Source organism: Eretmochelys imbricata, chromosome 19 (assembly GCF_965152235.1).
Source record: "Eretmochelys imbricata isolate rEreImb1 chromosome 19, rEreImb1.hap1, whole genome shotgun sequence".
Taxonomy (NCBI): Eukaryota; Metazoa; Chordata; order Testudines; family Cheloniidae; genus Eretmochelys; species Eretmochelys imbricata.
Window position 1 is genome coordinate 6,021,335 of NC_135590.1, and position 141,483 is coordinate 6,162,817.

Sequence of the window (141,483 nt, forward strand, 5' to 3'; positions counted from 1 at the left end):
AGAGGCTTGCACCACGGGTCATACAGTGCCCAAGGAACAGGTTCCCTGAGTCCTGACCCCCCAGTCCCCTGCTCTAACCCAACAGATCCCACTTCCCTCCTAGAGCCAGACATGGAACCCAGGAGTCCTGACCCCCAGTTCTGTGCTCTAACCCCTTGACCTCACACCCCTCCCTTTATCCCAGCCCAGGAAGTTCTCACATGCCCAAGCCCCCCAGCTGTTGCTGCCCCTCTCCAGGCAGATGGAGGCTGCTGGAGGGGAGGGGCAGGCCACGTTGCCCAGCCCCCTGGACACTCCCCTGCAGCTCTGTTTCCTCACCAGAGGACAATGTCCTTGCATTAGAGACCTGCCTGCTCCTCATTCCATCTCCACTGCCCCTGCCTGCCCGCTGCCCCCAGAGTGCCCCGCGGGCTCCAGTCACTCTCCCCGGCTCCAGGATGGGACATGGACGCAAACAGCCCGGTGGGTGGAGCATGGAGCCACAGGGACATGCTGGGGGACGTGAATCCCCCAGCTACGGCTAGGATGCTGGCAGCATGGGGAGAGGATGCCAGAACCACCTGGGGAATAGGGAAGGGAGGCTGGGGCCAGGATCAAGGCAGGATTGGAGGGGGCAGAGCTCCTTCAGTGCCAGGCGGTGGTAAGGCCTGGCTTCCCCTGGCTCATTTCTGCCCTCTCCAAGCCATCACAGGCTGCTCCATCCCCAGCCCCACGGAGGGTTAGAGGGCGCCCTGCAAGTGGGAGGTTCTGTTTCTGCAGCAGCCACTGGGCCCAGACCTTGAGTGCCCGCCAGGCTGGCTCAGAGGCAGGAGGACTTCACGCCTCCGGCTGGCAGTGGCATGGCCTGCTCTCTTCAGGCGTCTCCTCGCTAGTGCAAACTCTGGGCGCAGAAGGGGTTGGTCTCAGCCGGCAACACCCCTTCAAAACGCTCCATGGTTTTAACAGCCCTCCATGGACTCGCTCCGGCCTGCCACAGAGACCCAGTCTGTCCCTGGACCCCAGCTCGTCTCTCTGACCCCTGGTGGCGAGAGCTCCTTCTCCCCTGCAGCTCCCGCCATCTGGAACAGCCACATTCCAAAGGCCCTCTTCCTTACCTCACTTGTGTCTCAATTTCTGATCCCTACGGCTGAATATTTCCACGGGCGGGTCTCGGGTCTCCAAGAGCAGCGGGCATTGGCTGCCCACAAACCACCTGAAATTCCCTGGGCAGAGAGGAAAAAATAACCGGCCTGTGTCCCAGCCAGCAGCTAGAGACACCCCAGGGGCTGCCAAGCCATGCACTGTACTCCTGCATGTGTCTGCAGATTACACGGAAACTGCATCTGATGTCACTAATTTGCTCATCGATTAATTACCACGTGATTTGCGGTGTTTAGCTCCTGTGACAAGGCGGAAATAACCAGTGAGCGTCTCCTTGCCATTTGCACAGCCTTGGCCTTGGGACCCTTTGCCCCAGCCTGGGAAGTGAAGGGGAGACGTGCAGAGATGGCTGAGTCAAGGGCCAGTGTTAATTTAAATGCCGCTGTGACAGTGACGGGGCCAGACTCCCTGCTGGGGTCACTTTGCATTGCTCCGTGGAAGTCAGCGAAGCTGTGCCCTTTCCACCGGCAGAGAGTCGACCCGCTCCCAGGTTATCACCCTGGGCCGCGGAAGGATAATGGAGCATTGATGTGGATCCTGTGACCTGTCTAAACTCCAGTCGGACCCAGAGCCAAACCCCAACCCAGCTCAGAAATCCAATGGGAGTCTCTCAAGACTTCCAAGGCCAGGAGAATCAGGACCCATTGGGAATCCACCCATCACACCCTGGAGGGACAGGCCAGGTTCTCTAATGGGCTGACCCCACCGTGTCATCTCGAGATCCATGCACCCTCCCCTTCCTCTCACTACCTCAGGACCCCAAGCTCCCCCTCATCACCAGGAACCCCCCTCCAGCCAAGCCTCCGCTCCCTCCAACATCGTCTGGGGGAGGGTCTGGTTCCAACCACCCCCACAGCTCCTGTCTCCTGAGTCTCCCTGTTCCACCTGCCTTCCCCTCTCATCAGCTCTCATCTCAGCATCCTCTCCCCCTGCGTTTCCCATTATTCTCCTTCAGTGCCAGCTTATTCATTGCAGCCCCATTATGGAGCTGAAAGCCAACGCGGCAGCACCACCTGCCTGCAAATTGGCTCTTTTTTTGAGTTTAGATGCTAATCTAATTGCTCTTCGGCAAAGAAACTTTAATGCAAAGAGGATGAGTTTTGAATTCAGGAGAAGGGAGCTGGGGGGAGGGGGGTTCATGTCTTCTGAGAGCTCAAGCTCTGCTTTGTTCAAGGGGGAAGAGCCAGGCAGCCGCTCCTGTAAGCCAGAGGCAAGTCTGTGCATTTGGGGAGGAATCCCACAATGCCTGGGGCTCTGAGCCACTCCCAGCTGCAGAGAGCCCTGCAGAGGCCAGATAAGCAGCATGCAGTGTCTGGGGGGAACATGGGAGGGGAAGGGAAATAACTGGTTGTTGCAGGAGAGCTGCTGGAGGCTACCGTCAGAGATGAACTTCCATTGTCCAAGTCTGACCACATCTTGCAGGGACACTGAGGGGCAGCTATTCCCAGGGGGCACCAACCCGTAGTCACTCGTGTCTGCAGGGGCCACACATCCAGAAGAGGTGGGAAAGATGGGCTTGGGATCCAGGCACGGGAAAGAACTCAGGCAAACCTGGGCTCTGGGGCCAGCTTGGCCACAGATTTCCTGAGGCTCTGGGCCTCAGCTCCCCATCTGCGAGTTAGGGACAACCCTTCCTTCCACCCTTTAGACTGTAACCATGTTGCGGCAGGACCCTCTCTGGCTGTCTGGGCAGCACCAAGCAGGATAGAACCCCACTCCCAGCTGGGGACTCCAGCCACGACTGCAATACAAACACCTAGTGCCCCAAGATACAATGGAGTTTACAACTAGGACTATGGGGGTGGGGAGCTGGCGGGGAGAGGACCTCGGCCCTATTTAAACTAAATTAGGCTCTTCCCCTACACTTCAGTGTCAAGGGAAATCCTGTGATGGGGGCTCTCTAAAGCCACATCTACACTCTCGGCACCATGTTGCCACAGCTGTGCCGTAGCAGACACGCTTCCTACAGCGCGGGAAAGGGGGGGTTCCCATCCCTGTAGGAACTCCGCCTCTCCAAGGACGGTAGCCACGGTGACAGGCATTCTTCCATCAGCCCAGCTGCATCTACACTGGGGTTGGGAGCAGCGTAGTGACGGCGCTCAGATCGTGGAGTTTTCACGCCCACACCTGCCATAGCTAAGCTGACCTCACTGAGGGGTTCGGTCACAGAGACCCCCTTGGGACTGTCACCCGATGTGTGGAGACTACCTCTGAGCCCATTTTCTCTGCCAGTTCAGGACTCCAGAACCCTGCCTTGTTGAGCCAGACACACCAGCCTGCTGCAACCCAGATGCAGGGTCTGAACCATGTCCCCAAAGCTGCAGGCTTTAACTGAAAACCACTCAGCAGGTACTCCTGTCTCCAGTGCCCAGATACCCAGCTCCCAATGGGATCCAAACTGCAAATAAATCCATTTACTCTGTATAAAGCTTATACAGGGTAAACCCATAAATTGTCCACCCTCTATAACACTGATAGAGAGATATGCACAGCTGTTTGCTCCCCCAGGTAGTAATCACTTACTCTGGGATCATTAATAAACAAGTGATTTATATTAAGTATAAAAAGTAGGATTTAAGTGGTTTCAATTAATAACAAACAAAACAAAGTAAGTTACCAAGCAAAATAAAACAAAACACACAAGTCTAAGCTTAATACATTAAGAAACTGAATACAGGTAAATCTCACCCTTAGATGTTCCAATAAGCTTCTTTCACAGACTAGACTCCTTCCTAGTCTGGGCCCAGTTCTTTTCCCTAGTACAATCCTTGTTAGTTCCAGCTCAGGTGGTAACTAGGGGATTTCCCTATGACTCAAAAAGAAAAGGAGGACTTGTGGCACCTTAGAGACTAACCAATTTATTTGAGCATAAGCTTTCATGAGCTACAGCTCACTTCATCGGATGCATACAGCCTCTTTGTTCTGTTCCACCCCCTTTAATAGCTTTGACACAAGGTGGGAATCCTTTGTCTCTCTCTAGGTTCCCACCCCTTCTTCTAAATGGAAAAGCACCAGGTTAAGATGGATTCCAGTTCAGGTGACATGATCACATGTCCTGTGAGATTTCATTACCCATTGGCTGGCACACAGGTATACAGGAAGTCATACAAATAAACAGAGCCATTTACAACCAATCGTCCTGGTTGATGGGAGCCATCAAGATTCCAAATAACCATTAATGACCCACATTTTGCATAATTAAAATAGGCCCTCAGAGTTATATTTCATATTCCTAGTTTCAGATACAAGAATGGCACATTCGTACAAATAGGATGCACACACTCAATAGATAAGCTTTGTAATGATACCTTACAAGAGGCCTTTTGCACAAAGCATATTCCAGTTACATCGTATCCACACTTACAAACATATTTTTATAAAAATATATGGAGTGCAACGTCACACTCACTTCTAAGCGTAGAGCACCGGGGTGACTTGTGGGACAGTCATTAAAGCGGCAAACCAGATGGGCCTGTGGGGATATCACAGGGACTTTCCATCAGCGGATGGGACAAAGCCCTAGAAAACAGACTGGAGGGAAGGGCCTGGAGCTGACCAGGCGGAGCTCTGTCCTCTCTGGTTTCTGAGCTCAGATACCTGTGTGGAATAACTTGGTGCACAGCCTTGTACTGCCCACTAACCCGTGGGTGCTTTGGAAATGCTTGGTATTTCCCACAGCAATTAGAGTCTAAGCCATGACAGGGAATGTAACAGGGCAGCTTACTTTGTACCGATAAAGGGAGGTGCAGCTCTGTCCCCACAAGGTGCTCATGCAAATCTCAGCTCTTCCATTTCAGCCTGTCGTGTACATTTAGCTATAAGCTGTGGCAGAAGTGTGTTGTGGGGGTGCGCGTGCAGGCTATGGATTCTGCATGCCAGCTCCAGGTAGTGCAGGACATGCTCCAAGGGAAGGACACCAGTTTACGACTTGAGAGACGTGGGTTCGATTCCTTGCTCCGCCACTTCCTGTGTGGCCTTGGGCAAGTCACTTAGCCTCTGTTCCCATGCAGCGATGGGGGCCAGCTACTGACATCTCTGCAGTAGCGGCAGTTGCTGTAGCACGAGTTTGTGCAGGCAGCCCTCAGACAGGTGCTCAGCGGGGCATTGTCCTGCACCTGGCCCAAGCCCCACTGCAGTCACCGCGGGCAGGCAGCTCCAGGAGCTTTGGACCAGGTGGCGGAGGCTTGTACCTAGCACAGCTTGGCCTGCTGGGGCTCTGCATCCCGAGATTCAGCCATTATCCAGGCTGGAGCTGGCCTTGCAGCAGGCAGACCTCCCCTCCCCCCGAATGCCCACTCTCCTGCCCTGCAGCTCTGAAGTAAAATCCCTTCACTTTCTTTAAAAGAAACAGCCCAACAAAAGCCGCGTGGCTCTGGGCCTCTTGCCCCTTTCTCTCCAGGAACCCTCTGAAATATTCAACAAGGCAATTGTATCTCAAGGCGCCAAATGCACTTACGTTTCTTTAGACAACAAGCCGGGCCAAGCCCCCCCTCCCCCCCCGGAGCCCCCCCGTCCATTAGGGCCGAGACGGAGCCGCTCGCTCCTCTGCCATTTGAGAGGAGTCAGCTCCTTCCGTGGGCAACGACCCGCAACTGCATTTCCCAGGCAAAATGCTCGGCCTGGCTCTGCGATTGGACAGGGGCCTGCCAGCCCTGCAAGGGCCCCCAGAGCGAGGGGAGACGGGGGCCAGGGATGGGAAGTTAAAGTGCTGGGGAGGAAAAAGGAAGACCGGGGTCGGGGGTAATGGGGAGCTTGCTGAGGGGCTGACGCTGCAGAGAAGTTAGCCTGACTCTGTGCAACAGGGATTGCGACCGCTGGCCTGAGCTCCTTCCCCATCTCTGCTGCGGTCTCCGGGCTAAACCCTGGGCAGGTCACGGGCCCAATCTGCATAGGGGCTACTGCAATTGATCTGGGGACCCTCCTGAGAGCTTTGCACCTGGATAAGAACCTTGGGGTGGGCTTGTCTATATGGCAGAGGGGAGCCCAGAACTGAGCCCTGCAGAGGTAGGATCCAGGCGTGCTCTGGGGCTGAGAGCAGGTGAGGGAGAAATGTGGAGGGGGTCAGCACTTCAGATGCCTAGCCAGAAGCAGGCAAACTTCCCCAGACTGCTAGGGAGCTGCAAGCTGCTCTGGAGACCTCCCGAGGGCAGGCTCCATTCAGGAGCTTGCCACAGCGCCCTGCTTGAGGGCAGGCCGCAAATGCCGCACAGGGTGGGCCGGTCGGTGCTTCAGCCCCTGCGCAGAGCTGGGGAGGCCCAGGGGAGAGGGAGGAAATGGAAAATGCTGACGTGCCCCAGCCCCCAAAGTGATGAGCGGAGTTCAGGCCAAAGGCCCAGGTCAGTTCTTGGGACATCCAGGCCCATCGCCCTCCAGGCGAGATCCCAGGCAGCGCCCGTCGGCGTCAGAGATGAAGATCAGAGCTAGACCCTCTCGTCCAAACACCCCAAAATTTGGCTCTGCCTCTGGATATGGCCACCCCACTCCGGCCGGGCATGGCTGGAGGTGGCAGCACCTACCGAGCACAGCCGGCCGAGGGGGCCAACGTGAAATCCCATCAGTGGGTCTCAGCCCCCTTCCCAGTGGGGCAGGTGTCCCCATAAAATGCCATGGCCACAGCTGGCACTATTTGGCAGCCTGAGCAGGGGGGCGAGAGGCTGTACGGGCCACAGAGACAGGCTGGCTGACACCTTGGTGAGGGGCCAGGCACGCTGGCGGGGCTGCCCGGGGGGAGGCTCATGCTGGTGCTGAGCCCTGCTCTGAGGCTAGACAAGAGGCCTGCTGCCTCCAGAGGTGCCAGCCTGGCACGGAGACTCCCAGCTGGTGGCGTTGGCGACCAGAGGGTGCACATCACCTGCTGTATCAGCCAGCGCTTCGGAACCAGGAGACTGGAGAATCAGGGGCCCCTTGCGTCTGCCCTGGCACCTAACAGGGCCCCTGCACATTCCCCTCCTGAGCAGAGGTCTCCCCGGCTGCCATAAGGTCTGTCCAGTGGCCCTACGCCCAGCAGCAGGGCCGTGTCCAGAGCACACAGTGCTGGGGTTGTTCTTGGCCTCCCAGGGCTCGGGGAGCAGAGCATAAGTGCTGGCCGACACCAGGAAATTAGATCAACCCAGCTACATCACTGTGGAGACAGTGCTAGGGCGATGGAAGAATTCTTCCGGCAGCCTAGCTACTGCCTCTGGGAGAGGGGGGTTAACTCCAGCAATGGGAGAACCCCTCCTGGCTCTGCAGGGAGTGTCTGCACTGAAGCAGTAGTGTGGCACAGCTACCGTACTCCAGCTGGGCCACTGTACCGGTTTAAGCGTAGACCTAGCCTAAATTAGAGCAACCCTGAGGCTGCTCTAAGTGACACTGGGGGCTGTGCAGGGCAGTGCAATGTAGAGAGCACAAAGGTGGCTTAAGCAATTTATTCCCCACTCTATCCCTGCCCTAAGTGCAGGGACAGAGTTTGCTGGCAAAGGACAGAGGGGCCGCCCAGCAAACCCTGCTCACGTTGGGGGCTGCCTCCCACCCCCTTTCCCAAAGGCCCCTGATTGTGCAGCAGTATCACTGCCAGCTTCCTTCAAAGGAAATGTTCTCCTTCCATCTCCATGGTGCTGTGGGCTATTTCCCCCGGGCTCACTGCCAGGATCACAGAGTTGGGAGTGAATTGGCCAAGGCTTTTTCATACACCTGGCCTCTCGCTTCTGTCTCCATGTCCATCTCCATTCAGCCATCAGCAGCGGAGCCAGCCTTACCCCCACTAGGCCCAGTCCTATTTAACAAATTTGTAAGTGATCTGGAAAGGGGGGTAAACAGTGAGGTGACAAAATTTGCAGATGATACAAAACTACTCAAGATAATTAAGTCCCAGGCAGACTGCGAAGAGCTACAAAAGGATCTCACAAAACTGGGTGACTGGGCAACAAAATGGCAGTGAAATTCAGTGTTGGTAAATGCAAAGTAATGCACATCAGAAAACATAATCCCAACTATACATACTAAATGATGGGGTCTAAGTTAGCGGTTACCACGCAAGAAAGATCTTGGAGTCATGGTGGATAGTACTCTGAAAACATCCACTCAGTGCGCAGCGGCCGTCAAAAAAGCAACCAGAATGTTGGGAATCATTAAGAAAGGGACAGATAAGACGACAGAAAAGATCATGTTGCCTCTATATAAACCCATGGTACTCCCACATCTTAAATACTGTGTGCAGATGTGGTCACCCCATCGCAAAAAAGATACATTGGAATTGGAAAAGGTACAGAAAAGGGCAACAAAAATTATTAGGGGGATGGAACAGCTTCCGCACGAGGAGACATTAATAAGACTGGGACTTTTCAGCTTGGAAAAGAGACTACTGGGGGGGTATGATAGAGGTCTATAAAATCATGACTGGTGTGGAGAAAAATAAATCAGGAAGTGTTATTTACTCCTTCTCATAACACAGGAATGAGGGGCCACAAAATGAAATGAATAGGCAGCGGGTTTAAAACAAACAAAGGAAGCATTTTTTCACACAATACACAGTCAACCTGTGGAACTCCTTGCCAGAGGATGTTGTGAAGGCCAAGACTATACCAGGGTTCAAAAAAGAACTAGATACATTCATGGAGGAGAGGTCCATCAATGGCTATTAGCCAGGATGGGCAGGGATGGTGTCCCTAGCCTCTGTTTGCCAGAAGCTGGGAAAGGGTGACAGAGGATGGATCACTTGATGATCCCCTGTTCTGTTCATTCCCTCTGGGGCACCTGGCATTGGACACTGTCAGAAAACAGGATACTGGGCTAGATGGACCTTTGGTGTGACCCAGTCTGGCTGTTTTTATGTTTTCACAGCTCACCGATCTGTGGGTGCAATGAGGCAGCTGGAGACATGCAGCCTCCCTGAACACCTGCAAGCGAAGGCGGCTAGCAGGGCACCACGACATCCCAACAGAGGCTGTGGAATTGTAACGGCTGGATTGGAGCCTGCATTGGGCCCTTTTCGGTCGGGGAGTTTCAACACCTTAATGTCTCCCATGCCTTGATTTCCCCCACCACTAACACAGCAGCGCGGCAGTCAGGGGTGAGCGCACCATCGGATTAGGAGCGTGGGCTCTGCGGTTTGGAGGAGGAGCTGCTGGGCTTCGATGGGATGCAGCTTGAGCTCTGTTCCTGCAGCTGACAGATAGTAAGACAGAGACACTAACAGGCACTAAGAGCTGGGGTAGATCAGCATGGCTCCTGCTGAACCCCCCGATTTACACCAGCTGAGCAGCTGGCCCAAGGTGTTAGCATCTAAGTGCGGCTCAGTGCCTTGGACCCAAACATAGGAGGAGGGATTTGGACTGTGAACTCTGTTGCCGGGAGCTCTCTCTAGAATGAGCTGAGACCAAATCCCAGCTGGGAATGCACCAGCACTTGGGGCCCATCTGTATTCAGGTTGGTAACTGCTGTGGGATGCAGTGTTCTGTACCAGGCCTTGCTCCCCAGGGCCTCCCTCCCCATGGAGCTGAAGGGTTTGGACAAACAAGCTGCTGCAAAGATTTGCTGTGTGTGAAATCAAACACCCAGCAATGGCTAGTCACAGATCAGGGCAGATCCCAGTGCAAGCTGGCAGACGGGGATGGGCACTGTCTTGTGAAGTCGAGATGCCAATGCAGGCCAAAGCTGGGCATCCCCCTCCTCCCCAGTTTGTAGATGGTCTTGTACAGGAGGTGCCCAGATTTCTGCCTAAGGGAGGGCACTAGCTCTGCATTGCGGTGCTCAGATTGGCACCCAAGTACCCACTGAAAGTGCCAACCTGACAATCTGAAAAGGGACAAGGCAGGGCTCCATATCCCTTTGCCTACAGGGCCCACCGTGGGTACAGCGTTAAAAGACACAGTAACTGAGCACACACAGAGGGGCAGGGGACAGCCGCATACGAACAAAGGGGAAATCGTCCTTGGCGCTGCTTATGGCCCATTTCAGCCCCGCACGGTGGAGGGAGAGCGCGCCGTCTGCTCTGAAGCTCTCCGCTCCCAAGGGGATACGTGCGGGGCTCCCTCTCAAAAAGCATCACAGAGCAGAGGAAACCAGGCAACCCAGGCTACGGCCTTGCGGGCACCTGGCCTGGTCCGTCTTTCGCCTCTCGGCTCAGACTGCCACCCAGGGGCACGCGAAGCGGGGGAAATCTACAGGAAGGACCAGGTCATTACAAAAGCAACGGGGGCAGCTAACAGCCCTGTCACTAATTCAGACCCATCCTAACGAGCTGGGACCTCTCCATCTCAGCCCGCTGGCTCCAGTGCGGAGCCCCAAGCACTGTGTCACCCCCTGAACTGCACCCAGCTGCCCGCTGAGCTCCTGGCTCCTCTGCTGAGTAGCTGGAGTAAGATCTGGTTGGAGGCGCACCGGGGCTGATAGCAAACATGATGTCCTCTGACAAGCCCTAGTGTTTCCTTGGCAATTAGGACTTCCTTGGCTCTTCCTCTGGCTGGGTTACATCGCCCTGTGCTCCCGGCAGCCAGGCACGAGAAAAAAGCTTTTGTCAACACTTTAACGCACTGTTTAGCAAACAGAGGCTTATTAACTTGTCAGCACTGGGGTTGGAGTCATGCCCACCCCCGGCCCCCGCTCTTCATTTCATGCTATTTTTGCCTGCATGGGGGTAGGGATATTCGTTATGCTCCTGTTGAACTTGGAGGGGGGGCAAACGAACCGAGAACAAGAGCAATGGCAGGGCCGGCGGGAAGCTCCTGCATTTAGAGGAGGCGAGATTTGGCTGGCGGCGCCTGGAATTGGCGAGTGGGTTGTGCCGCACGCACAGAGCTTGAGCGCGATCAGAATCAACCGCCCGAGCGGATGCTGGGCAAGCGCCAGATTTACACCGGGGCCACCAGAGCGGAGCCCTGAGAGCTCACGAAAGCGCCCTCCCCCTGCACAGGCATCCTCGGAAAAATAATCCTCTCTTGCTCCATCATCAAGATCCTAGCCCCTCCCTACTGCCCCATCAGCCACCTTTAGAGAGTCCCTGGCTGGTGGCAAATGGCCTCCCTAGCACAGCCAGGCAGCCCCAGGGAGCCTTTGCACAGACGTGACTAAGAGCTGTTTTGCACCCAAGAATGCTGGGAAGAGAAGGGAAGCCGGGGTGAAGTCAGTGAGCAGCTGGAGTCCCCAAGAGGTGAGTTCAGGAGCAAGCGTTCACTGGGGCTGGGTGTAGGCCGGGTTGCTATTACCCCGTCTCCATCCACATCCAGGCCTGTGCCAATCTGCCCGCACCCCCTGCTCCTGTGGAGGTTGCTGGGGAGAGACACACGCGGCTCGTGCTCAGCTCTGTGGGGCTGGGCGGCTGGAACGTGACTGATCTGTGTGTGCAATTCGGGCCCCTGAGATGTGGGTCTATGGCATGCAATGCCGTCTGCTGCACTGAGGCTGCGTGGGTAGCACATGTCCCCTGGAGAGAGCTGGGGACCCTGCACAGAGACCAGAAGGGACCCCATGGCTTTAGCAGGCCACCAGCTCACATTGTGGCTGGCAACCAGGGTGCCCGCCCCCTTGCACCCAGAAAGTAACTTCATGCACCAGCCAGCGCGTTCAGGGGGGTCACCTCGTCACGTGTGCATGACGGCACCCTGCAGGGAGGATAAAAGGCCTATTACTGCTAGCAGCTGAGGGGGAATCTCCTCTAGCTCAAGGACTTCTGAGTTCTCTTGTCAGTTTTGCAGCTGACTCGCCTTGTAGTTTGGTTGGGCCACCAAACCCTCCCTCCATGCCTCAGTTTCCCCTTGTGCAAAAAGAGAACCTTACGGCTGGGCTTGCCCTGGAGGCACTGTGGGGCGGGGGAGAGTGTTTGTAAGGGGGCCCAGGACACAAACACCCTCTGTGACGATGTGATGCAGCAGGGAGGGGGGAGTGTTGACCTGGGAATGTGCCCTAGGGATGGGAGACCTGAAAGCCTGTCACCTGAGCCAGGAGGGGGAGGGGGAGGTAACACCTCTGCCCAGGAATGTGAAGACAGGCTGCAGGAGAGAGCCTGCTGGGGGAGTTTAGTTTCAGTTTGGGGCTGGGTGGAGGAACACAGGGAACCCCAGGGCTGGGGTCTAAGCTCCCTGCTCCCCCGGAAGGACTTGACTGAGGAGTCCTGGGTGTACCCACAAGCTCTGTTTTGGACTGTGTTCCTGTTGTCCAATAAACCTTCTATTTTACTGGCTGGCTGAGAGTCTCAGTGAATCCCAGGAAGAGGGGTGCATGGCCTGGACTCCCCCACACTCCGTGACACCATCTCATCTGGAGGCAGCCACCTGTGGACAGATGGAAGACCTGCAGTCCGTCAGCCAGGCCCATGAGCGATGGCTTAGCAGGGCTGCAGGCGTCGGCTGCCTCCTGATCCAGCCAGCCAGAGGGAAACAGACTGTTTGGCCTAGCCGGGGTCTGAAAGACAAGTGCCAAGGAGCCATTCATGCTGCCATCTGCAGCTAGCTTAACCTTGAGCTCCCGTGGCCATCTGCTTCATGGGAGAGCCGAGCAGAAACACTGGCCCTCTTGGGAGCCTTCATTTCGCTGGTAATGGCTATTGGGCCAGGGAGCTAGGGATCAAGGGTGAGGTTTGGGAAGAGGGGATTCAGAGAGGGGAAATGATGATGCTAATTAAGTCATGCCAGGTGCATTGAGATCCTTGGATATAAAGCGCTAGAGACAATGGAAGGTTATTTAAGCACTGCCCCTGCAACTAATGATGGGGAAACGGAGGCACAGACCAGTGAAGTGACTTCACCCAGGAAGTCCCTGGCAGAGCTGAGATCGAACCCAGGAGTCCTGACTCCCGGCCCCCTGCTCTACCCATCCACCGCTGGCACCCAGGTGTCTCTCTGGGGCGGAGGTTCCGCAATCCCAGTCGCTCCAGCTGCCCTCGGGGAACGGTGCGTAAGGAGCGCTCCGCAGGCGGTGGGGGGGAAGGGTGATGGAAAGGAGGGTCCAACCCCTCAGCCAGAGCCGTGCCTCTGTCACACCCTTCCAGCAGGTCACGCATACGTTGCAGCTCGCTCCCACCCACGTTAAGGCAAGATGGGAACAACAAATGGCTTATTATGAATGCTGCATTTCTCGTTTGCTCAGCGGGGGGCAGCAGCCGTCAACAGCAACACCGCGCTCTTCTAGAACCTTCCATCTGTGAAGAGCTTGACTGAGCCGTTCTCCACAGACACATGCGCCCCCCCTCCACGGGTTGGGGAAGCATTGCTCGCTTTTTGCAGATGGGGAAACTGAGGCAGGGGGCAGTGACTTGCCCAAGGGCACAGAAGACGTTGACACCGGACCAGGGAATAGCCCTCAGAGAGATTCTTGGCACCCAGATTGGTGCTCACAGCCTCAGGCCAACCCTCCCATTCTTTGGCAGACCTTGTACTCCACGGTTTGTCTAGCACGTGATCACTTTGGAGCACTGCATGGGACCAATTCCTAAATTCCAGGGGCCGCCCTTGGCACCGATGAGCCAAACAGTGTTGACCTGGGGGGCAATCAGAAAACCAAAGGGGGGCTACAGGGTCCCCTGCCATCCGTTTAGCACAGCCGGTGCTTCGTGCACCTCTGCAACGGTTTACAGAGCCAAAAACTGCTCGACAGCCCCATGAACACCGCCCAGCATAACCAGAGCCCTGCTCAGGCTCTCGAGAGTGGGCACCCGGAATGACTTATTTCCCAGGCAAAAACAACAACGGGGGAAACACAGGCACTGGGGTGCAGATGGCAGAACGGGACCCTACTACGGGGAGAATGGAGGGGACACAAAACCTCTGACAGTGGGAAGGAGGTGCACAGAGCCCCTGGTATCAGAGAGGAAGGGGGGCTATGGTGGTGGGGACACTCTGGTGTGGGGGAGATTTGGGGACATGGGTGTGAGGCTAACAAGGCATGGGGGTGCACCAAAACTCCAGCCATGGGGGACCCATGCACGGGGGCACAGCACACAGCACCCCTGAAGAGGGAGAAATGGGGGAACCGGACAATAGGGGGAACTAGGGGAGCTGCAGGGAATAGAGGGAACCAGGAGGGTGAACACAGGGAGATCATGGGAGGAACAGAGCGGGCAAGGAGCCCAGGCATGTTCAACCAGCTTAGCCAAGAGAAGTTACAAACCCTGCAGCCCTCGAGTATCACTCCACTCTCCTCCTTGTAATTCATCACACGGGACATTTCACCTGCTTTTCCAGCCCAGCCCCTTGCTTACCTGCAGCTTCCGCCCAGAGCTGTCTGCTCTGCTGGGCCGGCTGCATTTCTCCCACAGTTCAGAGGTCAAGGCTCTTTCAAGAGACAATTTGCTCAGCACAGACAGGCAGGACTCTTAGGGACAGGGGGCACCTTAAACGCTCTCCTTTTATACAGGCTGCCTAGCAAAAGCTCCGCCTATTGGGGTGGAGCTTGGACCAGTGAATCCAATAGAAAATGAAAACAGGTGGATTCTTTGATCCTATTGGCTAGAAGAGGCAGGGATGGCTACCCACTATATTTAAAAGACACAGGTCGGGAGAGACTGGGGTATTGACCAGCTGCAATGTCATAGGAAGCCCATGGGAGGCCAGCATGGCTGGGAAAATTAGGCCCAGGATTCCCAGCTGCATAGAATGCTTGCCCAGCAAGGCCTGCGTCTCCCCTCGCGTGCCCCAGCTGGCTTTGAGGCAGTTTGTTCTGATTTACACCAGTGCCCGTAAGATCAGAATCAGGACCACAGTCTTTAAAGGGACAACAGAGCATCAATACTGCTGAGACCAGGGTGCCTCCCTTGTAGATGTATCGTGGGGGGGAGGGGTTAGTTATTGAGGGGTGTCTGTTCTATTTTGGGGGGGGGTTCTATATAAAAAGAGATCTCATCTCCCTTTGGGGAGTGGGTTTCCCATTTCCCCCACTGAAACTATTGTTCTGCCCTGTGTCCCTGCTAAGCATCTGTCTGTCCAGCCTAGATAGTGGGAGCAGGCCCATCACTATGGTATTAGACCAAGGCCTGTATCATTTGTCAGGCCAACAGAATATCATTGACTTGAGCTGATTCCTTAGGCATTTGTCTGTCTGAGATGCTTATACAGCCTTCATGCGCTGAGCCTCTCACACTTACCCTCACTACACCCCTAGGAGGCAGGGCAGTGCTGTTATCCCCACTGTACAGATGAGGCAACTGAGGCACGGAGAAGGGAAGTGATTTGGCCAAGATCACACAGGACATGTGGGGTAGCACAGGGACTTGAACCCTAGCCTTAACCACTGGGCCAGTCTTCCTCCACTCAACCTCTGCGTTGGGAGCCGGGGTCTGGGATGGCAAACAAGGGATGTATTTTGTACGCTAGCCCCCAGCCCTTGGCCGAGTGCTCTTGCATTTGCATTCCTCTCCCATGTTGAGCAGCCTCCTCCTACCCCGTTTCCCGCCCCCCCACCCCCGCCCCACTGCGGCAAAGCAGTGGAACGCCGGTTACATCGGAAAGGGCACGTGCAGCTTCTCAGCTGATATGGGACGGGGTGGGAGAGGAGCCGGAGTCCTTCTTAACAAGTTAAACGGGAAGCGATAAGTCACAGGGCTGCCTGGCTGGGCCCAATGGGCCCCCATCCCTCAGCCCCACAGATGGGCCAGGGGCCCCCAGCCGCCTTGGCCCCGCAGGCTGCAATGCCGAGACAAGCTTGGGGGCAGCACAGGCCCTTGCTGAGCCGCTCCCAGCTCCATGGCGGTGCGCACCCCCACCCATGTTCAGCGGGGCAGAGCTCCCCTGCACTAGCTAAGGATGGGCTGGGTTTGGCGAGCACGCACGGGACAGTCCCCTTGAGGTCAGAGTGCCCGGCGAGCCGGCAGACCCCCCTGCCCCGGCTCTGCTGGGGCCGCTGGCAGGGTGTGGGCCTGGAGCAATCACATGGGGGAACCACAAGAAACATAAATCCCTGGGTCCCAGGGCAAATATCCCACCAGCTGCAGGGAACCACGGAAAGGACCAAGTCGTTTTAAGGGGTTGTCCGGGGCTTGGCTTGCAGATTTGCCCCCGTTCCGACAGCAGTGGTGCTGGAGGCATGCAGCAAAGTGATCAGCTCAGAGCTTGGGGCTTGCTGCTGGCCACAAACGAGCCCTCAGCCCTGCCAGGACCTAGGGACCACCACCCAGCCCAGCCCTGCCAGCCCACACGTACCCTGGGCCATGACCCAGCCACAACCCTGCCAGGACCAGCCCACACGTACCCCGGGCCGTGGCCCTCACCTCTCTCTCAAATTACGCGTTCCTCCACTTGCACCCCTCACACGTACCTACGCTGCAGTGTTGAGCCCCTTGGCCTCAGTCCCAAATCCCGCGCCCTGGCTGAGCCCAGCCTCTTCCATTTCACACCCTGCCCCGCCTGCGGGCCTGTCCCCACCCGCCTGCGCTCGGCGGGGTGAACGTGCCCCCAGCAGGAGCAGCGAGCCGCATGGCCCTGGGGACAGAGGGCTCACCCTGTGCTGGGACGGTGGCTTGAGGCAAGCAAATGAATTGGACGCAGCCGCAGCCTCCAGCCACGTTCCTCCGCCCGGTGACGGCAGAGGCCTTGCGGCAGAGCTGGGGCCCGGCGAGAAAAGCAACAGCAGGGTTCCAGGGTAGCTGCCCACTTTCTACCTGCTCTGCCCCTGCTGAGCAAGCACTTTCCTGGGCCTCCAGCCACCGAACAAAATGCAAACTGTCCTGGAGACTCCCAGCTGTGGGGAGGGATCAAAAAAAAAGGGTCCAGCCAGTCCCGCTGCAAAGGAGCCAGGCAATTCTGTGGGCATGAAATTGCCAGAGGTAGCAGAGTGGGGCTCAGCGAGGCACGTGTGTGTGTCACTGTGAAGCAGGTTGCATCCCCCTGCCGTGGACGGGCGCTGGGCTCCTTGCGCCAGCTGCAGGGAACCCCGTTCAGCTTGTCAGGAGGTTGGCCACGTGGTTAAGGCACAGGTCAGGGCGCAGTGCCCCGCTAGGCCACTGACTCCATGTGACCCCAGGCCAGTCACTGCTCGCTGCCTCAGTTTCCCCACCTATAAAACGGCAGCCTGGCTTCCTGCATGATCATGAGGGCTCGCCAAGGCTTTGAAGCTGAAATACGCTAGTGAGGTGCTCCAGCTTGATTCCCCAGCTCCCAGGAGCAGGGAGGATCTGCAGCCCTAGATCTAGGGCAGACCATGGGTCCCTGCTTTCAGCCACCGTATGATGGGAATGCACAGGGGCACTTCACAGCAGGAGAGAGAGAAACAGGCTGCTCAGTGGGGTTTTAGGAACAGTTTTTTGGCTGCCCAGGGGCCTGTGCTGAATCCTGCCTTCCCCAGCCCCATGTATGCCATTGGCACCGGCTTCAGCTCCCTCTACCAGCAGCCTCGCCCACTCCAGCTGCTGCGCCCCGCCTGGAAACCAGCAAAGGGGCGTATGGATGGTGCATAGCCTTCGGGTACCAGAGGGATGGAAGGAGCGGGACAGGGAAGGTGCAGCCCCCGATCCCGTCCCCGCACAGCACCAGCCCTGCAGGATGATGGCGATGCTCCTCGCATGATAATCCCGACACGTCAGCCCACCGGCCTTTGAGCATCTTCTCTGGGCTGCACCCCCCTGCAGGCCCAGTGAGAGCCGGTGGCAGGAGTGAGCAGATGCGGGGAGCATTCACCCCACAACATGCATGTCTGTACTGTAGGGAGAGCAGGTGGTGAGGACATGGGACTAGGTACCTTTGCCTGGGTTTGAACCCAAGGGCTCGGTGCTGCAGGGAGCAGGGCGGGGCTCAGTGCAGGGGGCTCTTCCCCCACACAGTCAGGACTGACCCCAATTCCCCAGTGCAGTGCTGGAGTGCTGGGGGGGGGAGGAGGCTCAGTGGGGGTGGGGCTGTCCCATCAGTCCATGCTGACCCCAATTCCCCAGTGCAGTGCTAGCTGGCACTGTGGCGATGGTGTGACTGATGATACAGCAGGGGGCGCCCTCCCCCAAGTCAGTACCAGATCCACTGCCCCAGCATGGCACCGGACATGCCACCCTGCCGGAAGAGCCGCCTGTCCCGGGAGGCCCTGCCCACTCATGGCTATCCTAGGGGCATGGGACATTTCTCCAAAGGAAGCAAAGCGCCCACGGGGCGTGTTGGTGGAATGCTTGGCAGCTCACCAATGGTGCAATGGGCATCCCCACGATCGGGCTCGGGGGGGGGCACTATCAGGGTGGCAGCACCACCAGGCGGGGGCCGATGACAGCATCTCTCTGACCCCCCGCACCCTGTGTCTCCGCTGCAACCTCCCACCCATCACAGCTCCGTGCCCCAAGAAGCTGGGGGTTCCCTCGCTCTCCCCTTGGGCAAGATGCCCTTTGGCTCTGCAGGCAGGCGGGGTGTGTCCAGCACGAGCCCTGCGCCCACCCTCTCCAGCCTGGGGTGGAGCTGGATGCGCCTGAGCCTGTCTGCTCCTGGGCAGCCTGGAATTGGCCCCAGGAGAGGCAGCTGGAAATGGGCAATGGCTGCAAGGGGACACGTGGCAGGAGCTGTTTCCTGCCAGGCTAGGGCTGTAGAAAGCAGCCCCGTCCTCTCACGCGAGCACCAGGGGGCGTCTCCTCTTCCCACCCCAGCCTTGTGCCTTTACAAGGGGAGAGCCGCGGGGGGGGGATGCAAAGCGGCCCGAGGAAGTAAAGGACGCAGATGGCAGGGGCAGCAGCAGGGCACGTGCCCCATGAAGTGCCCGCAGCTGGAGTGCAGGCCGGGAGCACATGCAGGTCACCCTCCTCCACCCATGCAGCGGGAGCCGGCTGGCAGGGGCTCCCTAAGCAGGCAACCAGGGCTCTGCTTCCCCCGCATCCCCGCCTGGCACTGCATGAGGCTGGCGTGTTGCAGGAGGGAAACCAGCCCCGCCAGCAGCACCCGCTCCACCCCGGCGCAGTGCCCAAGGCAGCCGTGGCTGGCGCCTGCCCCCTCCCCACCCCAGCGCAGCACACGACGCCCCACACCACGCAAAGGAGGCCAGCGCCCCCGGCCGCAGAGATCCACAGAGAGTGAACTTTTATTTTCAACAAAGACAGCGCCTGCCCCATGAGATAGAAAGGGGGGGTGCGGGGAGGGGCCCCTCCCAAGGTGGGCTCTGGGGTCTAGGGGATGGAGAGAGCCCCCTCCCGCCTGGGGGGAGCAGGCAGAGCGGAGGTGTGAAGAGGAAGAACAATGGCGGGCGCAGCGAGCGGCAGGGCGGGCGCCCCCCGCGGCGGGCAGGGGGGTGGGGCTGCTTCCATGGGGCGTCGGTCCCAGGTGCACACGGTGCACTGCGTGAAGAGATGCCCAGGTACAAAAGAGTTCGGAGCCGGCTCCCCCGCCAGGACGCGCCGCACAGAAGTCGGGTCCTGCCAGCGCCCGCAGAGAGCGGGGCTGGTGGCACTGGCGAGGCAGCAGCGGGCGGGAGGCCGGTTGGCGTGTGCGTGTCCGGGTGTGCGTGGCCCTGTGTGCGTGACCCTACAGCCGTGGGCGTGTGTCTCCAGGGGTGCGCGCGTCCCGTCGGTGACGACGTCAGAAGGGAAGAGAAGAAAAGAAAGCCCACAACAAAAGGCGAGAGGAGGATGGTGTGCCGGGGGGGAGGGAGGGAGCACGGCCCCCCCCAGGCGGGGGGGAGCAGAGTCCAATGGCCGAACGAGGAAAACAAAACCCCCCACAAAAGGGAAACAAAATCCGATTGTCCTTTTGTTTGCTTCTCCCTTCTGCAGCGCAGCGTGGGGCTCCCCCCCGGCTCACACCTCCGTCTGGAAATCCCCTTCTGACACGTCCAGGTTCATGCACGGGGGCTCCCAGCTGGCGCACTGCAGCTCCAGCTTCTCCCGCTGCTTGGGGGGCAGGGAGCTGAGCGTCATGGCCTTGAAGGTGCTCCAGCTCGTCTGCTGCTCCTCCGGGCTGGTCACTTCCTGCGCAGGGCGGAGGAAAGAGACGCATCGGGGATGTAACGGAGCAACAGCACTGGTCCCGCTGGGGCTCAGCTCCCCCTCTGGGCCTGGGCAGAAAGAGAGCTCCGTTCTCCCACCCTTGGCCTGCTCTCCACAGGCTGTGATCGCTGGGGCTGTCTGTCTCCCTGGGGCTGGGCAGCTGGGTCCCTGGGACTCGCTGTGATATGGTCATTATTAGGAACAGTTTGGCTACTCAGCCTGGCAGCACCTGCAGTGGAGAACTGGGGGGCAGGCCCCCTATGCCAGCCTGGCAGGGTAAAGGGGCCTTAGACTGGGCAGGAACCCAGAAAGCCACTCGGGGGAGGCCACGGCTGGCGTAAGGGCTCTGCAGTGGCCCAGGCCCCCGTGCAGGGTTGCCGTGAGAGTGCACCGCACCACGGCCAGAGGGGGCCCCGAGCAGCAGCACGGCCCTGGGCAGAGAGGGAGCAAAACGCAGCCAGCAGGATGTTTTGCACCCATTTTGCGCAGTTTCGAGGGGACACCTGAGGGGCAGGGCAGCGGGGACCCAGGGCCGGGCAAGGGGAGGATGGAAAGTCCCCCGCTCCCCTCTGTGTTCCTGTTCCCTTCGCAGGGACCAGCTAGCAGGCAAAGGGCCAGAGAGCAGATGATTTGGAAGCCACCTGGAGAGAAGGACAGGCCAGGGTGCACGGCCAGAGGACAGATGGGTGAAAGGCCTGGGCGTAGCCAGAGGGCAGGAGGGCGGGAAGCCAGGACACACAGAACAGCCAGAGACTGGGCAGGATGGATGGGGCGCGTGCCCGAGGGCGGGCGGGCAGGACAGAGTGCACAAGGGCGTGCGGATGGGCAGAATGGATGGGGCGGGTGCCCGAGGGCGGGTGGCCAGCATGGGAACGAAGCCTGGGACAACATGCATCTGAGCCCCAGGTGCCTTTGCCTGAGATGAAGATGGAGCCTGGGGAGGGGCCCCTGGACGAGAGCCAGGAGGGTGTGGAGACAGCATGCTGGGGGGGAGAGACATATGACACAAGGGGGTGGAGATGGGGTGGGGGGGCCAGGAGGATGGACAGACAAGCTGGGAGGCTTTGTATGAACTACAGGGTCACGCCGGGCAGCACCGCGGGAGGCCTTCATCCTGGGACAGAGCGAGGATGAGGATGGGGTGAAGACGCTGACGTGCCAGGATCCCTGTGAGCAGATGTGACGAGGACTCAACGGGGGGGGATCTGCGGGGGCACAGGGCTCCCGAGAGGCAGCAGCTCTGCCCTAGGCCCCCGCACAGGGAGCCCCCCTCCCCAGGGGCTGGTGCTGCCGGACCCGCGGCTGGGGGTGTCCAGGCTCTTACGCTGGATGTGCTCTTCTCCGCCCCGGCCGAAGAGACGCTCCACCGCTTCTCTCTCTGGGGGGAAGCACAGGAAAGGCAGCTGGCGTCAGACACTAAGGCACAGGCCCCCCCCTCCCCGCGGCTGAGTCCTATGGCACCGGCTACTGGACGTCACCCACCTCAGGTGCCTTATGGGTGGTGTGGGCCCCCAGGCAGCCCCCCGGCTTGGGGGGAGGGGTGGGCTGTGACGCGCAACGATATTGACCTCTCGATTCGACCATCTGCCTAAGCAGGTGCCCAGGGGTCCCTCCCAGCAGGGGGAGATGAAGGGAACGGGGTGAGGCCCCCCAGCCGCCGCGGTCCCAGCCTTCCCAGAAGGGAACAGCCTGGCAGTGCTGGCTGCGGCGAAGCGACTCAGGCCAGCAGGAGGCGCTGTGCAGCACAGCTAACCGTGCGCGAGCGAGGTACGGATGGTCACGGTGCCGTCCGTGCGAGACAGCCGACACCGGCCGGGGAGCGACAGTGAAGGGCTTCCACAAAGGCCAGCGACCGGCAGCTGCCTAGGTCAGTAACGCAGCCCTGTGCCCATCCCACCCGCTGCTGCGCGGGGATGTAGGAACAGACCAGCCCTGCCCCACGCCGACAGCCTTACCTTGGCAGCATTGGTAGCAGGTGCCCGGTACCGATCCATCGTGTGGAATTTCTGGTTCAGCTCACGGTAGAGTTCGGAGTGGCGCTTCCTCGTGTGCATGACTTTCTGCAAAGGGATTGGGGGACGGGGAACGTACATACGTCGAGTCAGTGCCGTTTCCACGGATACACAGCATCATCCCCCTCACCCCCCCACCCCTGCTCCTGGCCTATGGGAATAATGGTTGTTACTTTACTCGCTACAGCACGGGGAGCTCACACACTGCATTTCTGTAGGACCCACGAGAAACAGTCGCTATCATTGGTTTGTGTCTGACATTTCTTGGCAACAGAGTGGCAGGAGGGACTCCAGCCCCCTTTCAGGACTCCCCCCGTCACCCGCCCCAGCAGACTGAAACAGTCACACACGTGCAGCAGGTCAAAATTTAGGTGCTTAAATTCCTCGGCGGTTCCCCCTTCCCACCAGCTGAAATGACCCTGCCTGATTGGGAGCATCAGCTCCCTCCATGAACCTGGCGAAAATATGCCCAGCACCCCTCCGGCGTTTTCATCAACTGTGAGCGCTCTTTATTGCCTGGTATAAAACTCCCCGGAGCGCAGCTCCTATTTCACCGGATTCTGCTTCAATTGGGCCAGGGATGCGGTTGCAGGAGGGAAATAAATAAAGGAGATTTTATTTCCCAAACCCAGCCGAGCTCCTTGCAGGGCTCCTCCCCAGCCCCCACCTCTCCGCAGAGACCAAGCACCAACCACCCTCGATCCCTCTCGGCTTCGGGCAGGACGGCGCTCACCGTGCCACGGGTCCCCCGAAGCCCAGAAGGGAGCTCCGTCACCGTGTCGGTGCCAAGGCACCAGGAATCGCCGCATGAGCAGCAGAAGTGGGGCGGGTCTCAGCGGCGCTTACCTCGAAATCCAGATCTGAGTATCGTAACCGCTTCCTCTGGGGGTGAAATATACGCGCCAGCCAAACCAAACCGAAAAGGGGGAGGGGGAAAAAAGAAAGATCTTTATTGGTCTAGCCGGCAAAGGGGGGAAGAGCATGCACTGGGGCGAGGGGCTGGGAGAAGGATGCCCATTTACACCTGACTGAAGTGACTGCTATTCTCACTGACGTCAGCAGGAGACACCCCAGTCTGCAAAAACTCGGTCCCAGGACCGGAGGGCAGCAAAGCTCCCCCTTTTGGCTGGATTTCCCATCGCGGCTCCCTCTGCTAGGATGGCTCCTCCCCTGCCCTCATCTGCATATGTTAATTAGCCACAGACCCCTGATAGGCTAGTAGCTGATACCTGGGCTGCCCAAAGTGTTAGGGGGTGGGTACCACCACTATGGCAACCGTTACTATAGTGTCTGTCCATCTTTTAATGCAGTTAGCCTCCCAGCCCCACTCTGATGTGGAATGTGGGTAACAGCTATGACCTCATTTTAGAGCTGGGGACTGAGTGACTCGCCCCACGTCACACACCCGGTCTGCGGCAGAGCCAGGAATTAAACCCAGGTCTCCCACGACCCAGCCTGGCGCTCGAAGCACTGGGCCATAGCAGCAGACGCTTGCCCCGTGCTGGGGTGAGGATCACTCCAGCCCTGGGGACTTTGTGATTCCTTGTTACTACCTGGGAGGGACGCCAGGTACCTGGGCAGGCCCCAAATCGGACCTGCTTTAAAAGAGCACCCAGCAGGGAAATGTCCTCTAGCCATGCGGCTTCTGTCTCTCTTTGGCAGCAGTCACTCTGTCACCAAGAAGCTGAAAGCGATACGAACCCGTTACTCACACAGTGCGGGCGCTGTTCATCGGAGGAGGTGAAAGCACCAGCCAGGTATTAATTTAACCTCCCCAGCCAGGCCAGTAGCATTATCCCCACTTGGCAGTTGGGTAAACAGTGCGGTGAAGTGGCTCGCACAGGAAAATTAGTGGCAGAGCCAGGACGAGAAGCCAGGAGCCCTGACTCCCGCAGACCCCACTTCCAGCCGCAGACAATAGCCACCATTTTGACGTGTCACACAGAAAAGGGATGTGCAAGCGCCCCCTGGTGCTTTGCAGCCAGTGGTTAATTAACACACACTATTCCCAGAGCGGGCCTTTGTTCGAGGGGGGACACCGGCCATAGGGATGGGGCTCAGCCAGGCGAACGCACCGGCTCCTTCTCCTGTTCAGATGGACGTTGGGGAAAAGCAGTGAGCTAAAGGGAAGGTAAATGCAACAAGAGACAAATGCTGCCTCCGGGCTCCTCCCAAGGGATGAGACACACCCCAGAGCTGGCAAGGAACTGCTCAAAGCCGGGTCACCGCACGGATGTGCACTGGGTGGGACAGTCCTGGGTACAAACAAATCCCAGCAAGAGCAGGAATAAGAGCCCCCTGTGTGTCACAGCACTATCAGTCCCCGAGACGCAGCTTCGCACACCCTGCTGTGCACACGCTCGCTCTCGCACACACCTTTGCACGTGGCCTTGCACACGCTCGTGCATGCGGTCGGTCACGCATGCTCAATAACGTTCACTGTCTCTCTCATATACTTGTTGCTGTTTTGCACATGCAGTTACCACTTGTGCACTCTCACACACCCACACCTGTGCATTCTCTTGCACAAACACACGTATTCACATACACACACTTTCTCAAACACACACACTTGTGCAGCCCCTTGCATGCACACACCTCACTACAGATGTGCACACTTTCGCCTGGTCCCGGGCCCACCCGCTCCCCCTCAGCCACCCAGGGCAGTGGGCTCTGGGCCCGGGAGCGGGTGAGCTCACCTCGAGTGACCCCACTTTCATGGCGGAGCCCGGCACCGTGCGCGGCATGGTGCGGCTGCGCTCCGTGAGCTCCGAGGCCAGGATCTGCCGGACCGTGGGGTGCTGCTTGAACTGAAGGCCATATGGGTGCTTTACCGTCCCGTAGGGCTGGTTCAAGTTCACATTGATGTGGTCCACCGAGACAAAGCCGGGGTAGACCTCCGACTCGGCCGCACGGTGCCCCTTGCCCACGTGTGGCACCTCATCCACCTTGATGTTGAGCTTGCCCTCCTCCCGGCCGAAGGGCTTGAGGCTCACAGTCCGGCGGGGCAGCACCATGTAGTCGCTCTCTAGTGCTGGGTCCGGCGCCCGCATCCAGCCGTAGTCGGCCTGCCGCAGGTTGCTGTCCGCGCACAGGTAGACGGGCCCCCGGCTGTCCAGGTTGACGTCCTTCTTGGCGGGCAGGTCGCTGAGTTCGTTCAGGCCCTTGTGCGTCAGCTTGGGCACCTGCACCAGGATGCCGGTGGGCGGGATGTTCCCCGGGAGGCTCGAGAAGCCCAGGCTTCCCTCGGAGCTGGGGTGGAGCTTGGGATCCTCATCGCCGTCCAGGGAGATGCGCGACAAGGTGCCCGTGATGGTGGAGGGGTTACACGCGTTTACCTCCTTGAAGAGGACTGGCCGGGGCAGGGAGAAGAGGAGACGTGGGTCAGACGTGGACAGGCAACGTGAGGGTGTCTCCCAACCTCCAGGGACACTGGGATGGGGTCAGACTGGCCCTGACCTAAGTAGTGTTAATACCAGGCTGTTAGCCCCGTACGGTGGGGTACCCACCCCCATGGCGCCTGGCTGGCGCTGCTCCTCTTAGCTCCTCCTCCTTGATGCTAAGCCCCAAGGGATGGCATGGATCTGTGGCGATTCACGTCCCTGGCTTGGGGGTGGGGAGGGGACACAGCACTGCCCTCCCTCCCAAAACACCCCACAGGAGCAGGACCAGGCCTCACCTGTCTGACACGCCAGGTTAACGTCCTTTTCAAAGTCTGTCTATAAGAACAGAGAAAGAGGGGGAGAGAGACAGAGCGGGGAGAGAGAGGGAGACCGGAGGGATGAATGCATCACAGGCAGCAAGCAGGGCCAAAGGAGCCTGGCAGCAGGGTCCCCGGGGGTCTGGCTACACTGCAGCCGGGAGGGGCGATGCCCAGCGTGGGCAGACAGACGCATGCGAGCTCAGTGCGAGCAGTGTGAATGTTACGGCCCTGGCTAGCCACCGAGTCCAAGCCCTCCCGGCCCGCTGGGTACGAGCTGGGGTGGCTAGTCTGAGCTACCGCCTGGGCCACAGGGTCCATGCTGCTCGCGCATAGCCCAATCTGCACGGGCCCCGTGCTGCCCAGTCACCTCTGACCAGGGCCGCATGCCGTCTGCTCGCCCGGTCCTGCCCCGGCCCAGGCCCTGAGCTGTCTGCTTGTCCCCTTGCCGCCCCAGCCCGAGCCCCGGGCCGTCTGCTCCCCTGTGCCACACAGCCCGGGCCCCGTGCCGTCTGCTTGTCCCCTTGCCGCCCCAGCCCGGGCCCCGTGCCGTCTGCTTGTCCCCTTGCCGCCCCAGCCCGGGCCCCGTGCCGTCTGCTTGTCCCCTTGCCGCCCCAGCCCGGGCCCCGTGCCGTCTGCTTGTCCCCTTGCCGCCCCAGCCCGGGCCCCGTGCCGTCTGCTTGTCCCCTTGCCGCCCCAGCCCGGGCCCCGTGCCGTCTGCTTGTCCCCTTGCCGCCCCAGCCCGGGCCCCGTGCCGTCTGCTTGTCCCCTTGCCGCCCCAGCCCGGGCCCTGTGCCGTCTGCTCGTCCCCTTGCCGCCCCAGCCCGGGCCCCGTGCCGCCCCAGCCCGGGCCCCGTGCCGTCTGCTTGTCCCCTTGCCGCTCCAGCCCGGGCCCCGTGCCGTCTGCTTGTCCCCTTGCTGCCCCAGCCTGGGCCCCGTGCCGTCTGCTTGTCCCCTTGCTGCCCCAGCCCGGGCCCCGTGCCATCTGCTTGTCCCCTTGCCGCCCCAGCCCGGGCCCCGTGCCGTCTGCTTGTCCCCTTGCCGCCCCAGCCCGGGCCCCGTGCCGTCTGCTTATCCCCTTGCCGCCCCAGCCCGGGCTCCGTGCCGTCTGCTTGTCCCCTTGCCGCCCCAGCCCGGGCCCCGTGCCGTCTGCTTGTCCCCTTGCCGCCCCAGCCCGGGCCCCGTGCCGTCTGCTTATCCCCTTGCCGCCCCAGCCCGGGCTCCGTGCCGTCTGCTTGTCCCCTTGCCGCCCCAGCCCGGGCCCCGTGCCGTCTGCTTGTCCCCTTGCCGCCCCAGTCCGGGCCCCGTGCCGTCTGGTCGCCTGGTGCCGCTCCAGTCCAGGCCCTAAGCGGCCTGCTCGCCCGGTGCTGCCTGGCTGATGCTCACTCACCATGATCTGCACCTGTCCGTTCTTGCAGGAGTCGGGCGAGTTCTCGTTCTCGTCGCTCTTGCACACGCCGATCTGGCACTTCACTACGTCCTGCACCTGGGCGAAGCAGAGGCCGCGGTTACTGCCCTGGGGGTTGGCAGTGAAAGAGGACCCCTGCTGCCCTGCCCCACTCACAAATGATTACTAGGGTCTGTAAGCCAACTGGCTCTACCCCAGCCAATCCTCATGCCCCGCCCAGATCTGCCCCTCTGATCCCCAGCCCCCCCGCACAGCATCCCCCAGCCTGCTGCTGGGCAGTAACCGGGGACAAGGGGAGGTCAGTCTCCATATGCTCTTTGAGGCCTTGGACCCTGGGCTGGGGCTGACAGCTGGAGATCCAGGGGCATGGACACTTGCCCGCTTAGAGCTGGACTGAGCCCCAACCCCTGCAGAGGAGCCAGCGTGAGGGCAGGGCCCCCTTAGCCCCTCCATGCAGAGGGAATTTCACCACAGGTCACCGCGGTGCCCTCGCAGCCACCTCTCGCTCTCCTGCATCTTGTGGGACCTCTTCCCCGGCATTGCCATGAGCATCTTTCCTACGCCCTCCTGGCACCTGGGCAGTGACAGCCGCTGGGCCCCTGCCCTGATGGGAACCTTCCACCAGCAGCCGGCCACAATCTCTCCCTCCCTGAGCTCCATGCCCATCTGTAACGCTGACCAGCTCCTGCTGCCGTTTGAGCTGTTACCTTGGAGATATTTACAGTCTCTCCAGAGACTCCTCTTTACTAGACTCTATAAATCCTACGGCCCTTGGCTCGTCCTCCTGACCCTCCGCTCTGGCCGCCCTGCTTGGCATTCCAAGGCGAGGCTGCTGTTGCTAACTTCCCCAGGTGGTTACAAGGACGGGGCCATTAGGCCATCCCCGGTTTGCGACAGGACAGGCCAGACGCACGTAACGATAGATCTTGCACGCGCACTCTCTCGCTGGCCGCATTTTGTGTTTATAGAGCTGCCTTCACAGTGCATCATGCTAAGATAAATGGGCAACCCAAGGGAGCTCCAGAATGCAGAGGGACGGGCTCAGAAGGACGTGGTTCTCTCCAGGCGGATGATGGACAGAAATCCACCCCCTCCCACCCTCGGGAGCTGGGCGACTCCATTCAGATTTAGCGTTGCATTTGGAGCAGAAAGCCGTATTTTGGACTGGTCTGGGATAGCCGCCTCCAGCCAGGACCGTGGGCTTCGATTACGCTTTGCCTACTGTCTCCACAACAGCGCGTCGTGCTTACACGCAAAGGGCCCCCTTTCCACAGTGGGACCCCGCTCCGCCCCTGCATTCCCACCCGCTGTTTTGCACAGTCAGCGGGCGTGCAAACCCTCAATCGCTGGCAACGGGGTGTGCACAGAGCGCAGGGTTACTTGTTCCGCCAGGGGTGTGGGGACAGACTCACTGAGACCCCTTTTTCTGCAGAAGGAGTGGAAACGATTGTGCAGCCGCTGGTGTGTGCAAGGCCAGGGGTTTGCACGTGCAAATCTGCGTGTGCAAATCCAGGGGTAGGCCGAGCCACAGACAGCTGGAGGAAGGGAAGGACAGATGGAACCTCAGCCCCCGGATCAGACCAGCAACGGAGTTAGAACGGCCCCTGCCAGGGCTGTGGGCGTGAGCGCTGATGGCGGGGCAGGGCAGGCAGCGCGGGGCCCCACCTCTCGGCGTAGGAAGCAGTGCACCGTGATGATGACGAAGCCCTGCACCGAGTTGAAGACGGCGAAGAGGACCTGGAAGAGGATGGAGCGCCGGTCGGTCATGGCGAGCACGGCCGACATCCAGGTGAGTGCCAGCAGGGGCAGGACCACGCAGGAGCTCCACAGCGACGCCCTGGGCGGGGAGAGGGAGGGACGAGGGTGAGACAGACGAGCCCCGGCGTCAGTCGGGGGGGAGGCTGCTGTTTAAGAGGAACGGCGGCTGTTCCCGAGGGAGCTGCGGGAGCCCAGTTGCCAGCGCTGTGGGGGGCTGAGCCAGTGTCCCAAGGGCTAGGAAAACCAGTGAGTGCTTTCCGCCTGCCCTCACTGCAGTCTCGCTGGTGAGAGCTGAGAGATCCCGCCTGTCACCCAGGCTGCAGGTTACAGTGCGGGCACCATCCGACAAATCTCCCGCTCGCAGCCCCCCTGGCACTGTCCCTCCAGGCACAGCCCAGCCGGTTCGTGGCCTCTCTGCCTAGTCTGCCAGACTGCGTGCCAGCTTCTCTGATGGGGGCATGGAAGAGAGACCCAGCAAACGCATTTCAGGTAGGCCAACACCATCGTTCTCAGATTGATCTGGATTTGACCCAGGCGCCTAATCCCATTCCCCTGAGTTATTCAGCACTGCCTTCCCAAACTGCATTAAGGCCCAGAGTTTTAAAGGTATTTAGGTCTAAATCCTATTGACCATCAAATGGATTCTGACTCCTAAGTGCCTAAATCCCTTCTGAAAAGGAGCTGGAGGCTCCTAAATCAATTAGGCATTGCAATGCTGAGTGCAGCAATGCTTAAACACCTTTAAAAATCTGGGCCTAAGAGCCCCATCACCTCCTGGGGTGAGAAAGACCTGCATCTGCTGAGGAAGCTTGTAGCTTTGCCTGCAACGCCAGAGCCCATGCCCCAGCTTGTGTGGATGAAGCATGCAAACTCCTGCAGAAGTGAGCCAGGCTCTGCATGCAGAGGACAGAGCGGCAGGGGGAACAGCTCATGCACTCAGCTCGTTAGATTTAACTATCTTCTCATTCTAACCTCTCCTCTTGCTGCTCTGTTCAGCTGTTGAAAGCTCATTAAGTGACAGGCAGAAGGCAAAGCCTCCCGGAGATTTAAGGGAGAGAAGTTGCAGAGTTGGGAACGGAGAGCCCGGCCTTCCTTGCCATGATACGGGTCTCAGCTACCCCCGGGACTGCATACGGCCCAAGGCACTCAGATCCTGGGCTTGGATTACAGCTAAAAGGTCCTTCCCCACCCAGCTTTAGGGGGAAGCTGAGATAGCAGGAGGCAGGGATTTCCCTACACCCCCGCATGGGGTGTTTACCCCCCCGAATTTCCCCAACCCCCACCCCCAGTTTTGTGAACTAGTTACATGTTACATGCAGTGTTGCCAAATTAGTGATTGTTTGGAAATTTCATTTGAAATTGAAACATTTATACACACTTTAAAAGCATATACAGTGTATGATAAAATACATGTATCTGAAAAAGTAGAATAGATTTGAAAAGTATGAACATAGACTAGCTTCCTTGTACAGCTGTTTATGACAATGTCAGTGCATTCATTTCAGTGATGTTGGCCAACCTAATAATTTCAAATTATGATTTGTACGCAAAGTCTAAATGAGCTCTCCCTGACAGCCAGTGATGAGCTGGGGGGGGAAAGGCTTCAGGATCGGATTGTATTTACATTCACACCTAATCTACCTAGGTATCCAGCAAACAGAGCAGTGTTGCCCAAGTGATAGATTTTGGCTGGGGTTGGGTTACAAATCACTTGAATGCGGGGGTTGGGGGGGGGAATGAAATGTTGTTATTCTTATTGTAGGAGTAAAGGGCAGTAGAACTGTCCTTAGCCTGTGCTGATTGAGGGCATCAAGAGAGAGGGTGGGGACAGGTGTTTTGCTTGATGGTCTGCCTGAGTCCCAAGTACTGTTTGACCTGCCCCTCTCCACTGTTTAAAGACAGAGATGATTAGCCTCCACAGATAGTCTTTGTTTTGTTAAGTGACCACTACAGCTGAAATCACTGAGAATCAGGCCTAAGTGCTTAGGCCAGCTGTGGGACAGTGTTTCTGTGGCAGAGACGGCCCAGTCTGCACTCGCAGCGAGGTTCCCCCACTGAGAGCTCAGCTGAAATCACGGAGAGCTGGGTGGAACTTCAAGAGACCAACTCGCAGAGGTCACAGAGGCAGGTGGCAGCCGAAGGTGACGGCGCAAGGCCATTGGCAACAGAGCGATGGAGTGAACGGTGGCACAACGAACAACAGTGGCCAGAGCGAACAGTGAGCAGCTGGAGGAACGAGCGAGGTGCCTTCTTGCCCCCCACCTGGGAGGTGAACTCATGTGAAAGCACCTCTGAACGCTGAGTCTCCACTGACCAAGGACAACACCGGTGAGTGTTAATGAGGCTGTTAAGAATGCTGGAGACACAACACAGTTCATGCGAACAAACATGGCCGTGGCATCCTACTTTCTATTTAAGCAAGAGATACCACACACTGCAGACTGGAGGCCAATGTTAAGTGCATTGTCACGTGTTCATCCTGAAGTTGAACGCTGGTTCCGAACACAACCAGCAAATGCTCACTGTCTTTCTGCAAGAAACTCAACTGACTGGCTAGACATATGTGGTGCAACAGTGAAAGACTCAACAGTTGAAAAAGTGAAGACCTCTCTCACCACATTCAGAAAATTTGCATACATGGCTGACGAATGCACCAGTGCAAATGGTCATCAAGTATTAAGTCATTGTGTATGTTGATATCAGGGGTAGGCCAGTAGATACATTTCTAGATGTTCAAGTGATAGAAGAAAGATTGGCTGCATCTATGACAATCCACATCTTAGAAGAGTTAAATGCTTGTCAATGGGACCCCAAACAGATGGCTGCTTGTGCATATGATGGAGCTGCAAACTTCTCTGGAAGACATGGTGGAGCACAAGCTTTGCTCAGAGAAAAGAGTAACCCTGGTCTCTCCTATACACACTGCAGAGGCCATCTACTCCAACCAGCGCTAGTACAAGCTGCAGACTCTTCAAAAGACATTAAAAAAGCTATAAATTTAATGTCTTCATTATATTCTTTTTTCAGCAAGAATCCAAAAAGACTGAATATCTTGGAAGATACAGAAGATACACTGGGACTGAAGTTCAAATTAGTCCAACCTAGGAAAACCCTCTGGCTTTCTCATGAGCGATCCTTGACTGTTGTCTCAAAATTACTCCAGACATTATTACTGGCTTTGGAAAGTATCTAGCAAGATGGGATGGAACTAAGTAGCGAGGCTGGTGGATTACTTTTGCTACCACCTTCAGAGAAGACTATTGCCGTTCTCTCCCTTGTAAGTCTACTGTTGAAACCACTTGGGTCACTAAACAATGCCATCCAGGCATCTGCTACAACACTAGTAGATCTTTGTCCAGCAATAGAAGCTACATTTGGATCAATCCGAGAGCTATCCACTGAAAAAGTACTGGAAGAAGCAAAGACTTCAGTCCAGAAGTTGACTAATGAAGGCATTTATATTGAATCCTTAAGTGAAAAGGCAAGAAGTGTTTGTTAAGACAACTGAAAAAGTACACAGACTTGATTCTTAAAAATCTACAACGACTTCTAGATTCTACTCAACCTCTACGTAGCTTTTACAGATCCCTGTCTTATAAAACACGACAGTTGAGTGGAGTGAGGCACTACCAGCAAATGGGCTGCCATGTGCTCAGGACAGAACAGAGAATTTGAACACACAGTGGAATATCATCCGACGAACAAATGAAGATTTGACTTCAACTTCTCTTTTATCATCACTAGTGGCTCGACCCGATCTTTACGCTCTGTTTCCTGGGCTGAAAGAAGTAGGAATGCATCTCTTGCTACTCCCAGTCACAACAGCTACAGCGGAGCGTTCTTTTTCATCATTGAACAGAATTTTCTGTTTTGAAAGAAGTCGCCTTCTGCTTGATCATGTGAATGAACTGATGAGCATATCAATGGAAGGAATGGAAGTACCGGACACATGAGAAGCCACCAAAGATGAACGCATTCAATTCAAGAAGTTCATTAACAGAGTTGTGCAAAATTATAACAAGAAACCAAGAAGGATGTAGACGGAGTGCTCCATAGAAGGCTTGAGTAGCTAACTTTAATTTGTGTGATGATTTTAAAATCTAATAAAGTGGTCATGAAACATTTTTCAGTTTTTACTCTGGTGCCACACAGCCCTCCTTCACCCTCACGGTCTCACCCCTCATCGGCCCTGACCCCCCCCCATTTCAATTCCTGGGGAAAACACTTCCGGGAGGAGAATGAAACCTGAGGGCCGGGTCTGATCTCGAATGCGCTGGGCTCCAGTTCCAAACTGCTCCACACCTTGGGCCAGATGTGCAAGGAAGCGCTTGGTGCACTTCAGTGAGCTGAGTCATCATTTATACCAGTGCAAAATGGGCACAAAAAGGCCTTTTGGGCCGATGCAAAAACACGGACAAGGTGCAGAGCAGGGCTGGATGAGACCCACTGCATTTACACTGGTGTGGCTACTGGCTGGAGTCACTCCTGATTTGCACCAGCATGCGAGAGAATCGGGCCTGCTGGGGAAACCAGCAGGAGGGCCTCCCTCCTCATTTCTGGTGGCTATTGGCCTTTCTTCCACTGAGCCCTGTATTCCTGAGACAACATTCCAGGCGGAAAGCTGATGCCAGATGCCATTAGCAGTGATGCAAGATAAGCCAGGGGACGGCACAGAGTGTGCACGCACGTGCCTCTCTCTCTCGCCATGAATAGCAGCAGAATAATGAGAAAGGATTCGGGGGAGGACGCGGGGGAACGAGATGATAGAGCACAGACAGATTAACCATGAGAGCAGCCTCTGACATGGAGATAGCCGGCTAGCAGCTCCCCTGCACCCCAGCCATGCACACGGACTGACGATGGCGGAGCACGCCCCCACGCGGGGAGTCTCCAGGGGTTCACTCCAGGCCTCTGGGGCTGGGCTGGGACCTCACAAGCATTGTAAGGATTTTGGATCGGGGGTGCAGAGCAGAGCCCAATGTGGGAGGGTGACGCATGGGTTAGAACAACGTGTGTGTGCGGGGAGCGAGATCTGGGGGAGTGTGTGGGGGCTGCGGGGTGCATGATGCATGCGGGAGTGCGGGGGGCTATGGGAGGTGTATAGGGGCGCATGTGGGTGCAATGTAGGTTTGAGAGCCTGAACCTCCCCATTCCTGCATTCTCTGCCCAAGCACAAGGACTTCAATCTTTAAAAAAAGGATTTTTTACATTGTGCTTTTGGGGAATTTCCCCAACAACGTAAGGCCCGTTCAGTGTGGCCGTGTCGCTCCCCAGGGTCTCTGGTTGCTGTCAGCAACCCCACCACCAGCGTCCCAGTGTAAGGGGTTCTGGCACCGGCAGCCCTGCCCCGGGGCCTGGCTGGGAACATTCTCATCAGCTGCTGGGTTCGGCCTCCGGTCATGGGGAGCGAGGGTCCCCTCCCGCTGGGGTGGCCGGAACCAGCCTGCATCCCAGCACAGCCCAGACAGCGCCGGAGACTGGACTCAGCTTCCCTGGTTTCCGCACATGCTGCCCTCCCTCAGAGGGCAGCCAGGCCCCCACGGGACATGTCCTCAGCCACCTCTCTGCTGTGATTGCCCTGGGGATTCTCGTGGCAGGAACCACTCGGCCTCTGGACTGTGACCCACCAACCCCCAGAAACGGACCGTCTTTTCATCACTGCTGCCATGGGCAGGATTCAAACCAGTGGTGGAGAGGGGAACGGCTCTGTAAGGCACTGCCAGTCCCCCTGAGCCATGGAAAAGGAACTTGACCTAGCCCCCCACTCCTGAGCCCCATGTCCCACCACCACATGGGGTACAGGCTCCCTGCAGCAAGGACGGGGGACGTATCAATCCCCCGGAGCTTTTTAGCTCTTTGCTACCTTCCCACACTGGCTGCCCTCTTCCACTCGCCCCCAGCTGGTCCCGGCTCCCCTCCCCTGCTCATCTCCTCGTCCCCTCTTCCCCATCACTGATCCCCTTTCCCCCACAATCCGCGCCCTCCCCTGGGTCTGGGACCCCACCCCCTTAGAAGCCCTGCAAGGTCCCAACATACAGAACACAAAACAACCCAGCCTGGAGATCTGGCTGGTCATGGCTGCAAAGCCCCCGTTCCCCCATTCCCACCCCTGCCCAGGCAGGGAGGGGGGGCGAGCCCCGCCCCACGAAGGACCTGCATGCACACACACACACAGCCCCAGGCCGGCCAACGCAGGCCGCGGAGCAGCCCCGAGCACACGGCATTCTCCAGCCCCGGGGCGGCAGTGAAACGGCTGAGCGCCCACCAGGCAACGCCCCCTCCCTGCCGTCCCCCCGCGCCCCGGCCGGCGGGAGAATGCTGCGCCCCCAGGTCACGGGCAGCATGGCCACACCCGCGGCAGCGCGAGCGAGCACAGAGAGGAGCCAGCGAGAGACTAACATGGCGCTGCTGGCGGTGGCGGAGGTCAGGGCGGTGCTGGACACCACGCCGCATTTGGTGCATTTCAGCAGCAGGCGGCCGCAGGCGGGCTGCTTCCAGCTGAGCGCCCCACCCCCCACGGGAGAGCCATGCGCCGGCCAGGGGGCAGGGAGGGGCGGGAAGCGAGGGCACGAGGCAGGCGGGAGGGGACGGACGGACACATACACCAAGCAAATGGGAAAAACAGAGAGAGAAAGAGAGAGAGAGAGAGAAATTGTTAGTTGCAGGCCGGCCCGCTGGATGGTTAGCGACAAGCACGGGGCTGGCAGCGCTCGCTGGGGGGCTCTGCAGTAGGATCCCCGCTTTCCCTGTACGACGGGCATGCCCCCGCCCAAGCGCTCCCCGCCCCTCCCCCGTGGGGGAGAGGTTCGGCAGCCTGGCTACCCGCTGGTAACGGGTGCAGGGCCTGGGCAGGAGCCGTGGGCACGTCTGGGTAACAGACAACGGGGCAAACACTGCCCACTTGCTGCGGCAGTCAGCTCAGTGCCACCCCCCAGTCTGTCTCCCCAGGCCTCCAGCTAAGCCTCCTGGGCGGGGCTGGGGGAGAGGGTGCTGATGGGTGGCTTGCGTGTCTCTCTTAAATCGGAGGAGGGCTCATCTGCAGGGTGGGGATGGCATGTCACTGGAGCTGGAGGTGAGGGGCAGCTCCTGGAAATCCACACTCCACCCACCCACCCCGCTTAGCTATGTGAGCTGGGAGCCTGCTGAGGACTGGGCAGACTTCACTTCACTTGTGAATGGCTGGAGCTGAGCCCAGGTGCAGCCAGGGGGTGCACTGACACAGCCAGGGTAAGGAGGGGGGGCTCTTAACACCCTGAGCCTCCAGCCTCCTAGAGCAAACGGGACATGGACTGCCTGCCACTGCCCCCGCTCCTCCTGACTGCACCTGGGCCTCCAAGGGGCAGAGGGTATTACCTGCCTGTGTGTGCCCTCCCGCTCGCCCGCCCCACCCGGGGGCAGCCCTGGGGGGCACTTACCCAGCCCGCTGCTTTTTGGACTTATCTGAAATGCCGTCCCGAGACATGAGCTTGTTGAAGACAATGATCCCAATGAGCATGTTCACCTGGATGCGGAGGGAGAGACAGAGACAGAGCTCAGGTGAGGGGCAGGGTGGTGACCCCACACAGGGGACCCAGCACTGGGCAGTGCCCTCCCCTCCTGCTCTGCCCCCACCCCAGGGGAAGGGAGGGACTGGGCTTTGTGAGGATCATGGGAGAGTTCAGAGAGATTGTGGGGAGAGCTCAGCGGCAGGGTCTGGGCTGGGAACGGGCTGGGGTCAGGGGAGGAGAAACAGGGTCGTGGGGTGCGAAGGGGAGGGGCTCCCTGGGGCTGGGGGGCGCCAGGGCCCGAGGGGGAGACGGCAAGAGACAGGGGTTGGCTCTTTTCTTCAGCCAAAGACGTGCTCCCAAAGGGCAAACACCTACCAGCACGATGACAGCAGCGGGGCCGACGAAGGCATAGAGCAACCCGCCTTCCAGGGAGAGCCAGCAGCTACAGCGGGAACACAGCGCAATTAGGGGAGATGGAATCCCCTCCCTATGCCGCCCCGTCCACTCCCTGCCTCCCCACACTGACCATGGCCCATCTCCTACCAGGGAGCCTGGCTCCTCGCCCCGCCCCGCAGCCCCCAGCTCTTGCCAAGTCTGGTGTCCCTCGCAGCGCAGAGCCGGGGAGCCCCTGCGGCCCCAGCCCACCGTGCACCCCCAGCCGGGCTCATTCCAACACTCACTAGCTTGCTGTTCCGTAGCCTTTGGTCCGAGTGAAGCCGACAGAGACTGCAACCACCAGGGCTGGCAAACCTAGGGAGGGAGAGGAGACAATGGCCAAGATCTGCAGAGGGGCTCAGCACCCACCTGCCCCACTGACACCACTCCCTCCATTTCCTCCCCACTGACACCAGTGCAGCATCCCGCCCCCGTAGCGAACAACTGCCCTACTGCCCCCCTGAACAGTAAGAGCTGCTGGGAGCAGAGCCGGGGGAAGATCTGCCCCTGCCTGTGTCTATAGACCCAGGGCAGCAGCTGGAGAGCAGACAGAGCATGCAGTGACTGATGCACCAGCAGGGGACCCCAAGCCACCCAGCAGCGATGGGGGGTTGGGATGTCCAGCTCCAGCACATCTAGACGTGAAACAGCGCAGCGACCCACGGCGCCTCTGGGTTCAATCTGCCCTGATGAGAGCGGGGCTCGTCGCACGGCTCAGGGGCTGGGGTGAGGGTCAGAGCAGGGACTCCTGGCTTCTATTCCCAGCTCTGCCACTGGATTTGCTGCGTGACCTTGGGCAAGTCACTGCCCTGCTCCGTGCCTCAGTTTCCCCACCTGCGAAATGGGAGTGATCATCCTTAGCTCACCCCAAGGCGGGGTCTGAGTGTGACCACCATTAACTCATGCGTGCAAGTTCTGACCACTAGACCCCGCCCCTTCCTTAAGCAGGACCCGCTGCTCGTGGGGAAAGCGAGCGAGGCCCCTTACCCCATCCCAGGCATAGGAAGCGCTTCCTGACCAGGCGTGTACGGATCCTGCCGATCACAGCCAGGTAGGACTGCCAGGCCTCGGTCAGCACCCAGCAGAAGGATGAGAGGAAGAAGAAATGCAGAAATGCGGCTGTCATGGTGCAGACGCCCTGCAAGGAGAGAGAGATGGCAATCAACACAGGCACACCACATGGAGGTGTGGGGTGCTTGGCGCCTCTCGGGATCTGGCCCGAGTAGAGCGCTCGGGCTCCCCACACTCCCTGGCATTGTTAAAAATGGGCTGGATTCCCCCTGAATTAGATGGCGTAAATCAGGAACAACTCCACTGAACCCAATGGGTAGGAGCGGTGTAAGCCAGAGGGGAGCTTAGCCCAGTGCTCTCATGGCTTGGATGCATCGCGCACTCAAATCTCTGGTAACAGGTGTGACGCTGGCAGACCAGGTGCCAGCTCCTGGCAAGGTTCCCACGTCGAACACTGACAGCTACAGAGCTGGACTCCGTCTGGCTCACCTGTGTGTTAGCACGGCTCCAACAGGTATGAGATTGTAAGAAAGCTTGTGAGTCGCTGCCTGAATTAACCCCACTTATAACATCCGTATCCCATACTGTACGGTAATATCTCAGTGGTTGTATTCTGAGACTCTGAGACTGTGTAAATCACCAGACAGGAGAGAGACATTAATTAGTGTGACATTAATTAGGCCGGTCTTCCCAAAAGGAGAGGTCCATGGATACCAGACGGACCACTGGGGGATGGTGCACCTGGAATTTCCCTGCCTACCCTCCACAAGAGAACAAACGAGATTTCAGAGTAGCAGCCGTGTTAGTCTGTATCCACAAAAAGAACAGGAGGACTAGTGGCACCTTAGAGACGAACAAATTTATTTGAGCATAAGCTTTCGTGAGTTACAGCTCACTTCATCGGATGCACAGAATGGAACATATAGTAAGATATATATAGATATACATACAGATAAGTTGGAGGTTACCATACAAACTGTGAGAGGCTAATTAGTTAAGACGAGCTATTATCAGCAGGAGGCAAAAAAAAACTTTTGTAGTGATAATCAAGACGGCCCATTTAGACAGTTGACAAGAAGGTGTGAGGATACTTAGCTTAAAGAAATAGACTCAATATGTGAAATGACCCATTTCAGAGGAGCAGCCATGTTAGTCTGTATCCGTAAAAAGAAAAGGAGGACTTGTGGCACCTTAGAGACTAACCAATTTGTTAGTCACCTTATAGACTAACAGACACATTGGCGCACGAGCTTTCGTGGGTGAATCCCCACTTGAAGTGGGGATTCACCCACGAAAGCTCATGCTCCAGTACGTCTGTTAGTGTATAGGGTGCCACAGGTCTCTTTGCCGCTTTTACAGATCCAGACTAACACGGCGACCCCTCTGAAGCTTGAATAAATATGTGGACATATTGAATCTATTTCCTTAAGTAATGACAGGTTTCAGAGTAGCAGCCGTGTTAGTCTGTATTCGCAAAAAGGAGGACTTGTGGCACCTTAGAGACGAAGTGAGCTGTAGCTCACGAAAGCTTATGCTCAAATAAATTGATTAGTCTCTAAGGTGACACAAGTCCTCCTGTTTTTATTTCCTTAAGCTAAGTATCCTCACACCTTCTTGTCAACTGTCTAAATGGGACATCTTGATTGTCACTACAAAAGTTTTTTTTTCCTCCTGCTGATAATAGCTTATCTTAACTAATTAGCCTCTCACAGTTTGTATGGTAACTTCCAACTTATCTATATATCTATATATCTTATTATATGTTCCATTCTATGCATCCGATGCAGTGGGCTGTAGCTCACGAAAGCTTATGCTCTAATAAATTTGTTCGTCTCTAAGGTGCCACAAGTACTCCTGTTCTTTTCACAAAAGAGATTTGTTGCCCTGCTCTCCTTCTCCTCCCCAGGAAGATGAGTCATGTGATTCCTCCCATCAGCTGAGTTTGCAGCTCAGGGCACATGGCAGGAGGGGGATAAAAACCCCAAACAAAAGGAACTTGTTCTCTCTGTGCTGCTTGGAATCTGTGGGCCAAATGTTTCTAGGCACGCGCAAGAGATCCCCAGGGACTCAGCCTGGGTTAGCCCTAAGGGACATGTAGAACATGCTCATGATAGAAGCTTTTATTGCCTTTTGAAACTTAAGATTGTAACTCATTTGTGTGTCTGTTTAACCTTGTCACTGCGTCTCTGGTTTCCTTTTCCTAGCTCATAAATCTTTAGCTAGTTTATTACAGGACTGGCTACAAGCGTCTCTTTGGTGTGAGATCTGGGGTGCAACAGGGGTCCTGGATGGCCATTGTGTTTACGGGGGGAGTAGATGGTGCATTCCTAATGCCTGTGGGCCACCTCTTTGGTGATATACACTGTAAACACACACCCGAGCATTCGGCAATAAGGGAGCACTGTGCCCCATCACTGTGGCAGTCCACCCTTTGTGTAGAGACCAGGGGCTGCTCTCTGGTCCCCATCGCTGCAGTGTCTGAGACCCTCATGGATTTATCTTCACACCCCTTGTGCAGGGAAGGATTATCCCCGTTTGGGGAAACTGCAGCACAAAGAAGGGCAGAGATTCAGCCAAGATCCCACAGCAAACCAATGGCAGAACTGGAGACAAAAACCAGTTCCTCTGAGTCCCAAACCAGGGAATCATCCACAAGACCAGCAAATCCAATCCTCTCTGAGAGACAGCACAAGCTCAGCATTTGAGGGGTTAATCCCCTGGCACCTAGGCTGGGTTTGCCCAGTGTGAAATCCACTGGACGTGACAAAGCCTCCATGAGATGTCAATCCCACACTGACTTAATCCAAATCCCATCTGCCTCTCCAGCCAGCGAGGGAATCCGGGGAGAGAACGCGCGGTCCTGGGGCCCAAGCCACACCACAGAGATGGTATCTTGCTGTGACCATCAGCACACAAATGTTTCAGCACACAGTCCTTCCTTACTGCAGGCAGGGCCAACACACAGTGCTGGGACACACACCAGGACGCAGGTGCATGCTGCAAAGCAATTCAGAACAGGGGACTGTTCAGCAGGATGCATCGATTTAAAGGCCACATCCTGCCATTCCAAGCTGCTCTGCCCACAGCTCTCCGGCTGCAAGGCCCCAGGGAAACGTCCACCAGGTGCTTGTCTCTCTCCCGCTCCCCTTGCCCTCTGCAAGGAACACGGCGTGCCCTCACCAGGTGCCCATCCGGGCAATGCCCCTTGGCAGCTGTAATGGGGCAGAAGCCAAGGAAGCCCTAGGCCAGACTCTCACCTTACTGAGCATATGGGACTGGCCCACCAGGATCAGCACATTGGAAGCCAGGATGGAGACGCAGAAATTCAGCAGGATGATGGAGCGCTCCGATTTGATGAACCTGCAGGGAGGGCAGAGGGAGGCAGGTTGAAGGGGTCCTGGGGCTGGGCCCCTTGCAAACATTCTGGCCTGGTTTCTCTCTAGACCTAAGGTGGAGAATGCAGGAGATGCTATGACGCAATAGACTAATGGCCTAATCAGTCTGGTAGCCCGTCTCCAACAGTGGCCAATGGAGATACGTTAGAGGGCAGCACAGACCTTCACATAGTGCGTGGAGTGTGTTGGCAGGCAGGGGACTCCGTCCTGACCACCCCACCCCCACTGGGGATCAGTTTATGTCCTGAAGCATGAGGATGGAGAGTTTATTTTATCCTAGGGAGTGTGACTCCAGGGGCTACCCCATTCATTTAACAAATACCCAGGCTGGGATGAAACACCTGCACTTCCACGGCACCTCGGGAACACACCATGCTACACAAACGTGAACCAATTAGGCCTTCCCGCATTCCTGCGAGGTATGTGAGGGTAGGTCTCTGCTGCAAAGCGAAGGTATGACTCCAGCCCAGGTAGGCATACCTGTGCCAGCTTTAATCTAGCTGGTACCTAGGGTCCCTGGTGGGCTTGTGCTCCAGTTGCCAGCCTGTGCCACAACATCTACCCTGCTACTCATATCCATGCTAGCTAGATTAAAGCGAACATGGGTATGCCTACCCTCGCTACCATCACAACTTCACTTTGCAGTGTAGACGTACCCTTAGGGACACAGGGACGGCTTCACCTCTGGCGGAACTACAGCCCCTTCTGAAGCGGAACGTGGCAGCCATGTGAGGGTGCCCACCAACACAGCTCAGAGGCGATTTAGGGAAGCAGCCAATAAAATTTCCCTGAACTGAGATGTAAAAACGTTAAATACTAATTTCAGCTCTTTGACTTAATAGCATCCAGCAGCAGAGAGTCCCACAGGTGAACGATCCATCACAAGGGGAAGAAACCAGTTTCTCTTCCCCCCCCATTTCAGATGTGTCTGAGCCCTTTTACTTTCAATTCCAGGACAGAGCAGCGAGCCCCACAGCTCTTCTCTGTGGCAGGCGTCGTTTGTTGATAAACCTCCACCCTAACCGTCTCTTCCTCTCCTCCTTCGCAGACTGAGGTGCTCCTCCTGCAGACACTTCCGTGCATGCTTCCTTGTGCACCTAGGTGGCCCCATCGCATTCCCTAGCAGGGGTGTGTGTGTGTGGAAGGGACTGCAGGATTGGGAGCTAACGTGTCCTAGGTGGAGCTTGCAAAGCTGACGAAGGGATTTGGACTCCTGGTTCCCGTTGCAGTGAACAGCATCAGCACTGAAAGCCTCATGCCTGTACAGCTCCTAGCACAACAGGGCCCCGAACCCTGCCCGAGGTTGTTAGGTGCCACTGTACATTAACGACCCTCTGACTCTCTCCTCGGGTGGACCCTCCCCCCGCATCTCCGATGGTACAGCCTGGGGATCTCAGACCTTTTCATGCCTCGGCAGCAAGGGAGGGCCTGATTCTGCTGTCCCTCTTGCTGGTGTAAATCGGGAGTGACTCCGCTGAGCGGCACAGATGCAAGTGAGGCAGGATCAGGCCTTGCAGAGCCCTCCTGTCTGGGCCTCGTGCTTGTGATAGAATAGCCGTTCTAGCACGGCACTACCATGCCCACCATTGTCTTTCATGTGCTAAGAGCTTTGTTCTTTTCCTGGAACAATACATTCAATCACGCAGTGGCTAAGCTAGTGCTCTTTCCCTCCCCACCCCCTACTCCCGATGTCTCTTCCTCCCTCTGCTCTCTCAGCACACGCTTCCCGGCTGCCCAACCCTCATCTCTTCCCCTCCCGTTGCATCCTTCCTGCCAACGTGGCCTCTCCCCCACCGCGCCCGCTGCGCAGGGCCCTGCTCGAGGAGCACTGCCCTGGTCCTTGCTGGCACCCATCTCTGGGCCTTGTTCTGTTTCTGCTCAGTCCCTTGGGAGCCAACGGGGCAAGGACGGGCCCCCCCCGTTCATAGGGCACCATGACGTTCTCTCTATTATCGCCCATCTCCTTTCCACTTGTTCTGGCCCCTCGGCCGATTTGACCGTCTCCCCCAGGATGCCTGGGGCGATGCTCGGCTCCACGTCCTGGCAGGTTATAGCTGACTCGGCCACTGTAGAAAACCTTGACACAAGCTCGGAGACTGACACTGCTTCAGTGCTCCCAGCCCAGCCGGCTTCCACCAAACAAAAAGCTGTCAACCGTTCCCCCCAGCCACCCAGTGGCTGTCCCCTCCTGCTGGCAATGCCCCGGCCTCTGGGCTGGTGCGGAAGAACAGAGGGAGAAGGGTCCGGGGATGGGGCCGACCTACCTCCAGAAGGTGGCATAGATCACCAGCAGGGTCAGCAGGGCCATACAGGAGACAGCGCAGCCGATCATGAGCGGGACGGAGGGAGTGCCTGAGGAGTCCATGGCCTGCCCGGGAGGAAAGAGGGAGAGAGGTGCTGAAAACGGGGAGGGGGGAGGCGTCCCGCCGGAGCCAGGCTCAGAGGCTGGAAGGAGGGAGCGCCCCTGAGCAACAGGGGATGGAGCTGCCCAGCACGGGGGGGAAGGATGGGTTCGTTGCTGCCACAGTGTCCGCACTGCCCCAGGGCTGTATCACTCGCGCACAGCCAGTGTCCCTGGGGTCCCGGAGGCTGCTCCCTCCCCACCCCAACCCCGGGAAAGCCCAATGTGCCCATCACACACCTGAAAAGCTCCTCCCCCAGTGAATGGGGCAGAGCCCAAGGCCTACAGCACCAGGCCTCTCTGCCCACCGCTCCCCAGCCCCAGGGGCCCACCGGCTTCCCGCACGCTGGGGCTTCGGGGAGAGGGGCTTGACCGCAGCCTCTGGGCTGCCCAGGCGCGTTCCTGGGGGCACCTCTCCATCGCCCTGCCAACCGGGCACGCTCCCAGAATACCAATGGCCCAGAGCGGCCGCAGGGAGCTGGGTGGCGCTCGGCTTCGGGGGGCGGGGGGGAGGGAGACCGCCCCGTCTGTGAGCGCTGGAGGGGGGAGCGGGCCTCCCAGACATGAGGCAAGATGGCTCAGTTCACATCCCCTCCCACCCACCCCTCCCCTCCTCACACGTTACCGCCTGGAAGACCTGCTAATGAGCCTTATAAATCCCACCAGGCAGCCTGCCTGTGACTGGTGCAGAGCTCTGATCTCACCACACGCTGCAGTGCGGGGGGGCTCCGAGGGGAGACCAGAGGAGTTGGGGGGGGGAAGAGTGGGGCACTTCCCCACTCTCTGCACAGCTGCCCCTGTGCCAAGGGGGTCTATTCATGGGAGGGTGGGGGGAGGCTGGGCTTTGCATGACGGGAAACCTCCACGCAGCTGGGCATGGGACCCCTTCAGCATAGCTGGTCCCCCTCTCGCTATGGCCCTCACCACTGCCGGCCTCTCCGCAGCGACAGGGCAATGCCCCTTGGTGTGAATTCCAGTGCCCCGGTGTCCTGTCCCGCCCCTGGGCTCGCACCTCTGTGCCAGGGCTCACGCTCAGCCGGCAAGGCAAAGGAGAGAGTTCAACGTTCGGGGCCTCAGACTGAGAGACAGCACCTGGCTCTAGGGCTAGCAAAGCCATCGGAGCAGAAGCACGGCCCAACAGTGGTGGGCTGATCCAGACCCACCACCTCCACAGGACCGGGACCCATAAAGCATCCCCTACCCTGTACCCATAGCCCCAGGGGAAGACAGGGACACAATGCCCTGTCTCCCCACCCTGTACCCATAACCCCAGAGGAGTTCGTGCCAAAATGCCCCCCACCTCCCGCATACCCATAATCCTGGGGGAGGACAGAGACACAATGCCCTGCCCCCACCCCCGTACCCATAACCCCGGGAGAACAGGGACACAATGCCCTGCCCTCTACCCTTTATCCACAACCCTCGGGGAGTTCAAGGCCAAAATGCCCTGTTCTGCCCTCCTGCCCCCCGTACCCATAACCCCAGGAGACAACAGGGCCAAAATGCCCTGCCCCCACTACCATTTGCCCATTACCCTAGGAGAAGACAGGGCCAGAATGCACCCCTCTCCCAGCCCCTGCACCCACAACCCTGGGGGGAGGCTGAGCCGCAACAGGTGCCCTTTGTTGGTGCCACCCCCACCCGCCCCCAGTGGGTTCCTGGGTGCCACCCAGCTTGGGCCCATTGCTCTCAGCATGGGATAAAGCGGCGCGGGCTGGGGACAGGCGGGGGCCTGCGAGGAGCACCGAGCCCAGGCCCAGATTCTCCACCAGCTCCTGGCGCAGGGAGAGAGCCAGAGCCGGGGAATGTGAGAACAGCAGCAGGAGAGAAGGGAACAGGAAAGGCTCAGTGGAGAAGAGGCAGCGGGATGGCACAGGGGGCATCCCGGGGGGCCCAGCACAAGCAGCAGCTGTCCCCTTCCCAAGCTCTTCCCTCATGCACGATTCCAGCCTGTCATGAGCAACGGGGGACCCCCCCATCTTATCCCATCTCCAGCCAGAGCATCAGCTCTCCCCAGAGCCTCCCGCAGGCCCTGGCAGACAGCACCGCCCCCTCCTCCCCACTCCAGCATCAAAAAGCCACCACCATCCTCCCACTGGGGTGGGGATGGCTGGTGGAGTTTGTGCACGTCCCAGCCGCACTCTCCAAGCAGGGAGGGGTTATTGTTACAGAGCCCCAGAGATCCGCGCTGGGTCCCACCTCCCAGCATGGCACTGTCCCTGCGATGCTTCGGGACCACCCCCTACGATCAGACCCCCCTCCGCACACAACCCAGCTGGCGTTCCCGACCCTGCAATCCCACCCGGCTCTGGCTGCCGGTTCCCGTTCAGCCCAGGCCCCGCGCCAGCCAAAGACAAGAAGGGAAATTTGAGGGCGCTGGGCTGGCGTCACCTACCAGGTCCTTGGGCAGCTGGGCAAGCACGGCGTAGGTGGACAGGTGGCTACACAGGCATTTGGTGTGAGCCGGGAGGGTCTCCAGCGTTTGGCAGCTCTCAGTGTCCCAGTTTCCAGAGCCAGCATCCCTGATTAATGGAATGGGAGAGCAGGAGAGAGAGTGATTTAAAATGATCAAACACACAGAGCGCCCCCAGCCCCTCGGCTCCTGTGCCGACTTAACCCTTCGCTGGCGCTGCCCACCCGACGGCCGCATTGGGTCCCGCGGGGGGGTTTTGTCTGAGCGGCACCAGGGCACTGTCTGGGCGGCTGCTTTCGCTCGTGACCCAGATGCTGGGGCAAAACCCTGCCCTTCCCCCCTCCTTGCCCCGGGCTGCGCTGACGAAAGCCAGCTCAGCTCCATCCCCCTCCCGCTCTTCCCCGCCCCCCCCCAGATGATGATCCCTGGGGGAGCTGAACACTGCACACAGGTCTGATTTAATCTGAAGGCTCAGGTTGCTGGCTGGGGTCGGCGGTTAAACTCCAGCGAGGAAGGGAGGGGAGCCCTGTCCCAGGAAGAGTGGATGGAAGCCAGGCAGGGGTCAGAGCCAGCTCTCACCCCTGGGCTCTTCCATACCCCACCTGGCTTTGGGCTTTTTTTTGTTCAACCCACATGTATTGAAAGCTAACGAGAACAGAGGGGAATTAAATGAGCCAGGCCAGGATCCAGGCAGCTGAGCCCTGAGTGACGCCGCCCAGGAGGGGGAGCACCCGTGCAACAAGGCATTACAGCGTGTGTGTGGGCAACTGCACACGGAAGAGCACACCTGCGAGGCTGCGCACGCGTGTGATACAGGGCACGATTCCCTGCACGCACGGGCTCACAGACACGTGGCTGGCTGCGTGCAAGGTCAGAGGTGTGCGCACAAAGGTATGCAAAGCTGCCACTCCCAGCCAGCTGGGGACACCCCTCCGCCCCCAATCAGCCTGGAGTTCACCCCTGGAAATCCCAACTGTGGCCTGAGCAACGCTCGCCCGTTCTGGTTACTTTAACCAACGGCAGAGCCGGCACTGTCCCCCCCGCGGGCCGGGGGCTCCTGGCATTAACTGAAGCGGGTGGGGCACCCTGTGCTGAGTCAGCCAGCCACCGATGCAGCCAGCTGGGAGATGCCTCTTCACCCCCACTTCGGCTCCCTCTCTCCCCCGCCCCCTGCACTTGCTCTGCTGTTTGGAAAGGAAATGGGAGGGAATGGAGCCAGCTGTACCAGGCCCTTTCCCCGCTGTCTGGGTCTAGGAGCCTGCCCACCCTACCCACGTTCCTGCCCTGCGTGTGTTGCCGGTGCCAGTCACGGGCTCAGGAGCGCTGGTGCGATTGCCGGGAGGGGGAGGGGGGGCTGTTTCTGGCGGATACATTTTGAACGTACCCACCTTCCTGCAAACCCTACTCTGCCGGGAGGGGCCATTCCACAGGGTCTCCTGCTGACCGGGACACGCCCTGGAGCCCCGGCAGAAATGTGCGATAGCATCAACTTTGAAACACAGGACACCAAGGGCCCGCGGGCCCATGTGTCGGGCGGGTGTGCGAAGCCCTGCATCTGGGCGTGCGAAACCAGCCGTGAGGGGCACCGTGAGCCCAACGCCACCGGTGCCCAGGGCTGGAGCCCCCAGGCTCACCCTGTCCCAATGGCTGCACCCCATTCCCTAACAGGGATGAGCATTTACAGCCCAGAACCCACGGCTGGCGTTTGCAGAGGTGCCAGGTGCCTGCAGTGCCCGTTCGCTTCTACTGGCATGCCGGGTGCCCAGCTCCTCTGGGGACCAGCCTCTGTGACAGCAGGCATCATGGACAGGCCCTGGGCCCCACTGCCCCTCGCTCTGCAGAGTACACAGCACTGCCTTGCGGTAACGGGGGGTTCAGGGCTGGGGGAGCTGAATTCAGAGCTACCCAGGGCTGCTGGTTTAAGAGGCACCCGGGCGCCAAGCGCTACCATGGCTATGGCTGGGGAAGATTTTACCCTCCTCCAGGCAGGCATCCCGGCCTGGAAGCCTGCAGCAATGGGCCCCTCATTACTGCTCCCGGAAGGGACTGCAGGCAGCCGGAGCTGTGGGATCTCCCTGCAGCTAGAGCAGGTTGTGGGCCTTGGTGCCCCTTCTGAGCTGGTGCCAAGGTTCCTGCCCCACTGACTGCCCAGCCCCCCGCCACATCAAGGGGTTGGCAACTACCCACTCCGGGCATTGGAGAGCCCTTCCTGGGTGTTCACTAGCGAAGGTGCCGGCCCATCACTTCAGAGATGCCAGCGATACCTGCTCCCTGCGATGGAGCGTGAGCCGTGGCTGCTGCGACTTGCCAAGGCTGACAGCGTTGCAGCGAGGTTGCTCTGGCAACCCGAAGGGAGGCTGCAGGGCCGGGAGGCTGCGCTTGGCTAGACCCAGAGTTAGCGAGGGCCAGAAGGGACCCCTGGGATCATCCCGCCCGACCCCCTGCCACGCAGGCCACCGAACTCCCCTCAGGGACAGAAAGGGGCAGACAATAACGAGGTGCTAAGGCCAGGAGCAACTCCCCCCCCCCTTGGTACGGCCCCACTGGCCCCCAGCTCAGGCAGCACTGCCATCAGAGTGCACGGCCAGGACCAATGGAGGCCGCTGGCTCCCCCTCCCCGTCTCCCCCATGCCACGGCAATCTGCCCCACTTTATCGCTCTCCCTCCTGAGCGCCGCCCGGCCCTGGCTCTCTGCTCCAGCCCATCGCTAACAAACTGCGTCTGGCAAGCTGCAGGTACCAATCTCCGGCTGCAAGCGGGTGCTAATCAATACTGGTGTTAGCAAAATTAACCCATGGCCACAGGGGGCTTGGCCTTGTTCCAGTCTCCTCGCCCTTTAAATGCGGACGTGACTGCCCAGCCAGGACAGGGAGAGGAGCCCGTTTGATCTCGCCTTGCTGTATAATAACCCGGGCGCCAAGGATAACAAGATGGGGAGCTTTGCTCTGCCCCCCACATCTGGCTCACTGGCTCCCTCCAGCCAATGGCCAGTCCCCTCCTGTCATAAACCTACAGCTAAGGGTAGCATAAAATCCCTCCTTTACTTGTAAAGGGTGAAGAAGCTCAGATAACCCGGTTGGCACCTGACCAAAAGGACCAATAAGGGAAGAAGATACTTTCAAATTTGTGGGGGAAGGTTCTTCTTTGAGTTCTCTTCGGAGACAAAGAGAGAGACCAAGCAAGTAATCTAACTCCTACTGAATGATACATCTAAACTTACAGAAATAGTAAATAATAGCAACGAAATGCGTTAGAGTATCTTTTGTTTTAGCTTGTGAATTTTCCCTGTGCTAGAGGGAGGGTTATCACTGTTTTTTGTAACTCTATAGTTTTGACTAGAGGGGAATCCTCTGTGTTTTGAATCTGATTACCCTGTAAAGGTACCTTCCATCCTGATTTTGCCGAGGTGCTTCTTTTACTTTTTTTTTTATAATAATGTTCTCTTTTTAAGAATCTGATTGGGGTTTTTAGTGTCCTAAAAACCCAAGGGTCTGGTCTGTGCTCACCTGGTTTACGTATTTGGTTGGTAGATTATTTTCAAGCCTCCCCAGGAAAGGGGGTGAAGGGGTTTGGGGGGATATTTTAGGGAAACAGGAATTCCAAGTGGTCCTTTTCCTGAATCTTTGTCTAACTTACTTGGTGGTGGTGGCAGTACCCATCCAAGGACAAGACAGGATTTGTGCCTTGGGGAAGTTTTTAACCTAAGCTGGTAGAAATAAGCTTAGAGGGTCTTTCATGCGGGTCCCCATATCTGTACCCCAGAGTTCAGAGTGGGGAGCGAACCCTGACATCCCCAAACGCCAATGAGGTTGCGGTGGGGAAGGAACCAGAGCAGCGGAGGGATTTACACCCCGTTAACCCTCCAAGCGTGGGGGTCCCCTTCTCATCCTCCTCTCCTCCTGCCAAGAAACCACAGGCTCGCCTGGCTCACCCACGACCCCCCTCTCACAGTCCCTGGTCCTGTCCAGTCAACCTGCCCTCTCTGTACGGGGCTCAGCAGCCAAGGTGGGTGGGCAGTGCCTGTGGGGCGCCTGGGGGCCCTGGCAGCGTGTGGCGTAGGGGGGTCGGGGAAGGTTTGCAGCAGCAGGGGGGCGGGGAGCCTGCCCTCTCCACGTCACCCGCCGTTTCCTGTCGATTGCGCGCGGCTTGGCTGACACTGCAGGGAGGGGAGGTGGCTGGCTCTCACCACCCCGGACGTGCGTCCATCTCCCGCGTTCAGCGGCGGGAGGACGGTGTGTAGTGAACGCCCTGCAGAGAGCCCGGCCTCCGGCACTGAGCCCTCAGCTACCCAGGAAAGGCAGGTGGGTGCCAGCTCCTGACCCTGCAGGGGACCAGGCTCAGGTCCTGGTGCAAGGGCCTGCCAGGGGCTGGAGAGACCCTTTGAGACCCCGCCGCCATCCAGGGAGCCCCCCGAGAGACAGGCCAGGCCCAGAGCTGCACTCACGCTTTGGAGTAGTCCCAGGTGACGCACTGTGGGTGCGAGGTGCCCTGCAGACAGACAGAGCTGGGTTAGCAGAGACCCGGGGCTGGGACAGGGATGCCCCTTCTCTCCCTGCCCCCACTCTCACCTGCCCCTCCCTGGCTCTGGCCATGGCGGGTGGGAGGCGCTCTCCGATCTGAGCAAGGCCTGCTGCCCCCGCTAGCCTCATGACTACCTGCCCGCCACAGCACGGGCCCCTAGAGAGTGGCACAAGGGAGGGCACCAGCAGGGGCCGCGGCGTCTGGTGTCACAGCAGCATTGAAGCCAGGCAGACTGGTAACACGTGGCCATGGAGACTTCCTCCGCAGGCCCCAGCTAGGGCAAGCGGCAGCAGCTCCGGCCTGCGCCCCACTCGCCCAAGGTCAAGCCAGCCTCTGTGGGTGGGGACTGAGGGGCACTGAGGACCGGAATAGCCGGTGGTATGGGTCTGGATGGCAGAGCACTTGCACTGCTGAGAGGAGGGGCGGGCACACAGGACTGGGACAGCAGGAAGGCTGTGGGTGGAGCAGGTGCCCACAATAGCAGGGCATGCAGGGGTGGGCGACGGGTGAACATTTCTCTCCCCTCACGATGGGGCCCGGCGGACGGCTGAGCCCCCCCTCGGAATGCACAGCACTTACATTGAGCATGTGGGACAGCTCCACTGAGATCAGGGGCTCCGTGGGCTTGGTCAGCGGGCGGACGGTCACGGTGAGCACTCGGGACGTGACGGCCAAGGGGCTCCTGTGGAGACAAGGGAACGGGCTGGAGCCAGGACACAGTGCAGGGCGGTACAGGTGTCAGGACAGGGCTCTCTGGGGGCTGGCACGTCCTGCTGTTGGTCACATGCGCGTGTGTGTGAGCGTGTGTGCACACAGCGTTACAGGACTGTCTTCGTCCAGACAACACCACGTTGTATGATCTGAGTGTGCATCTCATAGATATTTAGGTCAGAAGGGACCATTATGATCATCTAGTCTGACCTCCTGCACAACGCAGGCCACAGAATTTCACCCACCCACTCCTACAAAAAAACCTCACACCTATATCTGTGCTATTGAAGTCGTCTCCTTACACACAGGATGTATAAATGGTAAGTAGTGAAGGGACCTGACCTCTGCCGTAACCCAGGCCATGGGACTACCCTGACTTTAATTCCTGTTTGATCTAGACCGTACGTTTTAGAAAAACTTCCCAGCTTGATTTAAAAATTGCCAAGGATGGAGAATACACCACCAGCCTGGGTAAGTCGTTAATTACCCTCACTGCTTTCCAGCCGGAATTTGTCTCGCTTCAGCTTCCAGCCATTGGACCTTGTTGGATCTTTGTCTGCTAGACTGAAGGGCCCATTATCAAATTTCGGCTCCCCGCGGAGGTACCTCCAGACTGCGACTGAGCCGCCCATTCCCATTCTCGGGGTTAGGCTAAACAGGTCAAGCTCCGGGACCCCAGCCCTCTAAAGCACGTTTCCCAATCCACTCACCATGCTGCAGCATATACACCACTGGGTTTGGTTTTCCTTGTAGCTGGGCATTGTGTATGAATGTACGACTCCTTGATTGTGCGTGTGTGTGTGTGGATACACACAGCTCTTCTGTAGGTAGGGGTGGAGGGTGTGCACAGGTGCAGTTTTGTTTGTGCACGGGTGAAGTGCGTGTGTATATACACACACGCACGTGCCCATGAGCACATACAGCCCTCTCGGCTGCCCCACATTTCAGTCCTGAATTTTCCCCTTCCCACACAAACCTGCTGCTTCTCTCTCTTTCTCCTTCCTGTTTTCGGCTACTGACAGCAGACGCAGGTTGAAGGAACCCTTGTTTGAGAGGCACTGGCTCCCCGCCTTGCATCTCTTGTACAGCAGCCGGCTAAGACATGGACTGCGGGAAGGCACTGCCTGGGGATGCTAAGTTACAGAAACCCAGACAGGTGCCTGCTCTCATCTGCTGCCCTCTCGCACCTCCAGCACCCACCTCCTCTAGGAACCAAAGCCTCTGCCCACATATGGCACCATCTGTGCTGTCTTGTACCCTCCCCCAGCCGATTCCCCCAGCCCCAATAGGGTCCACCCTCTCCCTTACCCGCACTTGATCCTGAATCCAGGAACTAGATCTGCTCAGGGCTCGATTCTTCCCCCTAGCCCCTCTCCCCACACACTCTCAGGACATGCAGCAATAATTCCAGTGGGGTCACAGATCAGGGCCCACGGCTGTGGATCGCCCCCCTGCAGGGCCCAGCCTTGTCTCACCTCCCATGGCTCCATTTCAAGGTAACAAGTGACTCGGGACCCCACCATCCCCTGCCCCATTTGGAAGCCCTGGTTACTGTCCCTACGCCCCAGCCACCCACCCACCTGGGAGGAGGTAAGATGAGCCCCAGAGTGCGGTACAGGATGGCCCCGATCACGAAGTACGATGACTCGTCCATTTCTGCAGAGAGACGGGAAGGGGACAGAGCCACGGTGAACAGGGGTCAGCACCCGTCCCTGGGGTCCGGCTCCTCCCATGCCCCCAGCCTGGGGACAGGGACCCAGCTGGCCCTCCTGGAAAGGGCTGCAAGTCGTTACGCGCCCCCCTTTTCCAATGTGCACCCTTCCTCATGGCCTGGGAATGCAGACAGGCCCCTTCCCCTGCCCTCCGGCAGTTGGAGGTGGCTCCATCCAGAGGAAGAGGTTACAGTGGGGGAATGGAAGCCAGGACTCCTGGGTTCTACTCCCTCCCTGCTGTGACTTGCTAGGGTACGTTGCTGAACGGCTCCATGCCTCTCTTTCTCCACCTGTAAAAGGGGGTTAACGGTGCCGACCTGCAGCAGTGAAGTGCTGGTAAGGGGAAGGGCTTTTAGCAGCCGTCCCCAGCTCCCGCCCCAGCACACACCAGTCCAGCCATGTCTGTGTCCCAGGGTGCACTTGGCTACCCAGCCTGCCTCTCTTCCAGGGCCCACACATGAACGAGGACACCTGCATCATGCACATGCACTTGGGGCCAGACACACATATGCATTTGCAAACCTGCATGCAAACACAGACCTCACCCCTGTGCACACACAAACCCACACACTCGTAATCACATGGGAACAAACACACAGACACGCACAAATAGCAGCCCCTGCTGCTCTCCTCCCGGGGGCCCCGGCCCCGCCTTACCAGAGGAGGAGAGGCTCAGCACCGACTTGGGGATGAAGAGCTTGTCCTCCGAGTGGCGGGCCCAGTCCTTCATGCCCCGGCGCCCCTTCATGGGGAAGTTGATGTCGCTGGAGACGGCCGAGACGGGCTCTCTCTGGATGCTGATCACTGCCAGGGCGGGGACAGGGAGAAAGGGTCACTTCCAGCTCACGCCTGCCTGGGCACATTGGCCAAGCTCAGGATGCCCCGGTGCCCCTGCCCACGGGCCTCCTGACACCTCCACGCCCCCAGGCTCCCAGCCTCTCTGCTGCTGCACTGCCCAGCGCTGCACTGGCCTGGACCCCTCATGCCCCCCTCAGAATAAAGCAGCCCCAGGCCCCGCCCCAGCCTGGCCACTCACCCAGGTTGTCGGTAACCACGAGGGAGCTCTGGAAGGCCTTCAGCGCATCCCCCACCAGGTGGATGAAATCTTCCACCACCTTCATGAGGTGCACGGAGCCGGGGGACACCTGCGGGCACAGAGGGGGAGAGGCTACCGCAGGGGCCCAGGTATGGCGGGGAGGGAGGGTAGCTCCTTGCCACTTGCCCCCACTGACAGGGAATGGGACCTGGACAGTTCCAAAGGGTCCCCCCAAATCATCCCCCCCAAATCATCCAAAGGGTCCCCCCCATATTATCTGCAGGGACACCCCAACTTCCCAGAGCGTGGGGGAGGGGGGAGAACAGGAGCTAGCGCTGATCCAGGCCATGCTTAGCTTTAAGGGAAGGGGGGGTGCTGTGGGGAGGGGGTTCCCTGCCCAGGCAACAGCCCCAGCCCTTTCATCCAGAGCTACTTCCCCCTCAGCCATGCCAGAAACTGCCCCCCACAGCTCCAGTGCGCCCCGGTCACTCCGACCGCCCAGGAGGCTCCAGCCACCCACAGGCAGGGAGCTGGGCTCCCCCAATTCCACAGGGCCACCAAGTTGACACTGGCAGAGCCAACCTACTCCTCCCCCCCGCCTCCGTATAGCTATTCAGAGACCCCGGCCCATGGGCTTCCCCTCCCCGCCAAAGCCTGGACCCCCTGCATAGATATGCCCACAGCTCCCCCTCAGCCTGCCCCACCTCCCCAGGGCACCTCAAGCCAGAGACCCCTCCCCGCAGGCAGCCGCCAGCCCAATACCTCCCACAGCCGTAGACGAGGCCCCAGAAAAGCTCCCAGACCAGGTGCCCTGTAGACGGGGCTGAAGCCATCTGCTGACGGGGGCTCCTCCTCGCCCCTCTAGCCTGGGCAGGGCACTGGAAGGGCAGCCCCACAAGCTAGGCTGGCAGCATTGGCACCATGCCGCCCCCCGCTCTGTCGAGAGCCTGTCACAGCCACAGTTGCACTGCGCCGGCCCAGCGCCTGCCTCCCTGGCCGGCTGGCGCCCGTCCCTGAGCAGCCGGCTCACCTGCTGGGCGTCCTCCCACTTGTCTCTGTTCTCTGAGTCCACCATGTAGCTGACCACCTGGAAGAAACGCTGCAGGGAGCGGAGGAGAGGAGAGGGGGCGTGAGGGGGTGGCTCTGCGACGCTCGGGGGCATGGGACAGGGGGCTTCCCCTGGGCGCGTCCGGGAGCCTCGAAATTCAACTGCCCTGAGAGTACCCACACCTGCACGTCCAGGCAGCCCTGTCACCCACACCCCCAGACGGGACCCCCCAGCTCCAGCTGGGATTCTTCCTGGCCCACCTTGGTTGCTCCCAGCCGAGGGTCACCAACTCCCCCCACCCTCCCGGTGGATGCCGAGCATCTACACCCCCCACCAGCTCGGATCCAGGCCACCTTTGGCTGCTGCTTGTCAGCCAGGCAGCGCCAGCCTGGGAACGGGGGACCCCAATGCACAGAAACCACAGAGCCAGACACAAAAGGGGTCATGCCAAGACACTAGGGGTGAGCCCCCCACAACAGTGCCAGACAGAGGGCAGGGAAAGGCAGCCAGCAAAGAGCCCACGTTGGCCTTTCCACGGTGGCCCGGCCTCCCGCGTGGGACCTGGGCCGGGCCTCCGGCTCTTCGCAGGGGCTGGCCGGGCGGTACCTGCACGTCGTCGGAGGAGGGGATGTAGGTGGCCCTCTTGAAGGTGTCGGTGACGTTGCGCAGGATCTCCACCGAGAAGAGCAGGTCCCCGCTGTAGTACGTCCTGCGGGCCATCAGCTCCAGCAGGCTGCGCACCACCTGCGACATGCCCTCGCCCGCCAGCATGCGCTGCCCCTTGGCCAGGTGCTCCCGCAGCTTTCCATGCAGAGGGACAGAGATGGGGGAGGGGGGAGATTACCCAGCAGCAGGGGGTTCCCCAGGTCCCTCTCCCAACCCACCCTGAGGCAGCAGCCGGACAGGATTTCTGTCTGGGAATAGCACAGACATCCACAGGAGCCATCAGGGTGGTTACCCATGCCCCACCCCCCCCACACATGGCCCGTCCCGGGGAAGTTCCCTGTGTCCCACCCCATCCCAGGAGCCACCATTGCAGGGCCCAGGGAAGGAAGGTGCCATACTCAAGCCAACCCCTCTCCAGGCCCCACACCACAGCCCCTGAGCCCCTGTGGCCCCCCAAAGGTGGGCGTGGGGCCAGTGGATTAGAGTAGGGGTCAAGGAAATCAGGAACATTGGGTCCTAGTCCAGCTTCTCCATTGAGTCACTGTTCAGGGTGAGTCACACCCCTAACCTGTGCCTCAGTTTTCCCATGTGTCAAATGGGGATAACGCTAATCAAAGCAGCTCCTTGATCTACCTCATCAGAGCGCTTGGCCTTGCCAGGGAACGGGACAGACAGCGAGAATGGGGAAGATGGCAACACAGAGGAATAATTAGCATCAGCCCCCTCCTCCAACCCAGGGTGGGCGGGGGAGGGAGCCAGGGGCAAGGACGTTAATTAGGTTCCATTGCAATGAAATATTCATGCAAAGCAGCAATTTGGCTGGCGGGAGTCAGGGGCTGCTTGGCTGCTCTGTACTGGGGGAGCTTTTGTCTGCCAATCCCGAGGGTCAGCCCGTTTCTGAGCGCACCCTCTCTGGGAAAGGGGAGGGGGAGGGACTGGACATGGGGGCAGGCTGGCTTTGCAGGGGCTCCCCTCTCTGCCTTTAACAAGGCATACGGTGAGGACGAAATGGGCATGGGCGGGTCCAATGTGCGCGGCAAAGCCACACAAGGCCAGGAGATCAGAGCCCATTGCGACAGGCATGCCTGCAAGGTCTGGCGAGCCCGGCGTCCTGCCCAGCCAGCGGGATTGCGGCCAGACTGGAGTCGCGGGTCAGTCCCCGTGGCCTTGAGCTGCAATGGCTTCTTGGGCAGCTTGTGGGGCTGGGGAGGGAAGGGGGCAGACAGCAGCGATCCAGGGGCTGGAGGGACTGATGAGGAGGGTCGGGTCACAGGGGATGGAGACAGCTGGGGCGCGGGGCTCCCAAGGATGGAGTGGGGCTCAAGGGCTGGGAGAACTGGAAGCCAATGGAGGAAGGACAGATCCGACGGCGCATCAGCGGCCCCAGCCCAGGGACCTATCGGCCCAGCGGGAGCCCCGTGGCCTAGGACGCTGGCCCGGGGGGTCGACCGAGGGGACGGGACTGACCCCGTGGAGGAGGAATGAGGCATCTTCTCCTGCAGCAACGACTGCAGCAATCCCCACCTTTGGAGAACGCCAGATCAAAGCCGCCCCCCGACCAGCCACTTCAAACCACGGCCCAGGCACCCGAACCCACTGCAAGCCCTGGGAGCCCCCAACCGGCCAAGAAACAAGAGCCCCCTCAAGGAAATGGCCCCTGCAGTCAGGTGGCTGGCGGCACAGGGCACATGGGGGGCGCTCAGCAGAGTGGGCAGAGCGGGGGGGAGGGGGCTGGCTGGGCGGCTCGCTCTGTCCCTGTGCAAGGGAGGCTCAAAGCAACGCGGCCAGCAGTGCCAAGGCCGTCCCGGCACGGCGCCGGCGAGAGAGGAGCGGGGAGAGAGCGTGTGGGCCCACCAGAGCGTGCACCTACTGAGAGATGTAGGTATCTGTACTCGTGGGAGATGCAGCGGGCAAAGCTGGGCACGCCCCAGTACGCCACCCCGTGGGCATTCAGCAGGCACCGGCGGCTGGCGGATCCTAGACAAGAGGGGAAAAGAAGCATGGAGCACCCAGCCTGTGCAGCCCGAGCGCCCCCAGCCCCTGCCCCCACGCCGCCCCCCAGCCCCAGTGCCCAGTGCTCACAGCCCCCACGCCCAGCTCCAGCCCGCAGCCCCAGTGCCCATAGCCCCTGCCCCCCAGCTCCAGAGCCCACAGCCCCAGGCTCAGCTCCAGCCCTCAGCCCCTGCCCCTCAACCCCAGTGCCCACAGCCTTCCAGGCCGAGCTCCAGCCCCAGCAACCACCTGCAGCCCCTGCCCCCCAGTGCCCACAGCTCCCCAGTGCACCAGCAGCCCCTGCCTTCCAGCCTCAGTGTCCACAGCCCCCAGGCCCACATCCAGCCCCAGTGCCCGCAGCCCCCCCCAGAGCCAACGCACACAGATTCCCCCAAGTCCCAGCACCTGCCCCCAAGCTCCCAGCCCTAGCAGCAGCCTGCAGCCACCCAAACCCCACCCAACAAGGTGCCATGGGGAAGCCAGGCCGGGGAATCAGCTCTTCTAGGAAGGCAGCAGAATTACTCAGGGGCCAGCAGCCTTAGCTCAGCTTGTTCTGGGGAGTGCAAGGGGGTCCCGGGGAGCAGGCAGGGTCATGAGAGAAAAGAGCCTGCTGGCAAGTGAATCCCATAGCCCACATGCCTGGCCCCCCTCCCCATTCGGCTCTCAGCCCAGGTGGGAGCTGGGGCAGAGATGGTGCCGCGGCCGCTCACCGGTGGCGTTGGGTGGGCACTTGTTGTAGATGATCTCGCCAGCGGCCGTCTTCTTCCAGGTCATCAGCATGACGTACTCGTCCTTGCACATTTCATGGTAGGCTGCCAAGGGAATGCGAGGGTGAGATGGGCCTCCGGACGGCTGCTCTGCATGGATGGGCCACTAGACTGGTGCGGGGGGAGGGGGGTGCCTGCTGGGCAGGACTAGCAGGTATGTGGCCGGTCAGCTGGTGGGGTGGAGGGAGGACAGGCTTGAGAGAGGGAGCTGGACGGACAGCGGGCGGCTGGAAGGACGGATGCAGAGACAGCGGGTGGGTGGAAGGACAGACGGACAGGTGGAAAGATAGCGGGCGGGTGGAAGGACGGACAGACGCATGGAGGGATAGCGTGCGGGTGGAAGGACAGACAGACAGATGGAGGGACAGAGGGCGGGTGGAAGGATGGACAGAAGGTGGGTAGGTAGAAGGACAGATGGCTACAGGGAGCGCAGGCAGGTGGAAGGACAGACGGACGGGCTGGCTGGGTGTCAGGGCAGGACAGAAGGAGGAGGAGCTGGCTGGACGGAAGGCATCACACCAGCTGGTCAGAGAGAGGCAGAGTCCTTGGGTCCCGAGGCAGGGGGAGCCCGCGTGCCGGGCTGGAGGCTGAGCAGGGGTCGGCAGACTCTCCACCAAGTACCTGGGCACTTCTTCTCGTTGCACGTCTTGACCTCCTCTCCAGAGCCCTCGCACGGGTAACCTTGCATGCCCGTGCCCTGGCACATCCGGAAACGTCTCTGCCAGCCCGTGTCGCACGTCTTGGAGCACAAGCTCCAGTGGTTCCATGGGCCCCACTTGCCGTCGGCTGCGAGGGGGAGCAAGAGATGCATGTTAGGGCCCTGATGCAGGCAGGGCAGGAACCAGACAGACAGACAAGCGAGAGGGACTGCCAGAGACTGGGACACGGCCGCACCAGCCCATAATGACTTTAATCAAATATTCTACAGATTATTAAACCCATTAATCAATCGTTTCAGCTTCATTTCAACCAAACGAGACAAATGTCCCCTTGTGTCCCAGGGTGTCCTCGGCTAATTAGCACCACCCCCGGCATTCCTGTCCTTTCAGTCCCAAAACCCCCGCGCCCCAAGACCCACGCTCCCACCCTCTGCCTGCTGTGACTCAGCAGGGAGGGGGGAGTGTTGACCTGGGAATGTGCCCTGGGGATGGGAGACCTGAGAGCCTGTCACCTGAGCCAGGAGGGGGAGTGGGAGGTAACACCTCTGCCCAGGAATGTGGACGGAGGCTGCAGCAGAGAACCTGCTGGGTGGGTTTAGTTTCAGTTTGGGGCTGGGTGGTGGAACGCAGGGAACCCCAGGGCTGGGGTCTAAGCTCCCTGCTCCCCCAGAAGGACTTGACTGAGGGGTCCTGGGTGTACCCACAAGCTCTGTTTTGGACTGTGTTCCTGTTGTCCAATAAACCTTCTGTTTTACTGGCTGGCTGAGAGTCTCAGTGAATCCCAGGCAGAGGGGTGCAGGGCCTGGACTCCCCCACACTCCGTGACACCTGCCAATCCAGGGGAGCCCAGTCAGAGCCTGCCTGCTCTCCCCAGGACGCCCTCTGCGGGCCCGGCTCCAGCCACCTATGCAGCTCCCCATCCCCCCTGCCTCTCCTCCTGATGCTCCCTGGTTCAGTCCATTGGTTGTACCCCTGCAGGGCCGGGGGGACCTCCACCCCCAATGGGTCAGGGTCCGGTGCCACAGCAGAGTCCAAGGAGACGCCGCTGAGGTTCGAGGCATCGGCCAATGGTGGGTCAGTATCGCTGACAGCCTTGCACAGATGGGGAAACCAAGGCGCGGAGCAGGGAAGCGACGCACCCTGGGACTCTCAGCGAGGGGGGTGGGTTTCGAAGCCAGGCTTCCCGCCTCCTAGCCCAGCGCCCCAGGCTTTGGGTCACGCCGCCCGGCCTCGCCACTGGCACGCAGATCCAGGGGGCGGAGCGTGCAGCCTTCGAGCGGCCCAGAGCGGCAGGTTTGCAGCGCTGCCCGCCGATCTCGGAGCCTTGTGGGGCTCAGCAGCTTGGCTCCGGTCTCCCTCCCCGGCTTGTCTCTCCCCCCTCCGAGCAGCCTGGATGTGCCATGTGACCTGCCAGGAGCCGGCGCCCCCGACCTTTCCATGCAGCTCACGGCAGCCAAGTGACATTTAAAGGTCAGCAGGCACGTGACAGCGGCTGCCCTGGCTTTGCACTGGGCCGAACACCTGCCCTCCCTCCAGCGTTGGGTGCACAGGGCCTGTCTGGACCCACCCAAGGGGCCGGGGCTGACTGGGAATAGGGGGAAGGATCAAGGCCAAGCCAAGAGCATCGTCAGGAGACCTGCCCGCCCCTGTCCCGGGGCCAACTCTCACAGACCGGCTCACCCCGCGCTGGCTGTCAGGTGCAGGCTGGCAGGAAAGGACCATCCTCTGCACCGAAGGGCCACCAAGGTCCGGGAAAGGTCCTTGGCTCCGCTCGGGGTGCACGTGAGCCTATGAGACAGCTGCACCCTGCACTGGTGCCCGCTTGTGCACACTTGCCCAGGCTGCATTTGCACGTACCGACTGCACTGAAGCACACGCAGGCAGACCGCGAGCGTGAAAGCGGGAGAGAACCCTGGGTCTTTGGGGCCGCCTGCTGGACTGACAGCAAACCTCCCCCGGCTAGCGGCACGGCTAAGGGTTAAACCTCTCTGCGCGGGAGCCTGGAGGCTCACGCTGAGCCAGGCCAGCATCTCCTTGGATGTGTCCTTGGTCCTGGCAGCAACTGACCAGCCACGGGGCCCTTCGTCAGGGCATCTGCTGCTGCTGCACGCGCGCACGAGTGGTTCTGGGCGGTTGTGAAGGTTCACGCCTACATGTTCAGCTCCCCACGCTACCGGGCATGCTCGTGCATGGGCGCGTTCCCAGAGCTACGTGCCGAGTCCGTGCACCTGGGCCAGCGGGCTCCTAGTGCCATCGCGAGCGCTCGCACAGACCCTTCCCACCCCCCGCCCCCGTGGGAGCCATGGACCCCTGGCAGGCCCACGATGCCGCCGTGCCATGGGGCTAGCGCTCGAGCCCAGCGGGGAGCCACAACTATCACCAAGCGAGCAGGAGCCCCCAGGAGACGGAGACGGGTGCTCCCCAGCTCTGGACGTACCCTGTCCCCCTGCTCCTCTGCTTTAGCTCTCATAAAAGCTGACCGATTAGCTCTGTGGCGGGGAGAGGCAGCCGGGGCCCATCTGTCACCGTCGCTTGCTGACGGGCAGCTCCATCCCCACTACTTGGGGATTAGCGTTCCCATGGAGCGCAGCTGGTGCCGCAGACGGGTTCACGGGCCCTGTCTGTGGCTCAGTTTAAATGTGTTTACGCCGAGTCTGGGACCCAGCCCAGGGCCTGCCATGGAGCAGAGATGCCAGCTGCTGCGGTGGCCACAGGCTACGAGGGACAGCCGGAGCTGCTGGATGCAGAGATCCCGAAAGAACAGCTGAGACCGGGATCAGAGACCCAGGACAGCAGCGGGCTCGGGGAGCAGGACAGAGCCCATTCTACAGCGAGCACCGCAAAAACCTGGATCCGGGAGACAGGGCACCCTGCACAGAGGGTCAGGCAGCTCCTCCCACTGCACATCAGCAGCGGGGCGGCTCAGTGTGAACAAACCCCCACTCACTGGGCAAACCATGCCAAGCGTGAGGACACATGGACCCCCCCCACCCCTGCACGGCACCGCTGCTCACACACATTGCGACGCCCGGGGATCCTCCAACATGGCACCACCGCTCACACCCACAGTGACGCCTGGGGATCCCTGCACCCCGGCACGGCACCGCTGCTCACACCCACAGCGACACACGGGGATACCCCCACCCCAGCAACGCCGCTCACACTCACCGCAGTGCATGGGGATCTCCTGACGCGGCACCGCTGCTCACACCCACAGCGACACCTGGGGACCCCCCAACACGGCACCGCCGCTCACACCCACAGTGACCCACAGGGACCCCACCCCCAATGTGTCACTGCCACTCACGCACCCCACGATGCACGGGAACCCCCCCCGACAGGGCACTGACACTCACACCCACCAGGATGCACGGGATCCCCCGACACAGCACCTCCACTCACACCCAGGGCAATGCAGGCGGCCCCCCCCAACACAGCACCGCTGCTCACACCCAGCTACCGAAAGGGGGCATTTACCCACCCAGAGGTGCTCCTACTCTCCCGCCAGAGTCCCTGTGCAGGGGTTGGGCCCCAACATGCCAGCACCTGCCACATGTGGACTAGTCTGCACCAAAGCAACGCCCAGCACGGTGTCCCCAGCTTCTCCGAGCTCTGACGCCCTCCCCGTGGCCTGTCCCAGCCACGCCGCGCCCAAGCCCCCTGCCCCCACACAGCGTAAGGAGCGAGCGTGAGCCTTACTTGGGCAGTTGGGGCTGGTGCACTCCCTGGCGTCGGCGTGGGCTCCTTTGCACTCCGCCCAGCCGTGGCCCGAGACGCTGCATTTGCGCGTGCGCTGCTGGGTCCCATTGGAACACGACACCGAGCACCGGCTCCACGAGCCCCACTCCAGCCACTGACCTTCCACTGCCGGGGAAAGCACAGGAGAGAAGGTGGTCAGTGCGAACAGGAGCTGGGGGGACGGGAGGCAGGGGCAATTCCTCTTGGTCCCGGTGTCCAGATCCAGGCACGAACCTCGTCCTCCCCTATCCGGTTATGAGCTTCGGCAAAGTGTGCATCACATCCCGCTCTAGTGGCTGGCCGGTTAGAGGGTAATGGCCTACTACTGCTGCCAGCTAACAGCTGCTCCTAGAGCTGAAACTCTAGCTGCCTGTGTTGTGGTGTTCGAGGTTCTGGGTTCACCTCCTGCCTCCCCGCGGTGGTTACGGTGCTGCCCACTCCGGTGGCTCCTGTTCCCCTGCACGCCAACGGTGCAACAGTTCAGCAGAGCGCTGCCGGGTAACAGCCTGCTGCTCCCGCCGTGGGGTGCCGGTGCTGCCGGCGAGAGAGCCCCAGGCTCCAGCCACGGAGGGTGGGGGGCGCATTGCAGGGGGACTCTCTGCCTTAGCCCCAGGAGTGGTCCCGCTGCAGCGGCTCAGCGGACAGCAGGCCGAGACACACTTCGGCCTGCTCCCACCAGCTTCTTTACAGGAAGCACTGGGGGGGCGGGGGTCTGTGGGCATCCCCAGGGTGACCCCGGGCTGAGACGTGTGAGCAGCATCTCCGCTGCACGGCAGAGCCGAGATGCATCCGGAGAGCGGAAGGATCCTGCCCTGACTATGCCCCCCCACTTCCCCCACACCAGCAGAGCAGGATGAGCCATGAATCCTCCCGCTAGCCCTTAGCAGGGCCCTTACTGGGGTGCAGAGCAGACGCGACTCCTCCCCTCTGCAGCTCCCGGTGGCGCTCCGACCCGGCATGGATCTTTCCCCGGGGCGGGGGGTGTGTGTGTGTGTCCTGCCAGGCCCAGGTGGGAGGGAGCGTTAATGAGCCGCCAGGCAGCACCCGGGAGAGCTCCGAGCCCCGGCAGCCCAGAGCAGCAGGCTGGCTCTGCAGGAGCACCCGCAGGTCATCTAGGCCCCCCGTCCGCCTCCTGAGCACCCAACTCCCAGCCCCTGGCCTGACCCGTGTCCTAAAACCACCACCATGGAAATGCAGCGGATCCGCTCACTGAAACCAGGAAGGAGAGAGAAACTAACCGACGTGGGGCTCGGGGATGGCCCCGCGCGCCAGGGGATGGATCTGGGAGACAGGCCCGGGCGGGGCAGGGTGGAGGCTCAGAAACAAGCGAATACGTTTCCTCCCCATCGCTCTCGATGCACTCCTGGCCCCAGGCCCCTGTTGGGATCACATAGCTATTCGCCCTCCCCACAGGCTGGTACCAGCCTGTCTGGCCCGTCAGCCGCCCAACAGGGCAGCGAAGAGTCAGCTGGCAATCTACTGCCACAAAATCAATAACTGGATGAGAGAGAGAGAGAGAGAGAGAGAGAAAAAGCGCTTCGGGCCAGATCCGCAGCTGGTGTAGCCATCACCGCTCGACGGCAAGGGGACCCGGCCCACTCGCTCCAGTGGAGCAGGGCCCATCGACCCCAGCTGGGGCAGTTGTTCTTTGCCTCCCCTCATTCCCGTTTCCTCCTGCTGGCTCCTGGTGGGCACCGTGGGGCTCTGGGAGGGTTCCCACCCCGGCATGCCATGCCATCCCCCGCCCTGGGCCACTGCCCAGCTCTGCCCTGGAGGGAATTGCTCGTTAGCCCTGGACACAAAGCTGCTTACAAACGATCCGCCTGCAGGCTGCTGGGTGCTACGTGTCAGCGTCCCCCCCGACAGAGATGAGCGACACCCGCCCACCATGCTGGGTCAAAGGCAGAGCCCGGAGTGACCCACTGCAGCCCAGGTACTGTGGGGCAGCAACCCTCCACCCCTGGGCCTCTGAGCTAGGGAGACACCCTGGAGACATGAACAGCGTTCAGGGGGAAGAGCCCCCACATCCCCGATCTCTCGGGGAGTATCCCAAGGGGCCGTGTCAGGACTCAGCACGGAGGTGGGGGTTCCACAGAAAGGGGGAGCCCCTCGTCCTCTGCTCTCCCCCGGCCAGCGACGGGGCGGGCAGGAGTCACCGCTGACGGAGCTACACGCTGCCCCTCCTTTAAAGCAGCAGGCATAGATGGGGCGGCCACCCGCAGCCTCGCTGGCAATTTCACACCAGCAGCCCCCGCCCGCTGGGGAGCTCTGGCTGCTGAAAGGGAACTGGCAGCCAAGTTCCCTGACGGGACAGGCCCAGAGCCCCCCTATGCCTGGCACCGCTCCCAGAGGGGTCTACTTACAATCTCAGCTGGCCCATTGTATGCTCCTGCCCCTATAGGGCCCCTTCTCCGATACCCCACAGCTCCTCCCCCTTACTCTGCCCTATATGCCCCCTCACCCCATCCCACAACTCCATTCTTGCCCATAGAGCTCTGCGTACCCACATCTCATGCCTCACTACAGCCCCATCACATCACCCTCCTTTGCCCTCACACCTCCCTCCTCCAGCGCCCCAGGGAACAGCTGTGGCCTCCCGGCGCGCACAGGGCCTGTGAGCTAACAAGCCAGGCTGGGGCATAGCACAATATGCCACCCAGACGTCTCACAGTCCTGTCTCAGGAAGACTCTGCTCCCGTTCCTCCTCCCCAGCCCCCGGGGCTCTCCCCCTCCCCACAAGGGGCTGGAATCAAGGCGACCCTCTGGGGACGCTCAGTGTATTTCACGTGCATCCCGCACGCCCACAGAAATGTCACCTGCTGAGCCCGCCGGGGCCCCGGCCGAGCTGCCACATATAGTGAGACGGCTGCGTTTGCTGCTAGCCCCCGGATCACAGGCACTGGCCCCATCGGGAGCTGGACACAGGCCATTCAGCCCCAGAGCTGGGGAACCTGGGCTTTAATGTGGGGGGGGTGTCTGTCTAAGCTGGAGTCACGTATCCCCCTCCCAGTCCCCCCAGCCGCCCCCTTCGCTCGCACTCACACCTCGCTCCCCTGGGTCACCCCCCGCCGGCCTCATTGCGACCAAACTCCCGTCCGAGTCCCCTTCCAACCCGCTGTCCTAGCTCAGGGAAAGGAACAAACGGGCATGCCTCGTCTGCTCCCCAAATCATCCCTCTCCAGCACGACATCTGCATCCCGTGCCACAGCCCTATCAGTCCCCCCGCCCGCCCCTCGTGATCCCCACACACACACACACGTTGCTCCCTGCGCTCCGAGCCTGCGTGCCGGCTAGCGGATAGCTGAGGGGCAGCCGGGGGACGGAAGATGACCTCGGTACCAGTCTCTCTAGGCTGTTCCCAGGGCTCCCAGCCCCGGGGGGAACCTAACGCATAGGACCTCAAAAGGTCTTTGCCTTTGATTTCAGTCCAAGCTGGGAGCCTAAATACCTTTGAGGATCAGAGCCTAAGTGCCCTGAGACCGCCCAGGGACGGGAGCTGCCTTTTCTGAGCGTGGCGTGGGGCTGTCTCCGGGGGCGAGGCCACCTGAGGGCTTCGAGGGATGGCCAGGGAAGGCAGGCAAGCGGGAAAGCCGAGCGGGAAAGCGCGGAGGAGAAGAGCCAAGGAGCGAGTTACTAACCAGGGCAGATTGCGATATTGCAGGGCTTAGTCTGCACCTCGGGGCCCTCGCAGGCCTTCCCGCCGTGCTGCGGAGCTACGCACTGCCGGGTTCTCGTCCTGGCCCCTCGCCCGCAGGTCACGGAGCACAGACTCCACGGGGACCACTCCTCCCACAGGCCGTGCACTGCAATACAGCACACAGCAATCACGCCTCCGGCCCAGCCCGCACGCAGCAGACGGCATGGCGGGGGACGGGGATTGGGGGCGCTCCGTCCCAGGAGTGCAGGCCCGCACCCAAAGCAGCACCCCCACGGCAGAGGGAAGGCCTGAGCTGCTGCACTGAAGACCTGGAAGCACTTGTGAAACGGGGCTCAAATCCCACCATGGCCAGGGAGGCATCACAACCCTCGTTCTACGGGTGGGGAAGCTGAGGCACGGATCAGCGATGTGACTTCTCCAAGGCTACACAGTGAGTCAGTGGCAGTGCTGGGAACAGAACCCAGGAGTCCTGACTCCCACTCCCCTGCTCTGACCACTGGAGCTCTCCTCCCTCCCCGGGACTCAACGATCACAAGAAATGTTCAGAGGGCAAGGGGGCCACAGAGATAGCGGAGGAGCGAGGGTCTGTCTCCCACACAGCCAGGTCAGACTCTCCCCCAGTCCCTAGTCTCAGCCACACCCCCTAGTATAACCTCCTAGCTAGAGCACGTTAACCCAAGGCAGCCTTTTCCTTCGGGCTGGTTCCAAAGGGTGTTTTGGCTGCGGTGGCAGTGAGGTGGGGCCAAGAGTGATTAAAAGATCCCAATGAATGCTCGACATGGTGGGAGATCAGCAGACTCCAAGGCCCAGGGGATCTTTGGGTGATGGCCACCACACCAGGGGGTGAACCGGGGACCTCCTGAGCTAACCGCATGAGCTGCCACAGCAGAAGTCAGGACTCCTGGGTTCTATTCCCAGAGCCGCCACTGACTCGCCATACGTCCTGGGAGGAGTCACTTCACCTCTCCGAGCCTGTTTCTCTCGCTGAGCCTATAACAGACCCACATTCTCTGTGGGCATTGCACAGGGGTGGAGCTGTAAAACGCCCCCCACTGGGTTACAGCGGGCACCTAACGCCCTTCGGGCCTGTCTACACAAGAAACGAGCACTTATCTAACCTCAGGTGTGAACTGAAACCGATTTAGTGCAAGCTCCTGTGCAGACACCCTTAGTCCAGTTTCGCTTAAGTCGATTAGGAACAGGTTTATTTACGCCAAAATAACCTGAAACCAGAACAGCCACACGTGGCTTTGCTCCAGTTTAACTAAAGTGGTTTCAAAGCCTATTTAGATTAATAAAGCCTAAGGCTACAGGGGACCTCTGTGATCCTCTGGTCGGCCTTCCTGTGTAGCACCAGCCAGAGAAGTTCCCTGAAATAAGTTGAGCTAGTGGCACCTTCCCCTGCAGACAAGGCCTTGAAAACCTGAATGTCCGGCTGCAATCTGATGCGTGTGGAGGATCCACGTGGGACCCCACTGGCGACCCCAGGACCCTGCCTAGCTGTGAGAATCCGGTCACAGACTCCGGTGGCAGGACCACACACTAATCGGGCCACAGGATCATGGCCCGCTTCGGACTTATAAAAAAAAAATGGTTATTTTTCAAAATTCCAGTTTCTGATTTTTAAAAATAATTCAGGTTTGTTAAAAATAAAAGAGTCAATAAAGGAACTGAAGGACTTGTGGCACCTTAGAGACGAACAAATTTATTTGAGCATCAGCTTTCGTGAGCTACAGCTCACTTCACCGGACGCATTCAGTGGAAAATCAACATCCGATGAAGTGAGCTGTAGCTCAGGAAAGCTGATGCTCAAATAAATTGGTTCGTCTCTAAGGTGCCACAAGTCCTCCTGTTCTTTTTGCGAATACAGACTAACACGGCTGCTACTCTGAAACAAAGGAACTATTGCACAGGGGGCGAGAGGCGGGATGCTCCTGCTCCTCCGCTGATGTTTATAGGGGTCTTGCCAACCACAGTGAAACCGATGAACCAAGGAGGGGAAAGCAGTGAAACCGACTAGATGCAAAGGGCCAAGTTTCCACTGGTTCAGCACCGGCAGTCAGAGCCCTCGTGCTTTACATTTCCATGGCTCCGCCGGCAGCTTCAACACCTCGCCCATCTTCAAAGCCTTTGCGTAGCATCTTTAGTCCTCAGGGAAGTGAAGTGAGCTGTAGCTCACGAAAGCTCATGCTCAAATAAATTGGTTCGTCTCTAAGGTGCCACAAGTCCTCCTTTTCTTTTTGCGAATACAGACTAACACGGCTGTTACTCTGAAACCTGAGCTTTCTGAGACTCAAACAGCAGTTGGGAGGGATAACCTGAAAGCTCCGGGAAGAGGAGGAGAAGACCGAGCCATCACTGAGCTAAAAGCCTTCAGCCTGGAGAAAAATCTCCTCCTGGCCTAGAGGAGGGGACACAGCCCGCGTCAGCCCGTGGTTGGGGAACGCAGAGGAGAGTTATGACATGACAAGCAGACTCTTTCTGCCCACGCTGTCATTTTATGACAGCCAGGAAGCCCCCAAAGGGGGCCAGTCAGGACCATCAGATTAGACTGAGAGAGAGAATCCAGCTGCAGGGAAGCAAAGGCCCTGATCCTGTAATGACCGTGGCTCCTTGAGCCCACCCGCAGCTCATCCGAGGCCATGGCAATAGGAAGAGGTCAACTCTCAGAGCAGCTCCTACCGCCGCCCCCACACCGCCCTCCTCTTGCTTGTGGGGATTGAGCCCATGACAAGTCTGTTGGGTTTTTTATTCCACTAGCACTTGCAATGAAATGAAGCCAGGCTTGGCAATCAGACTGGGAAGATCAGGAAGGGCCAGAAGGGTAGAAGATGGGGAGGCCCTGTCTGGACTAGGATTCAAGGCGTGGTCTTAGCACTCACCTGCTAACACATATGGCAATCTAGGGTGGATAATAAAAATAACACCGAGCCCTTTTCGGCCCTAGCTCCCATCATTATCCCCACTGTGTCGAGGGGGAAATCGAGGCAGAGAGCTGGGAAGTGACTTGCCCAGGGTCACCCAGCAGCAGAGCTGGGAATAAAATGAAGGTCTCCTACATCTCAGCCCAGGGTTCTACCCACTAGGCCACACATGCCAGGCCGACTGAATTAAAGGCCAGGCTCCCCAGTCCCCAGGCTGTAAGTCAGCCAGTTTAGCACGTGTGAAAGGCTCTCGCTTGTAAGGTCACACCTCAGCCCCTGGCCTGGACAAGGCCCCTGGGCAGGTGGCTGAACAAGGGAAAACACCGATACCACTCACAGGTCTGCAGCAGAACCAGTGTGGTGCCTAGCATCCTTCCCAGCCTTGGAGCCCCAGACCAGCCAAGGCCAGCGACATGCTGGGCCCAGTCCTCTCAGCTGACGTCTGTGGGAGCGGAAGATGCTCAGGACCTGGTCTGGCAATTCAAGGGGCTCCCCGCGCTGCTGGCCACTGAGCCGAGGGGGACCAGATGTCCCGATTTTACAGGGACAGTCCCGATTTTGGGGGCTTTTTCCTATATAGGCACCTATTACCCCCCACCCCCGTCCCGATTTTTTACACTTGCTATCTGAGCCTGAGCCGAGATGGATCACTGAGCTGGCTGGGTGCGTGTCAGGTAGGGAGACTTGCCCCCACTCGGGAGAAGCTGCCCACCTCTCTCTGAGCTCCCAAAGACAACGCCACCCCGGGGGGCGGCTAGGCTAGCCCAGTACGGAGCCAGGGGCTCGGGTGGGTCTGTAGTCGGACGGCCAGCCCGAGCCGCCACGGACACAGGGCTGTTTTTGGCACCTTCGCTCGAGCAGAGCATGCCTGGGCACATCTACCCGAGCAGGGAGTCACCCTCCCGGCTGCTGTGTAGACATGCCCTGAGTGTAACAGCACAAGGCACAGGACCGAGATGTCCCTGGCAGCCAGGGAACCTGCTCCCAACGGGCTGGCCGTGCACAGCCAACGCTCCAAGCTTCACGTGCCGGCTACCTGCGCTCTAACCCCGCAAGCCGGTGCCGGGGACACGGGACCTATAGGCACCGTCCTTCCAGGCCACCGCATGCACCATCTCTATGGGATCCAGGCAGGCGCCGTCCTCCCCCGATTGAATCCCTCCTTCTACCCAGGCAAAGACTCGTTCCCTACCCTAAAATACCTTCCTCCCTGCTGGGGGCCTGTGTGGGGCATTTCCCGCAGCAGAGAGACACCACCTGGCAGGGGATTGCTGAGCGCTTTGGCCGGGTCGCCAGCCCTGGGAGTTTCAGTTCGTGCCCAGGTTCAGCAGGGGAGAATCAGGGCACGCCTGGTCCCTGCCTCACTCGCCACTCGGGGGCTCTGGTTCTGTCCTGTGGGTGAAGGGAGCTCAGCCCCATGGCACTGCCTGAGCCTGCAAGCAAGTGTCGCGATGGTTTTTGTGGGTGCCTGTCTCCACTCGGAGCTGGGCTGAGAACCCACCTAACTCACCGCACCAACGTCATCATCAGGATTATCTGCTTAGCATACCAAGATCCCGGCTGGTCAGCGTAACGTTAGAGATAAATACACCACGCTCACACATGTCAGCGCCTCGTGCGTGAAGCCAAGGTTCAGTCCTACAGAGGTGTCCCCTGGGGGACAGGATATGGGCTACACCCTGCGTCCTGCACGTCTCTTGCTCAGGCCAACGGATTAACTACACTGGTGTAAATGAGAAATCACTTCTCCTTACCACGACAGTCACTCGGGATTCACGGCAGCATGAGCCAGCTCAAAGCCCGGTTCCGCATCCCCTTTGAGAGCTGGATTGGGATCTAACCCCACCCACGCTGCACTGCCCCAGGACAGAATACCCACCCCGCGCCAGCACCTTGTGAGGGGCGGGCCGGGGTCTGGTCTCACATGCCCCAGGTCAAGTGGCTCTCCTGGAGCCAGTGGCGTTTCACCCCTCCCTGACACAGCTGAGATCAGGATCCAGTGGGCGGATCCCAGAGCAGGAAACCAGGCGTAGAAAGGACAGGAGTTTCTCACTTGGCCCTTAAAATGTCCTGCTGCTGCTCCCCCAGGCAGGATGGGAATGGCTCATGAGGAGGCTGGGTCCCCCATGGGAGGGTGGTGTGGGGGCTGGGAGAGAGACCATCACTCCAGCTCAGGAAGGGGGAAAGAGAAGCCTAGGGTTACCCCATCCCTGCCATCCTGATCCCCACAGCTCACCTACCTGGCAAGCTGACGCTCATTGCAGCCTGGGACGGGTGGCTTTGCACATCCTAGCGATACAGCATCTCTGCACCCCCATGGGGCCAGTTTGTGCCAGTGGGTGAGAGGTGGGGGCAGGGGACCCTAGTTATGAAATGGAACCAAGTGCCACAACTCCCCCCTCCACGCTGCCAGCCCCCCTGTACCTGGGCAGGTGGCCGTGTTATTGCATATCCGCGTCTCCCGCAGCAGCCCGCTGCACAGCGTCCCGTAGGGAGACGAGACGCAGGAGCGTGTGCGCACCTGAGAGCCCTGCCCGCACGTCAGGGAGCAGACGCTCCACTGGGACCACTCCTCTGCGGCGGGGTCTCCTGTGGGGAGAGAGGGAGAGACACGCGTTGGCCAACCGGCCTCTTTCAAAACGCAGTGTGCCCCCCAGCTGGACACAGACACGCACACATTGCCCAATTGGCCTGCGGAACTCACTGCAACATGCTGTCATTGAGCTTAGCAGGGTTAAAAATAAAGGGACTGGACATTTATCTGGAGAGTGAGAGGAGCCAGGTTTACACTGGGGAGGCTTAATAAAACAAAGGAGCTTTGGGAAGGAATCAAAGCCCTCCTGCCCCAGGGCTAACCTCTAATGGTTCTAACCTCTAATGGTTCTAACTAATAGGGGTCAGGAGCGAATTTCCCAGGGGGCAGGTTATCCCGGAGCTGCAGGGTTTATTGCACCTTCCTCTGAAGCAGCTGCTGCGGGCCAGTCGGAAGCAGGACACTGGGCCCTGATCGGATCCAGTCTGGCTCCGTTCCTAGGAAAGCTCCATGGCCAGTGGCGGTTGGGCTGGCAGGCCCAGCAGCTGTTTGGCTGCGTGGGCCCAGGGCTCCATTTCTCTTTCTCCCGTGAGCAGGTGTGATATTGACATTTACAACAATCCGACTCTTATTAAGCTTGATGATCCGTTTGAAGTTACTGGACAGGCCAGCAGTAGGGATATCCATTCAAATTAAGAGTGAACGTACGCAGGAGGCCTGGGAAGGGGATTATTATTTGCTGGAGACAGAGAGAGCGGAGATTAGCTGGAACGGGGCTCCCAGCAAGGTGCTCACACACTCAGTCAGAAATTAAAGGGTGGGATAGAATTTTGAGCTGTTATTACCCATTACAGGCTGGGTCCTGCTCTCAGCTCCGCCGGTGTAAATCAGAAGTAACATCACCCAAGCCAGTGGAGTCAGCTAGTGAAAATCAGCATAAATACTGACCTCAAAGGAGCTGCGCAGATTTACACCAAGTGACGATCTGGCCCGCTGACCTCAATGGAGCTAGGCCAACTTACTGGGGATCTGGCCCACTAGATGCAGGGTATCCGGTACACCACCTGATTCGTTCCATAGTACTTGAACGCCAGTGTGTTATCTGGCACGGTTTATTATCGTAGGGTTGCTGGTGAACAGTGGGGCTGTGTCCTTAATTTACTACAACTGTAACAATCCATGGCACCTTGGCAGCATTTTTAATCCATGTATCTCAGTGCCCATCGGCTTGATTATCAGTCGTTTGTTATTGTAGGGTTGCGCGTACGCACCACTTTGTTGTTATGAAGCTCCAAGGCAGGAGCGCTGGGGCCGGCCACACCACTGCAGGGCTGGACGCTGGTTTGTTATTGTCGGGTTGCCAGGGCCGCACACATTCTTGTAGTACTGTAGAGGTTCCCGTCCCAAACCGGGAGCTTTAACTCACCCACAGTTCAGTGCGTGTTCGCGCAGCACCAGGTTCTGTTCAGGTCTCACAGCCAGCGAGACACCCAGACAATAGGATAAGGACCCAATCCTGCTCCCAGGAAAGTCAATAAGTTTGGCTGCTGACTTCCACAGAGACAGGATTGAAAGGGGCAGGGAGGTGTCCGCTATAGGACAGCAGGGCTCTTCTGCGGGCCCAGCGTGTTGGCAGGCATTGATCTCACTGGCAGGGCGGGGGCTCGTTAATGCCAACCTGAGTACAAGGAGGACGAGCAGGAGCCAAGACAGAGGAAGTCCTGCGAGGGAAAGCTGCTCCTGCCCCTACCAAAGCCGGCTGCAAACCCCCCCTTGGATTTCAACAGGGACAGGATCAGGCCCCTACATGGGAGCGATCTCCAAGCCGTGGGCATGGCAGTATCTGAGATCCGCAAGCCAGACTCACTGCACCCTGATCACTCCTGCCGATTCAGGCTCCATCCAACTTGCCAAGCACGGAGCAGCCCACAGCCTATAAATCCGGGAGTGGGCAACAAGAGGCGCTCAAATGACCCCGTTGAATTCGCTAAATAAATATGTTTGAACTAAACAATTAACAGATTTTTTTTTTCACTCCTCTAAGGAAGGTGCAAAGAAAATACAGACATGGAGCAAATTAAGTGGGCGCACGGGCTGGGAACAAAGGAACTCGCTCAATCTCCAGAGATCGCGCAGGGCACCATGTAAATGGAAGCCAGACAGTTGTTTTTAAACTGTCAGGGTTTTCTCCTTAATTAAAACGCACAGAACTATCATCATCCCCGGGCTGATTTATGGGACAGCCCGGTGGAGAACTGGCTTCCCGTCACACGCAGCCTGCTGCAGAGTGCCACTGAGGCTGATCAGTTTGGCCCCTGCTCCATCCCAGAGGTGGCTGCCTTGCAACACTTAGCATTAATGTTCAATGAGCTGTGCAGACATGAGCTAATTATACCTCACCGCAGCCCTGGGAGGGAGGGAAACAGTATCGCCCCTGGGTATTTTTTTGGTTTTACACATGGGGAACTGAGGCAGAGGGGCAGCGGCCCAGATCGTCAAAAGTACTAAGGTGCCTAATTCCCAGAGTGATGTGACAAGGCCACACAGTAAGTCAGTGGCAGAACTGGGATTAGAACTCAGGGCCTCCTGCTTTTTTAGAACCACCAATGGGCCCCAATCAACAACAAGGCCCCATTGTGCTGTACATATTACTATTCATTGTGTTAATTATGGTACTGCCTTGGGACCGTCCAAACTCATTGCGCTAGGCGCTGTACATACGCACAGCGAGACAGTCCCTGCCTGAAAGAGCTTACAATTTAAACAGCCAAAGGGTGGGAGAAAGGGATAGAACATACAAGAAGCCAATGGGAAACCGAGTGCAGAGAGATGAGGTGACTTGGCCAGGTCACTCAGGGAGCCAGTGGCAGAAAAGGGAACTGAAGCCAGGCCTGCTAGAGCCCAGTCCAGTGCCCAGCACAATGGGGCCCTAGTCTCTGCCTGGGACTCCTAGTAATACAAATAAATCATCATCACCATTAACCCCAAACCCCGCCTTGCTATCCTTCAGGGCAGGTTGGGTGGGGCCCTGGCCCTACCGTCTGGCTAGAGAAGTCCCACAGCGCTTGGCTCTGGGCCAAGCCTCGTCCAGGCCCAGCAAGAGCCACCGGCAGCTGCTGCATTTGCTTGGGGGCTGGCGGCACTTAGGGAAGGGCCGATGATGCTGGAACGTCTTCCCCAGCCTGCGGGTAGATTCGTTGCCTCCAGGGGAGGCTGCAAGTCTGTCCATTTCCCCCAGATTTCCTGCAGGAAGCACACACCTGTGTGTGTCCGGACAAGATGGCCCACAGGGACCGGCCAGCATTGTGCAGGGTGTGGTACTTCCCCAAGGAACTCGCGCCCTGGCTACCCGTCTCCCGGTTTAAACGCACCGCCTCACCCACAGAACCTGCCCTCCCAGCACCGTTACCTGTCTGGGCCATATGAACCCCGGGTTCGTCCGCCGACCGCGGCCACTGTGTTTTCACCTTCTGATTCTCTTCCACGTCATCGCCTGAGAGGAGGAGAGGGAGACACTGGTGAGAAAGTGTGTGTGGGGGGTATCTGTGTCCTGGCCTACAGGAGTCTGGGGCTGCTACAGGGGTCTGTGCGGGCTGCTCACGGCAGACCTACACTGGGGGAATCCTCCCCTCCCCAGTCACTTGTGGGACCTTTACGCCATGGGACTGGTGGCCAGAACCCTATTGGTATCCCCATTTTACAGAGAGGGACACAGGAACAGAGAGATTTCCATGATTTGTCCGCGGTCATGCAGTGAACAGGGGGCAGTGCTGGAAAGAGAACCCAGGAGTCCTGACTGCCAGGCCTGTGCTCTCGCCACTAGACCAAAGGCCTATGTGCTTCCCTTAATGGTTCCTGATTCTCTCGCCCTCTTCCCCTGCCGCCAGCTCCTCCCTCCCCCAGCACACAGGCCTCGCTCTCTCAAACAACTCAGGGTGCAGGTGCTGGGCTGGGCAAGGGCAGACAGGCGGGGAGCAGGCGAAGCCACCTCCAGATCTCCGAGGAACCGTTCCTGTCCCCACCCGCAGACCTCGCAGCTTTTGCCCTGGCCAAGGAATTGCACTGACGTGTGAGCCTCTAATACACAGCAGCACACTGCCCTCTGCCTCTGACCGCACTGCCTCACTGCCGGGCACTGCCCCCTGCCGCAGCATCACTGCGCCCGGCCTCTGACCTCACTGCCAGGCACTGCCCCCTGCTGCAGCGTCAATGCCCTCCACCTCTGACCGCACTGCCTCACTGCAAAGCACTGCCCCTGCTGCAGGATCACTGCGCTTGGCCGCTGACCTCACTGCCGGGCACTGCCCCCTGCTGCAGCGTCACTGCCCTCCGCCTCTGACCGCACTGCCTCACTGCAAAACACTGCCCCCTGCTGCAGCATCACTGCACTCTGCCTCTGGCCTCACTGCCGGGCACTGCCCCCTGCTGCAGTGTCACTGCCCTCCGCCTCTGACAGCACTGCCTCACTGCAAAGCACTGCCCTCTGCTGCAGCATCACTGCGCCCGGCCTCTGACCTCACTGCCGGGCACTGCCCCCTGCGGCATTGTCACTTTGCTCAGCCTCTGACTGCACTGCCCACTGCAGGGTGCTGCTCCCCCACTGCAGCGTCACTGCTTTCTGCCTCTGACTGCACTGCCAAACCCTGCCCCCTGCTACTGCATCACTGCGCTCTGCCTCTGACCGCCCCACCCCACTGCAGAGTGTTGCTCCCACACTGCAGCATCACTGCATTCTACCTCCAACCACGCTGCTTCACTGCAGGGCCCTCCCCCCACTACCCAAGGCATGCAGCCTGCATTGCAGTACGCCACCCACTGCCTCGTGTTGCCGTTGAGCAGCATTCACAGCATCCCAGTCCATCACCTCACTGCAGATTCTGCCTGGCACACTCTCGCTCCATCCAGCTCTGAGCTGGCACCAGGGCAGGCCCAAGCAGCGGGGGTTTCCGGACGGACTGGGCTGGGTTAGCCGGGTGCCATGGGTGGAGCCATGGAACAGCAGGGGGGGTGGGCACAGATGCAGCTGCAGAGCTAGAGGCGTGGGGGAGGACGAGGCCTGGAATAGCAGGGGGAGCTGCGGGGCCAGACTGCGATGCATTGGCAAGGTGGTGTTACAGGGTAGGGCAGGTCTGAGATGCACCCACCAAGCCTGACTCTGGGCAACAGAGTTAGTCCCCTGACACTTAGGAGAGCCCATGTTAAAATAAACCTTCCAAGAGAAGGCTGATCTTGCCCCTGCCGAGCGGGGCTCCCTTCCCCCTCGGGGTGATTCGACCCTTTGCACCGTCTAGTTCTTTGCTAAATCCCTTTGAGGATCCCTGCGATTTCATCTGGTTTGCACGCTTCCCTCTGGAGGCCAGGCAGCCGGCAAGGCTCATTTCTGGAACGGGCAGCACCCCCGTGACCTAGAGCCACCGTGCAATGGATTTAAGGAGCTCCCATAAGCACATCCACTCTGGAAAGCAGGCACACCACTGCCCACTTGGCCGGCCTGCTGCATGCTCGTGGACTACTTCACTGCGGTAGCACCGGGAGGCCCACCGGAGAACAGAACTCCTTTGTGCAAGGCGCGGTACACACACACACCCAGCCAGAGATAGGTCCAGCCCTGAAGAGCTTAACAATACACAAAGGGTGGGAGGAGAAGGGGAACCATAGAGAGCAAGACTTGCCCAGGTCAGAGACAGGAAGAGAACCCAGGAGTCCTGAGGCCCAAGCCCTGCCCACTGGGCCATGCTGGGCACATGTGGCAGCCAGACCCTGGGCAGCATCGTCGCAGCCTTTGCAAGGGGCAGGACGAGGATGCCAGCAGCACACAGGGTCTAGTGACAAGAGCTATAGGTGTCGTTCCACACACCGGCGAGCTCACACAGCCCCTGCAATGGGGAGCTGAGCTGATCGCTGACTGGCTCACAGGATTTACTATGCACCAGGGCAAAGCAGATAGCAAATGCTACGGAGGCAGGATGCCCGGGTCCCCTGCTTGGATGCTGGGGGCCCGGGCAGGGCCAGGCAGAACCTGGCCCCAGCTCTGTGGTGTTCCTCCCCCAGCCCCTGTCGGCGAGTTTTGCAATACCAGGCGCGACGTGGCTAGAGGCAGGTGCACAGTCCAAGCACCTTCCTCCTGCCACATCCTTGGGCGCACAGAGCACATGCCAGGAGAGCGCCCACCTGCCGGAGAGAGCCGAGCGCGCGGCGTTTCACAGCCTAGCTAGCACCCTCCTGCAGGACCCACGTCCAGCAGCCGGAGCACAAGAGAGACGGACTGGGGGCTGGCGGGGGGGGATCCACGTGAAAAGCCAGCGAGAGGCACGGCTGATTCCGGCCTCGTGGTGGACAAGGCTGCAGTGGCTGAGGCCCTGGGAGTCTGCGTATCCCCCCCGCCGGCAGAACACAGTGCCCCCGCCCCCCCGCCCCAACCACGCCCTCCAGAGCCGCGGCCAAGCCAGGAGCCTTCCACCACTTCCCTGAGAGAACCACGTCCTGTGGGCCCTGCATCTCCCCAGCAGCTAATGTCACCTGGGGCCTATATTCAGCTAACATTTTCCTTTGCTCAATTTCACCCAGGCCCCCTGTTGCATTCCTCCCTCCCCCGCCCCCAGGGTGCGCACCCTTTCCCCGAGCCCCCTAACAGCTGGGCCTCCCTCCTCCGATCTCAGATCACTGTGAGACTTTGGGCAGCTTCAGGCCTTTAGCTGCGAACAGCCGGGGAGGCTGCCCTCAGAGTATCAGCTCGGGCAGTCTGAGGGAGCCAGGGGTTCCCCTCGCCCAGCAGGGCTGGAGGAAATGGGCCTACTCACGAGGGCTGTGCAGCGGATCCCTGCAGCCGAGCTCCCAGAGAGGCGCCTGTGATGTTACTGACTTGAACTGGGATCGTATAGAACAGTGTTGCAACCAAGATCCTGTAGTGGCGCCAAATCGTGTATAAAGGGGGTCAAACAAGGCGTCTAAGACGAGGTGATGGTTGGCTGGTTCGGATTATGCTGTCTGTTTGCGTGAATCATTTTTGTATTTAAAGATATAAGTATTGGCTCTCTTCTGTCTGTATTCCAAACTAATGCTATGCTTCTGGGGGACACCCCAGACAAGTTGGTATCAGCTCTGCCTAGCCTGCTGGATGGCCCATTAGGGACCATCAGCTACACAACTGACCCACTGAGAGAAGGCAGACTCGCCTGGGGACTCAGCCAGGGGTGCAGGGATCTGCCTATGGACAGAACTCCATGGTGTTTCCAGGCCATGTCAGGGGCAGCTTGTCTTTGGGACAAAGAAAGAGACCACATGGCAAGAGACTATACAAAGCTGCGGCAGCTCCTCCATCTTGTCTTCAGTCCTGCTTCTGACCTCTGGAGGGACTTTGCTACACTGAAGTTTTGAACCAAGGACAGAAAGACCCATCCCAGCTGTGGGTGTTCTCCAGAGACTGGATTTGAACCTGCCGTTTATTCCATCACTGCTACAAGCCTGAACCAAGAACTTTGCCATGACTGTATGTCATTGATCCCACTTAACCAATTCTAGCTCTCATCTGTATCTTTTCCCTTTTATGAATGAACCTTTAGATTTTAGATTCTAAAGGATTGGCAACCGCATGATTTGTGGGTAAGATCTGATTTGGGGCTTGGTCCTTTGGGATCGAGAGAACCCTTTTTCTTTTACTGGGGTATTGGTTTTCATAATCATCTGTCCCCATAACAAGGGACACTGGTGGAGATACTGGGAAACTGGAGTGCCTAAGGGAATTGCTTGTGTGACTTGTAGTTAGCCAGTGGGGTGAGACCAAAGTCTGCTCTGTCTGGCTGGTTTGGTTTGCCTTGGAGGTGGAAAAACCCCAGCCTTGCGCTGTAACTGCCCTGCTTCAAGGAATCGGTCCCGAATTGGCACTCTCCGTTGGGTCCTGCCAGAACCAGCCTCGTTACAGCGTCGCAGCAGAATTCAGCTCCGACTGAGCAGAAGGGATGCGGGTTGGGCTGGGGTGAGCATCTAAAGGGCTCCCATGTTCATCCTCTGTAGATCCCGGACCCCCCAGCTCTTCCCCGCACCGGTCCCCTGCGAGCGAAGGTCAGCAGGCAAGGTGCCAAGCGCTGGGATCCCAGCCTCGTAAATGCCCACCTGCCCCCTCTGCGAGCCCGGCCCCTCACCACCCACCCCCTGTGCCCCGCTGACGCGGCAGCCGAGAAGGGGGCCGCGCCCGCCCCGGTTTGATTTGATGGCGGTGTTCTTCGCTCGCCACCTGACAGATTGCTGCAGTGAGGTGCCACAAATTGATGGCTTGGCTCACCAAAAATAACAAGAGATCCATCAAGGGTGCTTAGCGTGAAATTAACAGGCGTGTGGATGTGCTCATCAAAGACGCATGCCAGCCACAGGAGCGGGGGCACCTTTGACTCCTAGGCCCCCCCCCACCTCTCCCACCCCCCCCCAACTCCTTATCCTTCCCTCACACCCTCCCTCCCCCACCCATAGGACGACAGCGGACATCTTGGGGAAAGAGTCTCCTCTCTGTGCCACGGCTGGTGGATCCCTGCGTCAGCCTAGAGAGGGGGGAGCCCGCAGACAGGACCGCATTCCCAGTGCAGGGCTCCCTAGCACAACTGCTCCCTCGACTGCAGGCCTCAGTGCCGGGAGCTCTGCTGAGCAGACCCCCTGAGCTACACGTGCAACGCCACAAGCTGGCAGCAGTAGTAGGCTGTTATACTCCTTTGTGGAGCAGCCGACGAAGAGTGACGTGGCACTCAGCCAGCATGCAGCATGGTTCTTTCCCAGCAGAGGCCTGCCTGTGTAGCTAATGCCAGGTGTATGGGGGCACACAGAGCCCCCCGGTTTCTCCCCCGGCCGCTCTCTGAGCAGGGTGCTTCCCTCTGTGCAGCCGCAGGGGGCAGGGGGATACTAAAAAGGAGTCCCCCGTGAACACACACGTACACAAAGCGCACACGCAGATGCACAAACACACACGCTCCAAGACATGCACTGATGCATGCATGGACCCACACACACCAACACATACAAACACGCTCAGACACATGTGCAGGCCACCGTACTGGCTCTAACAACCTCCTCCCCTCCCACCCCGAATGGATGCTCTGGGAGGGTTTGCAAGGCCATTCCCTGCACTGCCCAGCCAGCTAATAGGAACCAGGCAGCGCCTGGTGGTTTCACTCGGTGCAGAAAGCTTTGCTGAGCCCCGTCTGTCAAGGGGAGCGTGCAGGGGTGCTCCCCTCCTGTTATCCCATCTGGCCCAGTGCAGGGAGGTTGGGGGAGGCTCTCCGGCAGTGGCTATTGCTTTCTGCTGTGTGCACCTGCCCGTCTGCGGCGCTCCCAGAGCATGGCTCTGTCATTGGCCTGCAGATGCTTCACGCCACCGGAAACAAACAGCAGCGAGCTCCGGCGATGATATTGACCGGCATGAATATCACAGATAACGGTCCTGTGCAGAGACGATTGGAAAGAGGAGGAAACCCCCCCCCTTCCAGAACTCCTGTTAGGCTCCCAGCCGCTGCCAGTGGCCTAGGGCCACCACCCTGGAGAAGCGGGCTTCCAGCAGCGAGACCTTCCCCACAGCACCGCCCTGGCAAGGCCGGCTGGGCGTGGAGTGGTGCCCACTTCCTAGCAGCAGTGCCCCAGCAATGGCAGCTGAGATCAGTGTAACGTGAACTTCCTCCCAGCAGTGCCCTGTGAGAACAGGGCAGCAACAGAGGGCAGAATTGGGAGTGAATCCGTTCCAAAGCCCTCCTCCCCAACCCACACACCCCCACCAAAACTGGACTTGCTAGATGCCCATTGCGGTGCCTGTCCTATACCCACAGGAGAGGGACCCTTGGCCTCCCCCACCCTGCCTCCCCACGGGGCGGATGCTGCTGCTAGGTGGATTAGGCACCCGCCTTGTCAGTATCTCTGCTGTGCATGAAATACACTCAGGCCGCTGACTGTGCTGATACTTATTGGTGCCATAAAGGGACCCAAATTTACTGACTGTTGCTTCCGACTCAATCTACTCCATGCCCCGGCGCGTCCCCTTTGGAAGGGCTCAGGACACACGAGCAGGGAGCGTCCGAAGATCTCCCCAGCTCTGGGGAGTTGGGAGCAGCAGACGGGGGGACTGGAAGGTGGATAAAGCCACCAGCTGAGGGAGAGTCCGACGGGGGGAGTGCCGCTATGCAGAGCCAGCCACCCGCTTCCCCACTGGAAATGATCAGGAGTTATGAACGGTGCAGCGAGTGCCCAGAACAAATAATAAATTCACAGGATATATGAGGGCACTTTCCCCACTTACGTTGAACAAAGAAACCAAATTCAATTTCCTTTGGAAAGTACTAAATCCCGGGCTGTCGCCTTGCAGAGCCTCCCGCGCCAGGGAACCAGCCCCACCTGTCCCCTCCTTCTCAGGTCCCTTCCCTGCCACATCCGACTCTCATTCCCCTTGCTTGGGCTTTTGCCAGCACAGCTCTGTACTTCGGGTCTCTGGCTAATGGTTCTCAGTAGAGCCACCTGTCTCCTCCGCTGTTCTGCCCTCAGAGCCACGGAGTTGGGTCCTGGGAGTGAGGGAGGGGGCTGTGCCAAGGACAACATGGGCAAGAAAGAAAGAAAGAAAGAAAGAAAGATGAGGGAGGAAGACCAACCGAGAGGACCATTCCTCGAGTCATCTGCTGGGGCCCTAATTTCTCCACGGGGTGTGAGTAACAAGCAGAGACTCCCGTGCACACAGGAAGCTGGAAAGCTGGCCCAGAGGAGCTGGCAGGAGGCTCTGGTGCAGGAGCACATGGTGACCCCATGGCAGAGCCTTGCTCCGTGGGCAGCACAAGGCGAGGAGCAGAAGGGACAAGGCCCCACGGGAGACGATTGGGTCCCAAGTTAGGAAACGGCAGCAGATCCTTCCCCAAATCATGAGCGAAATGACCCAGCTGCCTCTGGCAGGGCTGGCATCCCAGCCTGGGAGCAACAATGCAGGCACCTTGCATCGGGGCAGCCAGCACAGAACTGGTCGGCCACAGGCACCGCCATGCTCATGGGCCGGGGGAACTACCAGGGACACCACGGCAGTGAGTCTCTGTCATTTCGATCTAAATAGTTCAACATGCAGGGAAATCACATCCCCAGCTGTGGATCCCCATCCACATCTCGGCTAAGTTCATCCAGCCTCACAAATCTCTTAGGCAGATCCCAGTGGAAACTTGGACTCTTCACATCCTATCTAAAGCAATGGGACTGTTAAACAGCTACTGCGCTGCGCCCCAGAGGTGGCTGCATTTCAGCGGCAGGAGAAGCCACAAGATTTCTCTATAGATTAGAATGGATAGACAGAGGGGAGTTCGAGTCTGCTACCCTGAATTGATGGGGGAGGCGGCGTATTGCAGGGCGGAAGTTGGCCACTGCGTATAAGGAGCTAGAAAACGCCAGGCGGAAGCAAAGGAAGGTAAAAGGGTGCAAAGGGGGAGCGATCCCCCGGGACTCTCCAGCTGCTTTGCCCCGATACACGGAGCAGAACAAACACAACGTGACCGCGATCGTCCACGTTTGCTTAACGGAAACCCCGGCTGGGCAAGGGCTGCAAATACCCTCACGCCACGAATAGCCAGGGCTGCGATTGGAACAGACACGGCAATGCACCCGCAGAGGGCCTCCCCACTGACCTCCGTGCACCCCCCAAGCCTCCCAAAAACTGTCCCCCCAGACTCCCCCAGACACAGGCCCCACAGCCCCCCCGATGAAGTCCCCCAATGCACCCCCATAGAGCTCTTCCCGACTCCAACCGCCCTGCACACTCACCCCCACATGCAGGACCCACATTGAGTGCCAAGCACCCTGCTCCAGCTTGGCTCGCTCTGCTCCCCGCAGGCAGGCCCAGTCCGACGGCTTTCACAACAGGCCCCTTCGTGAAGTGCTGGAGCCAAGAGGTCTCTGCCTGTCCCCCACATTTATCTCCATCTGCCCCCTCCTGGCTTGCTCTGCTTGGTGCTTTCTTTAGTCATCAGCTTCCAGAAAAATCCACTCTTTTCACCTCACAGGGATGTGTGTGATCACTGGACAATCTGCTCCACTGTGCATTTAGCTGTGTGCTGGGAGTACCTCTCCCAGCCCTTCACACCAGCTCTGTGCAGCTCAAAATCTGGGCTCTCCCACCAGCAGAAGTGGGTCCAATGAAAGATCTTACCTCCCCCACTCATCTCTGCTCAGAGGAAGGCAGAGAAGCACTTCATGCTGACACCAGAGTGATCCCCATAAGAAAGAGGGGAGAGGGCAAGTCAAACACACACCCTGGGCTCCCCTCACCCTCCCCACGGGCTAACGCTCCCCCAGGAAGGAGGGGGACTGAAGACAGAGAAGAGCTGGCAAGCTGCCCAGCTGCTAATGGCCTGTTCTCTTGGGCACCCGGAGATACTAAGACCCGGGGCCCCACCGCTCTGATCATCTAGCCTGGCTACCCAGGTGACACAGGCCAGAGCAATTCACCCGGCGACTCCTGCCGCCCCGGCAATGACCCTCCGCAGTGATGTACGCGATGGACAAAGCCGAGCGCGGCTGGCCAGCCTAGCGGGAGATCTGCCTGTCGCCTAATCCAGCCTGTCGTCGGGGTATCTGAGCCTCTCCTGCCCAGCACTGCAGGTATCCTCACATCCCCTCTGAGACAAGCCAGTATCATCACCTCCTCTTTTACTGATGGGGAAACTGAGGCAGGCATCGAGCCAGGAATTGAACCCGGTCACACGGGTCCCAGCCCACGGCCTTGCCCGCATGGCCATTCTTCCACCACCAGTACCGTGGCTTTGGCACCTTCCCAGGGATTGCACCAAGCCCACCCCATCAGGATACGTCTCCCTTTGGTCTGTTCCATCCGATCATCCACCCCCCAGGCCCGGCTGCCACCTGCCCAAATCTCACATGCTTCCCTTCTTGTTCATCGCCCTTCCGAAGCCAGTTCCTGGCAGCGTGGCGGTTGCCATGGCTACCCGACAGCTTTCAGCCACCTCTCGGCAGCGCTGCGGTCTCCCACGTGGGTGGTGGGACTGGGGGGGCGGGGCGGGAGGACAACTGCAACCAGCTCCTTCCAGCGGGCTCGGCGGGATAGCGCCCAGCAGGATTCGCACTCAGCGCTCTGCCCCCCACAGCATGCGGGCCCCGCAGGCGCAGGGGGAAGTTTGGTCTCCCCAACCGAGACGCAGGGCTTCGCGTCCCAGGCTGCTGGGAGAGCATGGCCCACCTGTGAGCCTGGACCAACAGAGGAGGCGGCTGCAGGCGGGACCAGTCCGGCATCCTCTCCATCACACCTCGCCGCCTGCCCCTTCTACGCCTCCGGATTGGCGCCTCCCCATTTCAGCAGCAAGTGAACCTGAAAATTCAGAGCAAATCCGAAGCAGAATGCGCCGCGCTGGCTCCGAGACGGAGCCGCCAGAAACACACCGGTCCGTGTGGCTGGGTGGCTAAACTAGACACTGGCCCAGGCTCGCTCCAGGGAGCCCTGGCCCGGGAGCCCTCCAGGGTTAGCAAACCCAGCTCCGTTCTGCCTGGTTCAGCTTCCACCCAGGGCACTGCTGGGCTTCAGTTCCCATGGGGACTTTCCAGCGGCCCCAACCTCTGTGCAGATCTTTGCCAATCGGGGCTGCTGTACAGGGCAGGGCTGGGGTCCCTTGGCAGCCCCTTCCCCCCGCCGGTGATGCTTCTTTTGCAAGCACCAGTGTTTTCTCACCGTGGCACAGATCCTGACTGTGCTCTGGAGGGAGGCAGCCGTGAACAGCTCCAGGCGTGGTCACAGCTAAAATCCCCCTCCCCACCCCCAATCTCACACTCACACTCGCCCACAGCCTCTGGGCTGGCACGGAATTTGCCAGGCTCCTAGGGATGATAAAGCTCCGTGCAAACGTGGGCAGCGCACGGATGCCGGAAGGAAGCGTGTGTTTATGCATGTGCATTCACAGCAGAGTAAGCGAGCGGGGGGGTGGGGGTGCACGCCCACGTGCAGGGAAGGCTGGCAGAGTTCACATGCAAGCGTGTCTTTGTGCTTGCCCAGGAAATGAAGGCCTGCAGCAGATCCTCCACCGAGGGCCTTCTGCCCTGACACAACAGCCCAGACCCATCCGGGGACGGGGCATAACCCAGGAACGACTCCGCTCACCACCGAGCACCGCCCCACAGCTCTCTGAGCCAGTTTCAACCCCCTGCCCTGCACTGAGCTCCGGAGGAGCCAGGCCTGGTCCCGTCGGGAGCAAGCAGGCCGGGGGGAATGTGTGGCTCTAGCTCCCTGGGGGAGGCCTGATGAGATCACGGCTGGGCCTCTGCCAATGCTGAATAAAAGGCCCAGCATTCAGCCCCACAGCCCAGCCTGCCATGGAGAACCTGAAAGGCAAACAGGGGGCTATTCTTAGCAGTGTCTCCATGAAGCCAGGACTTGGGGGGATGCCAGGTGTGAGTCCCGGCTGGGGCAGGCTAGGGCCCCCCCCGCAACCCACCATCTTCAGCGAAAGCCGCGCTCGGGAACATCAACAACTCTGTCCTCTCGTCTGCCGCGATGCTCGCTGCTTCTCCAGCCAGGAACAGGCAGGCTTCCCGCTGCAGGGCACTGGAGTGAGGCCGGCTTCTCTGTCGCCAGCTGTGGCCTCACACGCATGCACACAAACTCATCACAACCACACACACACACCCCCCCTTTTGACACGCTTGCTGACACTCTAACAACAAGTTGGAGGTTTATCAGACCTAGCACATCAGTAGCTGTTCTCTCCCCAGATTAACCCGCGTCTCTTGTCAGTTCCTGGATGCGCTGCCCCCTGCTCTCTGATTGTGCATAAAGAAGATCCTGTGCATTTGTGTTTGTGTCCAGGTGTGTGCCTAATGCACAAAAACACACACAGCCGTGAGTGTCTGAGTGTGCATGAGACCGTGCACGAGCATACAGCCATGAAAGGAAAGTGCAGAAGGCAGAGGAGAATACGCACAAGCACATGGGAATACAAATACCTGCAGCAGCAAGCCAAAGAACACCCGTGGGAAAGCTGGAATGTGAGCGACAACGCGCACAAGCATGCAGCTACGCAAGGTTGAAGAACGTGCACGAGAGTGAGGGAGCCACAGCATGCACAAGTGTGCAAATGTGAAAAACGATGCATTGCGTGCCAGTGCGCAAGAGTGAAGGATGTCTGGGTCAGCGTGCCATGCCACGCACAGGTGTGCTAATGTGAAAGACGGTGTGCAATTGTGTGAGAAAGAAGAGTGCGTGTGAGCGTGCAAGAATGTGAGGGTGAGATCAAGCACACACGCGTACACGAGCGAGCGGGAACGTGCGGCGCTCCTAGAAAGGTGGGAGCCCTGATCCATCCATAAGCTCTGTATGGCAGAGGGGCTGCTGAGCTGCGTGAGAAGGGAGGACAGGGTCACAAACCGGGGATTCAGGACAGACGTGCGAGGGAGGCAGTGGCACTAAATGCCAATGCCCAGCGATATGCCAGTCCAGTAGTGGCCCAAATCCGGCAGCTGATCCCGCGAGCAAAGCTGATGGGGCCGGGCGCCACATGCCGGCATCCCAGCCTGGCCCAGGCCGTCGTACGCTCTGTGGCGCGAGCTGTCGACACGCTCCCAAAGCCCAGGCTGTCTCCAGCAAGCCCTGCCAACCCTGCCCATGATCATCCTGCCAATAAAATGAATTACCCCTGCGACTTCATCTCTACAGTAACATTTTACATCCAGGTGCCTTGTGGGTTTAATTGAATGTCAAACATAATTTGGCGAAGTTCAGGCAACTGCCCTTCCAGAACAATCACCGCTCGGGCACACACAGAGACACAGGAGCCTGCTCAGAGCAGCAGCCTCGGAGATCCCCAGGGGGCACGAGGGGGCCTGGCGCACGACACGGGCGATTGAGCCAGGCAGCTCTGCTGGGCACCCCTCCCCTCGAGGCCGCCCACTTGCAGCTGGCTCAGGACAGCGCTGGCTGCTGGGGAGCTGGCCTGCAGTGAGTTTGGAGGGGGTCTCTGCCCATATGGCCGTACCACGAAAGCCGTCACCCCGACAGGCCTGGGCTGGCAGCGAGAGACCAAGGACAGACTGCACCCTGGAGATGCCCACTGCACTCCAGCGTACCCTGGGATCCGGAGAGCTCCAGCCTGCTAAACATGGCCCATGCTGCATGTTACCGCTTGTATTACGGCAGCAGCCACAGCCTCAGCACAGAGCAGGGCCCCACTGTGCACAAACACACAGCGAGAGACAGCCCCTGTCCCACTCCTGTGATCTACACAGACAAGACAAGCAAGGGATGGCAGAAAGGGCATAGCCTCCCTCCCCAGATGCAGAAACTGAACCCCGAGAAATTCAGCAAACATTTCTATCCATACATATGTAAAAAACCCTGCTTACAAATAAACATGGATATTCTCCATCAAAATTATCAACACACGCAGGCAGAATGCTGCCCAAGCCAGCTACCCAACAGGCCGGTCGAGAGCACACTAGCCTCTTCCAGCAGGGAACCACAGGGCACCTCTAAGCTGCAAAAAAGTCATAAACAAACTCGGGGCAGCAAGTCTCAGAGCCTGGGGCAATTGACTCAGGCTTGTGCTACAGGGCCAAATCGAGTAGCGTAGACGTTCCTGCTTGGTCTGGAGCCTGGACACTGAGACACCCCACCTTGCCGGCTTTCGGAGCCCAGCAGGAACGTCTCCACCGACGTTTAGCTCTGTAGCGCAAGCCCGAGTCAGGTGATCCGGGCTCGGAGACCCACAGGGGTTGTTTTTGGCTGGGGTTTTTTTTTTGTTTTTTTTTTTTTTGCACTGTAGACATGCCCCTAGACAACAGGGCATCAGCGCCCACTCTTGGAAACCCACACTGTCCCAGGGCTGCCCGAAGCCAACCGTGGCATTACTACGCAGACAGCCTACGGCCCCCAGTACTCACACACAGAGGGCAAGGCAGCGTGCTCCCAGGACACACAGGGGGCGCCGGCTCTCCCAAGCCCTGCGGGGACCTGTCCCCATCCCGTGGGCTCTGCAGGGCTCCAAGCGCGAATCCCCCCAGGGAAAGCATCTGCGCCAGGCAGCAGGCTCCTAGCCTTCCGTCTAAATCTACATTTGAAAAAAGCACACCAAGATCTCCCGTGGAAGGAAGCGGTTTATAACCACGTGGCTGGAGGAGAGCAGGAATTATTCGGAGGGATTTGCCCAGGAAGACGTTTAGCTCCCAGTGGAAACACTGAAGCCCAGTAAAGAGTAGCCAGTAACGCTACAGGCCTGAGCCGATGAGGATAGCAGGAAGCAGCGCCCCAGATAAGGATATGTCACTGCCAAACTGCTCCGACACCCGTCCCGCCAGCCCTGGCACCTGGGGGAACATCTGGCCGGCTGCGATGGCCCACTGGGGGGCTACTCCTGGCCACAGCTCCCAATTCCAGTACCAAGGCAATTCGGATCTCGTACTGTTTGATTTACACAATGCTGCCGCTGCCCTCCAAACACACAGAGCCCTCAGCGGCCCAATGGTCCCCATTTGGAGGAAGTGACCCAGAAATATGGACTAGCGCCTACCCCTTAAAGCAAGGGGCACGAGTAAGCTGAGTGCATAAGCCAGCAGGGATGCCTCTCTGGTTACTGGCCACAGGTCAGAGGGCTCCAGGGCCCAAAGGGCCGATCCACCAGCCAGCTGTCACTGAAGAGCCTGGCAGGGGAAACAAAGAGCCAAGAGTCTGAAGAGCAAGGTCGCAAGGCAAACAAAACTCCGGCAGCATCTCAAACGGACATTTGTTCATGTCAAGAAACCACAGCATAGTTCGTCATTCATGTCAGTCAAGGGAGGACCAGGGCCAGAAGAGCAGGGGGCACTGTGGGTCTGGACTGAGATGCCCTGGAGGAGCTGCCCCAGACTGGCTCGAAGGGTGGGGGCCGTGGCAGATGCTGACTGGCCCTGGGAGAGGCGACCGTAAGCCCCCCCTCACACTTCTCTAGGAGTGGCTCAAAGCAGCAGCAGCCCACAGCATGGGCCACCCAGCCCCACTCTGCCGGGGCCGTGAGAACCAGCCCAGCCATCGGGCAGGGAGGCTCTGACGCTTTAATTTCACTTTAGGTTCATGAGATTCTACAACAAGCAAATGGCCTCATTCCTCCCGGTTAATAGCCCACAGAGCTCTGCCGTGCACCTGTCTATCCGGCCTGGAATAACAGGCACCTGGCCTGCTGCAGTCAGGCGTAACTGGTCACAGGAATGGGTCATTTTACCTGTCAATTGTTCGCTGCATCTCCGCCAGTGCGGGATGACAGGGCCTCCTGCCCCAGGCGCTCCAGTCATCGCGGCAGCCGCAGGAAGCTGGGGAGAAGCCCCCAGCCTCAGGAGGGAGCACAGGGGCTGCGCTAACTGGCTGGGGACGTGGGGCAGGACCAGCAGGGAAAGGCACCCCAAGTACCTACTTTCCCATTGCTGGGGGAAGAGGGGGAGGAGGAGAAATCGCCATGGCCTGAATTCACCCATCCCAGGGGTAAGTTGAGGTGGGGGGGCAGAATCCTGGGGCCTGACCAAAGCCCTTGGATTCCCGTCTTTCCATCGACTCCAGTGAATGGTGCAGCCACCGGCTGGGTGCAGGGCTGGATCCCCCCGCCCACTGCCCTCCAGTGCGCACCACCTCTTCACCCCCGCCCACCCCCACCCCAGTTGCTTTTCCATGCCTTCTCTCGGTGCGTCAGATGATGCCCCGGATCCACCCCCGTGATGGGAGTGCAGGAGAGACAGGCAAAACTCCAGCCCTATCTATGGGCGCAGCTGCCCCCTTGTGCCTTTCACTCTCTCCTCCTTGCAGCGCCAGCCTCAAGCCTCCAGCAAAGGCAGCTGGGAGGGACCGTTGTGATGGGGATGAGAGATCCAAGGCCTGGGATTTAGGAGAGGCTGCTGGGAGTCCCTTGGAGGCTGATGGGTCTGGGCTGGGCCCTGAAGTCCATTCTGTCCCCTGATGGACTTAGCACCCCACTGCACTTGGCCTTTCCCCTTCCACAGCGCCCTGGGGGACGCGCACGGAGCCATCTGCACCCAAGAGAAACGCCTCGGAGCCGGGAAACTGCAGCGGGCCAAGAAAGCTGGCAGGACGCTGCAAGTTGACGTGCTCAATTCTTCCCAGCCATCAAACCTTTCCCCTTCGCCAGCCTGAAGCCAGGCAGCTCGGCACTGCCAGAGTGCACGGTTGTCGCCGGGGGCCCTCTGGGCAGGCTCACGATACCCCAATGTACCCCAAAGCTGCCAGGTCCCATCACGCGACAACCTCACAACCCAGCAGCGCATCGGGAAGCAACACATTGCGCCCGGCTTGCGCTGCAGCGGCTCCCTTGCACACACACCCTGCACACATCTGCTCCGGGCGCCGGGGGCGGAGACTGGAACCGGAGTCGAGCTGGATTCCTTCCAGGCCAACCGGCAACATGAACTCCCAGCAAACACAAGGGCAGGATGCTAACAGACCGAAGTCCATTGTGGGCATCGCTAGGACGGACTGGAGCTGAGCGCTCTGGTTATAAACCAACTCCACTAGCTCCTCGTCTCCGCTCAGCACAGACTGGAGCCAGACGGGTCGCTAGCCGGATGCACTAGCCCGCGGCTGTAATCACTAGAGATGACCACTAATGTGCACGAGCGCCGCTGCCCTCTCCTGGATGGCATTAGAACTGCCCACGCTGGGCAACCTGCCCCCCAGAGGGCTAACAGGGGAAGTAGATTGTCGGTGGCAGAAGGGGCCAAATTCCATCCCCCTCTCAGCACCCAACGATCAAATGGAGCCCGAGCCGGCTGTGGCTCCCTTCCTCTGAACCCCCCGCCCCCCTCCAGGCCCCGGCGCCCCCTTACCGTATTTAATCTCCGGGGCGTATAAATCGTTCGCATTCCCAGAATGCAGCTCGGTCATGCAGCACTGGCTGCTGCTCGCGGCGGCCGGGGTGCCGGCTGGTGGCAGGGCATTGGAGAGGGTCTCGTTTGGCCGGGACGCCGGCGAGGCCTCGGCCTGGCAGCTGCAGCCCGCCTGGGTGAGGCCACAGCGCTGCCCCCCCTGCTCCCGCAGCTGCAAGCACTCCTCGAACCAGCGGCACAGCACCCCGCAGGTGAACTGGCTGGAGTTGTTGTTGTTGATGAGCAGAACCTCCACGAAGCGGAACTGCAGGGCGTCGGGGGCCAGCAGCCGCGGCGCTGCCTCCGGCTCGGCAGCCAGGCACAGCTGCACGAAGTTCTTATCGAAGTGCAGGAAGGTGATGGGGCTGGCGCCCTGGCACAGCTCCAGCCGGGCCTCCCCTTCCTCCTCCCCGTCCTCTGGGCCCCGCAGGGGCAGCCCCGCGTCGCCCTGCGGGCCGCAGGTGTAGTTGGCGAGGTAATGGTCGAGTGGCAGCACCATGGGGGAGAAGTGGGCGCACACCTGCTCCTCCCGGTTGAACTTGAGGTACAGGGAGTACTTGGTGGGGTCAGGGTTCTCCAGGGTCCACGAGCAGCCGGTGGTGATGGTGGGGAAGAGGTCCTTGAGCGAGAACGAGCCGTAGAGAACCCCGGAGGCCAGAGCTGAGCAGGCGCTGGGAGCTGGGTCGAAGCCCCGCGTTAGCCACAAGAGAGACGATATCACAGACAGTAAGAGGGGACCAGCAGGGGTCATCCTATGTCATTTGCCCTGCAGGAGAGAGAGACAGACAGACAGACAGAGCCTTACTGAGCTGCAGCAGAGGGAGGGGCTGTTATTACAGCAGAGTGCCAGGGCTCCGGAGTTAGGACATTCTCTTCCAAGTGCCGTAAAATCCACATCCTTACCCGTATCGCCTTGAAACTTGGCATGCCTCATGGGCACATGCAGTAGGGCTAGTGATCTAAATTTGGGGTCATTTGAGCAAGGGATTCCTGAGATACCTACCCCCCCTCAAATATATACATTACGGTAGCCTGAGCCTACAGCTATGCTAGATGTTGTACAGGCCGGTAACAAAGGGGATTGGCCCTGCCCAGGGCACGGAGCATCTGCCCCGCTGGCGGGTAGAGCAGACAGACAGGCGGGGGGAGGACAAGGGAGAACTGGGCAGGGGAGCAGCAGAGCATCCATTCCTGACCAATGCCAGGCAGCAGCATCTTGCGGGCGTCGCTGCAACGGTGGGATTTAAGGAGTTTAAGGGGGCGGAGCTTTATGACTCTTGAGGGGGGTGATTCCCATCCAAGGCCCCCCAAGTCCCTCCATCCCAGTCTCCGTCTCCCACTCAAGTCACACACCCTGCCATCCCCCACCCATGAATCCTGCAGCTTACGCCGTAGCGGGGGGTGCGAGAGAGCTGGGGAACAAGGGGGTGCCCCACAGCTGACCCTTCGCCCACAGGCTGGCCAGGGAGCACGGAGCTAACGAGGGCACCTGGCACTGACAACAGGTGCGAACTGGGGGCTTCCTAGGGGCTGAGGATAATAAAGACTGCTCCAGGGACACAGGGTTCTAGCCATGACTCGGCAGGGAGCGGGCGGCGAGGTTAGAACAGGACACCTGGGTTCCAGTTCCAGCTCCAGCCTGACTCACTGGGTGGACTCTGGAAGTCGGTTCCCATCTTAGAGCCGGCCTCACCGTTTCCCCACCTGCAACGGGGCGAACGCCACAGGGCGCCTGGGAGGCTCCGCTCGTGTTTGCCAAGCCCCCGGTTAACCCTTCGCGGGAGGAGGGTGGAGAACAGCCGTGCTTTCCTCTGAGAGCGGGAGAGCGCCGGCCGTATTTCCTCAGCGCTAATCCCAAACCACAAACCAACCCCCCCGTGGCTTGGCCAGGCGCCCGCTGCCGAAGGGCCGGCGTCTCCCTGCAGCTCCCAGCCAGGCACAACTGACACAGATCCCTTTCTCCAGCGGGCTTAGCCTCTGCTCACTTGGCCACCAGCCTCCACAGGTCCTGCTTTACCAGCTCACAGATCATCCCATCTGAGCCTCTGACAAGCACAGGCCAGAGAGCCCCGGCCGCTTTCCACTGCTCGGTGCCGGCCCCAGCGGCTCTTTCGGCTCCTCCCGGGGCAGGGACACAGGGATAATTCGCAATTTATGCCCACCTGCTGGCATGGTTTGTAATGTGGTCGCGCCAGGCCCTCGGGCTGCAGGGGGGCTAGGAAGCAGAGATTCTCCATGCCGGGAGAGACTCTGAGACTGGGATGGAGGGACTTGGGGGGGCCTTGGATGGGAATCACCCCCCCCAAGAATCCCAACAGAAATCCCAGTGACGCTGCTTTCTGGAGAGACGCCGCGGGCAGCGCCAGGGCCTCCTGGGGCCCTGTCCACCCACAGTACCCGCAGCTCGTGCTCTAGGCAGCCCGCAGCCAGCAGAACGAGGCGAGGGAGCTTCCTTCACACAGATTCGCTCAGGGGTGTTCCGGCTTTCCCCGCTCTCCACACCAGCCTCCTGGAGCTGCCAGTGCCCTTCCGGGGCTGTGAGCACCACCCGCCGGCCCACAGGCCAAGAGGCAACTAATGGGAGTGACCAGCACGTCAGGGGCTCGGGAAGGTCCCAGCTTGACAGCCCAGCAAACAAAGTGCTCCTGCCCAGAGTGGGTGCTGGTAGCTCAGGCTCCCGCTGGGTCCCCAGGGCCGTTGTGCCCCTGGCATGGAGGCAGGCAGTGCCAGATGCCCAGCGGGCTGCGTTACAGCGGCACTGGGCCCCGGCGCCTCGTCGCCCTCAGCTTCCCATCCATCTCCCATAGTGAGGGGACACACTCGTTACCATCTGTGCCCGGCGGGTCCTTGTGAGCTCAGCCAAGGAGATGGACCCAGCACTGGAGCCAGACTCACCCCTGTCCAGGGCTGCCTGTGTGAGCCCGGGGCCATTCCCCGAGGTGTAAGCTAGGCCCGAGAGCTGAGCCCAGGCACCGGAAGGCAACGCTGATCCCTTTGAAGCCAGGAGGGTTGGGGGAGGTGTGACAAAGCGGGACTTGTTCTTAATGTTTCCTCTGAATACTGTAGGGGTGCCTCAGTTTCCCCTAGGCATTTCTTAAGTCTCTAGGGGGTGGGATAAGGGGGTGTAATTGTTGCAGAGCAAAGGGCCAGTGTACATAAGTGGCCAACACTCTGTCCCCTGGCCACTGATGGCCTGGCCCTTCCCCCCTGCAAGGTGAGAGCTAAAGGGTTGGAGAACAAAGGAATCCGGTGACCTCCTGGCACAGGAAAGGAACAAAGCCCAGAGGAAGAGGGGCTGGAGGGTGAGTCAGTTTGGGGCTGGCTGGGGACGAGGAGTGAAGTGCAGACGTGGTTGTCTGGCTCACTGCCCCCCTCCAAAAAATGGACCCAACTGAGGGGTCCTGTTCTCTGTACCTACAAGCTCTGTTTTAGACCGTGTTCCTGTCATCTAATAAACCCGTTTTACTGGCTGGCTGAGAGTCATGTCTGACTGCGGAGTTGGGGGGCAGCACCCTCTGGCTTCCCCAGGACCCCGCCTGGGTGGACTCGCTGTGGGAAGCGCACAGCGGGGCAGAGGATGCTGAATGCTCCCAGGTCAGACCCAGGAAGGTGGCAGCCATGTGAGCTGTTTGCCCTGCAGACAGGCTGCTCCCAGAGAGGAGGAGACCTCACCAGGGTCCTGCCTGGCTTCGTAGGGAGCAGCTCCAGAGCATCACCCGGGGACCCGTGACAGCCCCTGCTGGCAGGGAAGCCACAGCCCAGCTCAGGGTCACAGACAGGCCCGTAGCTGTGTGAGTGTCTGAGTGAGTGACGGGGCGGGGGGAATCCAGGGGACGCGCCTGCAGAGCCAGTCCCCCCAGCAGAGCAGGGGCAGCTGGCATCAGCCCAGACACTGAGCCTTGCCAGAGACGTGCGCAGGCCGGGTGGGCAGGGAAAGCCCCTCGGCGCCCCCAGACCTAGAAACAATGGCCAGGGGCTCCCCGAGGCTCGGAGCACAAGGCCGCAGGGCTCTCCTCCCAGGCCAGGGGAAATCTGCAATCACGGCCCAGCGGCCACTCCAGATAGGCTGTGGAGCGACAGGATCCCTGCGGCGGGGGTGCCGTGCGCCATGCTCTGCACATGGGCACCGCCAAGCAGGGGCGCTGCGTGAGGGGGCTGGGCAGGGACACAGGGCTGGTGCTTCGGCTGGCTCTCTGGAGGTGCAGGGATCGTCTGTCTAGGGGGGCGAACGGGGGGGTGACGGTCGCCAGCTTGGCCAGCCCCGGGGATCAGCCTGGCCACCCAGCCCCAGTACCTATCACACACACGCGTGTTCCACCACCGCAAAGCCTCTTGCCCAGGCACAAGGACAGCATGTGGACACGTGCGCACACCGAGAGGATCGAGGGCCCTGCCGGGCGTGTCAGCCCAGGTGAGCACTCACAGAGGCCCACGCGATCAGACAACGACGCGGTCACCTGCCACCTGGCCCTGGCTCCGTGCGGGGACTCGGGGAGCCCAGTGCAGATCCCCATCACGCAGGGCGAGGCATGGGTAAGGATGGGCCTCCCCGGCTGAGAGACGAGGCGCCCCATAGGCTACCAGATGCTGGAGAGAGGGGAGGGCAAAGAAAAGACTGAAAAGGACTAACGGACATGAATGCCCCACTGCCAGGCCTGCACCAGCCTCTCCCTCCCAGGGCCCCGCACACAGCCCCTCCCCCTCAGCACCCTTCTCCCCCAAGGGCCCGTCACTCGCTACAGCCCCACAACAGAACCAAGCACATCTGGCTCTTCATTCTGTTTGTCCCTCTTCCCATTGCTGTGAATTCCCATGCTGCCTGGGCCCCAGGCCACTGCTTACTTCCCCTCCCATGCAGATACCCCCCTGCCCCATGCCTGCCCCACTCGCCCCCTCGGCATCCGATCACAGCAAGCACACGCACAAGCATTCCACGTCTCCCAGCACAATCGTGACAGCTGCTTCCTTCCCCACGCCCTGGTGTTTCCGCCTGCTTCCTCCCCCCGACCCCGCCACCAGCCCAGGCAGGATCCGTCCCTGGTCCGGATGAGCAGCGCCATGGCTGGTGGGAAAGGAGGGGAGTCAGGCCAGCTGACTGAAACGGGAGGAAAACAAGCCTCTCGGAGCACCCAAAAGGTTTACCGAGCTGGCATCTCCAATCTGTCCTGCTGCCACTCCCACTGTGCCAAAGCAAGGCTCCTCTCGCCGTCACCCCACTGAGGAGATGGATGGCGTGCCCACCTCTAAACGGCGCACAGATACCGTGCGACGCTGCCCACGGCAACAGCTGGGCATAGCGCCAGGCCGCAGCAATGGAGCCTTCTTGTTATTTCTTCTTATTTGTTACAGGCTTTGAACGCAGCAGATGGCTCTCTCAGCGCTTTGCAAATGCATGTGAGCCAAGTGCCCACGGCCCTGCGTGGGAGGGGTCCTGAGCGCCCTTTCACAGGTGGGGAAACTGAGGCACAGAGCAGGGCGTGACTCACCCAAAGTCACACAGGGAATCAGCATAGATCTGGGAATAGAACGCAGGACTCCTGGCTCCCAGATCCCTGCTATAACCACTTAACCATACTAGCCACTAGACTGAGCTCTCTCGCCGAGCCAGGAAGAGAACCCAGGAGTCCTGCCTCCCTGCCCCCTGCTGGAGCAGAGCGCCTGCCGTGAAAAGCACATGTCAGCACTGCCTTGGGCCGCCCACCTCCCCTAGGGCCATGGATTTCCCTTCCTTAATGTGAGCACAGGAACCAGAACCTGAAACCAGCCCTGGTCGTTAGCAGCCCAATGTCATTACCATCTGGCATCTCCAGTGCCCTTCTGTCTGGGTCTCGGCACCATTTGGAACATCATCAGAGGGCACCTAGAGCTGGCCAGCCCCCCTGCTGGCAGCCAAAGCTCAAGCGGGTTGCAAAGAACTCCCCCAGGCACGGGGAAGGGATGAGTCACCGCCACAGCCCCCCGCTGTCTGCAGGAATTCACAGGGGCTCCGAGAATGACTGGAGCTTCCCCACTCATCTCCCAGAGGGGAAACTTACCTTGGGATCTCTGCTCTGCATCTCCTGGAGGGTCCCAAAAGAGGTTGGGACATTCACAGCCCTTCCCCCCAAACTCAGCTTCCCCAGCCCGGAGGCAGGACCGAATCAGAGGCTGCCCGATGCTTGCCTGACGCAGAACCACCCCAGCCCATGCCATGGCAGAGCCCGATGCTGTTTTCTCCTTTCCCGTGAATTGTTTAGATAATGGCATACAGAGAACACTTATTAAGTCTGCGGATGATACCAAGCTGGGAGGGGTTGCAAGTCCTTTGGAGGATAGGATTAAAATTCAAAATGGTGTGAAGTAAATAGGATGAAATTCAATAAGGACAAAGCAAAGTACTCCATTCAGGAAGGAATAATCCGCTGCACACAAACAAAATGGGAAATGATGGCCTAGGAAGGAGTCCTGCGGAAACGGATCTGGGGGGCCATAGTGGACCACAAGCTAAATATGAATCAACAGTGTAATACTGTTGCAAAAAAAGCAAACATCATTCTGGGATGTATTAGCAGGAGTGTTGTAAGACATGAGAAGTAATTCTTTTGCTCTACTCCATGCTGATTAGCCCTCAGCTGGAGTATTGTGTCCAGTTCTGGGTGCCACATTTCAGGAAAGATGTGGACAAATGGGAGAAAGTCCAGAGAAGAGCAACACAAATGATTAAAGGTCTAGAAAACAGGACCTAGATTGAAGAAGATTGAAAAAACTGGGTTTGTTGAGTCTGGAGCAGAGAAGACCGAGGGGGGACATGAGAACAGTTTTCAAGTGCATAAAAGGTTGTTACAGGGAGGGAGGAGGGAGAAGAATTGTTCTCGTTAACCTCTGAGGGTAGGACAAGAAGCAATGGGCTTAAATTGCAGCCAGGGTGGTTTAGGTTGGTCATTAGGAAAAACTTCCCAACTGTCAGGGTGGTTAAGCACTGGAATAAATTGCCCAGGGAGGTTGTGGAGTTTCCACCATTGGAGATTTTCAAGAGCAGGTTAGACAAGCACCTGTCAGGGACGGTCTAGATAATTAGTCCTGCCACGAGTGCAGGGGACTGGACTAGAGACCTCTCGAGGTCCCCTCCAGTCCTATGATTCTATGATCCAAGGGCACCGTACAGGACCCAGGGATCGCAGGGATGGTATAAATGGCCACGGGGAGAGGATCCTGATTGGCTGATTTAAGATCTAGTACAAGAGGCAGTGCCCTGGAGAATTGGGCACATAGTGCCAGCTCCACGCTATCCCACTGCCCACACAACAGGCCTCAACGCAGCGCTGGAGGGCCCAGCCGTCTCCTCTGCTGAGCTTGGTTAGCACCAGCCAGGCTGCTGGCATCTCTCACCAACCGGGGTCAGCTCTGAACTGGGAGGTTAACAGGCTTCATAGCCCCTAAACCACCCGGCGTCTTCACCAGAGCCGCCTGGCACAGGCTACAGCAGCAAGGCCCTGGGGGAAGGGAGGGAGCGAGCCGGGCGAGCGCTGAGAATCAGAGACCAAAGGCATGTCCCCCTGCTAAATACGGAACACAGGGGCAGCGTCTGCTTGGCAAAGGAACAAGCCAGGACCTGGGATGCAGTCACGTGGCACCCTTTCCTCCCCCCGGACCCAACAGGTACTGGGTCAGCAAGACAGTTCTGGGTCAGAACGTCCTCAGTGTCTGGGGCCACGGCGACGTGAGTCGCGTACGTGGACACCCCCACCCTGCACACACACACACACACACACTGCCCCTGCCTGCAAACGCACTGTGTGCACACCCTCGCCACCCGCTCCCGTGCACACACCTGCATTCACACACACAGCCACGGAAGGACAGCAGAAAGCCCCCTCCCCACAGCCCTGGCTTTGCTCCGAATTGCTGCACACGACATAATCGCCGCAGCCTTTTAAACGCTCACAGGGCGCTATAAGGATGGACGGCTTCAGCCAGGGTTTCGCCGGCTCCATCAGACGCTCCCCGGGAGAATGCTCAGGAATTAATGCAATCCGCTGGCTGCGTCTCTCCAGCCCCCCTCGATCCCTTCCCCTGCCCTTCTGCAAAGATCACAGGCAACAGGTAATTTGGGGCGAGAAGCAAGTGAGCGAGTGCCCCCACCCCGTTCAGCAATGTAACGAACGAGGGCAAGAGCCCTTTTAATTAACAGCTGACTCTGGCGCAGGGATCAGGGAGGCCGTGACGAGCTTGTTATCCTGAGCTGCGCTTCACGAGCCGCCACAGCCGTGCAGGAGGAAACGGATACACGCATCCCCCTCGCCATCCCAGCAACCTTGCTACTGCTAGGTCGTTGGTTCAAATCCGGCCCAGGGCAGCCGGGTTACTGGTGAGCGGCCCACGTGCAATGAATCTGCTAGGTCTCAGTCCCGTTCACACCTCGCCTTGATGAGCTAGAGAGATCTGAACTCCCAGCAGCGAGGCGCTCAGATACTGCAGTGACAGGCCCCCGGGGGAGTTGCAGGGAGCCAACAGGCTGTTCCCAGTGCCTGAGCCCCCTCCCCATGGGAGGGCAGGTAGGGGATTCCAACTCCTCTCGCTGGAGTGGAGGCAGGGGGGGAAACGTAGCCAGTATCCCTACCGGTCTCGGGGAGATAGCCACACCAGGCTTTTGATAAGCTAGGGGGAGAACAGACCAAATGCTACCGACTCTCCTATTTTCCACATCCTATCCCAAGTGAGCACAGCAGGGACTGACGGATCGGTGGCTTAACGGAGGAAACCTTCTACCAAAGGCACTGGGGCCAAGACAGCGTGGGGGGCTCTCTGGAGGCAGGAGGACACCTCATCAGAGCGGGAGTCTGCGAGTACACTGAGGCTCCTGCGGGCACCTGTTGTACATTAACGAGGAACCAACGGATCATTAAAAACATATTTCTTGGGAATGATCCTAGAGCTGCAGCTGCTTCGCCTCAAACGGGATTTTAATAACTCATTAATAAAATAACAGATGGCAGCTGCCTTATTAAATCAGGGCGGAAGCCTCGCTTTTAAGAGGGGCTTTGCATCTGCGACGTGAGCTGGGCTGACCTCGGAGCCGAAGGAGGCTGCAGCATTAGCCCATGCGTGACCTGAGACGCAGCCAGAGTAGTGGGGAGAACGCGAAAGGTGGGAGATTTGGGAGGGAGAGGATCTGTGTGGGGAGGTCAGGGCAAGGCTGGGTTGAAAGTCACACCGGTGCGAGGATTCATGCGAGCACAGCGCACCCAGAGCAGAGAACAGGGACCTTTTCCAGGGTCCGATCTCACAAGAACCACCAGCGCGAGCCCGACGTTGCGAAAGATGCCAGCTCTCTGGCGGCACGACACACCTGCCGGTAACGTCCAGCTGGAGACGCTCTGGCTGCTGCAAGGGGGTGAGGGCAGGAACAGGGAAGCTAGCGAGCTTGCTGCAGCATTGTGGTTGGCAGCGCCAAGGCCTCAAAGCTAGCCACAGTCAAAGGAACTGTGGGGGGGCTGGAAACCGCTGCCAAGCCCGGGGCCTGGAGCAGAGGATGCTGGAGTCCCCAGCTCGCGGGTAGATGGGAAGGTGCTGGATCTGACTGGAGGTGGGAGGAATATGTCCCGGAAGGTTGACTGGTTTGGCGAAGCTTTGCAGAAGGATGCGAGGCTCGTGGCTTCACGGCAGAACTGGTGGGCAGGATGGGGAGCAAAAACAACACATGGTTTTGCAGAATCTGGGTAGCTGGGGACTCTTCCTGCAAGGTGCTGACCCCATCAGCGCCTGGTGATTTCAAAAGGAGAGGGGGCCACACAGCACCACACAGGATAGGGCTGGGGAGCTGCAAAAACACTAGCAGGGAAGTCCAGATCTGGGTCCCAAGAGATCCAAGCCCCCCTAGAAGAGAGGAAACAGACTTACTGGTTACATGACCCTAGGGAACGCATCTATCAAGGTCTCGCCAGCAGCAGCCGCATGAATCCCAGAGGAGTTCTGCTTTGGAGGCCCGGACTGCGCCTTTCCCCGCCCATCCTTTGAATTCAGGAAGCTCAGCAGCTCCCCACAAGACAGGGTCCCTGCATGGGGAAAGAGGATCCTGGTCTCCATGGTACAATGCTTGGGGTCAGGGTGCTACCAAAGCTCTGGTAACTCACTCATGTCCGCAGACCTTCCTGCTGGGCAACAGCGTTACCACAGCTGGACACATGGGGAAACTGAGGCATGGACGGGCAACGTGATTCCCTCAAGGTCACAGACAAGCTCAGTGGCAAGAGAACTCAAGAACCCCTTTGATACACATGTCCGTGCACCCATCCAAACTCAACCCCAGCCCCCACCGTTTGAGACCTAAGCCCCAGGCAGCGACTGGAGGCTTACAGGCCTAAGTGAAATGAGCTAACGAGTGCGTGGCACAGAAATACTATTATGAATTATTTGCACTGCCGGAGCACATCGCGGCGCTAGTCCCTGGCCAGGAGCATGCAGTGCTAAGCTTTGTACAAACACAGCACACAGACGGTCCCTGCCTCAAAGAGAACAGACCCCCGGAGTCCTGACACACGGCACACGGCTCTAACGACCCCATAGTAACTTCTAGGGAGAGTCACAGAAACCACGGGTCCTGACCCGCAGCCCGAGATGCCAGCCACGAGATTGCACCGTCTTCCAGAGAGCAACAGAACCCAGCCGGCCTGACACCCAGCCTCCTACCCACACTCCTGCGGAGCCAGGGGTTCAGCCGGGCAAGACAGAGCCCCCATCCGCCCTGACGCACATTCTCGTCAGCCTCCACGCAGCTCCGACTCCAACTTCGCCGCTGCGCTTTCCACAGGAACAAAACCCTTTTGCTCGCCAGCGTCATCCTCGCGCCAGCCAGGAATGGGGTAGAAGTCGGCGCCACCTCCAGGGACCAAATCAACTCCGTTCCCTCGCGTGCTCTCCGGAACCATTGCTGGGTGGGCAGATGCCAACCGGCCCTTGCCACCTCCTCCTCCCCACCCACCTGCCAGGCCTATTTCTTGGCCTCGCAGCCCGTTTGCCCAGGCCAGTCGTCTGCTAGCTCCTCCCTCCCAGCTGGACCCTGGGGGCAGTGCCCCTGGGGGGACAGGGACACAGTTGCAGTCAGTACCCCTTGCCGGGCCATTGGGATGAGAAAGACACCTCCCCCAGGGAGGAAACACTGGAATAAAAGCTCCACGAGCCGCATTGTAAGGGTCGGTCACTGGTGCCAGCCATCCCAACGGAGGAGCGAACCTGTCCCGGGCTCCCCACCCTCGCCCAAGGGACCCCACTGAAGTGACCTCTGGTTCAGCCAGTGACTGGACCCCTGCGGGACGGGGCTTGTTCCGCAGCAGCCTTGGCGCCGGGATTGTAGCCGATCAATGGTGGCTGCGGGTCCCAGCGAGCGCACGGCTGAAGCCAGGACGTTCCGTCGTGTCTTGGGGCGCGTGCTGCAGCGTGATGAGGGCCCCGTGACCCCTGCCTTGTAACAGGAGGACGCTGCATCACGCTACCCCTGCACTGCATCGTCCCGCCGGCTTCGCAAGGCCCTGCCGTGTAAGCGGCCGTGCCACGAGGCTGCTCCCCCACGCCGCGCTGCCAGAGGAGACTCACCATGGCGTGATGCTGGCGCCCCGGGAGAGGAGAAGGCCACGCCACACGATGCCACGCCCATCACAGATCATGCCTTTGCCCCACCAGGCAATGGCCGGGCAGGCCCCTGGTGGCTGGGGTTTTGGGCGAGAGCAACTCAGGGATAGACAGAACCCAGGCTGAGCCTTGGAGCCTCCTGTCCCGGTCGTGCCGTAGGCAGAGGGAACCTCAATGCGAGAGCTGACGAGGCAGTGATGTAGCCAGCTCCTCGTCTGACAGGCAGGCCGGTGCTCGGCCCCGCGAGCGTGGGGAAAAGTGCTCCCTCGGGAGCATGATTCTCCAGCTTCCCGGCTCTTCCTTTTCATTAGTTCCAGCAGAGCGAGCCCTGGACGTTTATTCTTCCTGACGGCTCCGTATTGGCACTGCCAGGGCCAATTCCCCAGGCCCCGCGCAAGGCCCAGGACTGGGCAGGGTCCCGGTGCAGGAGGCAGTGGGCCCCGCCCCCATCACCATGGGGGAGGGTGGGCAGAAGGGGGAGCCAGCCACGCTAGAACCGCTGGGAGGGTTCACCAGGAGGGTCGCTTGAGAGCAGCAGCTGGAGATCTACCAAGCGCCCCTCCCCAGGGGACCATGTGCACAAGTCCTGGCACTGTGCACACGCAGCTGCCTGGAGTGGGCAGGGGGGTCAGCAGGGGGCGCTCTCCTCTTCAAGTTAGTGCTGATCCAATACTCCAGAAGAGCAGTAGGGGGCGCTGTGCAGATGGAGGCATCATCCATCCAGGAAACACGCCGAAGCTCTGGGCTCTGGTGTGGATGTTGGAAGCCCTGTGGCTCCTCACGGAGCAGCACAAATGACTGCCCCCAGGCTGCATGCAAGGTGGGGGGCTGCAGGCAGAACCCACAGGAAGGGAGACAGGCCGGGAGGACACACAGAAGGAGGCAGGAGCAGATATTAACTGAGCCACTAACCCAAACCTGGCCCATGCCTGACCTCTGCAAGGAGAAGACTGCAGCCTGGCTCCTCCTCGATGCCGCGTGGCCTGGCGTACCCTGGCCAAGGGCATGGCACAGAACAAACCAGCCGGGAACAAATTCCTCTCCCACGTCTGGTGTCTCAGCTGGGAAAGCGGCACGAGACGCCCGCAGTGAGCCGGTGCCCCTCCTGCGCCAGCTGTGAGTCACTCTCCCGGCCCTTGCTGCCATCTGGCAGGACTAGAGACCGGCAGCAGGGCCTGGCTGACCGTGCCTTGGCCGCTGGGGCTGAGATCGGGACCGGGGGGAGATCACGCTGTCTGAGGCTCAGCCCAGACAAGGCAGAGATGGTCCAGGGAGGGAGGGGGCAGGTGGGGGGCGGGGGGAAGAAGTGAGGCATTCAGGCAGGAGGGCTCCACGCTGGATTTTATTTCTCTGGAGACCCACGGTGGGCACCTTATAAATGGAAAAATAACCCAGCTCTCGAGCAAGGGCCTCTTGCTGGCTAGCGTCTCTCCTCATTCGGCGGTTGTCAGCCCAAGCCGACACGTGACACTTGGCAAAGCAGACCAGCTTCGACTGCAGGGATTGAGAGACTGAGCCCAGTACAAACAACAGCCTGGGGTCAAGTCCCCGCCTCCAGAGCCGGGATTCGAACCCAGGTCTCCCAAATTCCAGGGGAGAGGCCCAGGCACTGGGCGAAAGCTTTTCAGGCAGAGCCTCCTCCTTAGCTTTGCGAATCAAGCCTGGAAAGTTTTTGTGTGGCAGACTCAAAAGGGTTCATTTCCACGGTCCTGAAACGTTCGCTTTTTCGTTTCAGCCACACCAGCTGGGTGACAGTGACACGAGTCGGTGAAAGGATTCAGCCAAAACCAACGTGCATTTTGCAGCGCAAAAATAAAGAAATAAATAAAAGGTTTTGGCCCAAAAACCCTGTGCCCAGCTCTAGCGAGGAGCAGAGTGTAAGAGCCCACGCAGAACACACCACACCACACACAAAACCGACCACCCTCACCCAACCACACATCCCCCCACACACTAGCCTAAGTACCCTTCTACAACCTCCCCCCCCATGCACACCCGTGGGCACGCACTCCTGTGTATACTCCAACACATACACCCAGTGCAACACAACGTGGACAGCCCGCTCTCTGTCTGCGGCCAACACGAGCCTGCAGGAAGCACTCTACCATTACTTTTGGAACATCAGTTCACAGCTGGGTTGGCCACAGTACTTTATTTAAAAGGCAGAATTTACTTTGACAATTTATGATTGGCAGCTCCCCCTGTTTTAGGAGGAGAAAGCTAATCCTTCCCAGCCCAGGCCGAATCAAAGCTCACAGAGTTCTCACTTGGAAGTACCAGTGAAGGAGAAGCCCTGGAGAGGCGCCAGCCTCATTTGCCAAATGCACAGCATCTACCCTCTGCACAAGGCATGCTGGGAACTTGAACCCACAGCCACTAATATGAGGGGCAGGAAGGGCCATGCCCCCAGGCCACCCATGACTAAGGGCTTGGTCACATGGGGAATCTTACTAGCATAGCTCTAGTGCAAGGAACTATTCTGGAATATCTCCCCATGCGGACGCTCTACACCAAAATTATTACAGTACAGCATAATTATTATACAGTAGTTACTTGTAACCCACTGATGGTGATCTCCAAGGAGAGGGGAGGAAAAATCCTTTTGCATTTGATCTCGCTCTGCAGTTGCCAGCTCCTGCGATATCTGGCATGTTTCTTCAAACCCCAGCTCCTGGACCCCCGGGATCGCATCAGAATCTCAATTTGCATTTACGAAACAAAAGCAAACAAAAGTTTGAAATGTGTGTATTTCAAACTGAGTAATGCTTTGGGTACCTCCAGCCGACTGCACAAGCTGATGGGGAGATAGGTGGGCAGGAAGCTGGATTTAGATTGTCGACTCTTTGGGGCATTGTCCATACCATTTACTGTATGTCCGTATAGTGAGCTTTGAGGGACTGGCACGTCGCAGGGTCCCAGAGCCTGGGCAATGACACGCAATGACACAGCCCCGCAGCCTGAGCCCTGCGAGCCCCAAGTCGGCTGGCATGGGCCAGCTGCAGGTGTCTAGTTGCTGTGTAGCCATACCCCAAGCCAGCTGCGGCCTCTAGGCAATACTCCAATGTCAATAACAGCCGGTAGGAGGGGCCTCAGCAGGATTTGCACATTTTTGCCCACACATGCACACCCACCCCTGCATGCCTTCTCCCCGCCCCCCAACGTACTAAGGAGAGTACAATTGCAGAAGAGGAGACCTCAGTTTTGTGGGTGAAAGCTGCCCCCGCAATTTAATTGGGTTGCAAAGTCCTGCGCTCGCATCTTCTGCCACCAAACAGAGGGTGCCAGTCGGGTGGCTGGAGATGTGATCCCTTGCATCTGCAATTCAACCCTCAAGATTCAACAGCCACCCCTCCTTCTCAAGGCCCCCCCCACTTTCCCTTAAGACGCTACCTCTCCGGACCAGCCATGAGCAGCAGACAAGGGAGCGGGAGCCCAGCCTGGCCTGACTGTGAAAGCATCTGCTTTGCAGCGATAATGGGAAGGTCACTCACAGGGCGGAATGTGGGGCACCGGAAACTCATTTTCTGTTTACAGGTGTAAAGAATCCATTGAGGACCTGGGGCCCCCGGCAGGATGGCTGCCCATCCCCACTCCGTGGAGCGGCAGAGAGAAGCAAGTCAGACGGGGACACGCTATGCACTTTGCCGAGGCCTCCCCGGGCCTCAATACTGCATAGAAGCATTTCCGCACCCTGGCGGGACACAAGATGCAGCCTCCTCCCCTCGCCCCAACGCCCTTTCCCACAATAATACAGCGTGAAGCAGCACAGAGCCACCCTCCGAAAGTACCCAACAGCCACACTCCTGACCCTGCCTTGATACAGCCGCTGTCAGCCACTAAGTGCCTTGCGCACTGTGCCGGCTGCCGTACGCGTCACCCATCACGGAAATGCAGCGACCTCTGGGGTGGGACGTGGCAGCTCTAACACCACACAGCAACGCTACCCAACCGTTTAGGACAGGAAGGGAGAGGAAAATGGCATCTCTTTGAAACCACGCCGGCCATTTTGACAACCAGGGTGTAGTTATCCAAACGGGCCATCATGGTTAACGCCCCCCGCTCCTGCCAAATGCATCCCGGGCTCTTTAAATCATCTCATCGTAACCTTGGTTTTCGGTCTCTCCCAAAACTACAGCGTGGTATCGCCGAACAATGGGCTGGGTGACCGGGGTCAGCGATAACTCAGAGGAGAGCGCCCCCTGCTGACTCACCCACGCCCCTCCCCTGCGGCACAGCGCCCCCTTGCACCACACTGGGGCACGGTGCTTCAGACTGACTCAGAGGAGAGGGCAAACCCTTGCCAAGCCACTCACGCCATCCTCGCTGCAGCTGGTTCTCCCTGATCTAAACCCTCCGAGACTGCTCAGCGTGTAACCTCGGAGGAAACTGCAGCTGGAGGTGCAATAGCAGCAGGTAAAGCACAGACAAAGGTCAAAGATCAGAGAGCCCCGGCAGGGCAGCTGGACATCACCCTGCCCAGAGAGACGATGCCCGATCCACACCCAGGGCCCTGGTAAGGAGCCTACAAGGCAGCAGGGGAAGCAGAGGATATCTGAAGCCCCAGGCTGCTCATTATTTCTGGGGTTTCCTTTGCAGCCCCACAGCACGTACACAGTGACACTGGAGGGGTCACCAGCAGGCGCCCGAGCCATGGAGGGCACAACTGGAAGGGGGAGGGGAGCAGCAGCCAGGGCTGGATAATACGTGGCTGGAAGGGGGAGGGCTTTAGCAGCCGATGCCGTGAACTGTAACGAGAGACTGTCCCATTAGTGGGGATGACAGGCCGCTGGGGAAATCAGCTCCACAGTGGCCTGGAGATCTGGCCAAGAGCCTTGGCAGGAGGGATCCGTGCACTGTAGGGAGGGAGGCCTGTCCCTTTAAGGCGTCCAAAATGAAGGGACAGCTAAAAGGCCACCCAAACCCCTTCCCCAGAGGAAACCGACCGGCAATCAACTTAGATGCTGCATGAACATTCCCAGTCACTTCCAAACGCTCTACATGGGCCAGAATCAGGCCAGGCGTAAGTGGACACAAGTCTGCCAACCTCCAGGAGCCAGACCCCCCTTGCTGGTGTAAATCAGGGGTAGCACCAATCATTTCACTAAAAGAAAAGGAGTACTTGTGGCACCTTAGAGACTAACCAATTTATTTTTGAGCATAAGCTTTCGTGAGCTACAGTTCACTTCATCAGATGCATCTGATGAAGTGAGCTGTAGCTCACGAAAGCTTATGCTCAAATAAATTGGTTAGTCTCTAAGGTGCCACAAGTCCTCCTTTTCTTTTTGCGAATACAGACTAACACGGCTGTTACTCTGAAACCAATCATTTCACTGGCGTTACACTGATTGACCCTAGCTGAGGATCCTAATCAGGCCATATGGGTAAAGAGCGTCTGCCCATTTGAGACTCTCTCTCCAGACTGTGTGGCATGCCATCTATTAACCCAGCCCAGCCTGCAGACTGACCAGAGCAGCAACGATCTGAAACTGCTGCCAACCTTCCTGACCTTCGACATCCCCATAGCACGAAAATTGATGCTCTCTCTGTCCCCCCCGATGGTGTGAAGCTGAGTGGCTCAGACGGCCACCAAACCTGGCTCCTTTCTGGAATCAGGAGGAATTCCCAAACACTGGTGGCTCCTCGCTGGCTGCCTCGCGATCGCAATTCATGTCAGATCTTTCATTCTGCTTCTGTCCCTCTCGTTTCCCATTGCGCTATAGAGCCAGTTTAGGGTTTGGGGGGGGTTAATTAAAAACCACATTTAAAAAGCCAAGAAAGCGATTGTGTAAAACTGGCTTCCTGGGGATCCTGCTTTTATCCTTGTGCTCTGGCAATTTCAGAGCAAATCTGTGGCACACGGCTTGCAGATCAAAAAGGTGATTTTTTTTTTGTTGCTGTCGCAAACTCAGCCGGACGCCTGGATTCTTTCTACCGCCTAGGACGTCGCCACTGACAAAGGCTCGGCCATCAGAAGTCGGCTGCTCCTCCCTCGATGATGCGCAAAGCGAATGCCCAAAAACTGGGCTGGGAGCATTGCAGCACACACAGGAAGACCAGGTTGCCGGCCCAGAGTTTATTAATTATTTGTATTCGCAAAAGATCTAGACATTCCAGCTGGGATCAAGGCCCCACGGTGCTGAACACAGAATATCCAACCCAGATAAGAGGTGTGGGCTCCTCACTGTTACCCCAGCCGCCTCTTTCAATCCTGGGTGCCAACAGTCGGTACTGAGGCACTGGGCCGGATTTACCAGCCGCACATTGCACTGAAGGTGCCGTGCAGGTCCAGCACTTCGGAAAGCCTGGCCATCGGCTTCAGGGCCTCCAGACAGCACCCGACTGCCACATGTCTGAAGCTCATGGGCCAGTGCAACCGGTAGCTAGCGCAGGACTTGACGGCACAGGGGAACATGTACGCTGGGGGGAAGGTTCTTGTTTGACATCGATGGGGCTGCCTGGGTGAAACGGATGGGCTGGATGTGGCCCCTTCAACGCCCCTTCGCCGTGGGGCGGTGTCCCTCCCACGCCCAGCCTGCAGCCTCCGTTCTAGGGGGGTACATGGCTGAGGTTTGACCCAATACAACCTATCAGCAGCCTCACCTTCCGTTCGCGGATCTGTCCCATGGAGATGGCAGGTCCCAGCAGGCAGTGCGCTGCGAGCCCGGCTGGCCAGAATCATGACAAATCATTAAAAGCCTCGCTTCTAATCCCCACCCTCCAGCTCTGCTACACGACCCCCGGCCTGTGTATCGTAAAGGACGGTGGTAAAGTGCCCATTAAAACCTTGTGCCCTTGTGCAGCACCCAGGATCTCGGCGGCTGCCCCTCTTTAAACCCATTTCGTAGAAACCAAGGCACCCAGGACAGTGATTTGCCCAAGATCATGCCGCAGCTCAGTGGCAGAGCCGAGCGCAGCCCCCAGGAGCCCTGACGTGCCGTCCCCTCCGCTAGACCATGAAAAGTTACTCGCCCAGACACCGGACATCCCACACAAAACGCAAGAGTCACCTCCACGCACACCAAGTCTCCCCTCGCCAGGGCACTGCACTTGGCGGCTGGGCAGGCTGCACACAGGGTGGGTGCAGAGAAGGGGCTGCCCGCCACGTTGCGACGGGAGAGGCAGCTGTCGCAGGGCTTGGCAAAGGGACCTACCCGTCAGCTGGTGCAGAATTTGAACCTCCCGGCCGTGGCCCAATGCAGCGCCCGCCTCCGGAGTCTGCAGGCACCACCGAGCGACCGGCTGCGTTCGTCTCAATGAGGCGTTCGCGCCAGCCCGCCCCAGGTTCACCGCTGCAGGTCTAGGGCTCCACAAATCACAGCCCGGCAGGAGCTAAATACCCTCCCCCACTTCCAACCCCCTGCAAGCGCCAAGCATTGAGGGAGGAGCGGGAGGTTTGTCGGGGCATGGCTGGGCATGTGTCTCTCTCCCCTCAGCCCTGGACGCTAGGGGTGAAATTCAGCCCCACGCAGGGGGCAGCACCAGGGCTAGGCCCAAGGGACCTCGCCCTAGTAGGGCTTATGTGGGCAGTAAGAGGTGCATAGGCCTCATGCTGGCCCTGTGCCTAGGGTGAATCCTTTCCTCAGAGTCTGCGGCAAAGCCACCAAGGCCCCTGCATGCTAAGGCCTCGGTGAGATGAGAAGCCGTCTGGGCCCTCTCCAGAAACACAGCAAGGATCACGGCACATATGGCCTGCAGTGGCCAGCGCCATCCACCTTGTCAGCACTCAGCTCGGAGGAGAACTGGGTGGGTCGCCTCGGGGCCAGCAATTCAGGAGGGAGCTCTCTGCCCCGGAGAGTCCCTGCTGCTGACCCCAGTGCCCCACTACCTTGCCGAGGGGCACTCGACGGCATGGAGCGGGACTTGTCATTGCCTTACATCGGTACTACAAATGCCTCAGAGCAGTGCTGGGAAGACGCCGTACAGCTGGAGGCATCGTCTTCTGGATGAGACACAAACCAGGAGTCCTGACTACTCCAGGACGTTAAAGCTACCACTGCATTCCCCCCAAGCATCAGCGTGCCCCGGCCAAACTCCTAATTCTAGCTGTCTACGTTGTCCTTGCCGAAGCTCTGCATCATGCATGCCCCCTTCCCTAAAATCCTGGAGGGAAACGCAACCTTCCAGGGGATGAATTAGGAGGCAAGATGCCAAACTGGAATCTCAGCAGCAAGGGAAAAAGATCAGGGCATGCTTCTGTTTACACACAAGTCTCTTAACTATCACACCCATATTGCACTTACATTGGTGTAAATCCAGAGTAACGCTACTGACATTGGCAGAGGTTCAGCAGCATAAACATAATCAGAATCTGGCCCCTGATCTTTTAATTGCATAGTATAATGATCTTCAGTGACCTAGTATCTTACCTCCCAATGGAAGCCAAAGCTCTTTTCAGACTAAGGAATTTCATCACCTGCTCCTGAAATGCAGCCATCTCTGGGGTGGAACGCAACAGCTGTTTTATAGCCACACACGGATGCTAACTGGGGTTTTAGGGATAGAAAGAGTCTATCCACCTGAAACTGCCTGGTGGTTTTAGGGAGCCACAATGTAATTACCTAGGAGGGTGAAAACCCCAACGGTGGCAAAAAGTGCCAGGGGATCTTTAACGACCACAAGTGGTCAGGCTGACCCTATAAATCTCATCTTTAAACAAAAATAAACCACAATTCTAGCAGCGTCACGCAGGGCTGACTCAGACAGAAGAATGCATCATCAAAATATCTGTCATGCAGGTGCATTAACTCTCCAGAGATCTCCTTCCAGGAGGAGAGAAACCCAGCCCTTCTGAAACCAGTTAAAGTCTCTGGGGTTCATCTCTCTTGAGGGAAGGTGTTAAATACCTGCCTCACACATGATTATTCCCAGCTGCAGCACGGGAAGCACAGAAGACAGCTTCTTCCGGCTCAGCCTGCACAGAGGTTCCCCAATGCTTCCCAACAAGAGATGACGCCTTCATTCCATGTAGGGGCAGTTGTGACTACAGAGGCCTCAGTCAGGATTCGTTATTCACGAGGTTTTTGGGGGAAAAAAATATAAAACATCTATAGGAAACCCGAAGTTAACTCAGCAGCAATTAACCTTCAGCTTGCTGGGATTCCCCCAACCCTAGGGACTCGGATCAGGCTGCGCATGGAGCCTCTGGGTTCATTTCGATTTTTCTGGACTAAGGCCGCATTCAGCACTCTGGGTGCTTCTGACAGTCTTTGAAAAAACACAGGTACAAACAAACAGACCCATCAAAATCAAATCACGTCGATATAGAAAAGTTAATTAGCCCCCCACACCTCCAGGCTGCCCCACTGTCATTCCCCAGCACTCCTTATGTCACAAAGAGTTTGTCAAGGAGGAAGGCTCTGCAGTGTTTCCTGAAGACAGACAGATTTCCAATTCCCCCTGTCTCCTCCGGAGGTTCATTCCACGGCCGGATGCCCTGGAACGAGGACGTTTTGTGCCCAGCTTTCATGCCCTTAATCCCGTGCTATAAACGTCTGCCCAAAGTGAAGACTAACAGAAATGCATCCAGGATGTTTTCCTTTAAAAAGGCCAGGGGGAACAATTCAAGGAGACCCCACCAATGTGAAAGTCTGGAAACTGTGTGTGTCTCCTCTTGTTACCAGTGACTCCAGAGAGAGGGGAGAAACTGGGTAGAGCAAATCTCTCTCCAGGTTGTTTACTTGTGCACCAGACAAGTCAGATTCACTGCACAGGCCCCACATCTGCAAACACATACGTAACTTTACATGAGCGAGTTGCCCCAATGAGCTCAAGGACACAACTCGTGCTACAGGCCCGCATGTTGACACCCTTTGTCCGACCAAAGTCAACGGGACCATTTGAGTAAAACGCTACTTATGGTATCAGAAACTCCCCTATTTGCAGGATCGGGTCAGAGCCAGCTAGAAAGGGAGACCTGGATAACTAAAAAGGCCCATATAAACATCTCCACAGGGAGCAGAAAAACCCTTATAATAAAAATTAAGGATTTAAAAAAAAAAAAAAATCGGGACAGACTGTACCCAACAGGTTGAGTCAGACACTGGGGTTTTTTTCTCTCCCAAACTGACTCATCTAAAAAAAATCCCAACACTTATTTCGACAGTGACCCTTGAAAGCAGACATTGTCCTGCAGCGACTGCGATCCAAACACCGTATAATTATTAATAATAATGATTTTATATTGTGGGAGTGCCTAGGACCGAGTCACGGACCAGGTCCCCTTTGTGCTAGGCGCAGAGCAAACGCAGAACGCAAAGATTGCCTCTGCCCCAAAGACCGACAGCCCCAAGGACTCAGCCGAGGCCTTTCCAAAGATTTCAGTGGGAGATGTATTGGATCTTATAGGCAGCAGAGGGGACCCTGAAAGTGAAAGGGACCTGCAACAAGAAGTGCGACTCCCTGGGTGTTTGGAAAGCACCTGGCACCCTCATCCTGGCTGTCCAAAGGTAACAGGAGGAGAACAAAGCTGTTCCCTCTGGCCCATACATACCGGCCCTCCCTACAGGGCTGCGTTTCCAAACCCCCGATTTCCCCTCCCTCCAGCACAATTTTAAAAAACCCCTTGTCATGGAGTGTGGGGGAGTCCAGGCCCTGCACCCCTCTTCCTGGGATTCACTGAGACTCTCAGCCAGCCAGTAAAACAGAAGGTTTATTGGACAACAGGAACACAGTCCAAAACAGAGCTTGTGGGTACAACCAGGACCCCTCAGTCAAGTCCTTCTGGGGGAGCAGGGAGCTTAGACCCCAGCCCTGGGGTTCCCTGCGTTCCTCTACCCAGCCCGCAACTGAAAACTAAACCCCACCAGCAGGTTCCCTTCTGCAGCCTCTGTCCACACTCCTGGGCAGAGGTGTTACCTCCCTTCCCCTCCTGGCTCAGGTTACAGGCTCTCAGGTCTCCCATCCCCAGGGCATATTCCCAGGTCAACACTCCCCCCTCCCTGCTGCATCACTTCGTCACACCCCTGTCCGATTGTGTGACGACCACAGACGGACCTAACTACTCTTTGCTGCTGGCATCAGACCAACAATCGGAAAGAGCCTCTGTATGATGTAATTACTGCTCCTGGCCCTGGTGAACCAAATCCATCTCTAGTGTGACTCCATTGAAACCACCGGCAAACCTGGCCCGGTGTCTCGAATTCTCATAGCCTGAAGCCATGCCCAGATCTGCAACATCCCTCCTGGGGAGAGTGTGTGTTCACATGGTAGGGAACAACACCTGCTGTGGGGGTTCCAGCAGGAACCATAGGCTCTCCATGGTGCCTGGAGACAAGTGCTTGCTTCCCCTCTCTCTCTCTTTTTCATCCCTTCCTCTCTCACTCCCCCACTCCCTCTGGCTTCCCAGGCATGCTGCCACCACCCTTCCTGAGCAATGCATCCCGGCAGTGAAGCCAAGCGGTAATTAATGGCGCTGTTTTGCCAATCACTGGATCAGACTCGCTACCACTGGCAAGCACAGGGCCTTTTTATTTATTTTACTTAACGGCTGTTGGTAAAACTCCACTCCGAGCGCAAGGCCTGGAGCCGGAGCGACGAAATCCCCTCCAGGCTTAAGGACAACGCTCTGCCAGAGAACACTCCGTTCATCCCTGCCTCCCGCCCGGTGCAATTTACAGGTGGGGGGCAGGGGGTCCATCTAACCAAGAGTCCGTAGCAGGAATACAGGCTAGCAGGAACTGTATAAAGTGGCTATTCTCTTTGCTATGCAGGAGCCTGATAACCTCTCTCTTTCTGTGTCTCCAAAACATCCCTCCCTTGGTTATCTTCCCAGCCTTCTTCGTCACTACAGGAGCTCAGGCCAAGGCACTGAGGAATTGATCCAAAGCCCACAGAAGCTGATGGAAAGAGTCCCATTGACTGTAGGCCCCGGAACAGCGGAACCTGCTCGCTGCATCAGTCATTCCCAAGCTACTTCGCTAACCCTAACCCCAACCATGCCTGGAGCTGACCAACACCCAAGCTGAGCTGCAGAAGAGAAAAGAGTCCACAGCACTCCTCGGATTGGATATTTTGTAGATGGCTCCGTGTTCCACATCCCAGTTTGGTCACAGCACTGGCCAAAAGCCCCTCTGATGAACTATTCGGTGGCCTGCATGAAACAAGCTACACCCAGCTGCTCGGTCAAGTTCTGACAGGACATCGAGAAAGCAGAAGGGGACAAAGGGACAAGATGGTAAGGCTCTGGCTCTGCCCATAGCCTGCTGAGTAACCGTTGGCAAGTCACTTTGTCGCTCTGTGCCTCAGTTTCCCCACCTGTAAAATGGGCGTAATGATGGGACTGACATCCTTTGTAAAGTGCTACTGATCCGAAGTACTCTGTAAGAGGTAGGTGTTATTACTATTAATAAGCTGACAGCTCAGATGCAGTCCTGTTCCCATTAGATGTCTGGCGGCTAATATGAAATGGGTTTGCTAGGCCTCAATCCACATTCCCCATGATGAGATGTCTGCATCAGAAAAAACACCACCACACAAGGCCAAGGGCCAAACGGGATCCAAAGGCTGCACCATCCTCCCACCCTGAATGGGGTCCCCCGCAGGGAGGAGTTGGGGAGGAAGGCCAGGGTTGCAGAAGCTCCTCACTACTTTTAGGAATTAACCCCTAAAACCATCAGTCGGGCAGAGGGGGAGAGACACCATCCAGGACTAACACCTCCCCACCCCCAGCTCCTCTCTGATCATTCTCATCACCCCAAAATCGCACCATCAAGGTCATGCCTCACCAGGGGCTCGAAACCCTCATTTTCTTTGCAGGTTTCTCCTGGGGCCAGATGCCAAGGCAATGGGCACGTGCCCACTGCATACACAGGTAGATGCTGAGAATAAGCCACACAAAACCCAACCACCTTGTCAGCCCCCGGCTCATGCCCAGCTCAGGGAAACGAGCACACGCATGCATCTTAGGACAACACCCCACTGGGCCGTGAGGGGAGACAAATCACAGAGCCAGAGGTCTGCTGCCGCCAGCCTCCAGTCAAACCCGCCCAAGCCAATCACAGCTGCCCTTCTGGGACAAGGGTAGGAAAGCCAGCCAGCTAAGTCCCTGGTGGCTCGGGTATCCCCTCACAGCAGGGTTACGAACCACATTCATAATCCGGGCCACACGCTCCGTCGCATCGCACGGGCTTCTGTGAGCATCACAGCGCTGGGCGCGGAAGCCATGCTCCATGCGACCACATTGGGAGATGCTGCCTGCCAGGCTGGATTCTGGCTGCGCTTCATGTCCACCCCACTCCTCCGGATCTCTGCACCCCCCATCCCCATCGATTCCGGATGCACAGATGGCGCATTTCTGCCAAGATGTTGCTACAGTCAAGAGGGGGAGGGTTGGTTTAAAATATTCACACACCCACCCCGAACCTTTCACCGATGGGGTTTCAGCCTCCCATGCCCTGCCACTGCTTAACTGGGCTGCACGATCCACAGGGCAGAGCATAATTAATTCCACATCCCCTTATCGGTGCAGAGTGAAATGATCTACTAAGAAGCACCAGACAGGAGTCCGAAGATGTGAGTAATGATCTGCCTTTGCCTACGGCAGTGCCCCCCTTCGGGCAGAATTCCCCCTCCCCACCCCGCGTGGAGGGGACGTCCTCTCCAAGAGCAACAGCGAGGTGCACAAGTGTCCTTTCCCTGACTGCACAATTACACTGCACGTCCCAAGACATGTCAGTGACTCCAGTGAGCTCGCAGAGGGCTGGGAAGCACTGGCGCAGAGAGCATTCAAATCTGACCTAGAAAACCAAAGGGTCGCTCAGGCAAGACGTTAGTAAGCGTCCCTGCCGCAAAGCAAGCGGGAGCAGTGAGCTGTCACGGTCCTTGCCCTCTGACCACAGGCATGGTTCGGGCTGGAAGGAATACAAGCATCTGACGCTGCAACAAGTTACTGTCTTTAAACCAAACCGTGATCGATCTGCGCACAGGTCCAACTGCTCTCTGCTCCCAGCCGCTCCTGGAAAGAGAACTCCCTCTCCGCTACCCATCCCTGCCCCCCCTTTACACTGCTCACACAAATCCAACACACACGTATGCACGGACACGCACACCGTGCATACACACCTGACAACATGCCCATGGTGCCCAGAGAAACGGATCAAGCCTTGCAGACCCAGTGCTCACAAACCCAGGAATGCACCCCCACAACACATGCACCAGCCAGATCTAGCCAGGCACTCGCACCCTCATGCTAGTGCAAAGGGACCCAAGCACACCTGCCACATCCAATAGAAAGGCCGTATGCCCATTCTACAATACACACACTCAGATACACCTACACCCTGGTGCTAGGACAGACCCTGCAAAGCACACTTACACACTACAGCAGTGCAAACAGCCCCAGCAACGCACCTGCCTGCCAATGCCTACGCACCCAGTACCCTAAGTGCACGAGAGCAGAACCCACAAATCCAACCTACCGGCCTCAAAAGACACAGACCCCGCATGGCAAAGCCATTACCTGCCAACAGAGAAGGAGCTGCACGCGCTAATTCAACCCTGGCTGGAATCGACTGCATCTCAAGGAGCGTTTCAACCCCTACATCAGGGCTGACCTTGTCCCGTCTTGTGCCAGGGCATTAAGAGCAATTCCAGCACACTTTCAGCCTCACTCCAACTCACGTCTACACACATGCAGTGGGACATGGGTGCCGCACACCTTTCCCCCACCGCCCCCGCCGTACAAGCACGAGCATCCAGGGCACTCCCGATCCAAGCTGTGTCAAAACCCCGACCTCTCTTATTCTGGCTGACGTGCCACGGATTGTTCATCTGGATCGGGAGCCTTTACACCCCCACCCCCACCCCCACACTCCCATGTGTCTTGCTTTCAAAACAGAAATGCATCCGATTGATACGTGTAACCAGAGCCCTTCCAGATGGGCAAGTCTGGGCAGCAAGAAAGAAAATAAATACCCACGCAGCGCTGAGGGTGCCATCTCTCGGGGCGCCCCTAGCAGGAGCCAGAGAACCCTTTTCGCAAGAAAATTCGCCCAACGCCTTTTCACGGTAGTTTTTTTTTTTTTTTTTTGGGCTGTAGAGAATTGAGAGTCGATTTAACGGACAGAGCCTGGGAAGCTCAGGAGTCCCTCTCTCCGCCTCTCTATTTCCCATCTTCTTGAAAGTCGGCCCCCGATCGGAAACCTAAAACCCCCCACGTGCAAAGAGATGGTCAAGCATCCCCCCAGCTTCCTCGGAGGAGGAGGAGGCCGGTGTGTCGCTTCCAGCCAACTCCACTCCTGTGGCCGCTCAATCCAATTCAAACTTCCCCACCTCACTAGGCAGCCATCGGCCCTCCGTGGAAAGGGGGTGAGGGGGGGGAGGATACTGTCGCTGAGCCCCATAAGCAAGAATCCTGCCTGGTCTCCCGGCCCCACCGGCGTTTCCAACCTTCGCTGAAGGAAATCACAGCCCGGCCGAACACGCAGACTATGAAGATGCGTCCACAAAATGCCACCCCGGGGCAGGTCTCCGCGTGCTTCGCCACGCCGATTCCCCTCCCGCTGCGTTTGCACGAAGAGATCGATCCCCCCCCCCGCCCCCCACAAGTCATTACAAATAAAAAGCAGTCTTGTGTTTTCGCATTGCATGAAACCCGGGGCGGGGGGCAGGGGAAGGGGAAGGCGGCTTGCTGCTGCAAAGCGGACGGGGAAGCAAAGACCTGAGCACGGATGCATCACTCCGGTCCGCGGGAAACGCAGCAGAGACAGCGAGGAAGAAGACCCGAGCCAGTTGCAAGCTTCGCCTTCCCAGACAAGCGGGGAGGGGGGAGAGGGGGGGCACACCAGGGGAGCATTTATTACCCGCAGCCCCCTCCTCTAAACCGATCGGCCCGCCCTGCCACGAAGCAGAGCTGCGAACGGCCCCCGCTCAAGGGAGCCCACTGGCCACGCTGCAGTTTGGTGTTTGTAACCGGCACAGGACCCATCAACCCAACTCGGTCCAGGGCGCGGGGGGCTTTTGGAAGTAAACTCGGGGCGCCCGCTCTCTGCATCCCAGCGAGTCCTTCCACCCCCCTGCCCCCCCCCGCGCCCGGGGAAGGGCTGGAGGTGGAGAGGAGCCGGAGGGGGGGGGGTTAATTCCGCAATAAATTACAGCAGCCTCTAATTGCCATCATTTTCCCAGTTGAGTAGTAGGCGTGATGGCGGACGCCCGCTGTCTGGGGGGTGGGTTTTTTTTGGGGGGGGGGGAAGAGGCGCACAGTTTGGTGGCATGCCACCGAGCATTAACTCTTCGCCGCCCGCTGCCCGGCTTTCTGGGGGCCCCGCTCACCTGGTCTCTGCTAGCAGTAGTTTAAGCCCTTGCAAGACGAGGGGCCCGAGCCGCTGAAGTTTGCCATCCCTGAGAGCCAGCCTGTGCCTGCAAAACGGGGGCGGGGGGAGGGAAGGGGGGGAGGGAGAAGGTCCCTGTTTAGGAGGGCTCCGTGCGCTGCAGCTGCTCGCTCCGATCTTCACCCCCCCCCCGCAGTGTGAAATGAGGGGGGGCCCCGCAATTAGCAAAAACAAAACAGCAAACCCCTTCTCCGGACAGGGGTCCCCCTTCTTCTCCGGACGGGGGGGGTCCCCCCCCCCCTCGCCGCAACTACTGCCCGCGCGTCCCCGCCTCCCCGGGGGCTCCCCGCGGCAGGAGGCGGCGCCCGCAGCCGGCGCCCAGAGCCCGCCCGCGGCGGGGTTGCATCCTCAGGGGCGGGCAGGCTCCGGGTCCCGGCCCGGCTGCGCCCCTGGCCCCGGCTCCCTGCGGCAGGGCTGGGTCGGCGCGCGGGCACGGGCGGCCTCGGCAGCTCGCGCCGGGCCCGGGGCTGGGGAGCTTGCGCGGAACAGAAGAAAAAAACCCGGGCGGGGGGGGCTGTGGGGGGGGGGCGAGTCCCAGGCTTTAAGGAGGCCCCGGGCAGCTCACGGCAGAGCCGGGGGGGGCCCCGGGCGCAGGGGGGGGCGGCGAGGCTGGGCGCAGCGGGGAGATGCCTGCGCCTGGCTGGGGCCGCTTGGCTCGCTCCGCTCCGCCCCTTCCCCTGCTCCCGGGCTGCTCCCTGCCCGGCCGAGGGAGCAGCGGGATTTAAGGTGACCCTGGCATGTTGGCTGCAGGGGGGCGAGGGGGGAAGGGGGGGTCCTTTCCCCATCCCTCCCCAGCCTGGTCCCTGACAGGTTCTGCCCCTAGCGGGGCGGGGGGGGGGGGTCACGGGCGCCGCCGTGTTGCGGGAGCCGCGGGGGTGCGCCCAGGGGTGTGGGCATAGCCAGGGGTGCGCCGCGCACAGGTGGGCGGCGGTACCCGCGCAAAAGTGGGCACGGAGCTGCGCCTGACGGGGGGAGAGGTTTGTGGGGCACGGGTGTGTTGTGGAGGGGGGGGGCACGGTGGTAGCGTGTGCACAGCTCGGTGTGTCTAGGCATGAGCCTTTGCGTGGCCAGGTGTGTTGGTGAAGACGTGCTGGGGGCGTGGAGGGGGGACGGGGGGTGTAAGTGTGTTGACTGCCCAGATCAACACAGGCAGGTTGTGTATGGGCACGGGGGGGCTGGAGCCTGTGTCGATACGCAAGTAGAGAGCACGCAGGACACACGTGCCCCTAGTGTGTTTTTTGGGGGGGGGAGCTGTGGGGCACAGATGTGTTGACGTGAGCTGCGTACCCTTGAGCAGATGTGAAATGTGCAGCGTGGGTGTCCTGAGAGCTCAGACGGGCACACCGGTGTTGTATCACGGGTGTAGGCGTGCACGGGTGACATGTGTGCCCAGATTGGGTGTGTCCATGCCTGGAGATGTGTGCCCGTGTGCTGAACATCTCCACGTGCATCCGGGTGAGGTCTAGGTGCACATTTGTGTTGTGCGACCGTTCCAAATGCATTCGCCCGACAAAGACACGGCCCGGCAGCGGGGATGCTGACAAGGGTCACAGAGTTCTGGCTGTCTGGAACGAGCCTGGACTCGGGCGGCCTGTTTCTATGAGGGTGCCAGGAAGTGTTCCTGGGCCAGTCAGCACAGAGCAACAGAGATCACATTGCAACCAGGCCCAAGAGCCTCCCCGCATCTCCCATAAGCATCAACAGTGTCACAGGGGAGCAGCCTGGCTTTAAACTAGACTGATTCCCATTCCTTAGCCCCAGCCAGATCCCCATCATCTCCAGGGACTTCTTCAGCTGGCAGCTTCCCAGCCCTCCCTCTCCTCTGCTGGGGTTGCTACCCAGCCGATGCTCTTCAAACCCCGTTGATTGTTCGTGGCGCAGAAGCAGGGTGGTTTTGCTGTGTGGGCAATTCTCCACCAGGGGATTGGAACAGCTTTCATTTGTGACGTCGGCCCAACAGCAAGGGGTCACTCAGACGGCCAGGGCAGGGGAAACGCTCAATAATTTCACAGGCAGGGGGAGGATGCACAATAAAACCGCATTTCCTTTGTAGTACATCACACCCCGTCCACCTATATTAAGGCATGGTGTACAGAAACAGCTGGGATTTCTGGGCACTGCTGCCCTCTACTGGAGAATATCCAAACTGATCAATAGTATCATGGTCCCTGTACTGTTTACGGTTAATGGAAAGTCAACTGACAAGAGACAGGCTGGGTCAGTGGTTAGAGTGCTAGCCGGGGACTATGATTCTTTTCTTCTTCCACCAGCTTCCTGTGTGATCTTGAGCTAGTCAGGCCCTGAGCCCCGGCTCCCCAAGGGGATAACTCTACTTCTCCATTTCACAAGGTGCAATCAACCTGCATTAAAGATTTGAATCCACATTGGTGGGTTTCTCTAACTTAACATTTTGACAGGGAGAGGCTCTTGGCCTATTGTCCAAACTCCCACCCAGAGCCCCAGAGGACAGGCTGCATCTGGTTCCCCCCACACACCCCCGGACCTGTCCAGCTTGGGTAGCCCTACCCAGAGTTCAGTCTTTCTCAACATCTGCACAATGTGCCCAGTCGTTCGATGGCGTCAGCATCAGTCAGGTGAAGAGCCTGGAGCCCGCCGTAGAAATAAGTCAGCGGGCACTCAGCAGGGATATGTGACAGTCTGGCATTGACCGCAGCTGCATTGTGGGTCGTTCGAAAAACCCCATTTAAAGAGATTGGCTGCACAGCTGTCCTGCCCTGTTCAGAGATGACACCAGGTGCCTTGGCAGATCAGAAGCTGGTGGACGGATGGTTGGGTCAGTGACGAGAGTGTGATTAACGACTGTCGTCGCTGGCCAGTCATTGCGCTAAGCACATTCCCCCGTCATGCCCTGTGATGGCATAAAGGGCGTCTAGAAGACAGGCGAGCCGGCAGGTGGTTGAAGAGGTCTGCGTACAAAGGCCAGGTTACTATTCTCGCAGATCCTGGCCAGCAGCATGACAGAGGCCCACATAGCTCAGGATCGCGAGGGGACACAAGCCTGACAAAGGTGCAGGCCGCAGGGAAGGAACAGTTGTGAGGTGTTTAAGCCCTGGGAGGCAGCTAACTATGATGAACAGAATGGGGGGAGGAGGGTTATCCTTCCCTTTGCATTGATGAGAAAGTCATTAGGATGGGAAATACCCCATAACAAATAGTCCCAAATACAGTTAATTGCAATTAATATAATTGTAAGAGGGAATATCCCAGAAGAAATACGCTCTCACTCAGATAATTGCAGCTTGCCTTCGCCATTAATAATCCCTCAGTCAAGGTACAAGGGTCTTTGTTCATTTGATGCACTCTCTGTACTGAAAAAACACCAGCCATCCAAAAGCAAGTGTCGTGAAACCACAGCAGACAATGCCTGTGATTGAACAGTGTCGTCTGTGTGTGCTGGGAGCTGACGGCCTGGCCTGGTGGATTGGCATTCGTGTCCCTGTTCCACGCTCACGTTCACCCCCTTAGCACCCTGCGTGATCTCACGGCCTGGTCCTACGAAGGGCAGAGCACCCTCACCTCTTACTGACTGTGGTGCAAGGCCAGGGTGCTCAGCTCCATTCAGGATCAGGCCCTCACACCATGTATTCCTGGAGGGAAGTCCTGAGCCTTTGGGCAGCAGGATAGCACAAAGCCTTCGCTTTTGCCTCTGGCACAATGCCCCGCGTGTACATAGAAATACAGCACAAGAAGAGACCAGGGACCAAATTCCCTGTTGGTGCAAACTGGCACATGGAAGTCAATGGACCTGGTCCAGCTTGCACCAGCAAAGAATTGGGTTCCAGATCTCAGGCTCCTCCCTTCAGTTCTGAAACACAGAGGCTAATTCCTGCCTCCTGGCACTACCCCGCCCCATCCCCCCCCAGCCAGGCAGAGGAAGGGATCTGTGGCTTTTGGAGCAGGAAGGGCCCAGCAGTATCCTCACTATTGCCAGGAGAACGGGGTGCTTGCTCCAGAGCCACAGCTTGGTTCCGGAACCATTGCAAACCCCTTTCCTAGGACCAGCCCTGGAGGGAATTCCACACTGCTGGCAGGTCAACTGCAGAGCCCAATATCCTCTCCTCCTCCAGAGCAAGGGAAGCACAGGCCCTAGGGAAATCACCCCCACCACCTCCTCCTGGCCTCTCTGCCTATAGCCTGACTGGAGTGACTGCTTGATGGGGACACTGCGGAGTGCGGCCTGAGACCCCACAAACTCATTTCCTAGGAGCCACTGGTCACGCAGCTCGTTAGACGGCAACGGCTTTCAATGGCTAGGACCTGCCAGGCTGCATCAGATGCGTGAGCCCACCTAGCTCAGTGTCTTGCCTTCGACTTTGAGCAGCACCAGGAAATTCCCCAGGAAGGAATATCCCCTGCCTGGAGGGAGAGCTTCTCTCACCCTCTGGGCTCCATCCTGACAAAGCCGCGGCTTGGATTCCCACCAGTGACCTCGAGAGGAAAGGCTCAGTGACCTCCTCCCAGACCCCGTCAACTCATCCATTCCCCTCCCCTCCGAAAATTAAAGTTCTCAGCAGCATATGATGAACAAATTAATGCAAATTGTAAGGTACCATACAGCCAGTGTAACCAGTGTGGCACAAAGGGCATAATTAAAGCAGCTGCAGAGATTATGAAAGTTGTAACACTGGGGCTTTGTGGGACTAATGGAAATTAGACCTGTCCATTAAGGCAGTAATAACTAGCCAGGTTTACATGGGTCTCCTCGGTGCCTGGGCATTTATTATTTATTTTATTGTTTATTCATTGCACTCGTTCCTAAAGCACCCATCACCGTCTGACGCGAGCTCTCCGAGCTGAAACAGACCGATGCAAACTTGAGATGTAGCAGCTTCCCCTTGATGCTGCTGGTTTGAAGGGCTTTTTGCCCCCAGCCCGCTTTGTTCCCCCATCACCACCCAAATTCCATGCAATACTCTGCTATTAACACATGCTGCTTACTTGCCATCCAGGCTCACTCAGACAGAAGGAGAGGGCCAGGATTTTCAGCACCAGAGCTGGTCGGAATTTTTTGGACATCAGAAAATGCTGATTTGTTGAAACCCAGCCTCGTCACGGGAACGTTCTAGATTCAATCCCACTTCTGTGGAGAAGGCTTCGCAGGTCCAGGATGGAATTTCTGATTAAAACCAGAGAGAGACCAATCAACAGCCCAGCGGTCACTACACTCGCCTGGCACGTTGGATAGCCAAGTTCAAGTTGCTGTTCCGAATCATACAAAGCAGGGACTTGGACCTGGGTTTCTAACTTAGCAGGTGAGCGTCCGGCCCGCTGGGCTATTGGTTATTCTGGGGCTGGAATCTCTCTGGTTTTTCCTGACAGCTTTCAGAATATATTGGTTTCCTCCCTGTGCAAACCAGTTTTTTTCAAAATCTGAGAAATTTCCAAGGGATTGGAACCCCATTTCTCCCCCTCTTCCCCCCACAACTCTGTTCAGCACCCAGGAAAGGGCAAGGGTTTCCAAAGAGCTTGGCACACTGGATACCAAGTTCTTTTTGAAAATCCAAACCTTGTTTAGCTGCCTGCCTCCGTGGAAGCTAAGCTGATGGAAATCCGGGCTTGTTGGCCTAGGTCCACAAAGGTAGGTAGGCTCCTAACTTCCACTGATGACCTACCTTTGCGGATCTGGGACTCAACCCCCTTTTAGACACTGCAATAAGCAGCCAGATTTTCAGAAGAGCTTAGCACCTAACAAAATGGGGTCTCAATCTCCGATAGGACGTCTCTGGGCTCTACTGCAGGTCACGTAACGATAAAGGAGCAGGCCCCAAGAATCTCTCCACCTGCTAATAATTGCAACCTCCCCTTCGAATCTCTTTTCATAAACTTTGCTCCGAAGAGCAGGGGCAAAGAAACAAAAGCAGCAATAAAAGGGAGATTTGGTTTGCAAGATTATCTGTTTTAATGGAAAAAGGTAATAAGGACCCAATGAAGGTGTCTGTGTGAGGCACCTTAAAGAAATTTACGATGCCTGGTCACTACCACTGCCCGGCCTGTTGGTGCATACAAATTGGTGCATCTCCTCCATGCAGCGCTCTACACTATGGGCCACCAGTCAGCTGAAAGGCGATTTAAGGCTTTGTTTTTCCAGTGGGGGGGAAATATGAAGGGAAACAAAGGAGTTTAAGTGCAGCGTGCACATTAAACAGAGGAGCAGTAATATGAAAATGCCCTAGAATAAATTTCAATTTATGGGTTTGTCAAGGATCAAGGAACACTGCTGCGGTTCTCAATCCAACAGCAGTATCCCCAGTGGTTCCAGAATAACATAAATACCATCATTTAAGCCAGGAAAGTACATTTCAGCAGGGGGGGGTTTATTTCCTTTCCAAGTGCCGCACGATCTGAAGAACTGGCCGCCAGTGACGGTGCCGCCCTCTGTGCTGAAGGGGAAAGAAACAAACAGCGCAAGAACAGGGCTGAAGGGAATTATTCATGCCTCCGGGCCAGATCCTCTGCTGGTGGAAATCAGCAACGCTCTGCTGAAGCCAGCGCTTCTCCCTGGCATTAAACTCAGAGCTCTGCCGATTTACATCGGCGGGGAGACTGGACCTCTCCGTTTAAGTTGTAGGCCTGCTTAGCTAGGATAAAATATCAACCATGACATACATTTCTACAGCACCTTTCACCCCAGCACTTCCCAAGTGGTTTGCCTCACTCAAGGGGTCAGCTTGCTGAGCGCGTGGCTGGCTATGAAAAGAATAATAACGCACATAGCAATAACAGCATGTGTGTTGCAGGCCCTACAGCATGGAGAATCTAAAGTGTTTGGAAAATTTTTGAACAAATAGACACACAAATGTACAGAGGAGTCCCGTAACCCACTACTGGAGTGCACTCCTCTGGCATGAAGGCGGGCAGCTGATTTGTTTTTTCCAGTTCCAGTGCCAATTCAGTAAAGCACATGCTTAAGGTCCATTGATGTCAATGGGACTTAAACACATGCTTAAAATTAAGCATGCGGTTTAGTTCTTCCCTGAAGTGTGGCCTAAGAGCACATGGCAATGCTACAAGAGAATACGGTATGCAAATGAATCTGCATATGGAGACACGGTGCAATTACTCCAATTGCAAGAAGTCCTGGACCCCAGGCTTGCACTCCTGCTCTTGCAAACAGGGCCTCCAGTCTCCTGAATTATTTCCCGTGGACAGGACTTGTTTTACGTCTCATCGGAAAGGCTGCCCCTCCCACATTACAGCCTCCCACCTTGCGTCTTCCCTCCTCCCCCCCGGATCGTTTGTTCCACCCCGACTCAGAGGGGAGGGCGCCTTCTCCTGAATCACCACAGCTGCTCGCCTCTCCTGACCAATTTCACACGGTCTCAACAGGGCAGTGCCGGGAAATTGGCACTTCAGATCTTAAATGAAGATCTGGGACCGTGAAACGGGCTAATGCAGATGGACACGGGGGCAGTTACGCTACAGTCTGCGTCGTGCCTTACTGGGCTGGAACGGGCTCAAGTGACAGAGCTATCGGTAGCAAATTCCCTCTAGCATTGCCGAGGCTTCCTCGGTGCCAGAGAGATTGCAGCTAACCGGGGCGACGCAGCGACAGGCCACAGAGATGACTAACACGCTGGCAATTCTTAGCAAGCAGGGGAGATTAAAAGAATGAGATATCTATAGCGTGGCCAAAGGATGGCTTGGCAGGGGAAGAGCATTTGACGGGTGCAAACAGGATGGAGGGGATTTTTTTTTCCCCAGGTGTTCCCAGTGAGGATGAGCCATGCGGGGGGGGGGGGGGAAATTAGGCTAGAAGTTCAGGATCAGGCCCTTAGTAAGACCCAGCAGCATCCCCTTCTTGATCTGTTTGTTACTTTTTGGGCCCAATGCTGGGCCACTGAAGGCCTCGGAAAAGGCACAGGGCGGCAACCCTGGGCATGTCTGTTACTCATCCTCACTCTCGCAGTGGGTCCGGCCTTTTCCATACCAGGATCCCTCTCCCACCAGCCAGGACACCCCCCAAAATCCCATTTAGCAATACAGGCAGGGCAGGGGGGGTCCCAACTCCCCCAGTCCTTGTTTGCAACCCCAGGGTTCATGACTCCTGATTTAGAATCCCTGCAGACTTCAGTGGAAGCTGGATTTCACCCCTAGTGCCTCGGTGTCTGGCAATGGATCATTTTGCCGCCACAACAATTCCTCCCCCGAGCAACGCTGAGCCCGCTCCCCAGTATACAGGGCCCCATCTTTCCAAACCCAAGTGGCTTGTCTATCAAAGCGAGAACGTTTCTTCAAGCTCGAGGGAAAAGGAGCTATTTCGCCTAACGGACCGTGGGGGGTGGGACACAGCAGAGACACCAGGTGTGAACACGGAGGGAGTTTATCAAAAGTGACAGAAGCCTTATTCAAGCATGGGTCAGAGCTGCCGCTATTAAAGGCAATCGGGGGGCAGTGCAGGCTAACAAATACCTACTGTGCTGTCCAGGAAGGTGCAGATAATAGCTAGAGGGGGAGGACGGTCTACTGGTTCGGGCACTGGCCAGAGACCTGGGTTCAATTCCCTGCTGTGCAACAGGTGCCCTGTCTGGCCTTGAGTAGATCATGTCATCCCATTGTGCCTCAGTTTCCCCATTTGGAAAGTGGAGATAATGGCACTGTTCTCCCTCCCAAAGCCTGCAGTGCTAAGGTCCCAGGGCCATGTAAATAGCTATGATCGCTGGCAGCGGGAAGGGGGGGATTTATGGCGCCGTGCTCTCGGCTGGGTGTGGGTAGATTGTTATCCCAAGGGGCGCCCAGCTTCACCCATCACCTTTGCTCCCGCTTGTCACGGTTCATTTGCCTCAATTCCCTGGAGCCGTCAGGTTGCAGCTCCGGCAGGGCGTGCATGGAAATCCGCTGCCGCTGGATTATCCGGCCCGCCGTTAGGGCAGCGGGGACAGCACTCCATCCCTGGCACGCTCTCTGCAGATGCTGACTCACTGCAAGTGGCTAATGGGAGCAAACAGAAATGGATCCCCCCTCTTCACTGCGACGCTCCTGGCATCTGCGTGAGTTCAGCACAGGCGCCTGGCAGCAGTCTACCTTAGAGCTTCTCCCTGGGACGCAGGACTTAATTAAAGAGGAAGCTACAACAGACGGGCTTTATAACACCCAAGAGCCAGGCGCTTTATTCCATGGGTCCCAATACGCTCGCTGCACAGTGCATAGGCTGCTACAACCTAGTTAGACCCCAGACAGCACGCGCCATTCAAGGGTTTAAGAACATCTCCCTGTCTTGGGTTGCGTGCTGTGGTAGCCGTCTTTTAATCGTGTGTTTAGCTGTGCCGCTCTGGTTCCCTCTGTGAAGCTCGGGGGCTTGTCTCTTTTCCACCCGCTGAAGTTGGTCCAATACAACACGTTACCTCACTTGCCTTCTCTCTCTCATATCGCCATCTCTCATCTGAGGATCATGGACTATTTTACCAACCTCAGCTTCGCCACAGCACCCCCAGGGAGCAGGATGGTGTTATCACCCCATTTTACAGGCAGGAAAACCGAAGCACGGAGAGAGGAGTGACTCCCCAAAGCCCTGCACAACAAGTCAGTGGCAGAGGGAACCCAGGAGTCTTGATACCCATTTCTCTACTCTAACACCCTAGCAACCACCTCCCTTTTTATTCTCCCCCAGAGCCTTTTCTCATTCCCCTGCTTCTCTCTCTTCATCTTGTCCCTGAGCCCACAACACACCTATTTCCAGCGGTCCAAAATGCAACAACAGGCCAAGAGCTCCTAGCCTCTAAGGGAAGAAATCCAACCTCGCATCTGGACATCTGAGCCTTCCTCTCGCCCGTGCTATGAACGAATCGTTCGAATAAAGAACACGCCTGCAATACAAGCCACTGCTCCAGAGCCGGAAATGTTGCATAAATATTCATCTCAATTAATATACATGAAGGCTGGAGCAAGCGCCACTTAAGCCTTCGGTGGGAAGTGTTATCTTTTCAGCTCTGAAGCTGTACATTTAAGGCAGAAATCCAACAGATTTTCAAAGCAATAAACCAAAGCTTTAGCTGCTCTAATGTTTGGGGGGAGCAGCCTTTCCCATTCCCCACCACCCCAGAGCTCACCACTGAGGGAAGGTGCACCTTCAAGCCTCCAACTAAAGGGATTTCTTTCAGAGAAACCTTCCTGTGACCATTTTCCAGGGACACCAAAACCCAGATTCTCTCCAGCTCTGTTCCAGGCAGCGTCGAACCGGGACGGGCCCGCTTTGGCTGCCAGCTGGGACAGAGAGTCGCAATACAATCCACAGCGCCGGTTTGCTCAATCGCAAGGTTGCCCAGTGATTTCCTTAGGAAACCCCCTTGTTGTCAGCGTGGGGGGTGTATCTCCGGCTAGTGGCTGGATCACAGGATGCGTCTATGGGCCTGATTCTCTTTGGCCCAGCGCCTCATCGTCATTCCCACCTGGGCAAAGCGGGCATAAAACACTACCTGCTCACCAAGCAGGGGTGTAAATCTAGATTGCCTACGCGTGCCGTGTACTAACTGGCCACCTGGGCCCTGCTACCATGCACTAAAACCTCCTTCGCATACCTTGACCTACTCCCGTCAAATCAGGCAAGAGTCAATTCTTTCTTTCCAAGGCAGACAACGTCAGTGTGAGTCTCCGAGGTGAGCCCTGTGACCCTGTGTATCTAGGCATCCTTGGGGCCCTTGCTGATTTAGTATCCAAACATCTCATTGCTCATCGGCCCTGCTGTAGCTATGCCATAACCTTGCAGTGTAGACGCAGTTAAAAGAGGGTTTTCCATCGATGCAGGAACCCCACCTCCCCAAGCAACGGTAGCTACATTGACACAAGCATTCTTCTGCGGACATAATTGTGTCTACACTGGGGTTTAAGTTGGCATAGCTCCAGTGGTCAGAGGTGTGGGTTTTTCATACCCCTGACGGATGCAGCTTTGTCAACCTACTTTTTAAGTATAGACCAGGCCCAAGGGAAATTAATCCAAATTAAATACAGGTATGAATTCAAAGTGGATTAGTGAAACTGCATTAAACCCCTGTGTGGAGTATCTCATGCAGATTGAAGTGCCCTTAATTTAGTTTATCGTCTTACTTTATTTCCAAATTCTGAATAAGTGTCCACACAGGGGTTTAATGTGGTTTCACTAATCCATTTAAGTTCATTTGAATTAATTTTCCTGAGTGCCCCCATGTAAACAAGCCCAGAGGGACTTACCCAATGAGATATGTGGCAGAGCTCAGAACTGAAATCAGGTCTCTGACATTAACACCCTTGCTGGGTACTTCCTTTGCAATGCGTTGGTAGCCCAGAGGTGGCACATCTGGCTCTGGGATCCCCTGCCTGGAGTGGGCCCCGAGCTGCGTCTCTGCTCGCATGGAAATGCCACGTCTGTTAGGGTTTAGAATTCAGGAGTCAGTGGGATCATGCAGGATGTGAGTCAAAGCGCAGTCTCACCCATGGGCTTTAACATGGTAGCTAGTTGAGGGGAGGGAGGTGTGAAAAGCCCAGGCCTGACGCAGAAATGCACCCCTGCAGCACGGCAGCAGTGTCACTCAGCCAGCAACCAAAATCCCAAACAAAAACGCTTGACATTTCAACATCCCTCGCAGCCCCCTTTGATAAACGGAGAACCGAACTAGCAACTTAACCGGGGGACCATCGCTGGGGAATCTAACAGCTCGGAGGTGCCATTAGCTCTGCGAGGGGCTGCCTGTGCCCTGCGATGCAGCGCCCGGGAAAAGGAAGGAGTCCCTGTTCGTAGAACCCTCCTCGGTCTCACGCCAGCCAACCGCCCAGCCCCAGGCCGGCGCACTCCCTGCCTCTTGCCTGGCTGCGTCATTCACGCCTGTGCAAAGTGGCTGTAAACGGCGTGCGTGCAGAGCTGTGACGGGGGAGCGTTTCACACCCACGCTGCACAGGCTTGACCGCCGCACACGCACATCCCCAGTGCCCGGCGGGGAGAGCTGCCGGCTCCTTGGCCCCAGAAAACCTGCCTGGAGGCACTTTGGCCTTCAGCGTAGACTGCATGGCTGGCCTTTCACCTCTCCCCTGCCACCTCATCTGGCACAGGCCTCCTTGATGCCCTTTCCCTGAAACTGCCAGCCAGAATGGCTTCCTCTGCTCCCTGCAAGCTCCCCTCCCCCTCCTCTTATTTACCTCTAATTGCATTACAGGATCAAAGAGCCTGGAGTGGAGGAGACAGAGGCGTATAGAGAGAGCTGGTCCCCCAGGAGGAGCAGAGTGGGGACAGCAGATATAAAAGCGGCACTCCACTCGATTGTGATTGTCGTCAAAGGCTGTTTCAGCTCCAGAGAGCACTTCTTGGAAAGACACTACAAGAACCAAAGTCCTTTTAGGCTGTAACAGCCCCCAGAGAGGGAGGCGTGTGGAAGCTTGGATTTGGTTTTCATCTAGCACTCTCTGCAGCTCAGGCCTAATGTGTTTGCAAAAGCACTTACCGCCCCCTGAAATGGGAACCATAGAGACCTGAGCAAGGAGAGGCTGGCCCGGTCGGTGTTATTCCCATTGCCAGGCCTTGGCTTTTCTGAATTTCCTGTAGGTGACTTGGGAAGGTGGCCTCGGGCTGACATTTAAGGCTTGTAATTAAACAGTGTAGAATTTGTAGTAGAAACATTCCCACGAGCCTCCTTCAATCCGACAATCGGGCTCAGTAAAGGGGTAACTGAGGAAAGTTCCCTGGCCTGTGTTATACAGGGGTCAGACTCGATGGTCAGAATGGTCTTTTGCAGCCTTAGACTCCAGGAACAAAGACCACTGTGTTTCCACTAAAGGCCCCTCACTCCTGAAAAGTTTCCAACCCAAATGTTGCAAAAGTTACTCCAAGCAGAAGCGGAGAAGGCTGGTCTTGTGGTTAAGGCACTGGGCTCAGAGTCAGGGGTCTTGGCTCAATTCCTGCTTCTTCCACGTGCTTGGGGTGAGTCACTTCATGGCTCTGTGCCTCCGTTTCCCCACCTGTAAAGCAGGCGTAATGCTCTCACAGCTGGCCAAGAGAAATGCGCCCATTTGCTGATATTCTGGTAGCACGTAGGCCCAGATCCTCAAAGGTGTTTAGGCACTTAATTCCCCATGATTTCAATGGGCATTAGGCAGCTAACCTTTGTGGATCTGGGCCCTAGAAACCCCCTAGCTGAGTTCAGGCCCCATTGTGCCAGGCGCTGTAACGACATATAGTAAGAGATGGTCCCTGCCCCAGCTTGCAATCTAAACAGACCAGACAGCTAAAGGATGGGAGAAATGGCTGAAATACACCTGCAGAAGACTGGGGACAGTGACTTGCCCAGGGTCACACAGGGAAGCAGTGGCAGAGCCAGGAACCGAATGCAGATCTCCTGGATCCCAGTGCTCTAGCTACAGGGAGCTTTCAGGGTGTGTACAGCTACGAATGCACCAGCGCTCTCCCTCGAGGCCCAACCCATTTGGCTGGCTGGACTTGCCGGGCACTGGGAGATGTTAAGGCAAGAGGCTAAGCCACGCAGACTGCGCCTCTCTTGCTGGCTGATGCGCTTCTGGCCATGCACAGCCTCCCTCGAGGCCTTCAGCTGCCTCCCTGGAGCTCCCTTCCTCTGACCTTGTTAATAACTCAGTGATCCGAGCCGGGGCGGGGATGATCCGACTTGCAAATGGCCATAAATAAAGAGGCAGTCGGAGCATCTCGCAGGTGTGAGAACAGAGCCTCTGGAGACGGGCACGAGGAGGCAGCCAGCGAGGGGAGAGGGAAAGGACACCCGGAAGGATGGGGGAGCCTAGGTCAATGCAGTCAGGTGCTGAGGGGGACCGAGGCGAGTGTGACTGGGCAGCAGACTGCTGCCGGCGGGGGACGGGGATGGGACGGGGGACACAATGGGCACGGTGGATGGGGTCACAGCAGATGGGCACTGAGGGGAAGCGGGCTGAATGTGCGAGCAGGAGGGGGACTGGGTGTGGGAAATGAGACAATGGACGGACAATGGGGCACAGTGGACAGGCACTAGGGGGTAATGGGGAACAGTACATAGATGCTAGGGGGGCCATGATGGGGCACAGAGGATGGGCACTGAAGGGGGGGGTTACGCAGGGGCAATTCTCTGGGGGACCAGGGGAGGCTGACAAAGCACAGCGGATAGGTGTTGATGGGCACCCAGGAACCTCAGATGATTATCTTGGGAAGATCCCCCAATCCCCCCATCCCACTCCTGCTCTGCCATGGCCCTCCCTCGGCCTCCCGTCGCCTGGCATTGGAGGTGCTGCCCAGCCCACTGGCCCCGCGTGGAGCTAAAATCCATAACCCTAGGAGGGTTTGTGGGCAGCCTTGGCACCCGGCACATCACCATGGAGACATCCCCACCCTTCGCACAGTGCTTCATCACCGTGACGACCGCCTGCAGGGCGTAGAGGGGTGCTGGGAGCAGGGCAAACAGTCGGGGGTTCGGGGAGCCCCACCAGCACGGCCAGAGAGTCCGGCAGCTCTCCATTCCAGCCACGGCATGGTGGATAAAATCAATGAGAGCAGCTAAGGGCAAGGGGCCCTGGGCAGGCATCCTGGCTTGGCTAAAGAGCACGGCCAGCCTTCGTTAGGCCAGGCCAATGGCAGGACAATAGAGACCCTCAGCACAAGGAGGAGGGAAGGGCGGGAGAGACAGGAGCATTTCCTGGAGTCAGTGCACACTTCAGCACTCCCTGTTCCCCCGCCCCGCAAGAGAGACTGATCCCAGAATGAAGCTAAACAGACGTGACAGGGGATCCCTTTCCCCTCCTCGAAGCAGGCCCCACCCAAGCACTGCCCCAGGGAGATGCACACAGCCCCTCCCTCCCCCCGGCTCCCCCCCGGTCACGTCCTCCATGGGCTAGCGCCCTGCACCCAAGAGACACGGATGGGGAAAGAGACAGCTGGCTCTGATGCACATTTTAAGGCAGAGGGGGCTCTGGGTACGGGCGGTGCAGAGACAGCCTCTTCCTGGGTACCAGCCCATCCCAGAAGTGCAGAGACAGATGCCTCCCAGAGTGGGGCGCGGGGGCTCATTGTGGGTAAGAGGCACAGAAACGTCCCCCTACCCAGACAGGGTGGGGGCCTCCTAAGAACGGCCATACTGGGTCAGACTCTTCTAACAGTGTCCAATGCCAGGTGCTTTAGAGGAAACAAACAGAACAGGTCATCAAGTGATCTATCCCCTGTGGTCCACTCCCAGCTTCTGGCGGTTGGAGGTTTAGGGACACCCAGAGCCTGGCACTGCATCCCTGACCATCTTGGTTAATAGCCATTGATGGACCTATCCTCCATCCACTTATCTAATTCTTTTTTGACCCCAGCTCTATGTTTGGCCTTCACAACATCCCTTGGCAAGGAGTTCCATGGGTTGACTGTGCATGGTGCGAGAACTTCCTTCTGCTTGTTTTAAACCTGCCACCTACTAATGGTGCCCAGCTGGCAGCGTGCCCCATTTCCATCCCGTGGGATTCTGGTGGGGAGGCGCGAGGAGACAGCACCCGCCAGTGCGGGACAGAGCAAACAAAGCACCAACCATGGAAAATTCCACTCTGGAAAGGGTCCCCCGCCCTCTCGGCGCCAGGCATGGAGAAGGGGGGATGCCCTAGCTCAGAAAGAAGGAATGCCTGGCGGTATTTCACACTCCATCAGAAGCCCAGACATTAAATAGCTCCACCCCCTCAAAGGGCAATGCCTTCCTACAGTAACAAGACCATTGCAAACCACGCATTGGAGCAAATGTGCACGCAGCTTATTAGGTTCCCTGAAAATACAGGCAACCCTAATTCAAACACATTTTAGTGATAAAATGACATTGACTCCGAGTAATTAAAAATCATTTCCATATTCAAAGAGGCTGATTGAGGAGAAATGGCTTCGTCTTAATTGCTTGACGGGGAAATTATCAACTCTCCACTTTAGCAGCCTAGCAAACAGCTCTTCGCTCACTGGTGTATGCTGAATTCAAGGAGGAGGAGGGGAAGGTCGGGGCTGGGGAATGAGAGAGGGTGGAGGGGGAATCGGGGAAGATGGAGAGGTGGGGAGCTGCAGGGGCGGAGGTGTAAATGGAAAGCAGCAATGGGTCTGAAAATGAAACTTACCTTCCCACTCAGGCGGACTGAATTAGAGCAGGAATCCCTCCTGAGTGGGAAGGGATCAGAGCTACCAGAGCCTACAGGAAAACTGAACTAACGGCATCAGCCACGGCTAATCTCGCGCACAGCCAATGCCATGTGCAGACCTGATCCACAGCCCTGGCTAGCCACGGCCACAGCTAACACCAGCGTGGGCCTGATCCAAGGCTCAGCAAGTCTTCCCACTGACTGTCTATGGAATTTATCTGCCCCCCCATTATTGCAGGAGATGACCGTCTTTAACATAGTTACCCTGCCAATGCCCTGTGAGGCAGGGCAGTACTACTATCCCGGTTTTACACATGGGGAACTGAGGTACAGGGAGGCTAAATGACTTGCCCATGGTCACCAGGAAGTCTGTTGCAGAGCAGAGAATCGAACCCATGTCTGCCTAGTGCCCTAACCACTGGACCATCCTTCCTCTTCAGATCTCATCTGGCTTTGGAGCAGGGAACTATGCCTTTCTAACGGTGCCCAGTTTAACCAGCAATATTAAATCAATACTCAGGTGTCACACAGGGCTTTTCCGGTATGGATCCAAGAGCATTCTGTAGGGAGTTCTGAGTGGTACCCTCAGACGGAGGCACACAAAAGGGGCAAGTGGCCAAATTACAACCCCACTGACGTGTCAGTTGCCCAGCCGAAAGTCAGCCCTGAACAGAACCCTGGGCTGCACACAACACTCCCAACAGAGATCAGATGGTTTGTACCCAAAATGTTAGTTTTACATAAGGAAAAAAAAAACCCAGCCATCACAGAATCGAAGACCAACAGCATCACTTGTGCCATTTTAATGACAGCAGTCTCCAGCCAATGGTTTCCCCACACCACATTTCAAGAAGAGCAGACGGTTTCTGCAAACATTTCATTATGTCCAAAACTTCCGTTTCTCATCAAAAAGAAGATCTGCTGAAATATGTTTGACCAGCCGGGGTTATCGCACGACCCTGGGCCGATCTGAACAGAAGGGAATGGTTACCCACCAGCTCCAGCTGCTGCAACAAAGCCCACGAGTTCTGCACAGCTGTGCCGTCTTTGTCCTTTGCACGTAGAACAGCACTGATGGAGCACTCCACAGCCCTGTCCAGGGAGCAGTAATGTCTTCACGCCCATAGGGCTGCTTTGCAGTGTGAATAATTCCATGCCGGGGCGGAATTATGGCTTTTTCTTTGTCTTTTTTTAAATGTGGCAGATAAAAGGATTCTGGAGCCTCCGGCTGACACAGTTCTATTCTCTCTCCTCTCTTTAATTATACCGATGCCTCTTAACGAACCACTCTGAAGCACCAGGGCAGGCCTCAAGAATCAGCCAGCTTCCCGCAAGCAACAATGGGTGCAAGTGGATTCCAAAGGGTTGGGGCAAAGGCATGAGAGGGAAGGGAAACAGGGAACACAATGGATTCACTCACGAGCGGAGTCCCGGATCCAGGGTTGGAAGCAGGACGCTCTCTTCAATCACATGGTAACATCTGGCCATTTCCCAGAGGACAGAACCCTTCCTGCAGGAGCAGGGGGTGTGCCAGAGTGAGGTACATTGGCAGAGCTGTGGGGAAGTCCAGGTCTGGGATACCAGAGAGGGCTGTAGTTAGGATTGGGGCGTCTTTTGGCAGAGCGGTGCGGGGAGTCCCAGGACTGGAACAGCAGGAGAGGGTCACAGTGCCTACCAGCCGCTGCAGGAGATCAGACTCAGACTAAGACCAGAAGGGACCATCATGATCTAGTCTGATCTCCTTCAGGCCACAGAATCTCACACACTCGCCCATTCCTGCAATCGGCCCAGAACCTCCAGCTGAGTTACTGACGTCTTCAAATCTCAATTTAAAGACTTCAAAGTTACCGTGAATCCACCAGTGACTCTAGTTCAAACCAGCAAGTGACCCATGGCCCACATTGCAGAGCAAGGTGAAACCCCCCCAGGCTCTCTGCCAATCTGACCTGGGGGGAAATTCCTCCCCAACCCCAAATACAGCGATCAGTTAGACCCTGAGCACATGAGCGAGACCCAGCAGCCAGACACTTGGGAAAGAATTCGCTGTAGTAACTCAGAGCCCTCCCCAATAGCGTCCCATCCCTGGCCAGTGGAGGTATTTGCTAAAAGCAGTCACAGACAGGCCATATGCAGTTGTAGGCAGTCTCATCATCCAATTCCCTCCATAAACAATTGCCGCCAAGAATAGAAGCATACAGACTAGCCTAGGAGCCCACGCACAGACTCAGGCTAGCCAAGGTGTGCAAAGGAGGATAAACGCAGCCTTTATTATCCAGCACTGCCAGCCCCAAATATTCAAAACCATGGCCTGGTTGGCTTAAAAATTATGAGTGGTGGGTTGTGGCTATTGGTCATTGGATTTTGGAGCCTTTTAGGATCACATTTGCAAGCTTTTCTCTGCACCCGCGAGGGCTAGAAACTTATTCTATCTTTTTTTAAAACAAAAGCTGAGATTCTGCCCCCTAAATCCCGTGACTCCAGCAGCTGGGGCTTTCAGAAAAACACCAACTATCACGAGACTGGTTTGACTCAGCAATGCTGATTCTAGAGTATCCTTTCTACTCTTACCTCCAGCCCGTTTTTGCCTTCAGGTCCCTATCCTGCTCCTGGGGAAGTCCCTGGCCAGACTCCTGGTTACTGAAATGAACGTGGGACCCTGCCCTTAAAACAGCAGCTGTCCACTCTGTTCTGCACCCGCCCAGTGGCTGAGAGACTAGAGTCTCTTTGCCTGGCTGCAGAGCTATGGCTGTGCACCTTGGGCTTGATTTCCCCATTGGAATATCCTAAGGAGCTGATCAAGTGAGGGGCTCCCGCTGATGAACTCAGGGTGCTCAGCACCTTGCAGGATCAAGCCCTGCCCATGACCTGGCTGAGATTTAGGTGCAAAGATTCAGACAACCGTGGAGCCCTGATCCTAATACCCAAACCTTCCCCCCAACCCGATGTCCCTCTCCTTCCTCCCCTGGGACAGCAGGCCGCCCACGCACCCTGCACCTCATGCCATGGAGATGGCAATCATCAAGACTCTCCTTCCTGGGGGTACCTGGCGCTCGCTTCCAGCAGCAGGAGCCGAGGGAGCTCATTTCCGTGCTTCACTGCCCTTGAAACAGATTAGGGAAATGGCGTCGCTTTGATTTCATTGATTTATTTTTTGCACATATCAGGATCAAGTTTTATTTCTGAGTTTCCCATGAGTGTGGGGTGCGGGGGGGGGCATAACATGGGGTTCCTCCCCCACACACATGCACCATGCACCATGCACCAGGAGGACAGGGAGGGTGACCTGGGGCACGCGCACACAGCGGGGAGGATAAAACCAGCAAAGCCCCACTTAGCTCACAGCCTAGGTGTGTCCCACTGGCCACGGGTGCATCCACAATCTGCCAGACCCTCCCTGATTCTCACCCCCCACACACACACACACACACGACAACAGGTTGCTATGGCCCTGCCCACAAAGAGCTGAGACAAACCACAGGAACAAGGAGAGCGACCGGCCTGCAATCAGACAGCAACGGACAACAAACGCGGCCGTCTGCGTGGGTGCCAGGCGAGGCCCGGGGGCTGACGTCGCTCTCCAGTGCCTGTCTGGTTTGATGTCCAGTAATTAAAGAGGCGAAGCGAGCGGAGGGGGGGGGGGGGATAAAGAACAAGACAACACAACGTCCGTGGTCTCCAGCTGGCTCCGGAAGCCACCATCCCAAACCATTGCAAATCAGTTATGTCAGCTCTAACTAGGGTTTCCTGATTTCCATTTGGTTCCACTCCAGCCCCACCCAGGCCTGCTTGTAAAGAGTGAGTGCAGCAGTGCAGGGAAAGCAAAACTTCAGGAACAGAGATTAAAACCAGCAGCATCTTCCTCAACTCATCATTGGGCCGAGACCTCAAAGACTTCTGCTACCAGAGACAGCCCGGATCACGCCTACGGATCCAAACACTCCCAACCCAAAGGCATTGGGCAGCTGAGGTTCCAAGCTGGATCCTGCCATTAGAATGAGCCAAACCTCCCTTCCCACCAAGCTAAACTTCTCTTCTTCAAAAACCTTCACTAATTTCAGACCCGGCTCCAAGCCCAAGGCCCAGAGAAAGGAGATTCCATGGGGGTGGGGGGACTCCAGACCCCGAATCTTGTCATGCTTGCGCCTTCCTATGTGGATGCTGGGTGGGTGGATACTTCCCAGCCGTTCAAGGCAAGCGCCAGAAGTAGCCAGCTGATAAGTGCTCTGGAGTTGCTTCGTTTTAAGATCCTGGGAATTGCCCAGTGAGTCAGCCCATCAGCCCAGCAAAATCTGACTGTGGCTGGCTGCCTGCGCTGTAGAAGGCAGAGCCCCGGCCCCGTTCTGCAACGGGCGAGGAATCCTTCTGCTTTTCCATACATATGAGTACAGTGCAATTGCAGAGTCCACGCAGTCTCATTCCTGCCCCCCTGAAAGCCTAGACATGCCCCCACAACAGCAAAATCTCCCCGGGACAAATCCGAATCCAAGTCGGTCCAACAGCTCACCTGGGAAGTGGTTCTTCGCCTCGAATGGGTGAGCTGTGCAGTGCGTTCCCACGCCCAGCCTCGGCTACGGCCCAGCTCTGAGCAGGGCAGTGCATTTCCCAGCCGCCTTGCCGGGAAGGTTGAGCCAGTGTCATTGCTCAGGTGCCGTGCTCACTTCCCGGGCATTGCTAACGAGGAAGCATGTGCCGGAACCCCAGAAGCCCTCCAGAGGCCGGAGTGCAGGTGGGGGATGCACGTGGGTCTGTGCCCAATTGTACAGGGCTGGCTGCACGTGCAGGAGGAGCAAGAGGGCAGCAATGGAAGCCAAGGAGAAGCCCAGCAGTGAGGCGAGGGGGGGAGAAGAGAGGTGCGAGGCTGGGAGTCCTATTCACGCACAGCGTGGACAATAGCTGCCCGTGCCTTCTGCAGCTCTGTCCAACCTGGCCCCGCTCCTGACCTGTAGTAACTCTCATCTAGAACTGACCCATCCAGCTGGGCCCGCTGCCTGGTGGGCTTAGCAGGGCCCTGGCGGGGGATGAGTGGGGAGACTTCCTGGGCCTTGCAGGGCTAGTAAACTCACATTGGAGCTGCACCCTTGATGTCAATGGCTCCAGGATCCCGCCACCGTCAATGAATGGAGATGCCCAATAGAACGCCAGAGCACAAGTGATAAGTGGTGGCCTGCAGGTAATGTAGCCATGTAGAGCCACCACCCAGCTTAGACAACCTGCTTTACAGTGAGAGACTCAAGGAGCTCAGTCTATTTAGCTTCACAAAGAGAAGGTTACGGGGTGACTTGGTTACAGGCTACAATGACCTTCCAGGGGAACAGAGGAAGGTCCAACACAATCCAACGGCTGGGAGTTGAAGCTAGACACATTCGGAGGGGAAATAAGGCATACAGAGTAATTCACCCTTGCAACAATTAACAAATTATCCTGCCCAGGCATTACGAACCTGAGCACCAGTCCACTCCCAGCAAAACCCCACACTCCCCTCTCCTCGCAGAGCGGACGTGGCTGAGAACTTTTAGCACCCAGCTCTGAAAAACAGACACGCAACCGCTATTAATGTTGAACAGAGCCAACACATCCGATTCCTCATGCAGCGTACCGAAAAGGTGTGTCTACACAGGCCGCTGTCCGGGCACGAGGAGGCCTGACATCAGTGG

General features: G+C 58.1%; 1 protein-coding gene across 1 annotated transcript; it reads right to left on the reverse strand.

The window, feature by feature from the left end:
• Positions 1–19,074: 19,074 nt before the first annotated feature.
• Positions 19,075–92,583, reverse strand: ADGRB2 (adhesion G protein-coupled receptor B2). Its single transcript, XM_077837736.1, has 32 exons — positions 91,785–92,583; positions 75,388–75,471; positions 71,870–72,034; positions 66,502–66,666; positions 62,825–62,989; positions 59,088–59,252; positions 58,410–58,511; positions 57,578–57,684; positions 55,648–55,842; positions 55,024–55,092; positions 53,994–54,102; positions 53,615–53,761; positions 52,826–52,901; positions 51,114–51,216; positions 50,458–50,501; positions 45,996–46,122; positions 43,464–43,567; positions 41,062–41,164; positions 37,781–37,931; positions 37,039–37,108; positions 36,734–36,800; positions 36,287–36,372; positions 35,271–35,369; positions 28,779–28,950; positions 27,096–27,191; positions 25,685–25,724; positions 24,705–25,357; positions 22,852–22,887; positions 21,949–22,053; positions 21,318–21,371; positions 20,062–20,103; positions 19,075–19,957 (listed from the first exon to the last, which is right to left on the reverse strand). Exons 1-32 carry the CDS (start codon positions 92,572–92,574, stop codon positions 19,805–19,807), a joined length of 4,644 nt encoding a protein of 1,547 aa, XP_077693862.1. The 5' UTR covers positions 92,575–92,583; the 3' UTR covers positions 19,075–19,804.
• Positions 92,584–141,483: the final 48,900 nt, after the last annotated feature.

Excerpts from the sequence above, each read along its gene's own strand:
- ADGRB2 (XM_077837736.1), bottom strand. The coding sequence starts at position 92,574 with ATGACCCCTGCTGGTCCCCTCTTACTGTCTGTGATATCGTCTCTCTTG. Across the intron at positions 58,512-59,087 it reads CAACGAGAAGAAGTGCCCAG|CCTACCATGAAATGTGCAAG; the intron begins GTACTTGGTGGA and ends TTCCCTTGGCAG. Across the intron at positions 57,685-58,409 it reads GTGCCCACCCAACGCCACCG|GATCCGCCAGCCGCCGGTGC; the intron begins GTGAGCGGCCGC and ends CCTCTTGTCTAG.